General features: G+C 48.1%; 10 protein-coding genes, 1 long non-coding RNA gene and 2 pseudogenes across 19 annotated transcripts; 6 read left to right on the top strand and 7 right to left on the bottom strand.

The window, feature by feature from the left end:
* Nucleotides 1-2740: 2740 nt before the first annotated feature.
* On the bottom strand, nucleotides 2741-5810 carry LOC120682059 (scarecrow-like protein 6). The gene is made up of 2 exons (XM_039963808.1): nucleotides 3290-5810; nucleotides 2741-3030 (listed from the first exon to the last, which is right to left on the bottom strand). The coding sequence occupies exon 1, from the start codon at nucleotides 5518-5520 to the stop codon at nucleotides 3367-3369; it is 2154 nt and encodes a 717-aa protein (XP_039819742.1). The 5' UTR covers nucleotides 5521-5810; the 3' UTR covers nucleotides 2741-3030; nucleotides 3290-3366.
* Nucleotides 5811-26308: 20498 nt separating this feature from the next.
* LOC120682461 (DNA-directed RNA polymerase III subunit RPC4-like) lies at nucleotides 26309-31999 on the top strand. Of its 9 annotated transcripts, none has more exons than XM_039964395.1 (12): nucleotides 26309-26634; nucleotides 27942-28014; nucleotides 28514-28592; nucleotides 28669-28730; nucleotides 28840-28909; nucleotides 29006-29048; nucleotides 30549-30629; nucleotides 30835-30872; nucleotides 30960-31023; nucleotides 31105-31193; nucleotides 31327-31563; nucleotides 31647-31999. In XM_039964395.1, the coding sequence occupies exons 3-12, from the start codon at nucleotides 28530-28532 to the stop codon at nucleotides 31821-31823; spliced, it is 924 nt and encodes a 307-aa protein (XP_039820329.1). In that variant the 5' UTR covers nucleotides 26309-26634; nucleotides 27942-28014; nucleotides 28514-28529; the 3' UTR covers nucleotides 31824-31999. The 9 variants fall into 9 exon arrangements, with proteins under 9 accessions (XP_039820329.1, XP_039820324.1, XP_039820325.1 ...); XM_039964390.1 differs by having other exon boundaries at nucleotides 28500-28592; XM_039964391.1 differs by having other exon boundaries at nucleotides 28492-28592.
* Nucleotides 32000-35580: 3581 nt separating this feature from the next.
* Nucleotides 35581-36470, bottom strand: LOC120684019 (14 kDa proline-rich protein DC2.15-like). Its single transcript, XM_039966104.1, has one exon. It carries the CDS (start codon nucleotides 36370-36372, stop codon nucleotides 35977-35979), a length of 396 nt encoding a protein of 131 aa, XP_039822038.1. The 5' UTR covers nucleotides 36373-36470; the 3' UTR covers nucleotides 35581-35976.
* Nucleotides 36471-43559: 7089 nt separating this feature from the next.
* On the bottom strand, nucleotides 43560-44326 carry LOC120683965 (14 kDa proline-rich protein DC2.15-like). Its single transcript, XM_039966051.1, has one exon. It carries the CDS (start codon nucleotides 44239-44241, stop codon nucleotides 43846-43848), a length of 396 nt encoding a protein of 131 aa, XP_039821985.1. The 5' UTR covers nucleotides 44242-44326; the 3' UTR covers nucleotides 43560-43845.
* Nucleotides 44327-46857: 2531 nt separating this feature from the next.
* On the bottom strand, nucleotides 46858-47559 carry LOC120683964 (14 kDa proline-rich protein DC2.15-like). The gene has a single exon (XM_039966049.1). The coding sequence runs from the start codon at nucleotides 47506-47508 to the stop codon at nucleotides 47110-47112; it is 399 nt and encodes a 132-aa protein (XP_039821983.1). The 5' UTR covers nucleotides 47509-47559; the 3' UTR covers nucleotides 46858-47109.
* A 2628-nt stretch (nucleotides 47560-50187) lies between these two features.
* Nucleotides 50188-50889, bottom strand: LOC120683518 (14 kDa proline-rich protein DC2.15-like). The gene has a single exon (XM_039965596.1). It carries the CDS (start codon nucleotides 50800-50802, stop codon nucleotides 50419-50421), a length of 384 nt encoding a protein of 127 aa, XP_039821530.1. The 5' UTR covers nucleotides 50803-50889; the 3' UTR covers nucleotides 50188-50418.
* Nucleotides 50890-64467: 13578 nt separating this feature from the next.
* On the bottom strand, nucleotides 64468-65180 carry LOC120683517 (14 kDa proline-rich protein DC2.15-like). The gene has a single exon (XM_039965595.1). The coding sequence runs from the start codon at nucleotides 65086-65088 to the stop codon at nucleotides 64693-64695; it is 396 nt and encodes a 131-aa protein (XP_039821529.1). The 5' UTR covers nucleotides 65089-65180; the 3' UTR covers nucleotides 64468-64692.
* A 2753-nt stretch (nucleotides 65181-67933) lies between these two features.
* Nucleotides 67934-69456, top strand: LOC120683520. Its single transcript, XR_005678818.1, has 2 exons — nucleotides 67934-68741; nucleotides 68832-69456. It is a non-coding gene; the product is annotated as an uncharacterized LOC120683520 (long non-coding RNA).
* An 882-nt stretch (nucleotides 69457-70338) lies between these two features.
* On the top strand, nucleotides 70339-71941 carry LOC120683516. Its single transcript, XM_039965594.1, has one exon. It carries the CDS (start codon nucleotides 71023-71025, stop codon nucleotides 71794-71796), a length of 774 nt encoding a protein of 257 aa, XP_039821528.1. The 5' UTR covers nucleotides 70339-71022; the 3' UTR covers nucleotides 71797-71941.
* Nucleotides 71942-72607: 666 nt separating this feature from the next.
* On the bottom strand, nucleotides 72608-75567 carry LOC120680586 (annotated as a pseudogene).
* A 769-nt stretch (nucleotides 75568-76336) lies between these two features.
* On the top strand, nucleotides 76337-81337 carry LOC120680585 (putative glucuronosyltransferase PGSIP8). The gene is made up of 5 exons (XM_039962086.1): nucleotides 76337-76864; nucleotides 78969-79224; nucleotides 79571-79772; nucleotides 79858-80005; nucleotides 80434-81337. The coding sequence occupies exons 1-5, from the start codon at nucleotides 76599-76601 to the stop codon at nucleotides 80969-80971; spliced, it is 1410 nt and encodes a 469-aa protein (XP_039818020.1). The 5' UTR covers nucleotides 76337-76598; the 3' UTR covers nucleotides 80972-81337.
* Nucleotides 81338-92348: 11011 nt separating this feature from the next.
* On the top strand, nucleotides 92349-94726 carry LOC120683153 (probable pectinesterase 68). Its single transcript, XM_039965180.1, has 4 exons — nucleotides 92349-92980; nucleotides 93055-93241; nucleotides 93716-94161; nucleotides 94276-94726. The coding sequence occupies exons 1-4, from the start codon at nucleotides 92691-92693 to the stop codon at nucleotides 94427-94429; spliced, it is 1077 nt and encodes a 358-aa protein (XP_039821114.1). The 5' UTR covers nucleotides 92349-92690; the 3' UTR covers nucleotides 94430-94726.
* A 1335-nt stretch (nucleotides 94727-96061) lies between these two features.
* On the top strand, nucleotides 96062-114502 carry LOC120681260 (annotated as a pseudogene).
* Nucleotides 114503-142397: the final 27895 nt, after the last annotated feature.

Genomic DNA, 142397 nt, shown 5'->3' with positions numbered 1-142397 from the left:
AGATCTAGGCATAGCCTGCCCTGATTTGGCGCTGCAAAATGCAGCTCTTGCTGCAACCTTCTCTATTTTCCCTAACAATTTAGTAAAAAAGTTTAAAATGCTGCCGTGGTGTACGAGTACTACGCACTGCGTCGAGGACGACAGGTTGTCTTGTTAGAGATCGAGAAGCAACCCCCCTCCATTATTTACTTCTACCCCCCTGGTGTGGTGTGTCATATGTGTGAAATGCAAGCAGAGACCCGGAGGAGCAGTGGGGGTGCTTTAAAAAGAATTCATTCAAGGGTCGGTCGGCACTCAACTCCTTGGCTCAGACGGCAGCGATCGCGGTACGCAGGGCAGGCAACTTTTAGCCTGGTGACCCTCCAGAGTGGCGACCTGCGGCCAGAGGAGTACGCAAATGCTCGTGCGCGCACCGGCACCGGGGCAGGCAGCCCGGCGAGGGCGGAACGGATGGACGCGACGATAGGGAGAGGCATTGCGACACCGGGAGGCATGGAAAAGGCAGGGGAGCATGGCGAGCTTAAACAAAACGCTGCTGCTACTGCTAGCCAGGGCTCGCCATCACGCCCCCCTTTGCTTAAAGAAAAGGAGCTGTCAGCCTCATGATCGGATAGCACGTTCTCATGCAGCTTGTTTACTCTCGCAGGCACGGAGCTAACCCGCCCCCATCACCACCCGTAAGGCCGTAACATGGTGAGGCTTTCGCGCTCTTTTCAAATCCTAGATTTGTTCACGAGCTCCAAGAGAAAACAAAACCGGCCAGCGGCAGCTCCTGCTGAAAGAAAAAAAATTGATGGACTGGCGGTGGCGGCGGTGGCTTGCGCGGGTGGTGGGGTGGGGGGCGCTGGCCAATCAGGCGCAGGAGATAGATCACGACGCGCGAGCAGCGAGCGCCCGAGGGCTCCGTCCCGTAGCAGCAGCAAGCAGAGGGGGGACGCGGGCCATGTCCATGTGGGCGCGACCGTGCGAGAGGTCAGGACGCGAGATTAATCATCGGAAATAAAGGCGCCCGCAATTAAACGCCAGCAGGGGGGCGCGGTACAGCGCAAGTGCGAAGTATTTATGGGCGACGGGACGGCGCTTGGACCACACGCCCGGGCCCCCGGGCCGGTGGGGTGGCCGCCGGCCGCCGGCCGCCCGATCGCGGATGTCCGGCCGCCGTCCGTCCCCGTCCAGCCCGCGGTGGTCCGCTCCGGCTCCGGCACGGGGGACCAGGGCCCCCGTAGATTTGTACCAGACCGCTACGCCCGAGCCGAACCGAGGCCGCCGGACACGGAGGAGGAGCAGCAGCGGGCGGTGGGGGCCGGACGGGAGAGGATGAGGGAAACGGATTAGGGCCCTGTTTAGTTTTCAAAAATTTTCAAAATTCTCCATCACATCAAATTTTTAGACACATGCAATGTAGTTTTAAAAAATAACTAATTATACAATTTAGCTAGAAATGATGAGATGAATCTTTTGAGTCTAATTAGTATATGATTGGACACTAATTACTAAATAAAAACGAAAATGCTACAGTCGCAAAACCCAAAAATTTTCATGAACTAAACACGTCCCAGGGCAAGTAACAAGAGCGGGTTTGGTGGTTTCCGTTCTCGAGGGTGACAAGCGTTTGACTGGCGCGCACCAGCGACGGCCGTGTTTTTATCTGATCGGAAGCAGGGTGCGGCCGGACGAGTTTGCTGTGTTTGGCAAGTGGAGAGCGGCGCCGGTCCCGGTGGCGCAATTGTGGAACGACAGTGCGAGATGCTGTGCAGGTCGGCTGCCCTCTCCTTCGAGGACAGGATTAACAGTTCCACATGATTTTTGCACCAGCAGCAGCTAAAGAGTTAAATATTTTCCAAATATCACACGAATCAAACGGTGTGTGTCCAGCAATTTTCTAGCCGATTGGTCGGTGTCGTCAAGTAACAGGGAAACCACAAATTATAGCATATCAGGTAGTACACAGTAGTACTACGACTTTACACAAAGGTGACCTGATATGGTAAAATAGGTGGGGCGGTGTGCAAACGGATGCAACCGTAGCTGCCTAAAATTCATGTTGTTTTCCCACTAGAAACAGAAAAGAGAGCACCGCATTGCAAGCTTGTCTATAGGACTATCTGAGATATAATTTACAGGTTAAGACAATTTGTCATCGCCAATTCGTCATGCTATGCACAAAATTTAGCCTAGTATGGAAAGAGAATAGCATGGCCAGGGAACTGCTCAGCACACACCAGATGCTTGACAAATTTGTACATACAATCGTCAAATTATATATTCGCTGTTTCTTTACAGAAATAGAAGGCTTCATCCCAGTTTTTTTTTTTAAAGCTTCATCCGGTCATTTGCCTTTCGTCCCCTCAAATCACCAAGCTTGGCACATATCAATAGGAACCAGGACTAGGACTATATTAAGTTCCCAGAGTATTCTATAGCCAAATGAGCTATTTCCTCTAGCACCAGCAGATCAGATAAAGTGTAGTAGACCTTATTGATAATGGTCACTATTGAAAAATAATTCTGATAGTGGTAATTTAAATTGAAGACCTCATCGCATCACGAGATGCTTAAATTGAAATTTCAGAGCATAAATTCTTCAACCTTTCGTAATGACAATTGACAACAGCATTTGCATGTGGTTTGCACAAGCAAGCAAAATTGCCTCTGTTAAAATCTAGTTTGTAATGTTTTTACAGTATGACTCCTTGGTCCATGCCTGGAAATTTAATAATTTATACATTATTCTTTTGGATTATTAGGCCAAAACAATATGATATATCCAACCCTTTCCGTTCATATGTCAGTCTTGATCCATTTACCTAGTAAAACCACAAACATCATTGCCACAAATATGCCAAACTGTCCTCTGGCTAACTGAGAAGAGAGCTAGAACAGCCTGGTGAGACCCTAAACCGACTTGTTACATTATAGAGACACCCACACCAAGATTGCTAAATTCATTAGGCCTAGCTAATAAACAACAGCTGTAAAGCAATCAGAGGTGTGCAACAACCAAGACAATAGTTTCTTTGCAATGTTTTACTCCCTCCTTCCCCGTTTATAAGGCATGGTGGAACATGACACGGTCTTCTAAACAACACTTTGACCATTTATTTATCATATATTATATCACTTTTGATTATAAACTTATAATCATTGTAAAATATATTTGATTATGAATCCAATCATATGAAATTTGCATTATAAAAATAAAAATTCAATAGTCAAATTATTGGCCAAAGATGACAAGGTTTGAATCTTGATATACGTGTATGCCTTATAAATAGGGAAGGAGGGAGTAGTTGCAAGGCAAAATGCATATTACTGGAGTTAAACATGCCTGCAAATGATGTAGGAATGACAATGGACGAGGCAAGATCAGCACCTCCATGCCGAGACAGACACGAGCTCACCGCGCTGCCAGTAGAGTGCTAGACCCATTCCACACTTCTCCACATGGAATCCCCGGACCTGAACCCGCTTCAAGAGGCAGTCAGCTTGTGCTTCCGCAAGGTTGCTGAGAGGGATTGGAGCAAACCCGGCAGAAGTAAACACCGCCTGCCAAGCCATTGGCTTTTCAGCTCTTCGCCGCCCAAGTACTGCATCCTCCACTCTTGGCTGGATCAGAAACCTCTCAATCTTACTGGCGGCATCCGCATCAGTGCCAGCAGCATCAAGGGAGTCGAGAAGGAACATACAAGACTGTAAGCAGTTCATGAAGTGCTGCGAAAATGAGAGATCGCCCCGGTCACTGCCATGATCAATAGCCACCACTACCTTAGGAGAAAGTTGTTTCACCAACTGAAGCGACATAGGGAGCGGAGTGCGCGCGGAGCAACCAACGGGGAGGCAAACTGCAACCAACTCATCCGCAGTAGGAGCGATGAGTTCCGCGGGATCAAATGCATCGAGATTGATGGCATTGAACTCAAATGGAATGCCAAGGTCCGCAGCAAATTGTGAGAGGTTATCCCGAGTAAGATGCAGCTCAAGCAGGTGGTGGGAGGCAGTTGAGACGAAGGCTGTGAGCTTCAACATTGGCAGGGATACATTCCCAGTTCCACGGCGGTGTGCAAGCTCCTGCAAGAACGAAGCCCACTGGCCGCCAACGCCGAGGTCGAAATCAATGACACGGATACACGAAGCAGTTGTACAAGCGATCTCGTCGAGAAGCGCCTGGGTGGCCGTGAAATTGGCGAACTGGAGGACGGGCGAGAGGTCGGAGAAGGACTTGTAAGCGGCGAGCTTGAGGGCGACGTCGAGCGGGGAGGTGACGCGGGTGGAGCCGTGGTGGCCGTCGGTGAGCACGAGGAGGAGGGCCTCCTTGAAGTAGGAGGCCGAGCGGAGGAAAGGCTTCCCAATTGGGGGAAGCTGCTGATTGAGCCGCGCCAATATCTCTCGCGCGCCGATGGAGTTGCCGACCTCAGCCGCCTTTGCCGCCGCAGCAAGCTCGCCCAGAAGCTGTTGCTGCTGCTGCGCCGCCGCAGTTGTTTTCATCGCGCCCCGCGGCGGTTGCAGCGATGTTTGGAGCTGGAATGGCGCCGTGTTATGCAGTGGTGGGAACGGGAGACCCTGCTGCGGCGGCGGCTGGAGCTGGTTTTGGAGGAGGAAGAGGTTGTCGGGCATGGAGTGGTGGCGCTTCGGCGGTGGCGGGAGATGTGGCTGGTGCTGATGGTCGGGGAAGGAGGGGAGCGGCATGAAGAAGGAGGCCGCCGGCGACGGCTGGTGCTGGTTGAGGAGTAGACTGGCGGACGCCGACGGGACGCCGAGGAGCGGGGGCTTTATGTCGGCACCGCCGTCGTGGAAAGGCATGGTTGTCGTCGCCGGCGTCTGAAGCGGCGCCTCGATGGGGAGGAGGCCGAAAGTGGAAGTGGCCTTGCTGCTGCTGCCGCTGCTGCTGGTGAACGACCTCGCGCCGGGGGACGACAGGTCGGAGGCGAGCGCCCCGGCCGAGGCGCCGCCCCCGCCGCCGGGGCGATGCTGCAGGGAGAACCCGAGCGGGTCCGAGGCCGGGAATCCGAAGCCGGCGGCATTGCCGAGGAGCTGGTGGTGGTGCTGGAGCGGCGGCTCCATTTCGCCCGGCGCGGCCATGATCCAGTTGAGGAACGTCTGCTCCTGGCCGGCCGCCGCCGCGGCGTCGCCGAGCATGGCGTCCCAGCCCTCCTCGCCGCCGAACCCCACGTCCAGGGTCCCGGGTATGGGCGGCAGCTCACCGCCGGGCCAGTCCTCCTTCCTACCGGCGCCGCCGCCGCCGTGCTCGCCGGGCGCCGCCCATTTGGTGGCTTCGGCGGCGGCGGCGCTGTTCTCCGAAACCGCCGCCACGCCGGAAGAGGAGTCCCCCGCGGCGCCGCCCAGGGACGAAGACAGCGTCGATGTCGAGTAGGGCGGGCTCGGGCTCCGTCTGCAGTCCAGCACCGACGTCGGCTCCACCAGCAGCAGGCTTCCTCCGCCGCCGCCCTTCCCCTCCGGCCAAAGCAGCGCCTCAATAGTCCCCGCCCCGTTCCCCTCGGCACTGAAGGGCGCCGCCCTCATCTATCTTGCTACTCGCGCATGCTAGCGCCGCGCGGGCGCCCCCTGCCGGCGAGATCTGGGGCGCGCGAGGCGGTTCCTTCTCGGGCGGCGGTGGTGCGGCGCTAGGCGCTTGCTTGTGGGCGTGGGCGTGGAACAGGGCAGAGCGCGGGGCGCTGCGTGCTCTTGCCTGCTTCAGCTGCGCTAGCTACTAGCGCTCGCTCTCCCTCTTCTCTCTCCTCCCTCCCTCTCAGCGGCAGCCCTGCTCTGCGCTCTGCCTCGTCGGGTGGTGGTGCCTTGGTCCCTGGATGCGTGCAACATAAAAAAGGTTATAAAGCGTACGCCCCTCCTCTCTCCATCTTTCTTTCCCCATCCACCCCCCTACCCAGCTCTAGCTCTAGCTCTAGCCCTAGCCCCCCCCCCCCGCCCCGCTTTCGTTTTGTTTTTTTTTTCACCTCGCGCTCCCCCTCCATTTCCGCTCCCCGACCCCGACTGGGGATTTGGGTTGGTTATCTCAATTCTTATCCGGTCTGGTTTTCCCGCGAAATTAAAAGAAAATCCTGGACCCTCGTACGTGCTCATTGGTCCTGGGCACACTTTTGACGGTGCATGTCACCAGTACAGTACCCTACTCTACCACCATGCTCCTGTTTGGGTCGCTCACCGAGTGCTGTTCATCGCAGGCAAGGCAATCTTCTCCTCCTGCCAACAGATCGGAAACAACTTTTCCGATGTTGGAGGCAAACGAAAACAAATCAAACCCACCCACCTGGCTTCTCGTGCCGCTCGCGGCCTCGCTGGCCGTTTGGGAAATTTCGCACGCCTCGCAAAAAAAAAAAGTTGTGTGCATGTTTTTTTGGAGAGAGTACAACAACTAGGGCTGGAATCGAGCCGAGCCTCGATTTTTTTCGAGCTTTCTTCGAAATCAATATATTCGTATTTATTATAGTCTCTCGCGTTGTTTGATATCCAACTTCAAATCGAGCATAACGAGCCGAGCCTGCCAAAATTGACTTTTGTTCCAAATCAACTAATCTTTATTTTTAAAAAAACGAATATAATCGGAGCAATTTTGAAACGAGCCACCGAACCAGCTTAACGAGCTTTTTTTCCAGCCCTAACAACAACGAACGGCGCGCACACCACACCCACACCCACTCACCCCCACACTCGCGACACGCGTGCGCGTTCAGGCACGCGCCTAATCTAGAGATTGGAGAAACCCGAGACTCTGTGCGGGAAACGCACACTACCACTAAACGCGCACACGTGTGCGTATTCTACTCCAACCAAACCAAGTCTAGAGAGACACAGTATGGAATAAATCTCGAGTAGGACACACAGGTGCGACTCCGCGTGGGCTGCCCGAACACCCTCGGACCTAGCCATCCGAGCACAGCCCGGTTCCTTAATTAAAAAAAAAGTTGTGTGCATGTGCCCCGGGGCCGGGTGGACATGGGTGATGGGCCGCGGCCCACGGATCCCAACCGAAGCGCGCGCGTCCGCCGGCCCGCCAGCCGCCATTGTTGCTGCGGCAGCGAACGTCACGCTCAGCCCGTCGCGCGCTCGCCGTCGCGTCCCCGTTGCCGGCCGCCGACCCTCCACTGCATTTGCGTCAGATCAGGCAGGGGGAACAATCTAGGCCCGCTCGCCGTCGCGGCCGGGATGGATCGGAGGCCGATCGGGCGGCCGCGTCGCCGTCGCGTCGCGTCGTGCCAGCGGTGCCGGCCGGTCGATCCAAAGACGCTTTCGGCCGGCGGGTAGCCGGGGGCGCGCCGTGCGTAGCGGCCTAGCGGGCGCAGGGGGCAGGGGCACCACCAGCCCGCCTCGCCTCGATCGGGGAGGCGGACGCTTCAGCTTTTCCACGCGGGCACGGACCCGGACGTCTCGGCGCGAGTTGCAGCTCCGCGCTGTCTCCGATCGGGCTTTCTGATCAGCAGCGGGGGCGCAACGCTCCTGCTCAAACTGAAACTCAAACTGTGCTTGGATCGCCTCCGCTGATCTCGATCGCTGGCGACATCGCGACAGGCTAGTGACTAATGATAATGACTATTGACTAGTAGCGACAAGTGAGCGGTGACAGTCCCGCTAAAACGTCTTTTTTTTTGTTGCAGGCTTCCACGGTGAGCAACACGCAGGGATGCTTTGCGAACGTGTAAAATGCATCTGAAGATAGCAGAGCCCAGGCCACATGTAAACCAGCAGGACAAGGACGTCCTAGCTCCACTGTCAACCCTGCGAACCCATCTGATCTCGATTGCTCGTTACATTTGTCTGCTTGTTTGCGATCTTTTATCATGCTGCAAAACTACTCCATCCGCACGCTGCAAGGTAAGCTGGGGAGAGAAAAGGAAAAACTTCACCTGTGGTGATGAGTAGGACTGTAGGAGGCGCCTGGAAGGTAGTAGGCACTAGGGGGGCAAGGGCGCGGCTGCAGGAGGACAATTCACGATGTTGGCATGTGTGACTTGATGGGACACGATGCCCCTGTCCAGCTTTTACAGCCAGAATCTACAGTTCCGTAATTAGGGTCCAGCTTGTTTTTTTTGCGCTGCTCGCGTTAAAAAAATCTTTCATACAGAGTATTGAAAGAAATTTATTTGCAAAAAATTTTTTACGGACGTGTGTAACTTTTTTTTTTCTCCTACGCAGTAGCTGCACATCAGCATGGACCAAACTACAGTTGATTAAATAAGCAGACACCAAACCCATCCGGTATTAGCTCTTGCATTCTTGGTTAAAAAAATACAAAGGACAATGCTGGATACATGAATTGCTAGGTTCGATTCCTTGATATATCATGGATTTTTTTAATAAAACTAATATATATGGCTACTTAGGTACTGTTCGTTTTTTCCTTCTCATTTTATTGTCAGTTGTTCAGAGAAAAAAAAAAGAATAGCCAACACACCGCGCTATGCTTGTGGATTTGTGTGCATGGACCTGCCACTATCATCATACTGTACGAGATCTGTACAAGGATCTGTTGCACGAGAAGCTCAGCCTACCATCTTCACCCGCCAGATGACGAGTCACCGCTACATTCACTATATGCACACAACATTTTGACAGAAGCAAGTCGACATTAATTTGCTGGGCCATTAGGTAAGGACATCTCCTTGTCATCTGCGTCAGTAACGACGGGAGGTTGGCAACAGTTCCATGGTTATTAAGTTCGAGATCTTTATTACTCCTACTACTAGTTGCGAGCCAGGTAGGTACCTCCCCACAAGGAGTGCTAGAGAGAGGGCATAATGTCCAGATCTATCAATCAAATAATTTACATGGTTAAAACAACTCATTGCAGTTTGCATGCCGAATCCAGTAACCATTCAAAAATGCTGGGAGAAGAAAGTAGTTCCAAAATCAAGACTGATCCTGTTTGGTAGGGCTTATTCCGGCTCTGGCTTCACCTATTTTACACAAATAGAGATACTGTAGCATCGAATTAGAAGCCAGTGCAAAAATAAACTATAACGTAATTGGAATCAATTTTTAACGTCATTGGCTTTAGCTTCACCGGTGAAGCCTTTTAACGGCCCCTAAGTCATACCCCGGGCTAACCCATCTCAACAGTCTCGCAGCTCGTGTGGTTCGCAAAAAGGGCCCATAGGCCTTTTGGTATTGAAGTGTTCAAATGGGCCTCTTCGACGAACAGGCGAGTAGGCCGCGGCGACTACCCAGTACGGAGTGATCGAAATTCAAAAGAGTATATACAGTGTTTTGCACGTTCGTGTTTCCGGAGAAGAAAAGTTGTTTCCACGTAATGGTTCCATCAGGCGTCATCCTCATCCAGCATCTCTTTTGAGTTTTAGCCTGAAAAAAAAAACTTACCCCTTGTTTAGTTGCAAAGTTCAAAATTCCAAAAAAAATTCAGCACTTACATGGAGACTTAAATCTAGACGAAATAAAAAACGCATTGCACAGTTTGCCTGTAAATCGCGAGACGAATCTGATGAACAAAATTGTGTCGTAATTAGGTGCTAAATTGCTACAGTAATGCTACAGTAACTACTTCTAATGATGGATTAATTAGGCTCATTAAATTTTTCTCGCAATTTACAGACGAGTTCAGTAATTTATTTTGTGATTAATATATATTTAGTACTTCAAATATATAAAAATGTGTTTTCAAAAACTTTACACAGCGCAACTAAACAAGGTTTTAGATCTGGGACGCCTATGGAAATAAAGGTAAGGCAGCAGCGTATAGGCGGAAAGCACGGAAACGGAACGTAGTGGCCAAGCACGTGCGCGCGTACATTCACAGTACACGTACACGCAACCATGGGGTTACTCGGAGATGCAGATTCAGTGACATTGATTTCCTTACGTGTGGAATTCATATAGACCCGAAAGATATAAGTTCGATTTGTCAATGATTCAATATTACGAGAATATCACTACCGTAAGTCCGTAATGTCACTAAATCTCAATCCGTCACCGCGCGTAGGCGCGCCGTGGCGGCAAGGGAGGCGGGGGAATCGGTTGCGCGCGCGCGACGGCGCGAGACACCTGCGCTCGTGCGGCAGCTTTCCCCGACATGATGGATCTCGTCTCTCCATTCTCCAACCCCCAACCAAACGCCCACCACGTACGCACGCCCCTCTTCCTCCTCCCGTGGGCCGTGGCCGCCTGCGCAAATCCCCGCGCAACTCGCTGGGCCCGTTTCCAGTGGGGCGCGTCCCCGAAACGGTGGCCTCGGCGTGCTCGGCGGCATGGCTGCAAGGTGAGCTGGTAATAACGGAGAACAGTGGATTGCTAGCACACACACGCTGTAACTATGGGGACAAACATTTTTTTTTTTAGATAACGGATACTAGATCTGGCCTCTATATGGGGACGCAATGCTGACACGATAAACACAACACTTTATTTGGAGGGTGTAGAGCGAGAAGTTAGAAAAAAAATTCCTCACTAGTCTGAAGAGATATCTTTTAGAGAGATTCAAGCGAGGTGTTTTGAACAATTGGACGCGTACTTGGGATGGATCGAGAGTCGAGACGCTCATGTGTGGTTGAAGTTCCTCATGCTCGCAAAATGAAAAGTTGAATTGCGAAGAGATCATTACATTGCTGCCTTCATTTCCGGAATTCTTTATTTTTAAATGGAGATCACTCTGCTTCTATTAACTAAAAGCAATAAAAGGTTCGATATATACAAATTGGGAACACCACTTACACATAAAGCACAAAACAGAAACTAATGAATGCTAGATCTCAACAATATCCGAAGACACCACAAGGTTTAGAGAGTAACCGTTCAACCAACTCCGCACAACTTCCACCACCCCGATGAGCTTTTCTTGATCAACCGGCTTCAATAGTCTCCACCATTTCTGGAGATAAGATACACCAGAGTATATGACATCAATAGGATTGTTAGGGAATATCTTTTCAATTGCCATCTTATTTCACGCTCTCTATGTTGACCAAGCAATTCCTGCAAAAAGGAAGATGCCTAGCCTCAAATTTCCGGGATTCTTCTCACACTAGAAATGCTAGCGGCGTTGCCGCGTATGGCCAGTGTGTGAGCTGCATCCACTGCGGATACCCCCCTGATTTTCCATCGGCTATGGTGAGTTGAGGTAGCGATGGATCGGATGGGTAATGCAGCTTCTTATATGTTGATTTTGAGATCTCTTGCATGTGTTAGTAATTTATTTTTTAGTGATCTCTGACATTATAGTAATTATTTACAACTTTGATGCCACGTAAGCTAATATATATAAAGTAATAGTTATTTTATGCAGGTAGCTCTATAATTTTTATTAGGAAACATAGGTTAGGTAATCCGTCGCTTCATTGTTTTCACATAGGTGTCATGGTTTGCAGCCTGATTTTAGTGCATTTCGATGTTCAAATTGAACATTTTTATTAGGCAACATAGGTAAGCCGTTCACGTAGGTGTCATGGTTTGCAGCCTGTTTTTCAATTTGGTATATATTTGGACTTCATATTGTCATTGTATATATTTGCATTTTAAATTTTCTACAATTTTTTTGTATTTTAATTTTTGATAAAATTTTGTTTTGGACAACTTTTGATTTTAGTGCTTTTTGGTGTTCTTTCTGTCCGCGTGCTGCGGTCGCTATCGAGCGGAAAAGAAATCTCCCATCAAAGCAAAGGTACTACCTGATCTTCTTCTCCATGTTCGAATCTGAATCGGTCCCCCTCTCGGAGTCAACAGTGCCGGTCTCCTTCTTGCCGTTCGACGGTCGAGCTTCACTCCGGCCACGTTTGCCTCCACCGACACCTCCCACGCTCAAGCTGCCCTTGCTCCGGCGCGTCCAACGGCCCTAGCCACCCCGGCGACCTTGGCTCGGCCTACTCGCGCCGAGGAAGAGCACGGCGACACGAGGAAGTGCAGCTGGATCAGCGCGGCTGCCCAGCCGGAGAGGCAATAGCTCGGCGCGAGTGCCCAGCGAACCCCGGAGCAGTCGGGATGCGTCCGCGGCGATCTCAAACGAACGGGTCGCGGCAATGTCGCCGTGGGTGGACGGTCCAATAGCCCCTGCCCCCTACAACCTCGTCGCCCCGCCGCCCGCGGCCGTCCACCAGAGGCCGCTCGTCTCCCCATTCCCGAATCCATGGCTGTACCAGCTCCATGGCGGCTGCGGCGGAAGGAGCGGCGGCATCTGCCGGAGCCGGTGGGAAGGGATCGCCGCCGCGGCCGGCCTCCCCGCGCGGCGACCCGAGCTACCTCTCCCGATGGCTGTGCTCCACCGACGCGTGGCCTCCTCGCCGCCAAATTTGACGCAGGCTCCGGCCACGGCCAGTGCGTGCCGCCGGAATGGCCGGGGACGCGCAGCGCCGCCGATCATGCGCGCTCGATCTCGAGCGTAGGGCCGGAGTTGCGGCGCCCGGCACTCCGCCCTCTCCTGCTCCCTCCTCCAGTGCTCTTCTATGGCGGCGGCGCTGGCGGACGGCTGCGCAGCTGGAGATGCCAGGGCTGGCCAGATCCGGCGGCCTCGAGCTCGGCCCGTGGGCAGCCGGATCTGGTGGCCTCCACGTCCGGCTACGGCGGTGGCGTTGCCCTTCTCGAGCTCCGTGGCGGCCCGATTTGGCGCGCCCTCCTCCGCCCCTTCCTGGCCGGCGGCCATGACGAGTGCCCGCGCGGGGTCATGGCGAGGAGCAGATCCCCAGCAAATAGTGCGGTGGAGCGGCGGCGGCAGCTCATCCAGGCGCGGCGGCGGAGCAGGAGCGGGGACAGCTGGCGGGCGCTGGTCATGTACTAGAGGGACTGCGGGTTGATTTTTCATTAGTACAAAGGTTTTTTTTTGCAAAAATCCCAGAATTTGCACGATCTAGACCGTCGATGTGCTTGATCGGACGGCCAGGAAAAACGGGCCACACTGGCCGGCCAGCTTTTGTTGCGTGAATCGTATTGTAAGATGTTCACCTGTTCACTCCCCGAAGTACACAGGATGCATTCCACCAATTTCCACGCACACTCAGCTAGTTTACTGTTTCAGCTGGTGATCATCGAAAGTGAACAACCTTTGCAGATACCGTTAACAGGGCTGAGCACACATATCCTTAGCCTTTTAGGGCGCTAATCCAGATCAACCAAGGAGTAATTAATCACAAACCTGTCCACTGTTGGGGCACAGGCTGAGGTGCGTCTTCTTGGCCTTCTCACGAGTACCTTTCCGGATACAAAGACAAACATTGCTGCTAGCTCGGGAAAAGCAACCAACAGCTTTTAAGAACCACCGGGCTTCACCCATGCACCTTCATGCACTACTACTTGTATATATCCCCAAGGGCAACTTACCGTGGGGGTGTGTGTGTGGCCCTTCCTCACACGCGCGCCCGTACTCGTCGCTCGTCGGGCTCGGCCATCGCCTTACACTTACTCATGTCTCCCTTCATAATATCCACTTCTCTTGCTTCTCATACTGGAGGTCTGGAGCTTAGCCTGCCTTGCCATGCCTAGCGTAAGCCCTCCTCTTCTTGTCCCCAAGGGGCAGCTGACGATGGCGACGAAGCGCACCCCCGCCCTTCTCCTGGTCTTCCTCCTCCTCTCCATCCTTCTCTTCACGAGGTCATGCGAGGCGCGAGGTCTTCGTGGCCATGGCAAGGGCCGCAGCAGCTCCAGCAAGTCGTCACATCTACCAGGCAAGGTGGGCATCACTGATAAGGAAATGGCTTGTCAGCCGGTCCAGTACACTCGCAGTGATGTTATTAACAAGTTTCATCTTTATTGGTTGCATATTCTAATTCAATCTCGTTTGCATTGTCTTGTGCAGGATGTGGAGACAACAAGCATGAAGAAGGCTGATAATGGTTGGCTGACAAGGCAGGCAGAAGCTAGATCAACGGTTCACACTGCTATAGATGATCGCGTGATAGCTCATCAGGCGGATGCGAAGGCGAAGGAAGGAGTGGCAATGGCATCACCATCCACAGCAGGCACTGTTGTTGGAGCCTCGCCTGTCGTTAGAGTTTCGCAGCGGCTTTCTCGATGGGAGGACACGGGATTTCATCTGGATTATGCCGGGCCAAGGACACATACCCCTTCTCACAACTAATGTGATCTCCGATCATTCCGTAACCTAGCTAATACTACTCTTCCTCCGCTTCTAATCTTCTTTTCATATCTGAAGAAGGTGACCTATGTACATGAGTTACTCCAGCCCTAGCTAACTCTTAAGCCAAGATCCTACATTTGCCTGTGCTTCCCTGTACGCATGGGCTGCTGCCAATAATCTTAGTTGGCGTAGAGCCGTCCGCTTTATTAACATGGGTATGTTGTTGGTAGAGTACGCTGGCTACACTACTGGAAATTTTGTTGAGTCAAGATGAGACAGATCAGACATGTATACATGCATATATGTGCTTTCCCTGTGATACCGTATATGTTCATCAAGCTAGATCATGCATGTTCAATTATGCATGATCACGAGTTAATCTTGACATCTTGCCCATTACTTTATTTATTATGTGCTTGAGCATATGAACGTGCACATACATAGCATGAACCCTATTTTCTGCATATGTAACTATGTTAACTAAATATCAAAATTAGTACTTTTTAGTGTATCTTACTCCGCATCATTTAGTAGTTATAACTTTATCTAGTCATATATAATACTACCTCCGGTCAACAATATATAATTGACGTTCAGGACACCTAAAACCAACTGACTGGAGGGACGAAGAATCAACTAACTTTCCATAACGTTTTGATCATATCATCGGGGTCGTCTATTCCTAGCGCACGCGACTTCGCGCGGAGCTGTCGCAATCAGCCCCCCCTCGTCCTCCGCCCCGGCCAACGGCTCTCACCGCCGGGCCGCCCGCCCACAAGCCACCGCCACCACCCGCTCCGACCTCCTCCTCGCCCCCGCCGCCGACACAACGCCCCGACCTTCTCCTCGCCCCGGCCGCCACCACAACGCCCCGACCTTCTTCTCACCTCCATGCACCGCCCCGGCCGTCGGCGGCCTCGCCGGCGGCCTCTTCCCCACCTCCCACCCCCGGCCGACCTCCCCCCACTTCCCACACCCCTCGCCGGCGTGCTCGTCTCCGCCGACTCCGCGAGGAAGATGAACAGTGGCGGCGCTTCTCCTCCTCCTCCTTCGGTGGCGCTGGTGCTCTCCTCCTCCTTCTGCGACAGGATCTCGCGCAGCCGCGCGCGCGACGAATAGACGTCCCCATATCATCCCTATCTCCACCGTTAGAAATTAGAATAATCCATATGGAAATCACTAGATCAATATCCACAAATGGAGTCTTTGGACCTTCATGCGCATGTGCTATTTGCCTATTACACACAATTAAATTGGGGTTTTAGCCTCCTTCAAAACAAGACAAAGACTAATTGGGTTTAGGAAATGAACTTCATCGATCCAGGTATACATCCAAGCTCAACGCCCTTGGTGCCAATTGGACAGCATAGTATAACCACACATGATCATCATCTTTCTCTTTCCGTATTGTAGTATTCGCAACAAGACACTGATCACTCATCATAGACATGTACTACGGATGCATACTCTGAAAGAGTGCTCATAAATGATGACAGTTATCAGTTACACATTGATTCTCACCTTTCTCTCGTTTCTCAACTCTCACATCGACCTCATTCACATGGAGCTGCTGTGTACCCTGGGAGCAAGCTTCTTCCATCGCCCATCCGCCGCCTCAATCCTCGTCGACCCAGGCCGCCGCGATCTCAGATAGATAGTGGCGTGCACGCCGCGGTGCTAATTACTCCTGGTCCTGGCCGGTGTGTAGGTATGCTCTCCGTAGCATATGCAGCGCTCATCAACGTCACAGAAAGATAAAAGTCTGCAAAGGAAAACAAATGCGTCGCAACAAGTTGCATGATTTGCGCTGGGATGTGTTGATGTGTTGAATTCTTTATTTCTTGTTCACTGAAAGGATCATCCAGCGCCCTTAGATTGTGTGTTGCTGGATACCAAGGAGGTCCCAGTTGAAGTCAGCATGCCGGACTGGTGGGCGTTGCATTGTCGCCGTGAAGTGGGACTGTATCTCAGCAGCTTTTTCATCATGTGTAGTTACCCACCCTGCATCTCTCTTCTTGAGACGTTGTATGAAGTTCTTCCTCCTTCGCGCATTGATTCTCCGGTGAAAAAAATTTGTGTTGGCGTCCCCCAATTTTAATTCTCGCAGTCGGGCTGCTTGACTACGGCGGGCGCGCTCAATGACCGCCAGCCCCTGCACTCTTAGTTTGAGCCTTTTACGTAGAGATTGCTCCTCCGGCGATAGCTGCCTGTGCCCCTGCGCCTCATCCAATCTAAGGATTACTTCAAGGGCCATGTGTAAATGGAGTTTGGCGTCGGGGATGAGCTGTTTGCTCCAGGCACGAAGAGCCTCGGCTGTCAACCAGTGCCGGGCCTCCTAGGGCAGCCGATCCCTCGTTGTGCTGCAGCTCGTTCACGCCCATAGCCGTCGGCGCTCCGTTCCCGGTGCCCGGCACAACAGCCAGCTCGCTAGGCACCGGAACAGTGTTCGCCGAGTGCGCGTGGCCGGCCGTTGGTACATGACGACGAAGCTTCCATCTAGTGGCGCAGGTGTGGCCCGGGTTGGTGAGCGAGGACGCTCGAGTGTGTCGTCGATGTCGGAGGCTGAGAGCAGGCGCATATGCTGCAGAGCTTCGTCCACCTCTCCCATAGTTGCCACCGGCGGCAGGTCGGTGAGGATGCGCTGGAAGACATCCGCCGCCGGAACCAAACAAGGAGACGGCGCAGCACATCCTTGCGCTCCCCCAACGCCGGACCAGGCTTCATCCCGTTCCTCCTCTGCGCCAAGCAGTTGTAGCATGTCTGCAAGTGCCGCTGCCTTGGCGATGTAGTCGTTGCAGAGGCTGTTCAGGGCCTGCGTGTCGGGGATACCGGGAAGCCGATTGCCGTTGAGGTAGTTCCTGGCCGCCTCCTGAATGTTTGAAGCCTGATTGTGAAAGAGAAATTGCAGTTCAATCACCTCTCTGGAGCGTAGATCCATCAGCCTGGGCAGCTGCTGAGGAAGCACCACATCCTGTGTTGGCACAAATTGCCTGTTGCCGCCATGTGGGGAGATGCTGTCCACAGCCGCCTCGTGCCTCTTGCCGTCATGTGAGGAGCTGTCTCCCCAGTTCTGACGTCTAGGGGAGCGCTCCCGCTCGCGATATGCATTGCGGTCGCTCCCCTTAGGCCGTCCACAACGGGCCGAGCATCTAAGGAGCATCTCCTCATCGGTTTCCACGCCCTCTCTGTCTACAGTGCCAAACAGTACGTCTACAGTGCCAAACAGTACATTTGCTCCGCTCTTTTCGCTGTCGCGCCTGCCGCCGTGGTCACGGCCGCGACCATCACGTTCGTCGTTGTCATCCCTGCGTCGCCAAACATTCCATCGGTGATGATGGTCGTCGTTGTAGCTCCGTCGTGGGCGATCCTTTCCTCTCCGTCCTTGCGGCGTTGCTCACCAACGTGGCCGTCGTGGCCAGCGTGGCGACCGCGTTCTCCGACACGCAGGGGAGATGGTTGCCGACCCATCCGCTCCAGCCCCCGCCTAGGGGCCAATTCGCCATCGACGACCCCCAGACACCAAGTCGGCAGCTTGCGCGTTGTCGGCGTGCAGGTCCGGTTGTCGAGGTTGACCGACGCGGTGGTGTAGTCCTGGAACTCCTCCAGGTGCACGATGACAGGGTGCTTGACCCCTCTCTGCCATCGCTCCGGCGGGGTGTCAGAGACCTGCACGGAAGCCAGGTGGGGGTCGCGTGCTCGACCTGTGAAGGTGAGCCAGACCAGCTTGGAGATGGCGCTCGGGTTGGCCGTCCAGGCCCACAGAACGATGGTCTTCGTGTCCGCCGGCGTATCGAGGTTGGTCTCGATCCCTTCGAGCGCACAGGTGCGGCTGATGATGCGCTCTGCCAGCTCCGCCGACCAGGCGTGTCGCGGGACGCCGTCGAGACAGAGCTTGACGCAGAAGAGGAGGGCCACCCCTTCGGCTTCGCGGAGGCTTCTCCACTTGATGAAAAAAAAACTTTGATGCCTCGACATTTCGCTGAGCCTTTCTCCAGGGCCACTGTACAATGGCGGGAATATTTGAACTTGATAAGGAAGGACTCAGGGAAATGGCAGGTCACCTTCACCTCGTCGTGCCGCAAGTTGAACTCTTCCCGGATGGCCGCTTCCACCTCCGCCGACCTAGTGGACTCTGGGCCGTGCACCGCCCAGGTGACGGCGCCAGTAGTGTCCCAGTCGCGAAGACGGTCGTCGATGACGCGGGTGGACTGGACGAGGTAGTCCTCAGCTTCAGGCCTGGTGGCAGGGTCGCTGAGGCACGACATCTTGGTCTTCGACGTCGGCTTGGGCGGAGGCGGGAGTTCCTTGTGGCTAGTCCGGCGGGCCGCGGCCGCAGGCACGTGCACGGTGGCCGGAGCGGTTGCAGACGAAGCAGCGGTACTGGGCGCGGCAGGTGGCCGCACGGTGGCCGGGGGCGAGGCAGATGAAGCAGCGCCCGTGTGTTCTCTCCCGGAAGACTCGCAGCTCTGCCTGGTTTTGTTCCCTCGAGCGGCTTGGTTGGTGCCGGCGTAAATGCGGGGTGCCGTTGCGGAGTGAGTCCCTGCATTTCCTCCACCAGTACGGCTCCTTGACCTTCACCCAACCTTCTTCCACGGACGGTTCTAGCGAATTGAAGGCGCTGCGAGCTATCGCAGCAGGGGGGCGTGGTGGCGCCGCGCAGCTGTCCCTTCCGGAGCGGCCGAGACGCGAGCGCGATGAGCTATATCCCGACGGGGTGGCGTGTTGGAGCCGGGGTAGTAATTGCTTCTTGCTGGGATCGTAATGGCGGACTTGAGCTTGGTGGTTGGTGCATTTGACGGAGTGGAATTGAAGACCGGCTGGGCTTCTCCTTTGACGACCTCCGCAAAGGAGCGTGGTGAAGGCGTGGGCATACCTTGCTGGGACTCCGGCGTGTCCGACATCACCGAGCATCCTCGGAGCTTGCTGTCAGATCCAGATCTGGGCGGCATGGTGGGGAGCGATTCCGCTTGGGGGACGGCATGGAATGGGGCTGCGCTAGCGCGTGGGGCTTTGGAAGTGGGTGGGGACGGCCAGGCTGCGGCGGAGGACCTGGGTGCGTCCAACGGGCGGTGGAGGAGGCGCGGCGGCGGCGCCGTCGCCTCCGGCGGGTGGGCGGCGCGCTCTCTCCAAACGGTCATTTTTTCAGCAGTTTTGGTTCGGCCCTTTGCTTGCCGGGGGACAAATCACCGGGGCCGGACGGCTTCACCAGTGCCTTCCTAAAAGCTTGTTGGGGCATCATCAAGAAGGATATTATGGAAGCGGCTAACGCTTTTCATTGTCTCAGGTTGAATAGTCTGCAACTAATTAACTCAGCCAACATAATTCTCATCCCCAAAAAAGATGGCGCTGACACTGTAGGAGACTTCCGGCCAATAAGTCTCATTCACTCCTTCGTCAAAGTCATAACCAAAACTCTTGCACTCAGACTACAGAAATACATGCCCTCCATCGTGTCACAGTGTTAGAGTGCTTTTATCAAAACAAGGAGCATACATGACAACTACATGGCGGTGAGGACAGTTGCGCGACGGTATCACAGAAACAAGACCCCCGCTTTATTCCTTAAACTTGACATCACCAAAGCGTTTGACTTGGTTCGTTGGGAGTATCTTCTTAACCTACTCCAACATCTTGGTTTCCCGCAGCGCTGGAGGGATTGGATTGCTGCACTTTTACCCACCTACACTTCACGTGTTTTCCTCAACGGGGTACCCAATCCGCCGATTCATCATGGAAGAGGTCTACGACAAGGCGACCCTCTTTCGCCGCTTCTATTTGTCCTTGCAATTGACCCTTTGCAGAGAATTCTCGAATTGGCTACTGAGATGGGTGCGCTTACCAAACTGAGGGGTAAAGGCCCGCACTTGCGCATCTCCATGTATGCGGATGATGCCGCCCTCTTCGTCGCTCCGTTGCAGGATGAGGTCCGCACTCTAGCCAATATTCTCAACTCCTTTGGTGAAGTGACTGGGCTCAAAACAAATTTCCAGAAATCGACAGTCATCCCCATATGTTGCCAAGGTATTGATCTAAGTCCAGTACTCATCGGCCTCGCGGCAAAAAGAGCAAGTTTCCCAATTAGATACCTGGGCCTACCTCTGTCAACGACAAGACTGAAAAGTGTTGACTTCCAACCGGTAGTGGATAAAATGACAGGTAAGCTGAATGCGTGGAACGGCCGCAATGTGAGTATGGCAGGGAGGCTCACACTTGTGAAGTCGGTTTTGACCTCACAGGTAATACATCTCCTTTCAGCCAAAAGAAATACTCAAGCTCTTTGACAATAAACGAAAATAATTCCTATGGGCGGGCAACGATGTGCTGACAGGTGGAAAATGCAAAGTCAATTGGCTTAGAGCGGCAAGGTCAAAAAAAGGGGGAGGTCTGGGTATCCTTCACTTGGGCAAATTCTCAAGAGCCTTGAGGCTGTGTTGGCTTTGGAAGCAATGTAAGAAGGAAATTGGCCAATGGTTGGACTCCGAAACTCCATGCACAAGCATAGATAAACAGCTATTTGTGGCAGCCACAACAATCACCATAGGTAACGGTGAAAATATTTCCTTCTGGGAAAGTGCCTGGCTTCAGGGCCGCAGACCAAAGGACATTGCACCAACAGTCTTCAGCATCTCAAGAAGAAAGAACAGAAGCCTCCGAGCTGCGCTTTTGAATAGTAACTGGGTGCGTGACCTTAATTTTCATAATGCACATTTCTCACCGGCTCATTTCAGGGAATATTGCGACCTTTGGCATCAAGTGAGCCAAACAAGGCTACATCAAGATATCCCAGACAACATTACTTGGAAGCTCACTGCAGATGGTACTTTCAGAACAAAGTCGGCCTATGAGGAACAATTCGTTGGATCTTCCTCCACTAGCTTTGATAACCTCATCTGGAAGATTTGGGCGCCGCCGAAATGCAAAATGTTTAGCTGGCTGGCCATCCAAAACAGGATTTGGACGGCCGATCGTCTTGCAGCAAGGGGATGACCGCACAACACTAACTGTGTTTTATGCCGTGCAACACAAGAAACAGGGATCCATCTCTTTGCAGATTGCCGCTTTGTGAAGAGAATTTGGGATGCTATGGCCACCTGGGCCAAAGTCGAGGGACTTAGACCGGCAACTGGGCAGCCTTTTCCAATCAGTGGAGGATTGGTGGACCATATTAGCGTGACTACCTTCAAACGATGGAAAAGGTTTGTGAAGCCTCATCATGTTGGTGATTTAGGAGATTTGGCTTGAACGCAACGCAAGAATTTTCAAGCACAAAGAAACACCATGCCCGATGGTGATCTCAAGGATTAAAGACCATGCGAGTAACTGGATGGCGGCGGGCGCCAATCACTTGACCACGATCTTGGCTTAGCGGGAGACTGTTTCTCTCTTTGGTTTTTTCTTTCTTTTGGCCGGCCGGTTTTCTACTTTTTTTTGAAGACATGTGCTTGGGCTTGTACTGTGCTAACTTTTAGTTGTTGCCCGTCGACCCTCCTTTTTAATATAGCGGGCGGCTCTCCCGCCGGTTTGTTCAAAAAAAAATGTGTCGAATTCATACCTGGGACTGGCTGAGAGTGCTGCGGTTTGCTCTTCAGAAACTGCCGCCTGCCGGCCGGTTACAGTGCCACGCAGAGAGCAGTAACCAGGTGCAGACAGTAATGCGCGCGAGCCTCTGTAGTTCTTCGAGAGAGCTCCTGTCCAGTGGTAAACTCGCCATCGATCCTGGTAATTAATCCAGGACATTACCCTCGCTTCAAGTAAAAACAACAGTGTCTGCACGCGCGCGTCCAGCTTGTTCGCTCCCGGTCACTGTCAGCACTAGAGAAGTTCTGAGATCAACAGTTGCAAGCATGCTGCATCAAGTTCCCATGCATGTACCACACTCAGTTTGACACTTTGGCAACAGTAGACTTTAGAAGCAAACAGCAATGATCACCACATTAACATGAATCCTTTTCATGGCGAATTAACGAGAAGCTCGATGGGATGGGACAATCTTTTTTTTCTTTGCAAGGGACGTTTGTACTGACCGTTGACCCGACAAGAGTACAGAGATAATCTTCGGTTTCTGCGACTTGTCTCTAGTAGCACCTGGTTGCAAGCACGAGGTGTGATCCATGTGCGTTGGAGCAAAAACTATATTGTACGGAACATGCACACCTAGGCCGTGTTTAGATGGTGTAAATGTAAAACGCAAAATATTTGTAAATCGCTTGGTGTATTAAATGTAGTCGAAAAATAAATCGCATTATACAAATGGATTGTAAACCGCAAGACGAATCTAATGAGCCTAATTAGGACGTGATTAGACACTAAATTGCTATAGTAAACATACTCTAATGATGGATTAATTAGGCTCATTAGATTCGTCTCGTAGTTTACAGACGAGATCTGTAATTAGTTTTGTGATTAGTCTATATGTAATACTTCAAATATTGAAGATTCTCTTCCAAAAACGTAAAAACGCAAAATGCAAAGTGATCTAAACAATGCACTAGTAAAATTAAAATAGTATGGCCAGCTTGCGGTGACAGTCTTCTCAATCTTCCCGAGAATGTCCCCCGGCCCCTCTCAAGTTCAATCTTACCAGCAATCACCCAGCACATGAAGTGAGTTTAACTTGGCAACAGGAATCGGGATGCAAATGCATGCTTCAGAGAGGACAGGCATCCCAGCCTCAGATCCAAGCAAAACGGAACGATTGCTCCGAAGCCTCCGGCTGCGCAGGCCTTGCCGCATCGTCAACTCATCATCAGCCGAGGGTCTGAACTCTGAAGAATTTGCAAAGTCGGCATTCAGATCCTGCGGTGACAGGAGCGTTCACTGAGACAACTGGTAGCGGTGCCCTTTCGTGTCGGACGATGCTGCGCCGGGGGTGATGGTCGCGGCGGCCGGCGGGGCTCGTGTCGTGCTTGGCCAACGTGGAGGAGGGCGCGCGGCGAGACGAAAGCGTGCGTGCCGCCTGCCGCGTAACGGGCAAATCCGGGTTCCACGGTGTTGACTGCCGGGCCGTGGGCTTCTCGCGACCCACGTATGCTGTCGGGCCCGGCCGCCCGGCCGGATTCCTCTCTTCATGGGCCGAAATAAATCCTGGCTGGGCTACCCGGCCTTCAAAACGATAACTACCGTGGGCTGAGATCTATATTCCTTTTATCAAAAAAAAAAAAGGTTCACCCAGTGAGTTTGTATTGCCCAGGACAAATCGCGGTTTACAAATATCACGCACATCGGCACATGCCACAGCATGCCTTGCAATGAGAACAGGGGAGGCAACTAGTAAGCCGACAACAACAGAATTGCAGCTGGGGGCATAGCAAAATTACCAATCAGGGTGTGTTTAGTTCACTTTGCATTTTGCGTTTTTGCATTTTCGCAAGGAAATTTTCAATATTTGAAGAATTAAATATAGACTAATTATAAAACTAATTACAGATCTCGTCGGTAAACTACGAGACAAATCTAGTGAGCCTAATGAGAGAATCATTAGAGCATGTTTACTGTAGCAATTTAGTGTCTAATCATGTCCTAATTAGGCTCATTAGATTCGTCTCACGATTTACAGTCTATTTTTGTAATGCGATTTATTTTTCGACTATATTTAGTACACAATGCAAGCAATTTACAAAAATTTTGCGTTTTTGGTGTAAAGATCTAAACACGGCCTCAGATTCCTCTCGTTCACATATCACCCCTCACAGTTCCTCCATCTCTGCAGGCAGGCATGAGATCGATCCAGTCACCCTAGCAACCCTGCCACTCTGCCAGGCCTGGCCACCAGCACCTCCAACCTTGACACACCCGCACAGGTTGTAGAGATAGTTCAAAGACGACGCCGGTGGGACACAGTGACAGTACCGATCGCCCCCCATGGTAATGGGGCACGTCATCGCGAATTATTCCTAGAGCCGCTGCATGAGACAACCAACTGTCATTTGTTTTTTGTGGTTTGGATGCAGCATTTCATCGGACTAAAATGTCGGTAGAGTTTTAGTTGTTTCGGTGCCAAATATGTTCGTTGTTTTTGAAGTTTTAGATGGCTTAGCTTCAGAGATGTAGCAATGGGTTTGAGTAAACAATGGGTGCAAATTATAGGGCCAACTCCTATACCAGCACATTAGGCATCCCGCCTAATAATCTGATCATTGTTATGTACTGAACTTCATTTGCATTGTCCATAGCAAGTAGTTAATGTTCGTTCAAAAAAAAGCAAGTAGTTAAAGAACCTGTCCTCCAATAGTTCAGCTATTATAGGAATCAGAACTGATTATAAGCAAACAAAAGAGGGGAAATTTAAATCCATTTTACTTTGAAGAGAGCTGAATAAACTTCAGTGTGGTGATATATTGGTTATGCACATCTAAACTGAATAACTTCAGTGTAGGAGTTAAGGCTTGTAAGCTGAAGTTTGGTGCAAAATTGAAGCAAGGTCGCAAGTATATCAACACTGAAGTGTCATGCCACACAAGCTGGAGGATGACTTCAACACCTTCATCATATGTAAGGTTAACATCTCCTGTGCTATTATGTAAATCTCAGCAGTTTTGCTGCAGATTATAGATTTTGCCGTATATAATGGATTCAGTTGTCACTTGCCGTCTGAGGAGATTATCTTGTGTTGCTTCAGGTGTAGCAAACCAAAATTTCTGATTCCTTTGTGTTGATAAATAATATCACCTCCTAATAATTTGTTTGCATGCAATTTGTGCAAGTGCATCTTGATGGTTTTGCTAAAATTCTGGCATCACCCTGAGTAATGTGGACCTTTTACCTTGTCAATGGGTGAAGCACGTGATTACACCAAATATTTAGATTTCGTGTTGTGGTACCTGCCCATCAGCTAAAACCAGGCAATATGCATATGCTTTTGTGTTGTGGACCTTGCCCAACAACTATAATACTCAGCTAAATTAAAATTGCAATATGTGTGTTGAAAATCTTATTATTGGCATCATGCTCATACCCCATATAAGTTGCATAATGATCATATTGAATTATAGTTTGGTGCCATTATATTCTTATCCATTTCTTCTTCATAATAGTAGAAAAGATTATGATAATATGATAATCATATTTAATTACAATTTATTTCCTTTGCAGATGGAATTCTCATAATAACATGATGGTTGCATCCCACTCAATGACAATGTTTGTTGAAAGATTATGAGGAGGCAAGGAGATTGAAATCGGTATGCACACATGCCTACTCAACAAAAGGAAGAATTACTAAGAAGTTTTGTCATTCAAACTTTAAATATTCAATGTTTTTTACTTAACAACTTAATTAGTTTTATGAAAACTGGTCAAGTACAAAATATGAAGCTTGGATATAAGCAGGCAAAGAAGGTCAAGTACAAAATGCATCGAGAATTGTGCAGTAATAACCTACATAAAGATTACTTAGCAATGGTGAATCCTCTTTATAATTCATTTGATGATTCCTCATAAGGCACCATTTTTCGCACCAGCAGTATGGGTGGATAGGAGATGCCCCCTGTATGTTTCATCACATGTAGTTTTATTCTAAATTACCACATATGTACTATTGTTTTTATTACATAGGGGTATGAATTGTGAGGTTATCATCAAGCTATTAAATCTCATTCGGCTAATCTGAATGGGTAATGGAATGACTTGCTCCTATTGGAAAATCTGTATTGAGACAACATATCATTTTTGTATGTCTTTACATATCATTATAAATATTTCATTTTATAAAAAATAATATTCATGGAGGAAATCTATTTCGCTCGTAGCAACGCACGGGTTATGAATCTAGTAATAAAAATAGAGCTTATTTTACCCTTTAATTATACTACTAGGCAAATGTGCAATACATTGCTATGGATGAAGTTGGTATAATATAGGATGTATATAGTTGCCCGTGTGTTAATTTGTAGTATTTACGTGACCAAGTCGGAGAGCTGGATCGACTCACATATGCGATGGACTAAGTCCATCTGTCAATGACACCATACAGACCAAACAACAAATTTAGGTGCAAATGTTACTGCTTTAGAATTAGAAATAGATATAAATACAAAATATACCAATTTGTAGGGGCGGATTTGTGCCTATGGCAACTAGGATCATAGCCCTAGGCGCGGCCCAAAAGACCTCTTATACCCCTGTAATTTTCCAAGACCCAATAAAAAATTATCTGGAGTTGTCCTAATCCTCAACTGGGCCAAATTGTTTTTGCAGCCCACCAGCAGCCCGCAGCAAGGCAGCAAGCACCCTAACGAGGTCTCGTGGCGTGGAGGCCAAACTGATGCGCCGCGCCGCCGCTTGCTGCACTACTCTTCTAGTCGTCTTCCAAAATCAAAATCCGGCCAACCCTAACCCAGGTGCCCAGGCGACCAGGCCATCGAGCAAGACAGCAAGCGACACGGGCCGACGGCCGACGAGCAGAGCTCCGTCAGGGGCTCAGGCGGTGGCGCGCAGGCGGCCGGTCGGGCGCGCGGCGTCCTTGCCGGCGGCCGCTCGGGCACACGGCTGCGGCGCGGCGTCCAGGGCGCTCGGCGACTCGGCGTCCACGCGGCCGGCGGCGCCGCGGCGCACAACAGACAGGCGAACGGCCGGCGGCAACCGCAATCACCGAGCAAGTTAGCAAGGTTAATTTCTCAATTTGATTTTTTTTCTGCAATGAACCTTTATTTTTTCTGCTAAAATTGGACAGATTGGCTTATGAGATCATTTATGCACTATTGTGTAGACTAAATTACTAAATGAAGAGAACCAGGACAATAATATCATTTTTTCTCCTGATTCTACAATTGTTAGGTATCTCTTTTCAATTTTTAAAAATTTTATTGAGTTTGATATACAATTAAACTTGTAACTGGAGATGTAGTCTAACTCATGCAATTTAAGCACTTTTCGGCTATTGATATTATGAGTATTACTATGTGGGTTAGTTTTAGTGCTTTAAACACTTGGATAAGTGGCCCTAGGTGTGAAAACCTGCCAGCTCCGCCAACTTGTACAGCCCGATTACACAAGATGAATGATTACTTCTCGGCCAAGGAGTTAGCCTCTGGATGAGAATTTTTTTGCGTGTACTCATGGTAGAATTGAAGCTGGGATTAGCGGCGTCGGCTCAACAGCAGGCAGACCAGACCAGGGGAGGGCAAGAAAACAAGAAAGCAAGAACCCTAGCCTTGCTTCCCAATACGGCTGCCCACGACAGAATTACCGAAATGCCGCTCACCATTTAACCATCTCATCTCCTCACCTCCCCTACGGCGACTCCCCTCGAGCTCGCCCTCCTCCCCCGCCTCGCTGCCGTCGCCTGCTCCTCTCAGGCCGGCGATCCCGATTCCGTTGCGCCCCTTGGTTCCCTTGCCCAGCAGCCCGTGCAGCCCTGGGTCTGCTGCTGAATCGGCGAGTTGTAGACTCGTAGGAGCCAGGGTGGGAGGCGGCCTTGCCGTGTGTGGTGTACTACAGTACTGGTGCGATTGCCGCGGCGCTGCCTCGCGGTTTCTTCATGATTTAGGTTTTGTGTCTGTTGGTGATTGATGTTGGCTGGGAGGCCCCAGATTGCAGTCCGTCGCATGGGCTGTGGGGGCACGTGGTGTGGGCAGCACAAAATCGCCCCCTGATTCGAGGACGAGCTCCATTTCGGTGTTGTCGAGCGGTGTGATTGGCGAAATTCTATCATGAGTGGAGTGGATTTTTGAGGTCAATACTGACGATTATTTCTTTGAGAGGAGTATAGGGTTGCAAATCATTTTATTGTTTCCTATGATAGAGAGGTGTCGAGCAGGGCAAATTGGTAGATGCTTGATATTAGCGTGCTTAATTTTACATTGGTCTTTAGTCTTTCTGATGTTTGCTTGCTGCCCTCCTTTTGGTACTGCACCGCCGCCCTCCCTTCCTCCCTCTGCCCTGGGCGTCGCCCCTCCCCCTCCCTGCTCTCCAGGATCCCCTGCGCCCGCGCGGCCGCGCCTTCTAACCTCCAGGAGTAGTCTCCTGCGCGGCTGCGCCAAGAAGAGGTAAATCCCTTCTGAACTTCGCAAATTTTGTGTGGTTTGTGTGGTTAGGTATTTGGTACTGCAGAGATTCAGAGTTTGTAGATCCAGGAAATGTTAGTGCATTTTGTGCTGCGATTTTAAAGAGTGTACTGTAACTTCTTGTGGTTTGTATGGTTGGACACGTAGTGTTCTCTTGATCGTGCCCAGGCGTCTCAGCACCAAGGCGCCCTTTGGTCCTCTTCCTCTGGATGCCACTAGAATCGAGAGCATTTGGCTCCTCTTCCTCTAACACCTTTTTCTTCGGATCAAGGGAAACAAGTTGCGTGACGTTAAAAATTGTCTGTTTATCTTGGTCCATGGATTGGAGGCGTTAATGTTTTCAGTGTATGTCGTTGTTTTGACATCTAGAATAGTAGTTGACAAGCAATTTCGAGTTCCTAATTGCTGTGCAAATTGTAGTCGACTTCAGTGCTGAAATATTGTAATCTTAACGCACAGGTTTTCAGTTTCACTCTTGTAGGATTTGTGATTTTGTTATGGACGATAAGAGCAAAGTCAAGAAGGAAATAAATGGCCCCCTTGGAGCTCCTCCTCGAAAGGTTGATATTTCCTAGGCTGTTCACAATGTTGGCTTCATCCAGTTTAGTGCTTACTATTATTGTTGCTTGATGTAAGGGAGGACTAAAATTTGCACCCAAAGTACCTGTGAAGAAAGCCGCTAAGGTTGTCCCAAAAAAGTATGTGCTTGGATCCACATTTACTTTCTATAACTTTGATAGTTTCTATTTGAATTTTGCAAGATTGAAAATTTCGGTATGTGGAATGTGATTTACTGTAACTTGACAGGGAACCAGTTGAGGATAGCAAGGATGAAACTGTTGATAAGGAATTGTTGATGAAACTTAAGGCATCACAGGTACTAATTATTGTATTTGGTTCTTCATTTGTTGTATCTGCACTCTTTTCCCTTGATGCTTTGTTCATGTATACAGTATTTTGTTTCATTTTGCAGGTTACAGATCCCTTTGCAAGAAGAGTTAAAACTGAGGAAAATCGTAAGAGTACTTATTTATGTTCATTCCATGCTGTATAGTCTAAATCTCTTCAGTACAACAACAACAACATAGCCTTTTATCCCAAGCGAGTTGGGGTAGCTAGAGATGAAACCCACAAGACACAAAGGTCACGGTTCAGGCACGTTGAGGATAGCTAGTCTCCAAGCGCTCCTATCCAAAGCTACCTCCTCAGAGATATTTCAATCTTTAAGATATCTCTTAACCGACTCGTCCCAAGTCAGTTTAGGTCTACCTCTACCCCCACTACGCACCGGCGCCTCCGGAGGCCTCCGTTGGAAATGTCCAAATTATCTCAACCAATGTTGGGTAAGTTTCTCCTCAATTGGTGCCACCCCTACCCTTTCCCGAATAACTTCGTTCCGGACTCTATCCCTCTTTGTGTGCCCGCAAAACTACCGCAACATCTGCATCTTCGCTACACTCAGTTGCTGGACATGTCGCATTTTTGTAGGCCAACATTCAGCACCGTATAATATTGCCGGGCGAATCGCTGTCCTATAGAACTTACCTTTTAGCTTTGGTGGCACCCTCCTGTCACAGAGGATACTAGAAGCTTGACACCATTTCAACCAGCCAGCTGAGATTCTATGTCTAACATCTTCATCAATGTCGCCATCCTTTTGTAGCATCGAGCCTAAATACCGAAAAGTGTCCTTACTTGCCCATCGAGACTAACGTCACCACCCTCATGCCTAGATGTGCTGAAATCGCACATCATGTACTCGGTCTTGGTCCTACTAAGTCTAAATCTCTTCAGTACCTAGTAAATTTGTTATTCGTACCTATAAAAAAAATGTTATTCCTACAAGCTGAGTGTGCTCACAGCTACTTCCGTCAATGGCTATTGATATTCGCATATTCCATCTGCTTGGTTGGTAGCCTAAAATATGTATAGGTACAAATCTCTGAGGTTATTAATTAAACATGCTAGACTAGTTTCTTACTATTAGGCATGTATAGGCGTACAACTTGTACTCCAAGCCATCCGGCCTATATAATGAAAGGTCACCCCCCCGATTAGGGTGTGCGGTGTTTCCCATCTCTCTCTACCTTTCCACACTTACCACTTAACAACATTTGCAGATAAAACTGCAACTTGTGCCTTGCATTTTAAGAACAGTCTCTGTTTACCAAGTTATATGTATCTCTTTCTCTATTTCATTTGAAAAGCGTTGTTCTGCAAATAATTGTAAAAAATATATATGTCGCATCATGTTGAATTGTCTTAGAAAATGCATTGTGTTGGACATGCACCGAACTCTTTATTTCCATGTCTAGAATTAGGTACTAAAAATTAGTGCATGTAATACAAGGTAACCAAGGATTTGTAATAGAGAAAGTAATATATTCAATTATTATAATTATCTAACTAGTAGCTCATTGGTGTTGATAAATGTACATTTTTTAGTATTGCTGTAGATTATTTATTTTTATTTCTGCTGCACATCTAGCTAATGATGTACTTTTCTGTTTGCATAGCAAAAAGCCGAACACAAGTTGCATTTGGACAAGGAAATACTTCTTATGCAAGATCTTTTCTTATCCCCAAAAGTTCTTCAGGTATTCGTGGAAAATATTTATCTTCATTGCTTATGATTATGAACCTAAGCATCGTTGTTCTGAAAAATTTTATTAGTCTGCTTGTTGGGCTGCATTTTTTTTCTTCTCTCTTTTAAAAGAACATAGAATATATTTCATACTTGTTTATGCATACATATTTCTGTATTTAGACCTTAACTCCTCTTTGTTTCTATTTGATATTCAGATGAAGCAAAGTTACCAAAAGAATATGCAGAGCCATGGGTGAGGAAATATCATATTACTAATGGGGATTGTTTCCTATTCAGACCTTATCGGCTTATCCATTGGTTTCTTTTTCTTTTATTACAGGACTATACCCATACTGATTGTCCTGTTGCTCTCCCACTGAGGAGGCCCTACTCTGGAAATCCTGGTATGCTGTTGTCTTTCTGGTTGAAATTGTAAAAGATTTTCTTCAACTGGCCCTTACACCCTTCCTACATCCCAAATGCAGAAATTCTTGACGAGGAAGAATTTGGAGAATCTTCTGCCAGCAGAGCTCAAGATGCTGAATCAACCGCTGCAGAAGAGCTTGAGTTAATGGTATATATCATTGCAGATTCCAAAACCGTTTTATTTCTGGTCATATGCATTAAAGCAAAATCACTTTGTGAGCTCAATTGTATACACTAAGAAATACCATTGAACTGCCTAAAACTCATATGGTTATACACAGGATCGGTCAGATGAATCACAATTGCTCTTGGTCCAGTTGCCATGCTCTCTTCCTTTGCCAATGCAGCCACAATCAGTTACTGAGCCTAATAAAGGCTCTGAGGAGAGACGTGAGGGCATGAGGCCATCATCGCAGCGTGGCTCAAAACTCAAGGACCTTCCTGCAGGTTATATGGGGAAGATACTTGTATATAGGAGTGGTAAAGTGAAAATGAAGATCGGAGACACACTCTTTGATGTGAGTTTAAAAACTGGAAGTATTTATGTTTTTTGTATAGGTTTCACATGCCGTACTCAGATCACAATCAACAAATTGTGCAGGTATCTTCTGGCTCCAATTGCAAGTTTGTCCAGGAAGTTGCTGCAATTAACACCAAAGAAAAGCATTGCTGCACGGTGGGGGAGATCAGCAAGCGTGCTGTTATCACGCCCGATATTGGCTGTCTGCTGGGTTCTGCTAACAAGATGGAAGAGTATCCATTCATTTCTTTTGCGTAAACCATGGCCATATATGCCACCTTGCAAGGGAGTTTTGTTTCTTCAAGATAACAGATTGAGAGTTTACCATCCAGAGTTTAGATCTAGGAGAAAAGAGTCTCAGGAGATAACAATTTTGATGTTAAACAAAATATATATGAAAAAACAGTAAGGAGTTAGATGAGGTCTCGAACAAAGGAGGCAGTGAACGACAACAGAATTGCAACTATGCCGCTGGGGGCATAGCAAAATTACCATTCAGGTTCCCCTCGTTCACAGATCACCTCCTCCCAGTTCCCCCGTCAGGCAGGCATGAGATCGCCCCAGCAACCCTGCCAGGCCTGGCCACCAGCACCTCCAACCTTGACACACCCGCACAAGTTAGTTGTAGCGATAGAAGGGGGGGGGGGGGGGGGGGGGGGGGGGGGGGGCACAGTTACAGTACCGATCGCCCCCAGGCCCAGTGGTGGGCGCGCACGTCGTCGCGGATCATTCCTGGAGCCATCGATCTATCCATGCGTACGATATGTCACTTCTTCACCCACCAGCCGCCGGCCAGGAACCACGCCGGCGGTCGCGAACATGCAGCAGCGCGGCGAGCAGGCCCAAGGCAGCAGGACGGACTGATCGGGAGCATTTCAAACAGACTCCCGCCATGTTCGGTTTGCTGTCTTTTTCTGGCTGATTTCACTCACTGCGTTCGGTAGATCGGAGTTGGAGGCTGGAGCTAGAATGATATGAGAGAAAAACACTATTACCTGGCTGGTGGCTGGAGAATAGTGCTGAAGCGATATGAGAGAGGAATATTGTAGGGCTGGAGGCTGGTGCACCAGCCGCACACGGTGATTGTAGCAGCTGATTCAATAGTGTTTTGTGAGATGGTGTTGTACTGTAGCGACTGATAGGGGCAGGTAGTTGTATGGACTCAGATATGTACTGTAGCCACAGTGGTACTGTAGCGACCCTCCAGCTCCTCCCTCGCGGCCCCGCGCCGGGCAGATGGGACGCGCGCGGACGCGTGGGCCCCGCACCACGGAGGCGCGTAGCGGGCGTCCGCTCCCCCCGCCAGATTTGGCGTGCGCCCGGGCGACCGCAAGCATAGCGTAAACGGTGCAGTTTACAGCTGCAGCGGTTTTTCACCCCCACCGCGTACTACAGGGAATTTTACAGTTCCCAGTGCGCATAGCGCCGGCTTGGGCTGGCGGCTGCTGGTGGTAATCCGGGATCAGCCTATCAGGTACTGCTAGCAGCAGCGTCTGGGGCCCCGGGACCTCTGCCCTTGATGTACACGTGGACCATCCCTACTTCCTAGTCACGGGCTATACAATTCTCTGGAGATGGATGACCCACTCACTGTGGCCATTGTATAGATGACCATAATTCAAGGAGTTCTGTTTTTTTAAAAAAAAATTGTGTGCCAAGCTGCGCGTTAGCTTCCTCGTGCATATGAACTTTATAAATGAAGATTGAGTTATATAGACAGCTCACTCGTGTTACCAGTAAAACACGTGTATGATAAAAGAGGTTGCTAGCACGCTATTCTTCCATCGACTCATTGAGTGTTCCAGAGGACTAGAACAGCTCACTACTTGATTTTTCGTTCCTTCAATTTATATGTAACAACTCTGCTTTCATCTTAACCCTCTTAGGGTTTCTGTAACGAACATGGCCCCGTTTAGACCATTTTAAGTGATTTTGGTGATCAAATGACAACATAATTAATGGAACTAACGAGTTTTACAAGATCATATTTGTAGAATTCTTTAGATTCCTTGAATAGAGTCCAAATCATATCCGAGACGTCCAATGCACCATCGAGACGTCCAATTCATCATCGAGATGTCCAATTCACCGATGAGACATCTAAACCACTATCGAGATATCAAGTCATAGTGAAAAAACAGACAAATGCAAAGAAGAAATCAGAAAAACTCAGTGAGACCGGATAATCCGACGCCCATAAGAGAGTAGCGCCGGACTAACCGACAACCCCACCATCGGACTATGCGACGCCTTTAGTTGGATCAATTCTGACAGGTTCTAGTTTCTGGGTTCAAGTGCGACCGGATGATCCGATGCAAGCAAGGACACCGTCGGACTAATGGTCGGATCAACGTCCAGAGAGCATATCAAGAGCACAGCAAAAAAGCCTTCAGCACCGGATGATCCGACGCCACGTCGGACAAAAGCGTCGGACTAATGACGTCAGCATTACAGGCGCAGAAGGAGCAAAGTCTTCAGGATCGGATGATCCGACGCCCCGTCGGAGTATTGCGTCGGACTATCCGATGCCTACTACGTCAGCAGTTAGAAGACCCAACGGCAACCCAAGGACACAGACTCGTCGGATGATCCGACGCCCTTGGTCAGAGCACCGTCGGATTATCCGACGCCCTACGCAGAAAAAGGATTAACAGCTCTAAACGGCTAGTTCAACTTGGAGGAATATATATATGGGTTCCCCCGGTCATTTGAAGTTTGTTGGAGACCTGAGACACCTCATACATATTGAAGAACAACCCCAAGCGATCCAAAGAGCAAAATTGATCACATCCTTAGGTTTAGTGCTAGATCAGCTCTTGAGTGAGTGAGTAAGGTTGTGTACCTTGGTTTTCGGAGAGAACCACCTCTTGTACTCGGTGTGCCGGCCTCTTGGAGTCTTGGTGGCTCGCCGGCAACGTCATCGACCCTCCGGCTTGGTGTGGAGCGGCGACGACATCTTTATGCGGGGGACGTGGAGACCCCTACCCTTCTTAGTGAAGCTCCTTAGTGGAACCCGGGGCCAAGGTGACCGTGATTGTGTTCACGGAAGAGACTTGGTGGCCGAGAAGCAATACTCTTTGTGAGTGCTTCAACAACGTGGATGTAGATGTGCCTTTGTGGCTAATCGAACTACGAAATAAATCTTCGTGTCAAAGAGTTTACTTTCTTTCATCCCTCCTCTAAGCTTCCGCATTTACTTATTGAAATCTTGTGTGTCTTTATTTTTCTAGAGTAGTTTGTTGATAGAATTGACTATAGATTGCATAACTCTTTTGTGATGAGGGTTTTCACACTAGATGAATCGTAGTTGCACATCTAAATAGCATAATCTAGTTTACGTTTTGTGCAAATTAGTTGGATTTTGATATTAAGGTTTTTAGTTTGTCTAATTCAACCCCTCTCCCTCCTAGACTACAAGCACCCGATTCCTTTCTGTTTCTCTTCTTCCCGTTCATTGTTGCTCTTGGTCGAAAAGTTTGCATGCCATGCTGCCTTTGTCCTTGTCCCATCCACATTTCTCGTATCCATAACTCGCCACTACCAACCACCCCTACACCACCCAAACGATCGTCCACCACTTTTCATAGCTTTTGGCATCAAATTGAGATTGAAGACAGGGGGCCGATAGGTCCGAATGTCCGATAAGTCAATTATTTTCGGCCGAAATTTTAGAGTTCTGATCTAATTTTAGCAGAAATTTGAAACTCTGAGTGAATTGTAACAGAAAAAAAAACAGCATTACCATGGGCATTTACTTGTGACTGCCGGTAGGACGGCGAATTTCACCAGAAAGGATGAGAGAGTAATAACCAAGTGGCTTTGCTATCCCTCCAAGAGAGAAGGAACAATTAACAAATGGAATAAGTATTGAGAAATTTTACAATAATTAAAAAAATAATAGGAGCCGTCCATCTGATAAAATACTACAGTAGTGAAGGTAGATAGTACCTTGGATAAAATACCTGGTACTTCCAAAATATAGAATCAAGTACCAAAAAGTAAGACCGAATACTAGTTTAATTTAATTTTTTAAATATTTTCCATAGATCAACGGATAGAAAAAAATACAGGTAATCCAAGCACTTGATTTTACATACACCATAAATGTTTTCCAACAGATTACATGATTGGTAAATATAAAAACTAGAAGCAAACAGTCATCTTGTTCATTCAAGGAGATGCATGCCTCTTATGAACAAATGCAAATGAAACGAAATTCATCATGAGACACATTACACACACAAACTGACAAAGCATTTGGCCGAAATGCATGGTTCTAGGTTGCAGAACCGAAGTTGCACAAATGGGACACAGAAGAGTTCAGCAAACCCAACGCATGTATGCCATGCAGGTGCGTGCTTATTACGGACGCGAGCGGTCTATACGAGCGTGTTGCCGCGGAAGTGTTTATTCACGCACAGGTGTAACCTTTGGGCACGCACTTGCCACAGTAGTTGACGAGGGCTGTGAGCTTGATAGGGACGTCGATGGCGACGCCGAGCACGTTGGCCTTGATGGCCGTGCAGAGGCAGACGGCGGCCTCCAAGTCGGCGAGGCCGTTGAGGAGGCTGCAGCACGGCTCAGCCGGCACCTTGCCGGCCTCGCCCTTGACGAGGCCGAGCACGTTGGCGCACACGCCGAACTTGAGCGCGTTCACCGGGCACTTGCCGCTGGATGGGGGTGGGGTAGAAGGCGGCGGCGGCGGCGGCACAGCCGGGGGCGTTGGAGTCGGGCAGCTGCCGCAGGCGTTGGCCACCGTGAATAAGAGGAGGTTGAGTGCCAAGAAGAGGACGGCCTTGGATGCCATGGTTTACGCCTTATTAATCTCGTTGTAAGCAGCTTCGTTGAGCACTAGCTCGTGGACAAGTGACCTGGGTAGCAGCAAGCGAGACTGCTAGCAAGGAGATGGGATGGTTTGAGGGGAGAATATGGGTATTTATAGAACCAGAACCCTGCTATCTCTTCTTTTCTTCTCGTTAGCTACCAAATTCCCCTTGTAAAAAAGATAAATTCGCATGAGCTCGAATGCTTGTCACATTAATAAGCTGATTTAAAGCACTTGCGATATTTCGTTTTAAGTAAAATGCAGCAACGTTCCCCTAATTTTGTTCACAGGATTTCGTTTTAAGTAAATGCAGCAACGTCCCCCTTAAACTCTTAATAAGTATTCAATGTTGATATTCCTACTTGGTACCTACATGTCACTCATTTTTCTTAACCCACCATCGGGGTCACTATTGGGTCCCACATGAAAACCATTTTGAAAAAATAACATTACATATAACAAGTACAATCTCTTGACATCTTCCTCTCCATTCTCTCTTTCTCGGCGATTTTTTTTTTCATTTGGACATCCGAGTCACACATTATTAACTTTTTAAGTTTAAATGTACATCTTGAGAACATATAGGTGAGACTACTCCTGAGCAAGATTATGGATCGCCAGTGCAGTCTACTCTTTCTTTTTCTAGATTTCGCGATAAAGTGTAAACACATCAGTGTAGAAACCATAACTAAAAAAAAAAAGAATCCTCATCACAGCTACTAAAGCTTTTTTTTAAAAAAAATTGAATACATAGGAGATCTGCGTATCTTTGTATTATAGAAAAGCTTCTCACTATAGTACTGAATGCAAATACAAACTAAGCCCGATATGTAGGGAGCTATGCACGTGGATACATGTATGATCGCTAGGTTCACAGCCACATTTTTCACATGAGCTTTTTCTGAGCAATGCTACCTGAGGAGCATGTTAGGTTTTCCTTGGATCACATGAGCATAGTGTTTATTCACTGATACAGACATCAGCTTTTAGTAGGAATAACATAACTATTTTTAGTAGACAGAATTCCTCACCTGTATTTTGTATAGTTGCGCCGAGAGGTCACATGCGGAGATGATGAAAACTATTGTTACCTTAAATTTTTGCGTCACGTAATAACAAAATTTTGTACTTCCAGTGTCCCTTCTTTTTGACCAAATCTGAGGGTTTTTCAATCTAAAAAACAGAGGATTTTCTGAAAGGTCTCTGAGGTTTAAGTAAAAAGTACGTGGAGATTAGAATACCACCTAAGTTATCCGTACTCGTCGTACTTTAAATTTATTCTTTAAAAAGAATATTTTATTATAATCATCAATATTTTCTCATCTATACTCAATTCTTGTGCACCCGTCATACTCTATATCCCATACTCTATATCTCAGTTCTTCTCACTGGTAAGTGGGACCCACGTTCCACTATCCTCTCCACCTACCCTCCTCTCTCTCTCTGCACGTTGTTTGCAGTATGGTTCGTACAGTGCTGTATATTCCGGATCCGCTCCCATCCGCTAGCTTAGCACATGGATCCACTCCCATCCGCTAGCTTAGCACATGACATGAAGTAGCCCGTTGCAACTGTCTCGTTCGCTAAAAGCTCCTGCAGCACACCATAGCGCATGCGGCAGCGTATGCGGTGCGATCAGCCTAACAAGCGCCCAGTTCCTGGCCCACTAGTCCAAGGCAACAAGCCAACAACAAATACTTGGGCCATCCCTCCTCAAATTTTTAGCCCAGTGGATCAATACTCTCAAATATGTTCCATTTGTAAGTTGCTCGTGCTCACTATCTGTTACAGTTACAGTGGCTCCATACCTGTCGTTGCGTTAGGTTCTAGGCAGTAGGCGGGACACAAAGTATACTGTAGAATATTCTAGAACTCTCAAGTGTTTGTCAGCCCGTTTCGGATGCCCTGAAACTTGCTCGCTGGACTGGCTAGATGAACAGTATCGTCTGGAATTCACTATTTCAGCTGGAAATTTACTGGCGCACGATTAAAACCACCGGCTGGTTCAGTTGATGCTGCCGAACGCCTAGGGAGCGGCTGGGCTGATCAGCCCAGCCAGCCCAGCCGAATATGCTCATCCGAACAGGGCCTGTGATGCTAACTGAGCAAGCAAAAATAAGATGATGAACAAAGTGGTTATCGTATCATCGATATCAACCAAATAAAATTCGAGAGTACTCTAACAGAGCAAGATTTAGTTATCTTATTGCACGCCTAACATGACAATATATATCCAAACATATACAGATATACTAGTATGTACTTACTACTCAAGTGCACTTAATATGGACCAGAAATAATAATACTCATGTACATTGTGCCAGGCTGGGCAGAGCACCGGCGCGAATCAGAAGAGGGAATCTCTGCAAACACCGGTTTAACCAATGCCTCAAGATTTAGGCGTCGGTGCTTTGGATGGATTGACGGTAGTAATTGACAGACTAAATCGATCAATGCTGCATGAAAATTGTGCACACTGATGGTGAAGAAAAATAGACGTGGATGCATTTACCCTTCTATTGTCCAAAGAGCACTGCAGGGAAAATCAGTTGAACCGACACCCAGACATCAGTTAAACCGATGGTATGCCGTGTTAGTTGCAGATGTGTCTTAAGGTCCAACGGATAGGCGGCGGTTCAACCGATGCTTTGCTGGATTTTGCTAGCCGTTAGAGCAACGACTATGGAATTGAAGGGCTATATAAGGGTTTCAACCCGGACATTTTAAGGTGGCTGGAGTTCAGGAAGACTCCATACACATTGAAGAACACTTTCAAGCCATCCAAGTACAAAGTGATAACATATTTAGCTCTTAGCACATCTTTTTGAATGTTAGTGCTAGATTAGCTCTTGAGAGAGTGTGAGAGCAAGGTATTGAGCCTTTTTGTGCTATGTTTGAGAGCTATTCAAACTTGTATCTCGGTGTGCCAGCCTCTTGGAGCTTTGGTGGCTCGCCGGCAAGTCATCGACCCTCCGGCTTATTGTGGAGCTGTGATAAAGTCTTTGTGCTGGGGACGTGGAGACCCCTATCCTTCATTGAGAACCTCTTTAGTGGAAAGTGGGACTAAGGTGCCGGGAACTTGGCAAGCCTTGGTGGCGAGTCAAGGTGTCCTCGAAAGAGATTTGGTGGCCGAGAAGCGACACTCTTAATTAAGTGCTTCAACAACGTGGACTATAGATATGACATTTGCCTACCAATATCATAGGATACATCCTTGTGTCAAGAGTTTACATAACCTTATCATCTCTTTACGTTTCTATATTTCTTACTTGCAACTTGTGTCTTTACTTTCTTAGGATAGATCAAACTAGAATTGTCTATATGTTGCGTAACTTTTTTGGATCGAGGGTTTTTCACTAGATGAACCGTAGTTGCACATCTAAATAGTATGCAATAGTTTAAATTTATATGCAAATTAGTTGGAGCGTTAAGTTAAAATTTTAAGTTACCTAATTTTATTTTTTTTTAGACTACGAGCAACCGATTTCTCTGAGAGATCTCGTAAGGAAAAAAAAAGGGAAGGGCGTTAGGCAGCAGAGAGATGCAGAATCCCACGTGGAGTGGAGCCGAGAGCCGCCGAGGGGGTACGGTGCTTGAGCAGGCACGCGGGAGTGTCGTGGCAAGCGAAAGCTGAGAACGATGGCTTGGAAGCTAGCCCGGACCGTGGGGCTGCACGGTGCGTCGGCATCGTCTTGCCCACCCCCCCCCCCCCCCCCCCCCCCCCCCCCCCGGCACGGGCACGTCGCAGCCCAGCTGGGTCGTCGTGATGAGATGGCGCCCTGCCGGCGAGGTCACGGGACGCACAGTGGGAGCGAACAATCCAGCCTGCGGCGCCCGAGCGAGGAGGATCTACCTGCTGCAGATAGACCCCACAGGCACAGTGATCTCGCCATCGCGGGAAGATCCGGCTTGTCTGGGCTCATCGTGTTGCCGTGGGGGGCTCGTTCCACTCCAACTGGAGTTCGGGGTTCCTCACGTGCGCAATCTCATGCCTGTGGAGAGTGTAGAAACAAATTAAATTTTACAAGTTCTAATCTATAACTTAGCTAAACTATCTATATACTGTATACAATTTGCATTAATATTTATGTTTAAGGTGGTTGTTGAGATTACGCTGAACCTTTAAAGCCAATCCCAATGAGTGGTTTCATTTGTTGTTTCCAAAAGTCCTACATCATTAAAACACAAATGAAACTATAGGTGAAACTCACTCCACAATGCATTGTTTCATGTTTCCTATTCATATAGGCTCTCATCACATTTAATTCTAAGACTCGTCAAAAAGAGTTCACTACTACAAAACCGGATTAACAACGACCAATAAAAAAAGGGCTTTGAGGCGAGCAAGCCGGTCGCCCGCCTCTGTTAATGGTAACAGTGCATATAGGGATGAAAGCCAAATCCCGTACCGACCGACACCTTATCCCGATTTTACCAACCAACACCTTATCTCGATTGTACCGATGGAATACCACATTTTTTGGAAAAATAAAACAAAATCAGGAAAAAAATCAGAAAAATTCGGCGAATTCAGGATCGAACTCGGTTGGGGGCTTTTCCCGACCGAATTTTCGGATTTTGTTTACTTGGTAAGCTCCCGTCGGTATTCCCGATTTATAGCAGCCCACCCCAGTGCCTAGAAGGAGGCCACACGCCCACGCCAACCGCCCAAAACCCTAAGCTGAGCAGCTTCTGCCTTTTGGTTCCACATCCCTGCCCCCCTCCGCACCACACACGCCAATCCAACTCTGCCGCCAGCTCCCTACTCGGCCCCTCCAGCCCTCCCCATCCACTTCGCCGCCGGCTCACCACTCAGCCCATCCCTATCAACTATGCCGCTAGCTCCTACTTCGCCCCTCTCCACCCACTTTGCCGTCGCCGGCTCCTTCCCCGGTGCTCACCATCCACTCCGCTGCCATCTGCTTCTATTTCGGTGCTTGACATCCACTCCGCCGCTAACCCCTCGCCCCCACCCCCGCATCCATTCCTCTGCTCGCGGCCCGGCCCATTAGCTGCACACCTGCACTGCTGGCCAACCACTCCGCCACGGGTCGTCGTCATCGATAGGCCACCATCCCTGCCTCTGTGGCTCGGCCCTGAGCCCTTGAAGCCCTACGGCCTGCGCCTCTACCCCTGGCGCTTGGAATGTCAGGAGCCATGAAGCCGCCGATCTGACTAGGAAAATCTTTCGGTTCAGGGTGTGTTTAGTTGGTGAAAAAGTTTGAGTTTTGGTACTGTAGCACATTTCGTTGTTACTTGACAAATAATGCCCAATTATGGATTAATTAGGCTTAAAAGATCCAGTTCGTGCTAATCAGTTAGACTGTGCAATTAGTTATTTTTTTAACTCCATTTAATGCTCTATGCATGTGTCCGAAAATTCAATGTGACGGGTACTGTGGGAATTTTTTTTGGGAACAGCCCGGGGCCTCAGCTTTCACCTCATCCGCCACAAAGGGCATCTCTTCCTGGCGCCAGCGCCAGCACCGTTGGTGAACGGCAACACGCTAGCTCTTTCTCCAACACCAAATAATATTCGAATTTGATTAATGTATACATGTTTTTATGCAGATGTAATAATTCACTATACTCAAGTAGACTGTACAGAGACAATGAGTTTTTATGCATATATGGTTTCATCTAGATAAAATACATTTTATCTCTCTTCTTACTAATCCATTGAGACATGATTTAAAATGGTGATATAACACTATATTTAATGTGCATAAAACTCTGATGAAAAACTACGCTACAAATACTCTAACCATTGGATTCGACCGTTGGCGCGTCCCAGTCGTGTCAGGACTCATGGTTACCTAGGGCTTAGCTGTCCGGGTTGGTGGTCTAGCCTGGTACTCCTTTTGTTGTGCGCCATGAAGTGGTATGCGTCCAGCCGTCGTCACGGGGCGGTGGACGTACGCGGGCATCCACAGGCCGATGGTTTGGTATGGCATACGTACGAACGAAGGTATATACTCCATGCGTTACGTACGTGGTTTATTTTGATCGATCGGTCGGCACCGATCCACGAGAATATAATGCAAGCACGTGTTTCGACAGATCAGATCTCTATTAGTAGCTTCCATTATTCAGATGTACGGTCTTCGTCAGAATAGCCGGCGAATGGGGGAGTCGCTGGGGGAAGAGAGACGGAGGGATCGGCCTTGGCCTTCGCCTGTGTTGGCAATCGATATGTAGTTGCGCTTGGAACATGGAGCAGTGGAGCATGCTAAATGCAGATTCAGTAACAATCACCGTGTTCGCTTGATTTATCAGTCAACCAGCCAGCAGTACTGTTTTCTCATACTAAATTAACATCAGCCACCAGTTACCAGTTAGTCAGCAGTACTGTTCTCTCATAGCAAATCAGCATCAGCCATCAGACAAGCGAACACAACGAATACCATGGTGATATTTTCGTGACATTGAGTCACCGACATATGGAATCTATATGAGCCCAGTAGACATGAGTTTTACACGTCAGTGACTCAATATCATGGAAATATCATCGTGACAATGTCACTCAATTTTAATCCGAGCATGCTGGGAGCTCCGATGAGTGTGCAACTGTGCATGCTGCTTGTGCAGGAGCGAATATTCTCTGAACTCCGATGGCCGCTCTCCCTGCCTCCCTGGTGGTGTCTACATGCACGGTGCGTCGATGGATTGTACTCCGTCTCCGTGCTTTGTGTGCAAAGTAACTCGGCTAACTAGTACTACACCATATTCAGTTGATTAGCATTGGCAAGCGCGTGCCCTGTTAATTCAAGTGGCTGGAGCTGGACGAACACCTTTTTTTTTTTTTTGAAACGAGCTTCGAGGAACTGTGACCAAGGGAAAGGCCCTTGCCCGTGGGCCGTGGCAATGGCAAGCGCGGAAAAAGCTTAACCCACCAAGCTCCAATGCCACCGGCCCATCGTACAGCGATCGCCCATCACGGTCTCCCTAGGCCGCAGGCCCAGAAAGAGTTACCCCCCCCCCCCCCCCCCCCCCCCCGTCCCTTGATCAGGTGGCGTGCCCACTCCCTACGAGTGAATTAGTATGTTTTCGTAATGGAGACCACAATTTCTGCATGCAGTTACGAGTAAACTAACTAAGCAAACTTTTCACACAGTACATCTGCACCTGCTCCGTTGAGAAAACTGCTGTACAATCTGAAGACGAATACGTACAGAGACACAGTGCAGTGAACAACTGCAATGCAAAAACTTTATTCATACACTCATAACGAATACAAAACGACGGAAACTGGATAGATAGTACACGGGAAACGAACAATAGATCAAGCAACGGAAACCAAATGAAGCTGATCATCGATACACGCATGCATGAGCGCGCGCGCAGACCCATCCATGCATGCATGCAGACCGCCACGAATGCAGATTAGCCAAACACACCAGAAATTCAAACGATCAACGCACGCGTGCATAAACTCGCGACCACGCGGCCGGATGCTTAGCACTTGAAGCCGGTGGGAACGGTCTTGCCGCAGTAGTTGAGGATGAGGCTGAGGTCGATGGGCAGGTTCAAGTTGATGCCGAGGATGTTGCCCTTGATGGCGGTGCAGAGACACACGGCGGCCTCGAGGTCGACGAGCCCCTCCAACAGCGGGCAGCAGGGCTCCGCTGGCGGCACGCCGACCTTGGCCTTGATGAGGCCCAGCACGTTGGCGCACACGCCCAGCTTCAGCGCGTCGCGGGGGCACTTGCCTTTGGAGGCCGGCGTCGGGGTTGGCGTGGATGGGGTGGACGGGGTCGACGGCGTGGGGCAGTTGCCGCCGCAGGCGCTGGCCATGGCGAACACGACCATGTTGACGGCGAGGAACAGCGCGACTGAGGCCTTGCCTGCCATTGCTCGATCCACACACTCGCTTGACCACAAGCAGGAAGCAGAGTGATTAAGCTGGCTGGTCTAAATAACTCGATTGCTAAGCGCCTGCGATGGTTTGGGATGGTGTTTGGGTGTGGTATTTATGGGAGCAGATTAAAGGTTGGTGCAAGTGCAACGTGAGCGTCGCTCCCGTGAGCATGGACCGATGCATGCATGTGAGGGTGAGAAGATGGGGTGATCTGGATTTGTTTCAGGAAAATCAGGTTGCCACGCCTGGAATATGGTATAATGTGTAATAGCGCACTAGCAACCAAGATTGCTGCGCTGATGGATACATGTTGACGTTTGTTCTCGCTTGATGGCTGATCATAGTTTAGCTTAGCATCTTGGCGTTAGGGTTGGCCGCTCTATATGCCCTAACATGCAGAGAGACCAGCAGCATGGACTTAAGATTTAAGAATGTTATATGGTGATGATTGATGAGGGAAGGCAGCAGCCGTGTGCATCATGCGAGGCAGGACGTGGATGTCCAGGCTGCTGCTTCAAGTTCAAACAGTGCTCAATCAAGGTATCTCAATGTTTTTTTGCTAGGAAAAATAAAAATTGAACAGTAAGAGCCCAAAGTTGGCTGTTGTTGATCTGTGTGTGAGTGTTCCAGTACAACAGTAACACATGCATGATGCCTTTCTTTTCACAAACCATGTGGTTACATAAGCTGCAATCTTATTGCCGATTATTCAAACTAATGCACGATATAACGTGGAACTCGTGAACAAACATATGCATCAGCTCGATCTTTGTACTAAAAGCTGCCTACTAAAACTTGATGAATTTTAGTGAATTCTTAGAAGAAACAACATATGTTGAGCTGCACGTCGTCTACTTAGGGTCTGTTTGGTAGAGCTCCATCTGATTCTGATTCTCTGCGGGAGCTGATTCCTTGAGAGAAGTGATTCTGTGGTGAAACTGTGAAAGTGATTCCCTTTGATTCTCTAGCATAAACTTTTAAAATCAGATGGAGAATAGAATCGGGAGAAGCTACTTTTTTTTTCAGCTCGCAACCTCTTAGTTTATTTCACATAATTATTTCATAGAATCAGTAGAGAATTACTTCTCTCTGAAAAATTGTTTGGCAGCGCTCCTACTGGATTCAGCAGAGAATCAACTCTTGAACCTTTGTCAAACGCACCATTAGATTCAATTCTCTCCGACTTAGCTCGAGTTGTGTACGTGCATTCTAGGGGCAGATAACTGTGCACACATATCTTTGTATCTGTGTTTGTACAGGGAAACCTATTTTGTTTCGAAAGAGTTAGTCACTTTCTGCTCAAGCCACAAACTTTTTTTGCGACTTGGTGATTTCATTCACTGATCAATCAGGATTACAATCTGAAGCTACCATGTGATGTACACAGGTTGGGGCTAACTGCCATTCACCCAGTCTATTATCACCCGACACTTGTTTAGCTAGAACATGAGCTACTTGGTTACAAGAACGACTTGTGAAAGTTACAGTAAAATCAACAAAGGAAAAGCTAAGTTCCCGAGTTTCTCTAATGATGGAAGCAATCCTTGAGCGTTGATTAGCGCCCTCCTTTCCGAGCTTCACAAACTCCTGGCTACAAACTTATGATTCACGCGTGTGCTGCACACGCTACTAATTTTGCAAAGGTCTAATAGGTGGATGAAGGTGGTAGGTGGGCAAATAATCTTCACCCAAAAAAAAGAACACTAGCCTTCGCCCCAGGAATATCTAACTCTTGACTGAGTTACTCTAAATTTCTACAAAATTCATGTGGGACTATTCATGTTATTATTACTTTTGTTTCCCAAATTGGCCCTTATTCCCTATTCACTGTGATGCATGTACCCTCCTCTTATTGGGAGTGCTCGTAAATTAAATATTTGTGCCGTGAAGAATACAATAGCATGTTTCAAGTTTATGTCCATATTATTTTTTCAAATATGCATGTTAGCATTTAGCGATTATGGCATGTTTACAATGGCATAAACGTAGTCACTATTTCTTGTAAATTTTTCTCCTATATCTTACTCCTATTTTATTTACAACTAGGCGTACGGCCCGCGCATTTGCGCGGCTAGTATTGAAAATTCAAAAATTTGCATATCATTATATCATTACTAGTTTTTTTAAAGATTATACTATTTGTCATCATACATTACCATCTTTATTATCGTAAATTATGTCTTATTGTTGGTTAAAACAATTCAAATATGATCTACCTATAATAACAATTTGATTAGTTGAGCTTTATAATATTATTCATATAATAATAATTATTTTTTTTTATTTTGATTGATTATTGTTAGCTTTAGTTTTTATTAATAGTATATGTTTGTAACTGATATATAGCTAAATGGTCTTCTATATTTAATTTTTCATAATAACATTGGTGAGTGATTTTTAATTAGGCACATGAGTATTTTAGGCTATTTTTATCGTAATGGCAGTGGTAGGTAACTTTTATTTATCTTATATTAACATGAGAATTTTTAGGCCTTGAGAGTGAATATGGAGACTTCGTTTGTTGGCCAAATAATAAGAACAATGGCGGTTCCAAACAAATATTCAAAGAACTTAATTCACAAGCTCTTCAACGCACGCACAGAACGAACACAAAATATGGCAAACAAATTTTGTCCATACAATCCAGTTGCAAATGCAAATGAACAATAACCCACATAGCTCGGAGAGGGACATGCGAGAATAAATAAGACAACGGAACAACAGAAGCAAATCGAACGCATGTGTGCGCACGTCCTTTGCCTCTCCACAATGCATGCAAAGCTTCCGATAGCCAGCATTTATAGCACACACATAGCAAACCAAACCACGATGGATGCATATATGCCTATGCGTCTGGTAGCTTAGAGGCACTTGAAGCCAGTGGGCACGGTCTTGCCGCAGTAGTTGAGGATGAGGCTGAGATCGATGGGCAGGTTCAGGTTGATGCCGAGGATGTTGCCCTTGATGGCGGTGCAGAGGCACACGGCGGCCTCGAGGTCGACGAGCCCCTCCAACAGCGGGCAGCAGGGCTCCGCGGGCGGCACGCCGACCTTGGCCTTGATGAGGCCCAGCACGTTGGCGCACACGCCCAGCTTCAGCGCGTCGCGGGGGCACTTGCCTTTGGAGGCCGACGTCGGGGTAGGAGTCGACGGGGTCGACGGGGTCGACGGCGTGGGGCAGTCGCCACCGCAGGCGCTGGCCATGGCGAACACGACCAGGTTGACGGCCAGGAACAGCGCGACCGAGGCCTTCCCTGCCATTTTGCTCTGCGGACCACACGCACAAATTAAAGCAGAAATAAATCGATTAGTGCTAAGTGCCTGTGATGGTTTATGGCGTCGCCTGGCTGCGGAATTTATAGGAGGAAGACGGGGGCGATGCTTGCTAGTTGGTGGTGTGTTAAGGTTCCCGTGAGCATGTATGCATTGCATGTGCATGTGAATATGTGATCTGGATTTGTTTTGCAATGTTTGGGTGGTAGTCCGGAAATAAGTTATAATGTTGTTGAACGGTACTTGTGACCAAGAATTTCCAAGATTGCTACATTGATTGATTCATGTTGACGTTTGTTCTCGCTTGATGGTGGATCATAGTATAGTGTAGCAAGCAACTTGGCATACTGGAATACTTAAAAACCTGGCGGCTGGCGCATTGGTTTGGTTGATTGGTAGTTCTGAACCTTGTGACTTCCTCAAACACCTAAGACGAATCGGTTTTTACGGATGTTGTACTGAATTATTGATCAGGGAGGACGCTCAATTACTTGTGTACTGAATTGGTTTACTCTAGATGTGAAGGGGTTCGCTCCCATGCCACAAAATTTTAGGGGACTTCTCTCACAGCACTATATTTGAAACATCTTCTCCATCTAGCACTAAGCAGTTTGATTTGGATCGGAGCCAATGGTTCAGATCGCGCACTGATCAACTCCCCAGTTAACCTGCTCCCTCTGGTGACTCCAACGCCCCCCTAGCGGCCTAGCTAGTGACTAGCTAGGTGATGCAGCTTCACAGAGGAAACTGGAAACCCTCCCTCCCCAGTTGTGGTGCTTGGCCTTGGACCAGCATCAAAAGAAGCATTAAATGAGTAACATGGCATCTTACTATTATTGGTTGGAGGTTTTTTTTGAAGCCTCATGTGAATGTGAATGAAGTCACCTAGGATTCTAGGTGCACACTTCAAAAATAGAGAAATTCACAAAAAATAGAAATATCTGGCCATCAATCCGACAACTATAATCACTATAGTCACTGGATCTGTTATATTTACTAATAAATTACCCACATCTGCCACTATAAAAGTAGATTAAAGTAAACCCTAAATATGTATCTAATTACCCACCCCTACCATTATAAAAAAATATAAAGTATCACCTTAATCTTCGTGTAAATTACCCATCTATACCATTATAAAATAATGCAAATAATCCCTAAATTCGGATATAAAATATTTAATTATATCATTATTAAGTTAAAGTAACCCCTAAATTTGAATCTAAATTCTATAATTATAACAAAATATGAAAGTACACTAGTAGAAAAATTCTAAATTACTATTTCTATGATTATTAATATATTACTTTTGTGATTATTTATATACAAGTATTGTCCACGATATGGGTCACCATGTATTCATGTATGATGGAAGAGACAAAAATATCAATTGACAAACAAATGGTTCAATTAAATATATATCAAACACACATGGAGGTGTGATGCAAAATAAAGTCTAGATAATGATATATATGTACTTTAGAGTATGTGTTAGAATATTTAATAGATGAAGGAGGACGATAGATTATTATAATTATTAGCTATGAATTTTATTTTTATATTAATTTTATTTAATTAGTCCATGCGGGAACACGAATTGATAGGCTAGTATATATAAAGAGAGAAGAGTTGTATCTTCATGAAGAGGGTCACTAGCACAAAATCACACTTTCACGGTGTGACATAAAAACGAGATTTAGTCTACAACACACCACGCCGAATGAGCAAATCAATTTCAGCAAAGGGGAGGTATAACATTTTGCCACCTGTCATATTTGCCCTTCCGCTCTCTTTCGTCTTCTCTTCTCTCCGTCTGACCGTCCGGCTCTGCTCTGCACGCCGGCCGCTTATGGCCACTACCTGTTTGGTTAAACTGAATCGCGTGGATAATGCTGAAGTCGATCTCACCCAAATTATTTCGTTGGTTCAAATATCGTACTCTCTTTCTATTATTTATACACGTACTGCAATGCCATGCATGCTAGCTGCCACATGGGCTAGTGAAATCTCATCGACTATATGTTTTGAAATATGAACCAGAATGCATGCATGAGTAGCGTATTTTTGTTGCCATGCATATACGCACATGGAGCTTACTAGCTTAGTATTTTTCCTCTCTGTACTGGCTCCTTTTCCTTTTTCTTGGTCTGCAGAACCGCCACAGAAGCGAAGCAGCAGCATTGCGGTTGATATGGTGGATAAAAAAAAGGGAGGGAGAGAGAGAGGATCAAAGAAATGAGAGGGAGAAGGTGACAAGTGGGTCCGAGGGTAAACAGTATTTTGCCCCTTCTTTCATCTGAAAATGGTAAGTTTATTCTGTGTGGTGTGTTGCAGACCCAACTGCTCTTTCAAAATATAGGTTGGAGACTAAATTAAATTTTACAATATGTATCGCACAAAGCCACACTTTCACGGTATGCCACACACAAATTTCCCTTTGAACCTTTTTATTTAAATTGTGCTAGGTAGGACTCCCAACCAAATACCTCTACACCATATGCTAAGATTATTTACCAACGAGCTCACCCGAAACGCTACCCTAATAGGAAAATAATACTGAAATTGTTCAGAACTTCCCAAAGTAGCTAGCGTTCAGACAACAGTGTTTCTCAAAAAAAAGTGCAAAGGATATTGCTGCAGCTGTAACGCAGCAAGAAGAAAAACAAATAATAAACTAAAGAAACAAAATTTATTCATATAGCAAGCAGATTGCCGAATACAAAAGAGTAATCCAAGTAGTTTAGGGACTAGTCCATGCAAGGACTTGCACAGGAATCATCGAAAAGCGAAAACTAGCCAAACCGTTTACATGCGTACATAGCAACCGATAAGAACGATCAGATAATTAAGTAAAAGAATGCTGGCATGCATGGTCGGCTCATGCATCGATCAGTTAACTTAGAGGCACTTGAAGCCGGTGGGCACGGTCTTGCCGCAGTAGTTGAGGATGAGGCTGAGGTCGATGGGCAGGTTTAGGTTGATGCCAAGGATGTTGCCCTTGATGGCGGTGCAGAGGCACACGGCGGCTTCGAGGTCGACGAGCCCCTCCAACAGCGGGCAGCAGGGCTCCGCCGGCGGCACGCCGACCTTAGCCTTGATGAGGCCCAGCACGTTGGCGCACACGCCCAGCTTCAGCGCGTCGCGGGGGCACTTGCCTTTCGAGGCTGGCGTCGGGGTCGGCGTCGATGGCGGCGGGGGGCAGTTGGCGCTTGTGGCACTGGCCACGGCGAACACGACCAGGTTGATGGCCAGGAACAGCGCGACCGAGGCCTTGCGTGCCATTGCTGTGATGTGCAGCAACAGTTGCTTGACCACAAGCTCGAAGCAGAGTGATTAAGCTGGGACTTAATGACTCGATTGCTAAGCGCCTGTGATGGTCCGTGTTGGCGCTGGAGTGTCGCATTTATAGGAGAAAGATGGGTGCAATACTGACTAGTTTTTGGGGCGTTAGCATTCCCGCGAGCATGGTTGCATGTGCGGGTGATGAGATGGGTGATCTGGATTTGATTTACAAATATTTGGGGGTGGTGCTCCAGGATTAGGTTCCAGTGTAGAGCAGCACTAGTGGCCGAGATTGCTGCATTGGCGATGCATGTTAACGTTTGTTCTCTCTTCATCTCTTGATGGGTAGCCATAGTTTAGTTGAGCAACTTGGCATATGAGTTGGCTGCTTTTGTACCTTGTAACATGCTCGAATGCCAAAGAGATGGGTTAGAATGTACTCCTGTACCTGTACTGAACACGGCTGGTCAAAGGACAGCAGAGTTACTGTGATAGACCCACCGAGATAAAATACTTAATTAAACATAACCACCATCATTTGAACACATTAGGCGCATTAGTTTAATTAAATATAACTTGACAGGCTGTTTCCAACCCATAGGCCGATCGAAACACACCAGAAGTCTCGCAAGAAGGCGAGCGCAGAAGGTACCAGCACGATATAAACTTACAAAAATAGAAAATTATATTAAGACTTTTACAAAACAGCTTTAAAATTTAAAATTTATAAATGAAAAGATAGCAGCAGAAAAGAATCTAACTTACAGAGTATTTTTACTAGAGAATAAATAAAACAAACTAAATAAATCAAGAACTACCGAGATGTGAAGACAAGACGCCACATCGAGCCCACCGATATGACACCTAGTTAGCTCCTAAACCTGAAATAGAGTAAACAACAAACCCTGAGCAACTAATACACAGCAAGACTTACCCGACCAGTGGGTATAACTTAGCCCACATACCTAGACATGCAAGACATTTGGCTGGTGGTTATTTTGCAGAAAAAACGACAAAGGTAAATCCTTACTTTCATTATTTTAGCTCCAGATTATATATATGTATTAACCATAATATATTATTTGCATAAACCATCTATAGCAACATGGTGGTGCAATCAATCATAATTCAGTGTGTTCAACATTATATATATATAACTCACATTCTAATATTTTTCTACGATGCAGCAAAGAGATCAAGGCTCTCATAACCGCGAGACACGGCGAATCGATCCGATTTAACCTTACAAGGTGGACATAACCAACACGGCACGCAAAAGCTCCATCGGACCCCACGCGCCAACCCTTCCACTCCCCGCCTCGAACTACAGAACCGCCCCACCTACATATAGTCAATCGAGCTCAACGTGAGACCACCAAAAGTAAACATATGCATCCCGTTTCTCCGCGACTACTCGACTCGCCCTAAGGGGTGGTGATGAAGTTCTGTGCTTTCGAAGCGAGGCAGTACTAGGCTTACCGGTTTCGACTACCTCCAACTCCCGGCATGCGGTTAGTACAGTTCAATCCCCGATCAGCACTGCCGACAACGACCGGTCCTTAATCGACACGGACGGGGATAGGACACCCAGGAACCCTGTCCTGCTGCCATACCTATATATCATCATCATTCCCCGCCCGGTCTCAAATTTACATTCACTCCATATCAAATTCAATACTCATATGCGGGAATACAAATATGTCTTAAGTCTCGCGAGTAACTGGAAATTACTCATCTTCTAAATATCCTATATCTCGCGAGTGATTGAAAAATCACTCGACTTCTATTGATCTCTATTAAGCATAGCAATGCTACCAGCCTATCCATACTAGTATAAGGCCCAGGATGACCTAGGGATCATGCAACTAAGGTTTCAAACAATTCCTCAACGTAATGCACAAGTAATAGATACATATATAGGTGTCATAAAGTTAAAATAGTAGGTTGTGCACCGGGACTTGTCTGAGGGTAACACTAAGTCAGTGCTAATATTATTTCCGGCCTTGGGCCCTTCCGACCATTGGGCCGGGTCTTCACGAATTCCTTCTCGGTCCTACTTCTCCGATCCGGGCTTCGCGATCCATTCGTGGACGATGTTCTCACCACGGTTACTATATGAATGCATATGGAATGCCAATTAATACACAAGAAATATGGTGCTGCATGGTGAGGATCGAGGTTGGAGTATATGATTTATATATACATAGGAAGCTAAAATAGTTAATCAACCCTAAAAGATTATTTTAAAAGATCTCTTAGTTGATTTGGAAACAAAGCTAGTTTAGGAACAATTCATATTAAACATTACTTTTTATATAAGAAATTAATTATTATTACTAAAACTATCTAGGTACGCCTAAGCAGGACAACTCAACAATTAAAACACTACGACCTATGCATTCGGAGACTCCGGATATATGCCCGAAGTTTCTGGACTACTACTACCGGTCATACCGGTGTCCCAGACCGGTCCTATACTAATACTGGCTACACTACCGGTCAGACCGGTTACCCGACCGGTCAGACCGGCCGGTCGAAAATTAAACTCCCGTTAAGTCCTAAAACACTGGTATAATTTTTCTAATTTAATTTAACATGACTCTTCTTAATCGTAAACTATCCCTTAACTTCTAAATATATTAACACATGGATAAACCAACTAACACCTCAAACTATGTTTTCTAAGCATGAAACTTTTACGGTAGACTACACATGCCTAAATCAAACTACTGCCTAAGTTTTACCATTTTCAGACTAATAGATTGGCATAAACAACTTAAATAAGTCTAAACACCATTTAACTTCTAACAAGGGTCAAAAAGAACAATTCACAATGATAAACAAATTTTCCCATGTAGAGGATAATTCACAAGAATAAACAATTTTTCCATGTAGATTTAGACGTAACCAATCTAACAAACCTAGTTTTGTATTTTTAGGATTTTTTTCCTTGATTGATTAGACAATCTACAAGTTTACGTCAAATGAATAAAAGGGCCCTCACCCTTTAACTTTGCTACTAGCAAAATGAATTAACTAAAGTAGACCATAAGTACATCCTAGCGATGAACATACTCAATATAGTGCAAAACTGGATATATATCCGGAATATCCGGGCCATTATCCAGAGTGTCCGGACCCCCAGTCCGGAGCATCCGGGCTTATATCCGGAGTTTTCCCCGGAGTGTTCCAAATCTGGAGTATCCGGGCTTATACCCGGAGTCTCCGGGCCCGACAGTATTTTTTTCTACCAAGAACAGAAATTCACATGGTGGAAAAACTAGCCCACCAAAATTGAAACTATCTTGAATCCTAGTTCAAGAATGCATAAGGAGATGATTGACCAAAGGAAATCACTTAGAACCTCCTAGAAAGATAGATCGGGCCGGCACAAGTTGGAGTACCTTGAACGAGCTTTTCCCCGCGTGAAGAACTTGAAACCCAAGGCTTCCCGGGGAGGAACACGTGGAGAAGAAGGTGTTCCTCGCCATCTTGAAGCCTTCTTGGCCTTGAGCTCAAGTTGAGGTGGAGGATTTGGGGTTTAGGGCTCTAGGGAGAGGGAGAGCACTTGAGGGAGAGAGTGAGGGAGGGAGTGGACGTGGGAGATGGAGAGAGTGAGGGTGAGCGTGAGGGAGAGAGAAATAGAGTGGTTATAATATTTGTGGGTCACACATGTCATACAGGTTCGACCGGTCAGACCGGTTGTTCCGACCGGTCAGACCGGTTGTTCCGACCGGTCAGACCGGTCCGGCCCAAGCTGACAAAAAGAAACAACTTTGGTTTAGTGATTTTGTCGTGTGGGTTTGAAACTAATGGCCGTGATTAATTTAATTACAGAGAATTAGCACCTGGAGTGTTACAATCCTACCCCTTAAAGAAATCTCGCCCCGAGATTTAAAAGGGAACGAAAAAGGCTGAAAATGAACTTCTAAGAACTATACATGACTAACGAGAGTTGGCCACAAAATTTTGCACATTTACTCTAGCTCCGTGCTAGACATCCAAATGAAATCAAGGAAACACTGAGAAGAAGGAGAATTCAAGGAATTTCTGACTTTGGGTGGAAACGAAAACTACTACTTGTACATGGGGAGTTTCAAGGAGCTCCTGGAATCCCTAAAGAAAGGACATCAAGGCACGTTTTCGCATCAAGAACATTCTTGCTCAACTTTATTTATTAATTAAGTAACATGATGCAAAATGCATATGTTGCTATGCAGGTTAGTGGCCATGATCCCCAGAAACTCAAATGTCAAACAACCCATTATCATACTCTCCGAGAACCTACCCCCTTAAAGAATAAACGCTGGAGAAATCGATTTCAAATATTGCACCAAAAGGAATGATGGTGTAGTTTCATCCACATGCAATTAAGCACCGGCGCGCTCCCAGGAGCACAATCGCGTGGCGGCCGCACACACGAGGCCCTAGGTCCCGTCGCGGCACTATAGGACGTGTGACAAATCTCCACCATATAAGAACCAATAATAGCAATTCGAATAACACGATCGAATACAAAGAGATTAAAGAGGCAAAAAGCAGCCAGAAAATATGTTCATAGGCATGAAATTCTCACGGTCAGCCAAACTACCACCAAATCTTTCCCTAACCTTGCATGACCCAACAATGCAATGCGATGTAATGTAATAGTGTGGTTCCCATGCAACAAACGTGCGACCTTATTCATGCAAGATGACTATAATGTCTATGATCAAGTTCTTGATTTATTTATTTTTATTTGAGCAAGAATTCAAGCGGGTCTATTTTAGATAAACAAATCATGGTGATTAGAAATAAGCGAAGATCAACGCTAGAACCACAGGATTATTCTCATTCAAGATGGCCGTGATAGATTAGCCTTAAGCATTGAACGAATGGCCTAGAGACAAGTATAAATATATGATCTCAAACTAACTTTGACCTATAGTAAAAAACACCCACGTTTGGATGAAACAGAATGGTCATAGAACCATGGATATCATAAGATTAGCTGATCGTGATGGGAAAGATACATCAGAATAAACAACTAACGGTCTCATCTAAGGGTAACATCCTTATTTTGACTCCCTAGGAGACTTGAACCGTCTAGGGAACTTTTATCCGCAGAAACGTGAAGTACTAATCACTACAAGATTCGTAACTTCACATTTCAATTGTTTAATTCTGTCGATAAATTTTGTTCAAATACAACGCAATGGTTTTTAAGTCTTCCTAACCACGTGGGGTTCGAAATTACTGAAAATGAGATAAGCATTTCGTGAAGGAATTTTGTACAAAAACTACTAATAAACATCCGAAGCAAAACAATATGATCACTATGATGAAATGCTAATAAACATTCAAAGCAAAAGTAGTGCGTATGATATGATGTATGCATGACCTATACGTCCTCACAAAAAAATAAATTTTTTGCCAATCACACTATGGCAATATACGGATATCCTTCGGTGGCACAATACATACTCTCGCTATATACTAGCCGTGTACCACTAACTTTTCCCTACGTCAGCGGAGTTAGTGTACCTGTAGAAGAATGACATTATATATATTTACATTCAAGAATGGTAATTGCCTGAAAGTTAGTTGCTATTATATATATCTAGCCACCCGACATAACCTACTCTATATAGGGCTTACAGTCAAATCTCTCCTAGTCCCTTAAGCGCAAGGAAACGTATTTCCTTAAACTCATTTTTAGTTTTTGAAAAACACCAAAATAATAATGCTGGTACGCCCTGGTGCATTTCAGCTATGATACTAGCTGTGACAGACCAGCCGAGTTATAGCACTTAATTAAGCATAACCACCATCATTTGAACACATCAGGCGTATTAGATTAATTAAGTATAACCTGACAGGCTGTTTCCAACCCACAGGCCAATCGAAACACACCAGAAGTCTCGCATGAAGGCGAGCGCAGAAGGTACCAGCACGATATAAACTTACAAAAATAGAAAATTATATTAAGACATTTACAAAACAGCTTTAAAATTTAAAATTTACAAATGAAAAGATAGCATCGGAAAAGAATCTAACTTACTGAGCATTTTTAATAGATAATAAATAAAACAAACTAAATAAATCAAGAACTACCGAGACGTGAAGACAAGCCGCCACATCGAGCCTACCGATATGACACCTAGTTAGCTCCTAAACCTGAAATAGGGTAAACAACAAACCCTGAGCAACTAATACTCAGCAAGACTTACTCGACCAGTGGGTATAACTTAGCCCACATACCTAGACATGCAAGACATTTGGCTGGTGGTTATTTTGCAGAAAAAGCGACTAAGGTAAATCCTTACTTTCATTATTTTAGCTCCAGATTATTTATATGTATTAACCATAATCTATTATTTGCATAAACCATCTATAGCAACATGGTGGTGCAATCAATCATAATTCAGTGTGTTCAACATTATATATATATATATATATATATATATATATATATATATATATATATATATAACTCACATTCTAACATTTTGCTACGATGCAGCAAAGAGATCAAGGCTCTCATAACCGCGAGACATGGCGAATCGATCCGATTTAACCTTGCAAGGTGGATCTAACCAACACGGCACGCAAAAGCCCCGTCGAACCCCACGCGCCAACCCTTCCACTCCTCGCCTCGAACTATAGAACCAACCCACCTACATATAGTCCGTCGAGCTCAACGTGAGACCACCAAAAGTAAACATATGCATCCCATTTCTCCGTGACTACTCGACTCGCCCTAAGGGGTGGTGATGAAGTTTTGTACTTTCGAAGCGATGCAGTACTAGGCTTACCGGTTTCGACTACCTCCTACTCCCGGCATGCGGTTAGTACAGTTCAATCCCCGATCAGCACTGCCGACAACGACTGGTCCTTAATCGACACGGACGGGGATAGGACACCCAGGAACCCTGTCCTGCTGCCATACCTATATATCATCATCATTCCCCGCCCGGTCTCAAATTTACATTCACTCCATATCAAATTCAATACTCATATGCGGGAATACAAATATATCTTAAGTCTCGCGAGTAACAGGAAATTACTCATCTTCTAAATATCCTATATCTCGCGAGTGACCGAAAAATCACTCGACTTCTATTGATCTCTATTAAGCATAGCAATGCTACCGGCCTATCCATACTAGTATAAGGCCCAGGATGACATAGGGATCATGCAACTAGGGTTTCAAACAATTCCTAAATGTAATGCACAAGTAATAGATACATAAATAGGTTTCATAAAGTTAAAATAGTAGGTTGTGCACCGGGGCTTGCCTGAGGGTAACACTAAGTCAGTGCTAATATTATTTCCGGCCTTGGGCCCTTCCGACCATTGGGCCGGGTCTTCACGAATTCCTTCTCGGTCCTACTTCTCCGATCCGGGCTTCGCGATCCATTCGTGGACGATGTTCTCACCACGGTTACTATATGAATGCATATGGAATGCCAATTAATACACAAGAAATATGGTGCTGCATGGTGTGGATCGAGGTTGCAGTATATGATTTATATATACATAGGAAGCTAAAATAGTTAATCTACCCTAAAAAATTATTTTAAAAGATCTCTTAGTTGATTTGGAAACAAAGCTAGTTTAGGAACAATTCATATTAAACATTACTTTTTATATAAGAAATTAATTATTATTACTAAAACTATCTAGGTACGCCTAAGCAGGACAACTCAACAATTAAAACACTACGACCTATGCATTCGGAGACTCCGGATATATGCCCGAAGTTTCTGGACTACTACTACCGGTCAGACCGGTGTCCCAGACCGGTCAGACCTGTCTTATACTAGACCGGTCAGACTGGCCGGCCGAAAATTAAACTCCCGTTAAGTCCTAAAACACTGGTATAGTTTTTCTAATTTAATTTAACATGACTCTTTTTAATTGTAAAATATCCCTTAACTTCTAAATATACTAACACATGGATAAACCAACTAACACCTCAAACTATGTTTTCTAAGCATGAAACTTTTACGGTAGACTACACATGCCTAAATCAAACTACTGCCTAAGTTTTACCATTTTCAGACTAATAGATTGGCATAAACAACTTAAATAAGTCTAAACACCATTTAATTTCTAACAAGGGTCAAAAAGAACAATTCACAATGATAAACAAATTTTCCCATGTAGAGGATAATTCACAAGAATAAACAATTTTTCCATGTAGATTTAGACGTAACCAATCTAACAAACCTAGTTTTGTATTTTTAGGATTTTTTTCCTTGATTGATTAGACAATCTATAAGTTTACGTCAAATGAATAAAAGGGCCCTCACCCTTTAACTTTGCTACTAGCAAAATGAATTAACTAAAGTAGACCATAAGTACATCCTAGCGATGAACATACTCAATATAGTGCAAAACTGGATATATATCCGGAATATCCGGGCCATTATCCAGAGTGTCCGGACCCCCAAGTCCGGAGTATCCGGGCTTATATCCGGAGTTTTCCCCGGAGTGTTCCAAATCCGGAGTATCCGGGCTTATACCCGGAGTGTCCGGGCCCGACAGCATTTTTTTCTACCAAGAACAGAAATTCACATGGTGGAAAAACTAGCCCACCAAAATTGAAACTATCTTGAATCCTAGTTCAAGGATGCATAAGGAGATGATTGACCAAAGGAAATCACTTAGAACCTCCTAGAAAGATAGATCGGGCCGGCACAAGTTGGAGTACTTTGAACGAGCTTTTCCCCGCGCGAAGAACTTGAAACCCAAGGCTTCCCGGGGAGGAACACGTGGAGAAGAAGGTGCTCCTCGCCATCTTGAAGCCTTCTTGGCCTTAAGCTCGAGTTGGGTGTGGAGGATTTGGGGTTTAGGGCTCTAGGGAGAGGGAGAGCACTTGAGGGAGAGAGTGGGGGAGGGAGTGGACGTGAGAGAGGGAGAGAGTGACGTGAGAGAGTGAGGGTGAGCGTGAGGGAGAGAGAAATAGAGTGGTTATAATGTTTGTGGGCCACACACGTCTGTAAGCATCTAGGCCCTCAAGGTATGTTTCGGTGATTAATGACAACCATTATTGTGACTAATGAGTTTGTGCAGCTTAATAGATCATTATCGCTCATTTGGTCATATGTCAAAAGAGGCCCCTCAATTTCGGTTATTCAAAAAGGCGATCTCGGTTTTTAACTTATATTTGTCAAGGCTAAGGATCTTTCTAGTCCTAAGTGTCATAAGGTTGAGAAGGACACTTATGTTAGTATAGGTTTTATAGTTTTGTAGTGATCGCACTATTAAGAGGGGTTAAGGCTAAGTAACTTGAGCATGGACATGGTCATTTGAAAATGGATGCACACTATGGTCACTCAGGTTTCTAGAAGTTCAAATAAGTGGTTCTCAAACTATATCTCAAGAATATTTGGATTTCATTCAAGACTCAAATCAGAAAAGACAAAATCAGAAAAAGTCTATCCACCGGTTTAACCGACGCTCTCAATTTTCTATACGTCGGTTAAACGAAGTCAGCAGAGTCTGGACAAATTCAATACACCGGTTAAACCGACATGTTTGAATTTAACGTCGGTGCATTAGTCCAGAGTTGGTTTTTCCAGGGTATTTCAAGTTCTATACACCGGTTAAACCGACGATGTTTGAATCAAGACGTCGGTGCAATTGACCAGTGAGATGGTTTTTCAAAGGAATTCAGAAGTTGTACTCACCGGTTAAACCGACGATAGGTTTGAGTTAACGTCGGTGCAGTTGTCCAGAGACTTGGTTTTTCAGTTGATCAGTGGACAACTACACTCACCAGTTAAACCGATGATACGTCGGTTAATCTGCCCAAGTTGTAACGGCTAGTTTTCAGAAGAGGCAGTTTACATGCACCGGTTAAACCGACGATGACTATTGGAGGGACGTCGGATTAACCGGCGCTACGCAGTTTTCTGGCAGCTTTTCTCCAACGGCTCTATTTGTGTGAGCTGCCTATATATACCCCTCCAATGGGTCATTTCGCCCACTCTTGACACCAGGCAACATCCATACACTCATACTATAGTCAAATGCCACCTTGAGCTTCATCATTCACATACTTGTGCATTCAATCAATCAAGAAGCAAGATTAAGGACTTGAGTAGAGAGAAGCTAGTGTGCATCCGTTCTTGGTGATCGGCTCTTGCTCAAGTGAAGGCCTTAGCTTGTTACTCTTGGTGATTGGCATCACCTAGGCGATCTTGGTGATCGAGGTGTTTCTCGCGGAGCTTGCCAAGGATTGTGGGAGCCCGGAGAAGAAGATTGTACGTGGCTTGATCTCCACCACGCCGGGATGGTGAACGGAGACTCTTAGTGAGCGCCCTCGTCTCGGTGACTTGGGAGGTGACAATACTCTTTGTGAGTGTCACAACGTGGATTAGGGGTGTGTGCCAACACATCGATACCACGGAAAAAAATCCGGTCGTCTCTTGTCCACTCTCTTTATTCAAGCATTTTCTTTCATGCAATTTACTCATGTGCTTGACTTAGAGATCATAACTTGGTTCTACCTTGCTAGGCTTTACTTTGTTTTATCTCTCTTAGCTTGTGTAGGTAGCTTAGTTATCCGGTTGGTGAATTGGTGCCCTACTAGCATTGCATAGGTTAAGGTTGCTTTACTTTGTTTTAGAAATTGAAAAAGGTCCAATTCACCCCCCCTCTTGGTCCATCGATCCTTACAACGTCATACAGGTTCGACCGGTCAGACTGGTCCGGCCCAAGCTGACAAAAAAAACAAACTTTGGTTTAGTGATTTTGTCGCGTGGGTTTGAAACTAATAGCTGTGATTAATTTAATTACACAGAATTAGCACCTGGGGTGTTACAGTTACCATGATGACGGACGCGCAACTTGCTTGAAGTGGTTCTTGCGGTACTTAACGAATGGGTCAGCATCTATTACATTCAGTTTTGGGCATGTAAGTTTCAGAGGTCTGAATTTGCTTGAAAAGAATACCAACAATAACAATGGGTTGCCATTCTTTTGTAGCAACTATTTGCGTTATGTAGTTTTGCTGTTTTTGTTCGCATGTCCTAGTGGTTATTCTATGAAGTATGGGACATGTATGCTATCCTTGATATGCCAGTTCTTGTCTTTGTAGGCGACCAACGTGAGACGTCTGATCAATATCTGACCATCCAGCTTCCTTCTTCTTCCTCAGGCAGATCTGAAGTGTAATTTCTTCCTCCTACCCTCCCGCTTGCTACTGCCATCGGCTCTGCCGCCAGCAAAGACACCACCACCACCACCACTCGACCCATTGCTGTGTTCCCCTGTTGCCGGCACTATCCCCACCTCCATTGCTACATAGTGACCATAGATGATAATATTGGCATTGCCTGTCATCGAAAATAATGGACATGTAGATTTTCAACATTCATTGATGGAGATTTAGTAATAGGATTTCTAACTAATTTGTCTCATTCAAATTTTGGTGGAAACAATGTTTCATTTTGTTTTATTAAGTTTGTTCAACCACAATGGTATGTGATACCTAGAGAAGTAACTTGTAATAAACTGTCTATTGTATAACTTTCTGTTTTGTATAAAGTACCATAATATCGGTAAAAAGTATATTTATCACTTAAGCAAATTTAAAGTGAATGAAATCACAAACAGTATATAGCTTGGTCCATATAGCGGTGTGCCGGTGTCAGCATGGAGCAGTTCATATAACAATATACAAGTTAGATAACTGTCTAGATCAAAATAGCTAATGTAGCTAGTCGCTTGGTTCACAATGGTATTGTATAACTTTTTTTTCTAATAAATCATGATGTTTGATCGTCACTAAGATTATTTTGTAAAGATCTAGCCACACATACATTACTAAAAAGCAATTTTGGGCACATCTTATCCCTCCATTTTTTTTTCACAAATTAAGCAGAAACCATACCAAATGGCACGACTCAACCATAGATTATAAATAAGGGGAATTCAAGAATGAACTGAACAAGCCAAATAGATGGAATCTTATTTTCACCGGCTTTTCCAAAAACAGCATTTTTTCTTACTATTACTAATTGGAGGCTCCTTTGGATCCTCCACATAAAGCCACCTTGGATCTTAGGTGGACACTCTCAAAAATCAGAAACATTCAGCCATCAATCCAACAACTCTAATTATAATAACCATTAGATCTGTTATCTTTTCTAATAAATTATCCACCTCTACCATTATAAAAATAGATTAAAGTAATCCCCTAAACATGCATCTAAATTACCCACTTCTGTCATTATAAATAAATCTAAAGTAACCCCTAATTTTTGTGTAAATTACCCACCTATATTATTATAAAATAATAAAAATACACCCTAGATTTGTATATAAATAATCCAATTATGTCATTATTGTTACAAGTTAAATTACTTCTAAACCTGAATTTAAATTATATAATTATAATAAAATGTTGAAGTGCACCAATATAAAAAATCTAAATTATTATTTCTGTCATTATTAATATACTATTCATAATATTATTTATATAAAAATACTACCCACGATATATGTCACCATATATTCATATATGATGGAAGAGATAAGAATACCAATTCACAAACACATAGTTCAACTAAATATATATCGAATACATATGGAGGGGTGATGCAAATTGAAATCTATTGCAACAAGATAATGATAAATATATATATTTTAAAATATGTGTTAGAATATTTAATAGATGAAAAAGAACATGATATAGGTAATTATAATTATTGACATCATTCTTATATTAATTCTAATTAGCCTGTGTGGGAGCACGGGTTGATAGCTAGACTAGTTCCACATAATCACAAGCTAATGCCAGCAGAGCTATATATAATTTTTTTCGAATAATACAGAGTTATATATATAATTGGTCCAAGATATTGGCCATAGCGCTAGTAGCCGTGTTACTGGAATTGACAGTCCAGCGTGACGTTTTGGGTGGACTGAGATTGTGCCAATATAGCCTGCTGCTGAACGAGGTTGGAAACGATCGTTCACTCAATATATAACTGCTCAGTTGAGCCTTGTATGGGCCATTAGTAGTGGAATCAGATGCATAGCTAATCATCAAGCACGCTCTCGAGTGCTCAAAGTATGAATTGTCTTCAGTTGGTGGAATTATTTGTGGGATAATAAAGTTTCTTTTAATAGCTGACCTTCATCAGTTCTGAGGGTTTTAGCACATCCCTAGCTACTTGTTATAGGGATGTGCATGCTATTGTATTGCTACATATTTCTTTAGATAAAGGGAAATACTCACAAGTGAGTGTCTACAGCCAACAACGAGAGCAGTACGCAGACTGCAAGAGCTCGTGCTCAACCATCAATGTTAGCCTAAACGTTAAACGGTGAACGGTCGGTCACCCACCGTGTAGCAAATAGTTACATGGCTAATCGGCCTACACAGCTACCCATCGAGTAGCGTTTATACGCCGTGTAAACGGTGTAAACGGCCGTGTAAGCGAACAGTGCCATTAACAGAACCCAATCAAAGAACCAAACCAGCAAAAATATTCCATGCTCACAGCCAAGCGAATGTATTGCTACATATGGTCGTGCATGCCCAGTTTGTGGCTTGGTGATGAGTGATTTAGCAGTGCACAAAAGTTAATGGAATTTGTGATTCATGTCAAGAAACAAAACATAAGTGTGCAGAGCAGAGATCGCTGCAGCCGATAAAAAATACAGCTAAGAGAAAATAGAAAGAAATATAAACTTTATTCATACAAGCAGATTGCCGGATACAAATAAAAGAATAATAATCCAAATAGTTCAGGGACACGAGCGACGCACACAGGAAACACCAACAAGCGAATGGTGGTAAAACCGGCTACATGCGTATGAAAATCAAATTAAAGAACCCGTCGTCATGCTCTGCTCATGCCATGCCAAGCCAGACACGAACGCGACGGTCAGCGCTTAGAGGCACTTGAACCCGGTGGGCACGGTCTTGCCGCAGTAGTTGAGGATGAGGCTGAGGTCGATGGGCAGGTTCAGGTTGATGCCGAGGATGTTGCCCTTGATGGCGGTGCAGAGGCACACGGCGGCCTCTAGGTCGACGAGCCCCTCCAACAGCGGGCAGCAGGGCTCCGCCGGCGGCACGCCGACCTTGGCCTTGATGAGGCCCAGCACGTTGGCGCACACGCCCAGCTTCAGCGCGTCGCGGGGGCACTTGCCTTTCGAGGCCGGCGTCGGGGTCGGCGTCGATGGGGTCGACGGCGTCGAAGGAGGGCAGTTGCCGCCGCAGGCGCTGGCCATGGCGAACACGACCATGTTGACGGCCAGGAACAGCGTGATCGAGGCCTTGCCTGCCATTTTCAGCACAGCAATAACAGTAGCCTGACCACAAGCACGGAGCAGAGAGAGCGAGCTTCAAGAGGAGCTAGCTCCTGATCGGTTGCTCGGTTGCTGAGTGCTTGTGATGGTTCGAGGGGGTGTTCGGGTGCCGTATTTATAGGAGAATGAACGAAGCAGCGACGCTGTGATCAGTTGGTGAGCGTGCATGTGAGGTTGATGAGCAGGCCGCTGAAAAATTGAGGTGCCATTACAGGGTACATGTTCAGAAACTCGGAGGAGCAGCACTAGTGAACAAGATTGCTGCAGCGGTGGACGCATGCTTACGGTTGTTCCTGTCTGGCCGTTGATGATTACTCTATTGGCCGATCTTGGCGTTTTAGGATGCTCGGTGTCTATACCTGGTAACATATGCGGCATGCGCAAGTGCCAAACACCACCGGTTTAAGAATGTTGTGATGGCGATCGATCGTTTGCGATGGGAATGAGAGCCAGCGCGGATCGTGTAACACCCCAGGTGTTAATCATCTGTAATTAAAATTAATCGTGTAGTTAGTATGATCGTTAGTATTAAACTTGCATTAGTAAAATCCATCAACTAAAATTTTCGAGTACTTTCAACAGACGTGATGATTAATTCTCTTTTAAAACACTATGATTTTGTAAGTAAAAAATAGAAATTCAAATTCACAAAAAATTTGAACTATTGTTTAAATTTGGGTTGCGTCAGCCCGGACCGGTCCAACCAGTATAACCGGCCGGTCAGACCGGTAGCCCGCCAGGCAGCACGCATCGCGGCATGCCGCGCGTCGCCTGCGAGCGTGCGTGTCAGCCATCCTTGGCGTCAAAGCCGGCGTCGCCTCGTCGTGCCCCACAGCCTCATCCTCCCACGGCACACCAAATTCCTTTTTGTTTCCCCTCCCTGTTTCTTTTCTTCTTCCTCGAGCGGAGCTGGACCAAGCTCTGGTTCCCGGCCAAATCCGTCGGCACACCCCGTCGCACCTCGATTCCTCGCGCCCCGGGCGTCCTCACTATCCCCTCCATCTTTCCCACCGCTCACTCGAGCTAGTCCGGCAGTTCCTTGGCCGGAATCGGCCTTCCATCGTCGGCCTCCATGGGAGCGCCGCCCGAGCTCCACCCCTTCGCGCCGATCCGCCTCTCCGATCATCCTCCGCCCAAATAAACCCCCAAAATGGGTTCGTGGTGAGCTCCTCATCCTCCTCATCCTCTTCCCCCATGGATTCCGGCACCGAGCCACCCGGAAAGCCGCACGCCATGCCCTAGTCGGCCATGACCGGTCTGACCGTTTGGGGTCAGCCGGTCCGACCCGTAGTAGTATTAGGAATTTTCTGGTTTTTGTTTATTTTGGCAAAAACTTGCAGGCTACATAACAAATCAAGGAAAAATGGTAAAAATACAAAACTAGTTTTGTTAGGTTGGTTACATCTATATCTACAAGGGAAAAATGTTTATTCTTGTGAAGTGTCATTTTCACCCCTGTTAGAATTTAAGTTCTATTTAGACTGATTTGTTTAGTTTTGGCAAATCTATTAGTTCAAAAATTATGAAACTTAGTCAGTAGTTTAACTTAGGCATGGGTAGCCCACTGTAAAAGTTTCTGGCCCAAAGAACATAGTTTGATGTGTTAGTGGATTCTTCATGTGTTAGTATATTTAGAAATTTAGGAATAGTTTACAATTAAGAAGAATCTTGTGAATTAAGTTAGAACACTATACCAGTAGCTACATTATATAAGATTTTTCTCATCACTATAATGTACTCGTGATCTACTTCGATGGATTTATTTTGTTCAAGACGAAGTTAGCTAGTTTATATTAAAAAAATATTGCTAGAGTTCATGCTAGGTCATATAGTGTGTTAATCGGTTATTTGTATTTCTTCTTTAAATTCACCTAGAGTCCGAGTATAATTAAGGAATGAATTTCGTAGTTATAGTTTTCGAACTATATACCTAGGACATGACTCGACCATGCCGGCCTGACCGGAGTAAGGACCGATCTGACCAGTTTGGTAAACCGGTCTGACTGGTAGTGCTAAGGCTGATAGGTGTATGTTGGGTAAATTTTTAGCATTTATACTCGACCAATTATTGTCTTGTATGATCTAAAGTATGCATTGCATTGATCGGCTTTTCATATGCATTCGTATAGAACCCGTGGTGAGAGCATCATCTATGAATGGATCGTGAAGCCCAAAATTGGCGAAGCAGAAGCAGGATTGGGAAGGAACTCGTAAAGACCCGGCCCAAGGTCGGAAGGGCCCAAGACCTTGATAACATTAACACTGACTTATTGTTACCCAGGCAAGCCCCGGTGCATAACCTACTATTCTAAATTATGAATTACTATATGTTTATTACTTGTGCATTACGTTTTTAGGAATTGTCTGAAACCTTAGTTGCATGATCTCTAGGTTCTCTTGGTCCTATATTAGTATGTGTAGGTCGATAGCACTGCTATGCTTAATAGGTCTCGGTAGAAGTCGAGTGATTTCCTGTCACTCGCGAGCTATAGGATAGAAGTCGAGTAATTTCTTGTTACTCGCGGGATATCAACGTCTTTATATTTCAGTATATGAGATATGAAATATAATATGGAAGTAAGAAAATTGGAGACCGGACGAGGGAAAGATGAGATGTAGGTATGGCAACAGAACAGGATTTCTGGGTATCTAGCCCCGTTTGTGTCAATTAAGGACCGTACCGTTGTTGGTCCTGTTGATCGAGTTTGAATTGTACTAACCGCATACCAGAAATAGGAGGTAGTCGAAACCGGTGAGCCTAGTACTGCCTTGTTTCGCAAGTACAGGAACCCGCACCCAACTTCTAGGGTAGTCGAGTGGCTGCGGAAGATTGGGGATGCATATGTTTACTTTTGGCGGTCTCTCATAGGGCTCGGCTGACTATATGTCGTTGGGCTGGTTCCTGTAGTTCGAGGCGGGGAGGGGAATGGTTGGTGCGTGTGGTCTGACAGGACATATGCGTGCCATGTTTGTTAGGTCCACCTTGCAAGGTTAAATCGGATCGATTCGCCGCGACTCACGATTATGAGAACCTTGATCTCCGAGTCACATCATAGTAATAATGAGATGTAATGATATATGGTGGTGATTACTCTGAATTGTTATTTAATACTCTACCATGTTTGCTCTAGATATGCAAATATTAACTGATGGTTAAACTATACAGAACCTTGAGCTAAAATATTGAAAGTAATGATCCACTCTTAGATGCTTTTTGGCAAAACAAACCATCAGCCAGAAAGTCTTGCATGTCAAGATAGTGGGCTAAGTATACCCATAGTCGGGTAAGTCTTACCGAGTATTAGTTACACAGGGTTTGTTGTTTACCCTGTTTCAGGTATAGAAACTAACCAGGATTAACATCGGTGGGCTCGATGTGACGTCCTCATGTTTTCGTAGTTATGGTTTTGTTTTATTGATTCTCAATCAAACTCCCTTCTCTCAGGTTATATTCTCTTCTGTTGTTGTCATTTATTTTATATAAATTCTAAATATAAAACTGTTTTTTTGTAAAGATTTATGTTGTTATCTATTTTGTAAAATTATGTCATGCTGGTACCGCCTGCGCTCGCCGTCATGCGAGACTACTGGTGATGTTTCGATCGGCTTGTGGGTTGAAAACAGACTGTCAGGTTACATTTAATTAAGCTAATACATGTGATATGTTCAAATGATGGATATTATACTTAATTAAGCCGTTTAACTTGGCGGTTCTGTCACAGATCGGAATGTATGATGCAAGGGGCAACAACCAGCTTGCTCGTAGTTTGCAAGCAGCAAACCACCCTGTTCTTTTGCGGCTCTTAGGCGGTTGGAAATGTAAGGAGGAAGGCTGAAAGGCAGATACTAGGCCTTTTTTTTTTGCGAAACAGAGATTCAATTTTTATTTAAACAGCAGTGAAACAGTACATCTCGGTTTTACAATAAAGTCTCTGAGGAACACGCAAATTACAACAAGGACCTTACTGTTCATCTTCCTCCTTCGAAACCGACGCCGAAGCCCATTCTACTAGGGCTGAAAGGGAGGTACTAAGGTTAGGTTTAGTTTTTTCAGTTTCAGTCATAAGTTCCGTCACATCGCATGTTTAAACACTAATTTAAATAAAGATTTATTATCAAACTAATTTCATAAATCATGATTTAATCACGAGACGAATCTATTAAGCCTAATTAATTCATAGTTTGACAACTAATTGCTATAGTAATCATTCACTAACTGTGCATTAATTATACTTAATAGATTCGTCTAGAGCCCTAATTGCAACTCATGCAATCAATTTTATATTAAGTTGACATCCAAACATTCGAACTGACATCCGAACATTCGATGTGATAGCAGCTTAAAAAGGAGGTCACAATGTGAGCCTTGACTGATGCTAGAATAGGAGAGAGAGAGTTTAGGCACTACTTCTCACACTGTGGAAGATAAGTTAAAGTGTTGTTTTGAGCGGCGTATGAAGAGGCATCGATTCCTATTAAATTTAAAACTGTTTTATTTGTTTAGATAGCTTGTCATTGTTGAACCGAAATGTACAGAAGCTATAGATGTCCAAATGGGCCGGGCACGATGGGCACCCCGAGGCCCGGCCCTAAAAGCACAGTACTAACCCAGTCCTAGGCACGATCGGCTGGGCCGCGGGCTGGCCCGGCACGATGGGGTGTTAGTGCTTAGGCCACCACCCCGGCCCATACTGCTAGCCCGAAGCACGGCACGATAATGGGCCGGCCTGATAGCGGCCCATGACATTTAATGGCCCAGCAGCCCACCTCTCCTTACCTCTTCACCTCCCACATATAAAATCATCAAACCCTAATTCATACCATATCTTCTTTCTCCCTACCCCAGCCGCCCCTCCGTCTGCTCGCCTAGGTTCAGCGCTCGCGCCGCCCGCCGCAGCCCCCGGGCAGCGCCCCCGAAGGTCGCTGCCCGCCTCCGGCTCCCGCACGCCCACGGCCTGGCGCCCCCCTCGGCTGTCGCCGCCTCCGGTCCCCCACGCGCCCACGGCCGGCGCCGCCTCTGTCTCCGCGTCCGTCCCCCGCGCGCCCACGGCCGACGCCGCCTCCGCCTCCGGATGGCCAGATGGGCCGCCCGAGCCAGATGGGCCGCCCGAGCAGATGGGCCGCCCGAGCCTGATGGGCCAGTTGAGCCGCCGTGCCGGCCCGGCCCTATAAAAAGGCCTCAGTGTCGGGCCTGGTCCGCCAATTTGACACGATGGCCCGATGGGCCCGGCACTATCAGACCCGATGGTCTGATAGTGCCGGGCCGCTTCGGGCCGGGCCACATCGAGGTAGGGCCGGGCGGACCATTTGGAAATCTATAACAGAAGCAATAAGAAAAACTAGTTTATTTCACATGGCGCTAACCACACATTCTTTGAGCCCATATAGAGGTCCACTTCTTTTAACTTCTCGTTGGAAATTTTTCCGTGGGCTGAAAACATAACTGTCCTGGACAACGGCCCGTGAAATCTGAGCTGAAACCGATCATCGTTCACCTTCACCCTCTCTGAATAAAAAAGAAAAAACACACAAAAAAAAAAAGAAAAACGATGCGTCGTTCCGGTTCCCCGAAACATTCACACCGGATCTCGCGCTCTTGGATGCCTCAGAGTTGCAGTTTACCTCCCATCCAGAGATGTGTGCTACCGTGCCATCTCACCGCTTTCACAAGGCCCAAAGCGATCAAATGAAATCGAACCCTGCACACTCACCCTGACCACAAGTGCAGTGCAGTTACCCAAGCAAGCAAGCGCACGTTCAGGCGAAGCGTCGGCCCAGTTGCCACCACTCCTCAAAACCTCACGCGCGGCCGCCCAAAGCCACAGAGAAACCGCCGCCCTCTGGGGATCGCGGTGCGTTGCCACCACGCCTCTCCTGGTACCCGCACGGAAACCGGCAGCCAGCGCCGTGCCCATGGACATGCCGCCGGCGACGCAGGGACGGCGCGCGAGCACCGTGGTGGAGCGGAAGCTCGACGAGCTCTGCGCCTGCCTCGAGGGCGCGCTGTCGTCCAGGCCGCGGCGGCGGGGCCCCGACGCGGCGGGGCGGCTCGTCGCGGAGATTAAGGCGAAGACCGACTTCCTCCGGTCGCTCCTGGCCGCCGAGGCCGAGTGCCACGGCGGCGCGCGCCCGGAGCACCTGGCCGAGGCCAAGGCGCGTTTCGCCGTCCTCAAGGCCACGTTCGACCAGTGGGCGCGCAGCGCAGTGGCTGCGCCTGAACCAGAGGAGGAGAAGGAGAAGATGGTGGTGGGACAGCCTGAGAAGGAGGCCGATTCCTCCGGTTCCTCGGGGTCCACGTGCTCGTGCACTGACTCGTGCCAGGAGGCGGTTGCCGGCGATGACGTTGAAGCACGCGAGGCGGCGACGGCGGCTGCCATTGCCAGCAAGGGCCACGACGCCGGGCGCGAGGACGACGCGCCCGCACGCGGGGAGGCGGCGCCCGGTGCCGCCGCCATGAAGCGCGAGGCCATGGGAACACGCGACGATGTGAAGCCGAAGGACGCCGCTGGCAAGAAGCGCGAGGCCGCGGAGGAAATGAGGAGGAGGACCGTGCAGCGGCGCTGGTGGAGGCGCGGCGCCGCTTGGTGCGGTGCTGCCGGCGTGGTCGCGGTCGTCGCCGTCGGCTTGGCGGTGGAGCTGGCCGCGGAGGCTCATCACAATGTAAATGTTTACGTTGTGCCGACGTAGGGGTAGGGTACTACCAGGTCACGGAAGCTTCATTCGTGCCGTTTGTTCTTTTGCCTACTACTGGTAATTTGTCACGAAACTTGCTTGGATGGGCTAGCTGGATGTATCACATTATGGTTTTGTTCATATCGACATTGAGCATCCGGTTAAGTTCTGACGGATAATTTCAATGCAACAGTTTGTATTAGGTTTGACCTAACGCATTAAGAATCTACAGTTCATCTATTTGCATCGAAACGTCTCAGAACAAATCAGAAGGGTTCATTCCCCCAGTGGCGGAGCGTGGAAGTAAACCAAGGGGGCGCCGACATGGATTGCTATCAACTATTGCCCATCACATTCACCGAACGGATCAAGAACGAAGCGTCGAGCCAATGGCTAGATTGCATGCACTTGACCATCATTATTTCAGTTGGGCTGCAATGATACATGTTGCTTGTTGGGCTCATGTAATTGCTAACTAACTAATGTACTCACAGCCCATCTACCCCACATACCCCTTCGCAGCACGTGAAGACACTGCCCTAGCCATCCGTTCATCTTCTCCAGCGTTCCTTGCGGTGGCGCCCAGTGAGCACAGCATCTGCCGGACTGCCGGAGAGCAAGGGGACAAGCAAGGTGAGCGCGAAACAAGGGGGGGCCGGGGCCCAGTTTTGCCTCCATTACGCTCCGCCACTGCATTCCCCTGTTGAAAAGTTGAACCATGTCTATGCTAGCCTGAAAATCTTGCTTGGGAATCTTTGCTCTGGCCTAACATAAGGCCCTCTTTGGATGTAAAGTACTTTTAAAGTTTCTGAAAAAAAAAACATGGTTTTGCGAAAGACTCTGGTCTTAGAAAGTTATGGTGTTCGGAGGCTACAAAATATAAACTGTTTTAGCTACTAAAACCAAGTACAAACTGTTTTAGCTTCTAAACCTATTCATACAAAACTACCATCAGAAAATACATTTGAATGCACAATGCAAATTAACTACAGGTTCCTGATCAACCCTTTCTGTTTCTAGAATAGCCATGTTACATGGAGTGAAGCTATGCTGCAATGTGAAACTAAGAGAAAATTTGTATGGAGAGCGTGACATCGAGTCGATGACATGTTGGTAGAAATGCAGATCCTTCTTTCCCTTCTACAACTGTTATTTGGCTAGACCTTGATTTCGTTCATCAAGTGTCCAATGAACATAGAGGACATGAAGACAAACACAACAAACATTAGTGAGAATCCCTGTTGAGATGACCTTGTCTCCCCAAGCAGTTCCTGAAACAACAATTAATTTAAATGTTTACATACTTGACAATGACAGTAAAATAGATACCTAGACAATCGTTCAAAAAAAAAAGAACATAAAGATATATCCACCAGCATTCAAAAGTTATCAAGCTTGCGTCAGGAGATTGTTCATGTAATAATTCAGACGACATGCATATAGTGTGGGAACGAGAGTCGGTGCTTAAAGCACGTCATTTTCTGTTTGTGAATTTGTACAGCATGGCCCACGAGAACTTTTCTAGTTATGAGAAAACAATGTCAGGAAAATCTGACCAGATCTTCTTTACTAGCTTCTTCGATCAATGTCAGTAATAATGGAATTGTTAGCTTTGTTCAGAAATGAACTTAGCAACCTATTCTTTCAATCTGGGCATGTGAAGGGATAATTTTACCAATAACCATTTCTTGCTGAACCTTCTGATTTTTATCTAATGCGAAGTCTCTCTCTCTCTCCAACCAGCCCTGATATTACAGAGGTACCCTGAACAGCCAAAATAAAGAAAAGAGAGTGAAGTATTGAACTAATGGATAGCTATGCTGCATTCTTTCTCATGCTCTGTATTCCAATACAGTGAATAGTACTTGATTAATTGGCAAAACAATGAGCAGATATACACACTTTCATTACTATCCAATCTGACAAAGGCATGGCGCTGATTCCTCAAACAAGAAAGATAAGAGAAAATCACTCTGTTCGGCAGCTCTAGCAGCCTCCAGCCTAACAGTGTTTTCCTCTCATACCGCTCCAGCACCAGCTTCCAGCCACCAGCCAGCCAATAGTATTTTTCTCTTACACCACTCCAGCTACCAGTTCCAACTCCAGCCCAGCGAACAGAGTGAATGACATGGTACCGTAAATCCGTAATAAGTAATGCTATACTGAGCACAGTTACCTCAGCACAAGAAGGTTCTGCAGCAGAAGCACCTATACATCTATGTGCCTGAACAATGAAAGAAAAAAAAAATCCTTACATTATAATGTTCTTTTTCATGTTGTAGCGTCCTGAGAACTTTTCTTGAATAGCCATCAGGCCAAGTTAATTGCATTACTTAAAACATCAAATGTGGATGAGCTGACCACCTCTGACCGAGGGGATGAATCCTCTTCCTCTTCTTCCTCTGGAACTGGTGAGGGAGGATTAGCAGCAATATACACCACTCGCAACTTGAACTCCTCAATTAGCCTACCTGGTGCTTTAGTGAACTACAGATGGCAACGGTAATATTTCACTCAGGCACTAGAGAAATTGAAAACAATTTACTCTAGTTGTGGTGCTGTGCTGCAAGAATGTACCAATTGAGGACCAAAGTCTTTCATCGTCGTTCTATCCTGCACTACAACGCTTTGCACGAGAAACTTGTCCTTGCAGTGGTGGTCTGATAGCATCTCCATAGGTGCTTGCATAGTAACTACATCGCTGACAGCACTTCAATGACAATTTGATGCAAACAAACTAATCAACCAATTGAACACACACTGTTCAAATAAAACCTGTTACATTGCACGAGCCCCGTGGAAGCAGTATGCCGCAGCTGTGCCTGACCGAGTACTTCCTCGGGTTCGTTGTTTTCACCTACAGATTGGAATATCAAAGACAATCATTCTCCGTCCCAGTGCATCGCAGTAGCAGGCTAGCAGCACGGAACGATAAGGACATGGAATTTCACCTTGAAGGCCACAAACTGATCGGTCCTGTTCGTCAGCTGCATGCAGCAAGATCGCTGCTTCTTCACCTCATCTTCTCATGGCAACAGAAGCAAGACGAGAACAATCAGCCCAGAAAAGCATCAGTAAGCGACTGGCTCTTGAAAAACTTACAGGGGATCTTGAGCTCGGAAGGGTAGACCCGAAGCAGCGTACTGCTCATGGCGCAGAACGAAGAACAGGAAAGAACAGTGGCAACAAAAAGCTTCGATCTTCTCCACCTTTCTCTTGGCAAGAACACCAGTGAGCTGGAGGGCTCGAGAAGTGGTCGGTGTGGTTCCTGGCTCTGGAAGCAAAGTACACGATAGCTCGAACAAAGTGCAGTGATGATGACGATCTGGATTCGGTGGAGGAGCTGCTGGAGTGCTGGGTGAACGGAGGAATAATATGATACGGATTAGGACTTTGGGGTGGGGTTTAGGAACTAGTTTAGGAATCTTTGTAGCTGGTGCTCGCCCGGACCGGTTCTGATGGACTGGGTTTGGGATTAGCTGGATGTAACCTTTTCGTTTTGGGGTTCTCCTTTCATGAATTCTTTGTGATATGGTGCTTCTCCAAGGCGATATTTCCAATAGTGCTCTGTAGCTGCAGGATGAAGCAATTTCTCTTGGGTCCGTCCTTTCTTTAATAAAGCCCACCAGGTAGTGGTTGTGCAATCAATAACCGGTGAGATATCAGCTTCAAAGCTTTTCCGCGGAATCCAACTTCTTTTAGAAGTATGCTTTGATCCAGACTGGACCAACAAAAAGTTGGGTCCTGCTAATACAACTGAATTTTGCCCATTGTCATGCAAAGGAGGCCTGTAAAAAGAAATGCAGCAGACCTTTCAGGCCTGAAGATGTACAAAAGGATCTCAAGTTTCATGTGGCTATCACCTTTAAAAGCTCAAACGGAGAATTGCAGAAGGCGAGCACGAACTTGCCGTAGGAGGAACTCGCAGCCCTCGTGAACTTGCTATTCTGCAGAAGCAGGTGTTGCAGTGCCCGTCCACGCAAAGAACCTCAAGGAGCTGATCCACGCCGGCACCGGCGAGGAGGCTACAGGGTATGGGTACCGCCGGTAGCCAGGGCGCAACGGAGTTACGGAGACGCCCCGGGCCGTGAAGCGGGCGCGACACTGGCCCCGGAGGAAGAGGGGACCTCTCGAGGCGGCCGCCGGAGCCGGAACTGGAGCCGGCGAACCCCGTGCGGTTGGTTGTCTCGGTATCGTGTGATTCTGGTTCGTTGATCCAACTGGTCCCGGCCCATGGAGTTACGGACCTCAATTCTCAGCCCATCGTGGTGACGCCTCTGGATCACCCTGAGATGGGCCGTCCCGAGTGTTGTATAACTGGGCTGGCTGTGCATTCGCTGTGACAGGCCCGGCCCAGCCAGCCAATCACATTAGTGCCACCGTGATTACACAAATCCAACTGGCGCTTTCACGTGACCCACAATTATTAGCGGAACCACGAGTCCACGCCGCGTGTCCCGAGCACTAGCAGCTCAAGCTCGGCTGTGTCCCGGTCACGCTCAGGCACGTCTTCTGATCGAGGAAGCGGTCTCGCGTCTTCTTCCACTTCCACTCCGCCTTTCCCATTCCCGTTGAGATCAAAAGGAGAGCGAGAAATAGAGAGGAAAAACAAATCCCACCGCTCCCGAGGCACGTCGCCGGCGACTGGGGGACCACTTCGGCTGCTCCGCCGAGGCGACGCCCGTGCTGCGGCCGCGCCCGCGGATGCTCCCGGCACCCCGGCGCGGCAAGGGCCCGGCGGTCCACGCTCGTAGCCAGATCTGAGGAAGGGTGCTGCTGGGAAGCGGGAGGTGGGATTCATTCAGCCCCCGGCGGGGATGGGGTGGTCCGTAGGGCTGTGGTGGCTCGTGGCGGCGGCGTGGGCGGTAGCGGCGGTGGGGGCGGAGGGGGAGGTCGTCGCGGCGGTGGGGGCGGCGCCGAGGCGGCACGCGTACGCGGCGATGATGTACATGGGCACGCCCCGGGACTACGAGTTCTACGTCGCCACGCGCGTCATGATGCGGTCCTTGGGCCGGCTAAGCGCCAGCGCCGACCGCGTCGTGATCGCGTCCCTCGACGTCCCGCCGCGCTGGGTCCAGGCGCTGTAAGTTCCCCGACCTCCTCCTTCTCCTCCTCTCGCCTCGCGGCTCTGTGTCGGCGCCACTCGGCTCCGCGGGTGGCGCTTGCTCCGATTGCTGGGCGTTCCGGAACGGATGCCCCTGCGGTTGTTTGATGCAAACTTTGCTGCTTCCGATCAGCTTGGGATGCTTTTTGAAGTGCTCAGGGTTTGACTTTTGCCTGTTTAGTTCGTTGAAGCAAAACTCGTGGCTATTTTCATGCTCTGCTTGGTCAAATTCACGCCCGCGGCGAACTTTGGTCCTTTTGGTTGGTTTGCTTAGTACCTTCGTTGCTATTCAATGCCTATTAATGGTTGTTTCGATAGATCAATATTGTCTCCTTCCTTGTTCTGTTCAATTTTGATTTATTCGTTGTGTTTCCTTTGGTCCTTTTGGTTGGTTTGCTTAGTACCTTCGTTGCTATTCAATGCCTATTAATGGTTGTTTCGATAGATCAATATTGTCTCCTTCCTTGTTCTGTTCAATTTTGATTTATTCGTTGTGTTTCCTTAAACATCAGGTGATCCCTGTATTTTAGGTGATTCCTTTATCTTCCTGGATCAAGCCATGCTGCACTGTCTTCCCCGTACTTAACTGAACTTCTCTGACGCGCCGAACCTTGTTACTGTTCCGTCCTGTACTTTGTGTGACAGGGCCAGATGGCTCTGTTCATGCTCTGGCTGCATCTTTAGGAATGGTCTCTTATTTCAACGGTCTTTCGAGTGTGTAGCTCCCTTTCACGTTGACTTACTAACCAAGGCCATGAAGTTTGTTGAGGGGAGTGCCGTGTACATGTTGTGAGATATTTGTTGACAGCTTACGAGATTTCTGCTGCGAATTCTCAGTTCTGTTCTGCAAATTGCACTGATTGCAACTGCTTTATTATATAATAGGATAGATGCGCTGGACTACTGACTTGGCCAGTTGGCCTATCTAAAATATCATGTGAGCAGTTGTGAGATTTGACCTGGTAATTTCCACTACCTTACATTCTACTTAGTACCTAGCTGATTGGGACTGCATGAGTCTATAATGGCCTCGTTTGGTTCACGGCGCTATTCCATTCTACGAGAGAATCTTTTATGCATGAAGTAGTAAATGAAGTCAATTTGCAAAATCTTTTCAGGGATGGGTGTAATTTTTCGCGACGAATCTAATGACGTTAATTAATCGATGGTTTACTACAGTGATGCTACAGTAATCATCCTCTAATTGCGCGGTCAAAGGTCTCATTAGATTCTTCAGGTTCACTAGCGTGGGGGTTCTGAAGTTGGTTTTATAAACTGGTTTTGTTTGACACCGTAATTAGTGGTCAAAATATCACTATTCACTAGCAAGCTACAAACCAAACGGGGCCAATATTTCAGTTGGACTAACATGCAAAATATGCATAATGCTGTATTGTCCAAACGGCCACATGTGGATGTCGACTGGAACTGATTTGTTTGTGTTATGGCTGTCAGTGATTCGCAAGTGTAGCTTCAGCGGATGCTTGTTTTTTGGAACTTGTCTGGTTTCTTTGTATCTTAGTGGTCCAACGGTTCCTCCCTGTTTCTTAGAATATTAAATCTTGAATTTTTTGCTATATCAAGAATTTTTTAAATTGTGAACTTTAACTAATAGATATTTAATTGCTAATAATAAATGGTTACCAATCTACTGGTATACCTTATTAGAATTAAACATATGGTACTGGTTGAGGTTGTTGCCCTTGTGCGCATCAAGAAATAGCACTGTAGCAGTACTATATGTTGTCGTTGGCATTAAAAAAGTGGAACTAATCGTGAAATGGAAGTAGTGCTTGTATAGAGTGAAACAAAAGAATAGGTAAAAGACCACAGAATTTGACTCTGTGAAGTTGAAGGTACAAATGTTTTTGATGAAGCAGCCCCTTTTCTTTCTGATGAGATGTTTTTTGATGGATGTTGCTACAATTTACATATACTTTGAAGCATTGAACACACATTTTTAGATGTTCTGAAGTATGTCTTCTTTGTGCAAAATTGGACCTGTTCATTTCAGTAAAGTGTATTTTTGTTTACATCAGGTTTCCCTCTGTTAGTAATATATGCATTGAAACTGTTTCTTTAGGAAAGATGATGGTGTGAAGGTGGTCTCTGTGGAGAATTTGAAGAATCCTTATGAGAAACAAGAAAATTTCAACATGAGATTCAAGTTGACTTTAAACAAGCTGTATGCATGGAGCTTAGTTTCATATGAGCGAGTTGTTATGCTTGATTCTGACAACATTTTCCTCCAGAATACTGATGAGTTATTTCAGTGTGGTCGGTTTTGTGCTGTCTTTATCAATCCATGTATCTTCCATACAGGCCTCTTTGTACTAAAGGTAGGGCTACTGATTTTGCAGGCATTTCGTTTTTCTGCAAAACTTCTAAATTCTTTCAAATAAAAAAAAAGGTTGTTTCTGTATTTGAAGTGATTATAAACAATCCTACATCACATCTAGTGCCATTCTTTGATGTTCATTACTTCGTAGTGGAAATCTAGCTGTTTGATAATTGATTCTTTGTTTAGTATTGACTTTTTTTTCCAGGTGGTTCAGTACTTCAGGAGTTCGGTGCAGTTTAGTTTGCCTCTATACTTATTAGTTCTCAGGAATCTGTGTGTTTTTCTTTTACCTTTGAACTTGATGTCCTCTGATCATATTTTTTTCAACTTTATTTTGTTTCCAGCCTTCAATGGATGTTTTTAAGAAAATGCTACACGAGCTAGCTGTTGGACGTGAAAACCCAGATGGTGCAGACCAAGGCTTCCTTGCTAGCTATTTCCCGGATTTGCTTGATCAGCCAATGTTCCATCCGCCAGCTAATGGTACCAAACTTGAGGGTACTTATCGCCTCCCTCTGGGCTACCAGATGGATGCATCTTACTATTGTGAGTAACAGTAACAGTATGGTTATTCCACATTCTCATCCATTTTGTTGGTTCATAATTCATACTAATAGATTACGCCTTTCAGATCTGAAGCTTTGTTGGAGTATTCCATGTGGACCAAACAGTGTGATTACGTTTCCAAGTGCTCCATGGTTTAAACCATGGTATTGGTGGTCGTGGCCAGTTTTACCTTTGGGGCTCTCTTGGCATGAACAACGTCGTGAAAACCTAGGGTGAGTGGTTTCTTTAGTTTTTCCTTTTTGTACTGCTTATTTCTACTGCATGCTCAAATAACTTAGCCCATCCTACAGAACCAGATAAGGATGTCATGATGGATGATGGTATCATCCATGTTATTATATCCCGATGTGGTTGGTGACACGTCGTGAAGAAATCTTTAGAATAAAGATGAATATAAAAAAAAACACTATCTCATGCCTTGTCTTTTAGGATGAAGTTGCATAAGGCAAAGCAATTGTCATGTTCTTTATTATCTGTCAATATAAAGTTCCACAAAGTAGGGGATTGCCATAATCAAGGATAAGGTATAATATTACTGCATTAAGTAGGGGGGTCATGCTGGTTGAGGATGCTAACTTTTACCTTTGTAAATATGTTTTTTTTTCTGTTTTCAATGACATGTTAATGTGATGCAAAACAGGTACTCATCGGAGATACCAGTGGTATTAATTCAGGCTGTATTGTACATTGGAGTCATAGCAGTTACCCGACTGGCACGACCTAGCTTGTCCAAGATGTGCTACAACAGAAGAATGGAGAAAAGCACTATGTTCTTGCTCTCCCTGCTCAGAGTAGTGGTGGCATGGTCCATACTCGCAGCTTACACCATTCCCTTCTTCATCATCCCAAGAACTGTGCATCCGCTGCTTGGATGGCCTCTGTACCTGCTTGGTTCTTTCTCACTTTCTTCCATTGTGATCAACATCTTCCTCCTCCACCCGATCTCTGTCCTCACGACATGGTTTGGGATCATCGGCACTCTCTTTGTGATGTCTTTCCCTTGGTATCTGAATGGTGTGGTCAGGGCCTTGGCAGTGTTTGCGTATGCATTCTGCTGCGCACCCTTGGTCTGGGCATCTTTGGTCAAGACAATGAGCTCCTTACAGGTTCTGGTCGAGAGGGACGCATTCAGGCTTGGAGAACCTAACCAGAACGCCGAGTTCACGAAGCTGTACTGAGGTGGGAAGGGCAGATTCATATGATTGATCACTTGAGTTGTGGTTCAGTTTGAACAGCTAATCTCCATTCACGTTAGCAATTCTGATGGGCAATTTAGTTGTACAAGTAAAACCGCAGGCTGTGGGAGCTAGAGTTGTACCTTTGGAACCACCTGGAAACCTCTGGAACCCGTTATTGTTGTCTTAGACATGTAGGTGATATACAAGGGGGGAAGGAGGGGGTAGAGTTGGTGAGGAACTGCGGAGGAAATGACTGGGGGACATTTTTTGGTTATTTGACTTACTGTTCCTCTGAAAAGCCAACACATTTTTGGCTTTGCTGTAATTGATATGGACCATAACCATTTTTAGCTAGACGCCTAGACACTCGGAAAGTGCCTGGACTTTGCTTTTTGCGGGGCGGGGACGTGGGCCGGCGGGGCGCACACCGTCGCCATGACGAGTTGCCGATGCCGGCCGGCACGCCGCGCCCGCGCCCGCGCCCGCGCGCGGCTCCCAACGCGAGCAGTGCAAGAGGAGGCCCCTTTTGGTTTTGGCGTGCTGCTCGCCCGCGCCCGCGGCGTGCATGGCCACGGCGGCCGGCCGGCATGCGCGCGCGTACGTTAACCCTTGGATCATTGCTGTTGTTTAAGGTTTTTTAATTCCGCAGATTAGTTTATTACTCTGATCAGCCCGGCCGGTTCCAAGCACTAGGCCGGTAGCGCGAGATCTTGTAGTATCCCGTGGCGGCGAGCCTGCGGCCGGTATGTGCCAAGGCGGCAGGGGTGTTCGCACGGTTCTATCTCGTGCCTTGCGGTGGCATTTCTCGGGCAGTCGTTTTGTTCCGTCCGCGGCACGCGGCGCCGTGCCCCTCCTTGGCATGTTCCTTTCAGTGAAAAAACAACTGCATGGCATGCTCTAGCTGCTCGATCTCAGTGCGCTCATGTCCGTTTACGGTTGCGTCAATCTATTGCATTGCATATTCCATTTCCATCAGATCGATCTACCCTTTCCGGCGGGGCCCCGGCCCGCGCCCACTGTCGATGAGGACCATCGCCGCCTAGGGACTTGGTAAAGTTGATACGTCACACACGCACACGTTCTATCTGATGCACCTACTGCACGATTTATACGTTGTACTATACGGTATGGGCTTGGCTCGGTCTGTAGTACGTTGCTCTCAGTTTACGTACAGGTACACATGGAGAGAGTATCAGAATATGAGGGACCGAAGCCGGCGACCAGAGGGGGTGAATGAGAGCCGATCAAAATTTCTTCGAAATTCAAATCGTCAGCCTATGTCACAAAATCACCCAAGCCCTCAAGCGTTCTGACCAAAGTTTGGAGTAGCTATTGAAAAGCTAAACCAACACAAAAGGGCCTCGAATGTGCGAGCGAAAACGCGAAGCAAATCGGAAGCAAATCGAGAGAAATCGCAGAACTGATCTGCCAGGACCGGTCTGACCGGTGCACTGAACCGGTCTGACCGGTCGCGGCTGTTCAAAAACTAGCAGACCGGTCTGACCGGTCTCGCCTACCGGTCTGACCGGTGGCACCCAGAAAATCCCGAAAAGCTTTGATTCAAACGGTGAATCTCGACCAAACGATCAAAGAATCTCGAGAATTCGAGGAGAGATCAAGAAGGATTGGGGTTTTCTCAAAAACTCAAGAAATTCAATTCTGAAGCACTGGTGATTCCAGAGGGTTTAGCATAAGGCTAGAAACATGGGAATCACTATAAAGAGCTCAAAGAACCGTCTCGATCATGTGCATCAAAATCAAAACGAAAATCCATCACAAAAGAGCACAAGAAGGACGGGATTGGATTGATTCAAAAGCCCAGAGGGCACAAGAAGGATGGGGCCTCCTTTCCCAATCAAATCCAATACAAAGTCTCACAAATCCATAACAAATCTACTCTAAAGAGAAGAACAGAGGGAGGGAGACACAAGGGCGGCGGCCTGGAGAACAGAGGTGTCCACGAACAGATTACAAAAGCCGCAATTAACCTAACACAAGTGAAGGGGTATTTATACCCGCGGGACCGGTCAGACCGGTACGCTGGACTGGTCAGACCGGTTGGTTAGACCGGTCAGACCGGTGCCAGGGACCGGTTAGACCGGTTGGCCTGCAGCACCCCCTGTACACGATCTCATCCGACAGCCGAGGTTCTTTTTTCGAAACAAAGTCTTCTCCGCGATGCCGCCATCTTGATGAAGATCAGGTCCGCGATTTTGAGGGATCCGCGAAATCCGGGTAGGTGGCCGGTTTTGAGAAAACCGCCAAAACCTCACGCGCGGGAAGATTCCCGCCTCCACGCCGTGGCCCTAGATGCCGTTCCCGCCTCGGCCTTCTGATGGCCCTAGACGCCGCCCGACGCCCGTCACCTCCTCGCCCGCAGCGAAGCCCTAGACGTCGTCGACGCCCTAGACGTCGTCGACGCCCGTCGCCTCCGTCAGTCCCGAGACCGACGCCCGTCACCTCCACGACTTGGCGTCTTCAACCGCCGTCCGCCTCCTTGGTTTTGTGGCGCAAACCAAGAAACCCGCCTTCCGTCGCCGCTTGCGCCCTCGATCTAGGAGTGGACGCCATAGCTGCCGCCCGGTCCAAGCTCCAGTCCCGGCTGCCCTTCACCGCCGTCCACCGCACGGTCCATCGGCCACAACACCTCCACGGCAGCTCCCCGTCGACACTCGACACCCGTGTACCTGCAATCCAATGACCAAGCGCACGATCACACCGCACGGTTGACAATTCACTCATCACAGGCACGATAGAGTACTCTCGTTCCTCAATCTCCCCATTGATGAGTGCATTGTCAACACACCACCTGAAAGCAGAGAAGTGATAAAAAAGAGAAGCAAGAAAGTGAAAAACTCAAGCAAGTGACACAAAGCTCAGAAAGGCAGAAACAGTCACTTACTTAAGCAAAGATCGATCCCTTAAGACAAGGGCAACGGCTCGACGCAATCGATCAAAAGCCAAAACATGACTCCTCAAAGACAGAGGTAATGCTCAACGCAGTCATGCAAGAAGCAGAGGGAAAACGAGGAAACCAGGAGCCAAAACCAAAGCAGAAACTCCCCAAGCAAAGTTTTTCCCTCTCACAAGTGCAACTCACCCAAAATGATGCACTCTCAAAGCCCTGTGCACAACAAGTTTTTCAAAAATCAAACAAGTCTCCCCCTTGTTCGATCACTTCTCCAAAAAATTCTCCCCCTTGTTGGCACATGCACACATCAAGCCTAAAAAGACCTAAAGCTCCCCCTGAAGCTGAGACTCCCCCTGAATAGATGCTATGCAATGAATGCAATGCAGGAGGTGTAAGTGAAAGTATTCAGGGATACAAGGATATGAGCAACATCTAGTCACAAGCACGTGTGCATCCATAAACAGGACCTGCATCTAGCTCAACAAGGTATATCAAATCAGTCTAGAGCTAGGCAAGTTCAGTTTAGGAGAAATAAAAGTATCACCCATGATCTAGCACTAACAAGTAGGAAATAGAAAGCAGTGCTACTCAAACTCATACAGGCGAGCCAAACCAGCCAAAACAAGTTGCCAACATTCATTTTTCAATTAAATTTATAGCAATCAATTCTTAATGCCAGGGGTTGAAAGCTTGTCATGCTTTACTCTGCAACGAGGCCAAGCCTATGCCAAAAGACAATAAAAAGCTTAAAGTACTCATTTCAGTCATGCACAGCCTTGCCCGGATTCTCACAAGTGCAAAGTGAGCCGTCCCGAAAGCTCGATCAGTGCGACAAGCAATCCCACCTAGATCTTTTCAATCTATTTCAAGAACAGTTCAAGAAAATTTATCAGATTTAGATCATTTCAAGTATGAATTGCTGAACAAAAAGCCACACTAGCATGAATAAGATAGCAAAGCATATCAACACGCCCTAACATGCTAGTAGCCAAAACAGAGTGATCATATTTTCAGTTTTTCAAATCAAAATAGCTTAACTCAGACGATGTCATATACACAGTGGAGCAAGCTATACATGATCAAATTTATCAACTCACACTAGCAGGTACTAGAAGATCATAACAGTGTATACAAGAATGCTAGTGCAAGTGAGACAATGCAAAATTCAAACATGTACAATGCATATGCACAATGCAACTACCAAACCTAAAAAACAAAAAGAAGAGCAAACAAGACCTACAAAGCTAACCAAAGAAAAGTCAGCAATCAAAAGAGGTAACAAACCCCAAGCTCCCCTCGCAAGCGAGCAAAGGTGTCCTGCTCTAGCGGTTTGGTGAGGATATCTGCGGTTTGCCTCTCTGAAGGGACATGGATCAGGTCTATGTGTCCTCTCTCATGATTGTCTCGCAAGAAATGGAATCAGATGTCTATGTGCTTGGTTCTGGAGTGTAGGACAGGGTTCTTTGCAATGCGGATGGCTGACATATTGTCTACAAAGATGGGAACACTACCGAAACTCAATCCATAATCCTACAAGGTTTGTTTCATCCAAAGTATCTGGGAGCAGCAGCTAGCAGTGGCAACATACTCAGCTTCTGTGGAAGAAAGCGCTACACTAACCTGCTTGCGAGAGGACCAAGACACCAAAGATGTACCGAGAAATTGACAAGTGCCGGATGTCGACTTGCGATCCAACCAACACCCACCGAAATCAGCATCAGAAAAGCCCACCAAAACCAGAGAAGAATCCGCAGAATACCAAAGACCAAATTCAGGGGTGAATTTCAGATACCTGAAGATGCGTTTCACCACCTGCCTGTGGGAAGTGCGCGGCAAAGCCTGATACCGCGCGCAGAGGCAGACGCCGAACTGGATGTCCGGTCGCGTCGCCGTCAGGTACAGGAGAGAGCCGATCATGCTCCTGTACTCCTTCTGGTGAGCCGATCATGCCGGTCGCCTCGCCGTCCAAGTCCTCATCAAGCGCCGTAGATGTACTGATCGGAGTCGGCTGAGGAGATAAGTCACTCATGTCGAACTTCCGCAGCAAGTCTCTAATGTACTTGGCTTGATGAACAAAAGTGCCCTGAGAAGTTTGCTTGATCTGCAACCCGAGGAAGAACTGCAGCTCACCCATCATGCTCATCTCGAACTCCCTGGACATCTGCTCAGAAAACTTGGAGACAAGAGCGTGAGAAGAGCCACCAAAGATAACATCATCCACGTATATCTGAACTAATAGAAAATCAGTGCCAGATCGCATGAGGAACAAAGTTTTATCAACACATCCCATTTTAAAGCCCTAAGCCAGCAAAAAGATTTTCAATCTATCATACCAAGCTCTAGGTGCCTGTTTCAAACAGTAAAGAGCTTTCTGAAGTTTATAAACAAGGTTTGGAAACTTGGGATTTTCGAAACCAGGGAGTTGTTTCACATAAACCTCTTCTTCAATAAAACCATTTAAGAAGGCAGACTTCACATCCATTTGGAAAACTTTAAAACCCTTGGAAGCAGCAAATGCAAGAAAGATTCGAATAGCTTCCAAATGAGCAACAGGGGCAAAAGTTTCCTCAAAATCAATACCCTCTTTTTGACAAAACCCCTGGGCAACAAGACGAGCCTTGTTTCGAACAACCAAACCATCCTCACCCTGCTTGTTTTTGAAAACCCACTTCGTTCCGATGGGATTACAAGCAGGTGGAGGCTCGACTAAGACCCAAACTTGGTTTCTTTCAAAATTTTCAAGTTCCTCATGCATGGCATTGACCCAATTAGAATCAGAAAGAGCGTGTCCAATATCTTAGGGCTCAAAAGAGGTAACAAACGCTGAATGAGCAAAGCCAGCGATACTTGTTACCTTGGACCTGGTGACTCGCTCGTTGAGATCACCTAGCATCTGTTGAGGTGGATGGCGACGCTGAATGTGTCGCGGTGCTTCCGGTGTCGAAGTCGCCTTCTCCTCAACTAAAGCTGGTGCCTCCTCAGGTGCAGCTGGTGAAGCCTGAGTCACCTCCTCGATCAGCCCCCGGGAAGTAGACGTAGTCGGATCGGGGCCGTCGTCATCGTCCGAGCTCGTGGCAGAGACGGCTGGGTGCACAGCACGCGTGGTAGCCTCAGCCTCGCCATCTGCAGCTTCTTCCTCCTCATCTTCAAAGATGGAGGTGCCGAGCTCATCATCTCCTGCAACTTCAAAGACAGAAGAATTGCACGATGCAATCTCGTCGAAAGTGACTTCACAAGTCTCTCTGACGATGTTAGTATCAATAATCAGCACACGGTACGCTCTAGAGTGAGAAGCATAACCGAGAAAAACACCGTCAGACGAGCGAGACTCAGACTTATCAAGATTTCCATCTTTCAGCACAAAGCACCGGCAACCGAAAACTCTGAGATGATCAACACGGGGCTGGCGTCCAAACCGCAACTCATAAGAAGTTCTGTGCATGAAAGCACACAAGAAAATGCGGTTGGACACATAACAAACGGTGTTAACCGCCTCAACCCAGTATTTGCGAGGAGTCCTATGCTCATCGAGCATCGTCCTCGCCATCTCAACCAGCGTCCGATTCTTCCGCTCTACAACTCCATTCTGCTGTGGAGTGTAGGGAGAAGAATACTGGTGTTCGAGCCCTTGATCACTGCAAAAGGCGTCAAAACGAGTGTTTTTGAATTCTGTGCCATTGTCACTGCGGATCGCTCTCATGGCCTGGGGTAACTCGTTTTTCAACCTCAAGATCAAGTCTCGAACAAACTCGAAAGCTTCATCCTTGGTTCTCATGAAAAAGACCCAAGAATAGCGAGAAAAGTCGTCCACAATCAAAAGAACGTACCACTTCCCACCAACAGACATCACCCGAGAAGGATCGACAGTGTCCATGTGTAGCAGCTCTCCAGGGTGAGAGGTCATCACCTGATTAACAGGCGGATGTGAAGTGGCAATCATCTTCCCGTTGCGACACAGATGGCAAACAAGGTCCTTTTCAAACTTGAATTTGGGCAATTCTCGGATTAGGCCAAGTGAGCTCAGTCTCGACAACAAGTCAAAGCTCAAATGTCCAAGTCTCCTATGCCACTTTCACAGATCAGAAGAAGGACCATCCAACAAGCAACGAGAAGGGCCAAGAGAAGTTCCAGAGAAGTCAACCAAGAAAACCCAATCGCGAGGTGTAATCCGACAAACCAAATCTCCTCTGGAATCAAGAACACGCGAACAGCCCTCCTTGAAGTGAACCTCAAACCCCTCATCAAGAAGTTGCAAAACATAGAGCAAATTAAAGCCAAGATTCGAAACCAAAGCAACTTCTCTCAGGGTAAAGCGATATGAAACCCGAACAACGCCAAGTCCACGTACATTTCCTCTTCCATTATCCCCGAACACAATGTACTCCTTCGAGCGCATCGGGGTGAGGCTGGAGAACCATTTGTCATTTCCGGTCATGTGGCGCGAACAACCGGAGTCCATGATCCACCTGTTCTCCAAGCCTCCAACCTCTGAATCGCTCTCGGATTCAGGAGAAGAGCCGGAGTGCGGCGGTGTAGCATGTCCACCCGAAGACGCACGAGCACCATCGGCTTCGCCCGCCATGGTGCAGAAGCTCTTGCGCCGACCGGCCGCCAAGCAAAGGCCGATGAAGCCGGTGGCTTCCTTGTCCCGCTTCTTCTTCTTCTTCTTCTTGTCATCGTTGTCGGAGGTCGGTGAAGAAGAGCGGTCGGTGTCGGAGCTCTTGTCGAGGTCGCTGAGCTGCGCCAGGAAGGCCTTCTCCCGCTTCTTGGCCTTGTATAGGAAGCGCTTGTTGAGCGACTCCTTGTCGAAGCGTCCTCCCCGGTCTCGACTGCGGTGCTTGTGGCGCCGACGCTCCTTGTTGGAGCCTCCCTCGTTGCGGTCGCGGTGGCGGTAGTAGTCGAAGGAGTTGTTCTGGCCACCGCCGGACTTCTTGGGGCAATCGGCGATGAAGTGGTTCAGATCGCCGTAGTTGTAGCACCCGGGGTTCTTCTTCCTCTGCCTGTTGTGGTAGACGCGTTGGAACTTGCTGATGAGGAGGCACAAGTCGTCGTCGCCCAGCGTCTCCAACTGCTCATCTGAAACAGAAGGCAAAGAGGCAAGAGAAAAGCCAAGAGCAGAGTTAGCGTTAGAGCTCAATCCACCACCTGGGCCAGTCACAAGAGCGACGCTCTTGGAAGGAGGAGCACCATTGAGCTTGGCTCGTGTCTGGTTATCCACCTCCATGGCCTTGAGCTTGCTGAAAAGCTCGTTCACCATCAGAGTCTCATAGCCAGCAGACTCAATGATGGTGTTCACCTTGAGATCCCACACAAAGCGATCAAGTGCGTAAAGCAACTTGAGGGCCTTCTCGTGCTCTGTGTACTCAAGGGCAACAACAGATCTATTCGCATTAACTTTGTTCACAATCGACTGAAAACGACTGAACATCAAGTCAATGCTCTCACCCGGCTCCTGTGTGAAGTTCTTGTACTCACGCCGGTGAGTCTCAAACAGTCTGGCCTTCACCTGAGGTGTACTCTCGTGGTAGTTCTTAAGGCACATCTAAATTTTGTGGGCTTCCTGAAAACCCTGGACGCGTGAGAACTCCGCACGAGAAACGCCAGCGAATAAGGCATTGACGGCCTTGGCGTTAGCCTCGTGCTGGGTCACCTGAAGAGGTGTGGTCCGAACAACCAGCACCTCGTAAAGCTGGTTCGTGGTAATTTTCCAGACCTCGGCTCCCATGCTCTGCAGGAAGGCTCCCATGCGAACCTTCCAGTAGGCATAATCCTCGCCGGAAAACACCGGGATCTTACCAAGACTCGCCATGGTCGCCGAGTTGTTTTCAAACCGGTTAAGGTACTGAAAACCTCAACCTAGCTCTGATACCAATTGAGGGACCGAAGCCGGTGACCAGAGGGGGGGGGGGTGAATGGGAGCCGGTCAAAATTTCTTCGAAATTCAAATCGTCGGCCTATGTCCCAAAATCATACAAGCCCTCAAGCGTTCTGACCAAAGTTTGGAGTAGCTATTGAAAAGCTAAACCAACACAAAAGGTCCTCGAACGTGCGAGCGAAAACGCGAAGCAAATCGGAAGCGAATCAAGAGAAACCGCAGAACTGATCTGCCAGGACCGGTCTGACCGGTGCACTGAACCGGTCTGACCAGTCGTGGTTGTTCAAAAACTAGCAGACCGGTCTGACCGGTCTCGCCTACCGGTCTGACCGGTGGCACCCAGAAAACCCCGAAAAGCTTTGATTCAAACGGTGAATCTCGACCAAACGACCACGAAAATCGATGAAACTTGGGGGATTGCTTTGCCCCTACCCCGTAAACATATCCCCAAGAGATCTCGTCCTAAAGATCAAAGAATCTCGAGAATTCGAGGAGAGATCAAGGAGGATTGGGGTTTTCTCAAAAACTCAAGAAATTCAATTCTGAAGCACGGGTGATTCCAGAGGGTTTAGCATGAGGCTAGAAACATGGGAATCACTACAAAGAGCTCAAAGAACCGTCTCGATCATGTGCATCAAAATCAAAATGAAAATCCATCACAAAAGAGCACAAGAAGGACGGGATTGGATTGATTCAAAAGCCCAGAGGGCACAAGGAGGATGCGGTCTCCTTTCTCAATCAAATCCAATACAAAGTCTCACAAATCCATAATAAATCTACTCTAAAGAGAAGAACAGAGGGAGGGAGACACAGGGGCGGCGGCCTGGAGAACAGAGGAGTCCATGAACAGATTACAAAAGCCGCAATTAACCTAACACAAGTGAAGGGGTATTTATATCCGCGGGACCGGTCAGACCGGTTGGTTAGACCGGTCAGACCGGTGCCAGGGACCGGTTGGCCTGCAGCACCCCCTGTACACGATCTCATCCGACGGCCGAGGTTCTTTCTTCGAAACGAAGTCTTCTCCGCGATGCCGCCATCTTGATGAAGATCAGGTCCGCGGTTTTGAGGGGTCCGCGAAACCCGGGTAGGTGGCCGGTTTTGAGAAAACTGTCAAAACCTCACGCGCGGGAAGATTCCCGCCTCCACGCCGTGGCCCTAGACGCCGTTCCCGCCTCGGCCTTCTGACGGCCCTAGACGCCGCCCGACGCCCGTCACCTCCTCGCCCGCAGCGAAGCCCTAGACGCCGTCGACGCCCGTCGCCTCCGTCAGTCCCGAGACCGACGCCCGTCACCTCCACGACTTGGCGTCTTCAACCGCCGTCCGCCTCCTTGGTTTTGTGGCGCAAACCAAGAAACCCGCCTTCCGTCGCCGCTTGCGCCCTCGATCCAGGAGTGGACGCCACAGCTGCCGCCCGGTCTGAGCTCCGGTCCCGGCTGCCCTTCACCGCCGTCCACCGCACGGTCCATCGGCCACAGCACCTCCACGGCAGCTCCCCGTCGACACTCGACGCCCGTGTACCTGCAATCCAAAGACCAAGCACACGATCACACCGCATGGTTGACAATTCACTCATCACAGGCAGAATAGAGTACTCTCGTTCCTTAGAACACAGCCAGTGCATGCTCCCACGAATAAAAACTGCGTCTAACAGTGCATGGAAATTCCACATAAAAATGTAGATATAAAGAAATCATACGATCGTTTACGTTCAATACAAAATTGAAGTTAGCTTGAGCAAAAGTAGTGCAATCTACATCGATTGACAAGTTGATTTGTCTCTGCATGCACAAATCTTCGTTCCAGGTCAAGTTTATGTGAGCACGGATAATTGCAAGCCGTTCACTGGATCGGAGCACCTAAAGGGGCACTGAAGTGATAGAGTGATAGTCTATGTCGTCGTGAGGTGCAAGAATGAACACATGTTCAGTGCAGGACACCAGTAAAAATGCAAGGCTCGATCGGAAGCTCGTGCCAGTAGATTAAGGTGACTATGTAATGAGTAGTAACAAACACAAAGATGATTAATTAGACCCGAGTATACAACAAAAGCTAAGGTACGATACGACGGGTCTGTGTGAACGGCTGGACAATCTTCGGCCCAGTAAATGCTGACGTACACTAGTAGTTAGACAACTACAGTAAATCTCACCCCTCCTATATGGTTATATCTCAAGTGCATTCTAGTATTAGCTAGTTAATTAACCTCTAGCTAGCAGGTGAAACTTGGAGGAAGCTAAGCATGACCGTTGGCATCCGACCAAGACAAGTTCTTCCAAAAAACACCTACTGGCTGTGCAAGGTAGCTAGCAGATTATGACCAGTCTCCCGGAGGTGTTTTATTTAGAGAAGCAAAATTTCTTATCTCCACGCTTTTTGCCTGTGTCGAGGTTAGTTATGTCCCACGCTCTTGTAACGGTTGTGCTCATGCTTTAGCTCGCTTGGGTATGTCTTGGGACCCGGATCAATCCTGCATTTGGGTAGATCCCCTCCCAGAGTTTGTAACAACTTTGATGGTTCACGATTCCGGCGAATCATCCATGATTTAATACAATTGCGAGTTCTGTTCAAAAAAAAAAAAGGTACCTAGCAGATGGAGCGTTCCCGTCCCTCGCCTCCATTGTTTCCGTTGGCTCCTCGTCTGCCTCTCCCTCACCTAGTCACCTCTATATATTCCGCGCCCTCTCGCCCGCAGCACCTCGCTTCGCTCTCACCGTATGTTCTGCATGTGAAGAGAGAGACAGAGAGATAGATCGAGAGGGTGAGAGCAAGAAAGATAGACTGCTAGAGTGACAAGGCACAAGCTAAGCGCAGAAACACACACACACACACACACACACACAGCCCGAAGAGACCTTCTTGTCATTGATCTCCCACGGACATTGCCATTTGCCAACAGGCCCAACACGAACGAGCAGCAGCCTAGTTCGCCGATGGGTCTCAGATTCGCGAGCGAAGGCAGCAACATGGCTCGCGTACTCTCGTTGGTGTTGTTATTGGCCACGCTCTCGAGCATCCTGCCGCCGTCCGCGAGCCAGGCGGCAACCAGGTGCGAGTACCCGAGGCACGCCGGGCACGGGTACAAGCACCCGGTGGGCGTGCGGAAGGTGGTCGTGGACGCCGGCGGCGCCGGCGACTTCACCTCCATCCAGCAGGCCGTCGACTCAGTGCCGGTGAACAACACCGTGCGCGTCATCGTGCAGATCAACGCCGGCACCTACAGGTACCATACACAGCTCCCTCAATTCTTCATGCTGACTGGCTTGATAATTAACAAGCTCGACCATGGACGCGCAGGGAGAAGGTGCTGGTGCCGGCGTCGAAGCCGTACATCACGTTCCACGGCGCCGGGCGTGACGTGACGGTGGAGTGGCACGACCGTGCCAGCGACCGCGGCCCCGACGGGCAGCCGCTCCGCACCTACAACACCGCCTCCGTAACCGTCCTCTCTTACTATTTCACCGCTAAGAACATCAGCTTCAAGGTGAGCACCCGTTCGCCCAGTGGTCCATGATGAGAGCGTCGTCGTCGTCGTCGTACGCGAGGTCACAAGACGCACAGGGAGGATGCGTGGCTTGGTGCATCCATGCAGCCGCGCATGCAGCACGGGTGCAGGAGCAGACAACGCTTCAGATCAGTCACGAGTCTGTCTGACCTTGTAAACGCTGCCGTCTCCGTGAATCCTCGCTACACCTCTTTTGTTCCTTTCGAAAAATTTGAATTCGTGTATTTTTTTTTAAAATGAATTCGTATGTTAGTTCTTGTGCTTGTTGGAGTTCTGCTTGGAGCAGGCTGCAGGTCATGAGAGGATAGCTTCCTTGTTACAGCTTCGATCGGCTGCTGCAATAATCTGCCTGGGCGAGAGCAGCACATTTTGCATTGGTAGATTCCGGTTAACTAGCTAGTACATGCATGCCGCTAACTGGGTGCGTGTTGCGTTCTTCGTTTGCCATGGCAGAACACAGCTCCGGCACCGATGCCCGGCACGCAGGGGGGCCAGGCGGTGGCGTTCCGCATCTCCGGCGACAAGGCCTTCTTCTTCGGGTGCGGGTTCTACGGCGCGCAGGACACGCTGTGCGACGACGCCGGCCGGCACTACTTCTGCGACTGCTACATCGAGGGCTCCATCGACTTCGTCTTCGGCAACGCGCGCTCCCTCTACGAGGACTGCGAGCTGCGCTCCACGGCGGAGCGGTACGGCTCGGTGGCGGCGCACGGCCGGCGCGACCCCTGCGAGCGCACCGGCTTCGCCTTCGTCAACTGCCGGGTCACCGGCACCGGCAGGCTCTACGTCGGCCGCGCCATGGGCCAGTACTCGCGCATCGTCTACGCCTACACCTACTTCGACAGCGTCATCGCGCCCGGCGGCTGGGACGACTGGGACCACACCAGCAACAAGAGCATGTAAGCCAAAACCGAAGTTCAGCTAGCTCCCATCAGTTGCACATGCTGCCTCTCATCAGTTCCCCGGCCGGCTAACCTGTACGGCGGTTGTTGCCTCTTGACGGCGGCGCGCAGGACGGCGTTCTTCGGGATGTACAGGAACTGGGGCCCCGGCGTCGACGCCGTGCACGGCGTGCCGTGGGCGCGGGAGCTCGACTACTTCGCCGCCCGCCCCTTCCTCGGCAAGAGCTTCGTCAACGGATACCACTGGCTCACGCCTGACGTCTGAACAGACTCTCATCAATAGAGCTGCCACAGATCTGTCTGATACAGCGAACCAGATTTATTCATTCGTACAGCACAAACACACAGAATATATATTGTAGAACATTTTTTTTGCAAGCGAGTACTTCATATATATAGCGATAGATCCAGCAAAATATATATATTCAGATTCGTGTTTGTCGATTCCAAAGTGAAGCACATTCAGTACAAAGAATTAATAGAGTTACCAGAACTTTGCCATGTTTAGTTGTTTACTAATGTAACTATAACTATATATACACAGTGAGCAGTGAGTTCGCTATTTGCCTGCAAATCACACCACAAAAACTGTTTCATTGTTTTCTTAAAAAAAACTGTTTCATTCTGCTTGAATACTGTAAAAGGAGGGATACACCACGATGCTTTGAGCCTTTGACCATCTCACTGTCTCACAGTATGCAACCAGCTTGGTCCTTCGAGTATTATTATTCCCAGGAAACCTGCAGGGGCAACAGCAGTCCAGGGAAGTCTCGAGTTTTATTGCAGGTTCAAAATCCTTGAACCGACTCAAAATTCTGAACCTAACACTTTTGACTTTGCCAACAAATTCTGAATCCAAACCAAGCACATTTTATTTTACTTTTCAAAAAACCAAGCACATTTGTACTGTACGTTATAAAAAATGGAATGGGTCGTCCATCGCTGCCTTATCCTTAACTTTTTGTTCGGTAGGAAAGTCGGGAAGTGGGTTATCTAAACAAAATCATGAATCCAGTTGCCTCCATAGTTTGTGATTCTATATAGAGTGTATATAAATACTGGGGCCCCAATACTTATCAATCTCCGATATAAAGCATCACAGAAGAAAGCATGCTATAGAAAGCATCACATTCAAAGTACGGAAGGTACATATGTCACGCAAGATTTGGAAGTCTTTTACATGGTTGGTTGGTGTGCTGTTCTATCCAGGATGTCGATTTCTTACATGGAATTGATGCATAAATCCATAGTTTCCATACAGAACATGACAATTCAGTATAGGCCAATATAGAAAAAGTCTATTTCTAACCATCGAACTATCGTCACAGTTCGGTTTTAGCCATTGAACTTGAAACCGGGAATTTTTATAACCATTAAACTATGAAAACCAGGACAAAATGGACCATCGACCCAGTTTCAAAGGTGGTTTTGCATATATATGTATTTTCTAAAACTAATAGAATCTAATTTAATCTCTAAAAATTCATAGCTATTACGGTTTAAATCAGAAAAATATGAAATGCATATCGAAATTTCTCAAAAAATATGTCTCCCAGACCATGATCTATTTATTGCTGTCTAAATATTATTTATTCCTTTTGCTAGTGTTTTATTGCTTGTAATTGTGACATTATTTATTTAAGTTATCGTTTGATGCTATAATAGATCAGGATTGACCAAAAGGATTCGTGCAAGAGAATTTTTTTATACTAATTTCATATCTTTTGACTGAAAATAAATTATCTATAAATCTTTTGAGGTTAAACCATATTTTATTATTTTTAGAGAATATAAATATATCCAAAACCACCTTTGAAACTAGGTTAAGAGTCAAATTTATCTGGTTTTTATAGTTTGATGGTCAAAGTTGTCCGGTTTTCAAGTTTGATGGCGAGACTCCGCCAATATACTATCGCAACAAATGTTCCCAGAGATTCTTTTGGATAGAAATTGGATCCCATCTCATCAAAGTGCATCTTCCATTGCCGTAATTTCCGTGACCATGGGAGGATCTCGCGGAAGAGAGGCCGGTCGGTCGGTCGGTCGTCGTCGGAGGGGGACGGATGAGGCGACGGTTAGCGGCGGCGCTGTCTCGGTAGTGCCGGCGCGTCGTGGGGTTTTCCGCGGAGAAGGGGACAGATCACAGATGGGGCGGCAGCGCTGGACACAATCAACGAGTTGGTTGACTGGGTGGCAGGCTGGCTGCCTCCAGCTACTACTAGTACCTTGGGCAAGCTGGCAAGCGGCCGCGCCGCACCAGCCCACCCCGCCCGCCGCAATGCAGCAGCCGTTCGCGCGCCTCGTGCCCGCCGCCCGCCCCGCGCTCCCGCCGATCCACGCCGGAGCCGCCGGCCCTAGCAATCCACCCGTCCACCGAGCCGCGGCGCTTCGCCGGGCGGCGCGCGTACCGTCCCCTCGCCGTCTCCGCCCAATCTGCTAGCCCCGCCGCCGGCTTGAGGTATATCAGGCTCTCGTACTTCTTATAATTTTCCATTGCCGTAGTTTCTTATTCCTCTGACGTGAAGTAGATTTTGCCAAATTGAGGTCAAATAATTTACTCTGTCCACGGAATCGAAGTAAGTATAGTGAAGTTGTGGGCACCCTGCCGTGTTGAATTCTGTAGATATTTGGGAAGGGGATCTACTAGTTTTGCCGATGCTGCAGTATAAGCGTGTCCAAAACTCGTTCCGGAACTAAGTGACTTTGCCATTCTGTGTCATCTTCAGCTGGAACATTTGACCATGATTCCTTCAGTAACGTTCATAATCTGGAATTTTGGTTGGTATTCCTTTGCAGAAAGATATAGTGTTAGTTCAAAGTGAACCTCAAAATGCACATGGATGCAAAACTGTTGTTAATTCATGTGATTTTCAGTCTGGAGCGTGAATTTTACGAAGTGAACATGAAGGTGCGCGACTATGAACTTGACCAGTACGGCTTTAGTTAACAATGCAGTCTATGCTAGCTACTGCCAACATGGTGAGTTTCATCCGTAGCATAAACTCAGGAATCAGAATGAACTGGTAGCTTATGCTAATATACTATTAGTCAGTGTACACATGATTTTGATATCATCTAAAAAATTCACGTCCCGTATCCTGTTATCATGGTCTTTTTTCTTATGAATCTAGTTCTATGCCTTGAAATTGAGCAGGTCCCGTATCCTAATCGTGAGGTATGTAGAACACACAGTTACATATTCAGAACAGAAGAATTAGAAACTCTCTGCATTTCAAGCACTCCTGCAAAAATGTTACTATGTAGCCGCAATCTGGGTGGGAATGTGGGATTGTGTCACCAGTTACCACATGCTATTTTACACAAACCATTCTATACAGAGAAAGATGCATTTATTAAAATTTCGACATCCTTTTTCTCTTTACAGCAAATTCTGGAGGCAAAGGCAACAGCTGTTTGTCTGAACAAAGACTATCGTCCTTCCCGCATACCTCCTGAACTATTATCCAAGCTGCAGCTCTACTCATCAAAGGACAGCGAAGGGTCAAGTTGAGGGACCGAAAAGTCGACCAGAGGGGGGTGAATGGGAGCCGATAAAATTTAATGCAAACGGAAGCTCGGCTTATGATCCCCTAATACATACCCAACCCTAACGTCCTAGGTGAAGTGCGTTTTAGCTATGGAGAAGCTACACCAACACAAAACAACCTTAGGAATAAGCAAGAATCAACGCGGAAGAAATCACGAACAAACAGCGCATGAACAACACGGTATACTAACACCGGTTAAACCGACGTGTGAAGAAGTACTCCACCGGTTCAACGACATCACAGAGCCGGCAGCAGAGAAGAATCACTCACCGGTTAAACCGATGCTACGGTTTAAACAGCGTCGGTTCAACCGACAATAGTGCACCGGATAAACCGACAAAATCCAAAACGAACACCGGTACAGTTGTCCAGAGAGAGCTCAAAATGAACTTCTAGGCACCGGTCAAACCGACGATCACAAGCCCAAAGCGCCGGTGCAGTTGTCTAGAGAGATAGCAAATCGAATCCAACAGAGCACCGGATGAACCGACGTTAAGAAAATTTTATACGCCGGTGCAATGCTCAAAACAGCACACTACAGGTCAGTGAAAAGGTATCACCGGTTGAACCGATGCACAAGAGAGAGAATGCACTGGTGCAACCAGACGAAGAACAGAAAACCCTAATGTGCGAGAAACCTACTCACCAGTTGATCCGACGCATCATATCACAAGCGTCGGTTTAACCGGTGATAGGAAAAATAGAGTCTAGAAGCGTTTTTCAGCCCACGATCTTTGAAAACTTCGATGATTGGAGAATCAAATCAAGTCCAAAGGAGCTCAAATTTTGCAGGCATGATCACAAAGGACTTGCGAACATATCCACGGAAGGAATCGACGAATCACTCCATAGTTTGGGAGGAATCGAGGAATTCCCGAGCAAGAACGGAGTTTTCTCTAGAACGCCAAGAACTTCGATTCGAGTGAACTCGTGATTCCAGGAAGATTAGCACTAGGTTAGGTGGGTTAGAATAACTACAAAGAGTCACTCGATCATCAGAAAACCACTCGTCATCTCGTGCTCCAGATTCGTCGAAGGAAAATCGAAATCATCCAAAACAAAGCACAAATCGTACGAGATTGAATTGAATTCAAAACCCCGGAGGGCACAAGGAGGATTGGGCCTCCTTTCCCGATCAATCTCAATACAAAAACTCAAGAATCCATACCTCTAGTCCCTAGAGAGGAGAGGGAGGAAGAAGAGAGGGCGATAGGAAGAGGAGGGCGGCGCCAGGAGGAGGTGGTGGCGTGGTGCGGTCTGTGGCTGGCGCGAAGGGAGAGAGGAGAGGGTGAGGGGTATTTAAGGTGCCCACGCAAGGGTCCAAAATACCATCGACTCAATCTAGACACTAAAACGCCCGTAGGGGCAAAACCGGAAATATGTACACGATCTCATCCGACGGCGGAGTTTCTTTCTTCGACTCGAAGCCTTCTCCGCGATGCCGCCATGTCGATGAAGATCCGGTTCGCGGTTTTTGGGGGGTCCGCGAAACCCGGGTAGGTTGCCGGTTTTGAGAAAACTGCCAAAACTCCACGCACGGGAAGATTTCCGCCTCCATGCCGTGGCCCTAGACGCCGTTCCCGCCTCGGCCTTCTGACGGCCCTAGACGCCGCCCGACGCCCGTCACCTCCTCGCCCGCAGTGAGGCCCTAGACGCCGTCGACGCCCGTCACCTCCGTCACTCCCGAGACTGACGCCCGTGCCTCCACGACTTGCGTCTTTAACTGCCGTCCGCCTCCTTGGTTTTGTGGCACAAACCAAGAAACCTGCCTTCCGTCGCCGCTTGCGCCCTCGATCCAGGAGTGGACACCACAGCTATCGCCCGGCACGAGCTCCGGCCCCGGCTGCCCTTCACCGCCGTCCACCGCACGGTCCATCGGCCACAGCACCTCCACGGCAGCTCTCCGTCGACACTTGACACCCGTGTACCTGCAATCCAAAGACCAAGCGCACGATCACACCGCACGGTTGACAATTCACTCATCACAAGTAGGATAGAGTACTCAACATTCCTCAATCTCCCCCTTGATGAGTGCATTGTCAACACACCATAATCGAACCAATGATTGAAACAAAAACAGTGAAGAACAAAGAAGCAAGAAAGAACTTGAACAAGTGACAAAAGCTCGAAGGCAGCAAGAACAAGTCACTTGACCAATCAAAGATCGATTCCCTCAGACAAGGGCAACGGCTCGACGCAATCGATCAAACACAAGCATGACTCCTCAAAGACAGAGGCAAGACTCGACACAGTCATGCCAGAAGCGGAGGGAAAACTAGGAGCTAAACAAAGTAGAAACTCCCACTGATATGCATTTCCCCCTTACCCTTACCAGTGCAACTCTAACCACATGTATGCACTCTCAAAGCCCTGTGCACAACAAGTTTTTGGTTCTCTCAAAAATCAAACAATTTCCCTCTTGTTCGATCACTAACTTCTCCCCCTTGTTGGCACATGCACACATTAAGGCTTAGACCTAAAGCTCCCCCTGAACCTGAGACTCCCCCTAAACATATGCTATGCAATGAATGCAATGCAGGAGGTGTAAGTGAAAGCATTCAGGGATACAAGAATATGAGCAACAACTAGTCACAAGCACGTGTGCATCCATAAACAAGACCTACATCTAGTTCAATAGGGTATATCAAATCAGTCTAGAGCTAGGCAAGTTCAGTTTTGGAGAAATAAAAGCATCACCCTTGATCTAGCACTAGCAAGTAGGGAATGAAAAACAGTGCTAATCAAACTCATACAGGTGAGCCAAAAACATCCAAAGCAAGTTGTAAACATTGATTTTGCAATCTCAATATATCAAGCAATTTTAATGCCAGGGGTTGAGAGCTTGTCATGCTCTACTTAGCAACGAGACCAAGCCTATGCCAAAGGCAATCAGAAGCTTAAGGCACTCGTTTCAGTCATGCACAGTCTTGCCCGGGTTCTCACAAGTGCAAAGTGAGCCGTCCCGAAAGCTCGATCAGTGCGACAAGCAATCCCACCTGGATCTTTCCATTCCATTTCAAGCACAATTCAAGTAATTTTATCAATTTTAGATCATGTCAAGTATGAATTGCTGAACGAAAGGCTACACTAGCATGAATGAGATAGCAAAGCATATCAACACGCCCTAACATGCTAGTAGCCAAGACAGGGTGACTATGTTTTCAAATTTTCAAATCAAAATAGATTAACTCAGATGATGTCATATACATAGGGAGCAGGCTATTCATGATCACGTTTATAAACTCACACTAGCAAGCACTAGGAGATCATAATAATGTATACAAGAATGCTAGTGCAAGTGAGGCAATGCAAAATGCAGAAATGTACAATGCATATGCACAATGCAACTACCAAACCTAGAAAACGAAGAGAAAAACAAACAAGACCTACAAAGCTAACCAAAGAAAAGTCAGTGATCAAAAGGGGTAACAAACCCCAAGCTCCCCTCGCAAGCGAGTAAAGGTGTCCTGCTCAAGAGGTTTGGTTAGGATATCTGCGGTTTGCCTCTCTGAAGGGACATGGATCAAGTCTATGTGGCCTCTCTCATGATTGTCTCGCAGGAAGTGGAACCGCATATCTATGTGTTTGGTTCTGGAGTGTAGGACAGGGTTCTTTGCAATGCTAATAGCGGACATGTTGTCTACAAAGATGGGAACCCTATCAAAACTCAGTCCATAATCCTGCAAGGTTTGTTTCATCCATAGTATCTGGGAGCAACAGCTAGTAGCGGCAACATACTCAGTTTCTGTGGAAGAAAGCGCTACGCTAGCTTGCTTGAGAGAGGACCAAGACACCAAAGATGTATCGAGAAATTGATAAGTGCCGGATGTCGACTTGCGATCCAACCGACACCCACCGAAATCGGCATCAGAAAAGCCCACCAAAACCAGAGAAGAATCCGCAGAGTACCAGAGACCAAACTCAGGGGTGAATTTCAGATACCTGAAGATGCGTTTCACCACCTGCCTGTGGGAGGTGCGCGACGAAGCCTGATACCGCGCACAGAGGCCGACGCCGAACTGAATGTCCGGTCGGGTCGCCGTCAGGTACAGGAGAGAGCCAATCATGCTCCTGTACTCCTTCTGGTCCACCGCCTAACCGTCCAAGTCATCATCAAGCGCCGTCGATGTGCTGATCGGAGTCGGCTGAGGAGACAAGTCACTCATGTCGAATTTCCGCAGCAAGTCCCTAGTGTACTTGGCTTGATGGCCGAACATGCCCTGAGGAGTTTGCTTGATCTGCAGCCCGAGGAAGAACTGCAGCTCACCCATCATACTCATCTCGAACTCCCTGGACATCTGCTCAGAAAACTTGGAGACAAGAGCGTGAGAAAAGCCACCAAAGATAATATCATCCACGTATATCTGAACTAATAGAAAATCAGTGCCAGACCGCATGAGGAACAAAGTTTTATCCACACATCCCATTTTCAAACCCTGAGCCAGCAAAAATGTTTTCAGTCTATCATACCAAGCTCTAGGTGCCTGTTTCAAACCATAAAGTGCTTTCTGAAGTTTATAAACACGGTTTGGAGACTTGGGATTTTCGAAACCAGCGGGTTGTTTCACATAAACATCTTCTTCGATGAAACCATTTAAGAAGGCAGATTTAACATCCATTTGGAAAACTTTAAAACCCTTAGAAGCAGCAAATGCAAGAAAAATCCGAATCGCTTCCAAACGAGCAGCAACAGGGGCAAAAGTTTCCTCAAAATCAATCCCTTCTTTTTGGACAAACCCCCTGGGCAACAAGACGAGCCTTATTTCGAACAACCAACCCATCCTCACCTTTCTTGTTTTTGAAAACCCACTTCGTTCCGATGTGATTACATGCAGGTGGAGGCTCGACTAAAACCCAAACTTGGTTTCTTTCAAAATTTTTGAGTTCCTCATGCATGTCATTGACCCAATTAGAATCAGAAAGAGCGTGTCCAATATCTTTGGGCTCGAAAGAGGCAACAAATGCTGAATGAGCAAAGCCAGCGATACTTGTTACCTTGGACCGTGTGACTCGCTCGTTGAGGTCACCTAGCATCTGTTGAGGTGGATGATGACGCTGAATGTGTCGCAGTGCTTCCCTTGTCGAAGTCGCCTCCTCCTCAACCAAAGCTGGTGCCTCCTCAGGTGTAGCTGGGGAAGGCTGAATCACCCTGCTCGATCGGCCCCTGTGAAGTAGATGTAGTCGGATCGGGGCCGTCGTCATCGTCCAAGCTCGTGGCGGAGGCTGCTTGGTCCACAGCACGCGTGGTAGCCTCAGCATCACCCTCCGCAGCTTCTTCCTCCTCATCTTCAAAGATGGAGGTGCCGAGCTCATCTTCTTCTGCAACTTCAAAGACAGAAGTATTGCACGGTGCAGTCTCGTCGAAAGTGACTTCACAAGTCTCTCTGACAATGTTAGAATCAATAAGCAGCACACGGTATGCCCTGAAATGAGATGCATAACCGAGAAAATGCCGTCAGACGAGCGAGACTCAAACTTATCAAGATTTCCTTCTTTTAGCACAAAACACCGGCAACCGAAAACTCTGAGATGGCCAACACGGGGCTGGCGTCCAAATCGCAACTCATAAGAAGTCTTGTGCATGAAAGCACGCAAGAAAATGCGGTTGGACACATAACAGGCGGTATTGACCGCCTCAGCCCAGTACTTTCGAGGAGTCCTATGCTCGTCGAGCATCGTCCTCGCCATCTCAACCAGTGTCCGATTCTTCCGTTCTACAACTCCATTCTGCTGTGGAGTGTAGGGAGAAGAATACTGGTGTTCAAGCCCTTGATCACTGCAAAAGGTGTCAAAACGAGCGTTTTTGAATTCTGTGCCATTATCACTGCGAATCGCTCACATGGCCTGAGGTAGCTCGTTTTTCAACCTCAAGATCAAGTCTCGAACAAACTCGAAAGCCTCATCCTTGGTTCTCATGAAAAAGACCCAAGAATAGCGAGAAAAATCGTCCACGATCACAAGGACGTACCACTTTCCACCAACAGACATCACCCGAGAAGGACCAACAGTGTCCATGTGTAGCAACTCTCCAGGGTGAGCGGTCATCACCTGATTAACAGGCGGATGAGAAGCGGCAATCATCTTCCCGTGGCGACACGGATGGCAAACAAAGTCCTTTTCAAACTTTAATTTGGGCAATCCTCGGATTAGGTCAAGTGAGCTAAGTCTAGACAACAAGTCGAAGATCAAATGTCCAAGTCTCCTATGCCACTTCCACAGATCAGAAGAAGGACCAGCCAACAAGCAATAAGAAGGGCCAAAAGGAGTTCCAGAGAAATCGACCAAGAAAACTCGGTCACGAGGAACGATCCGGCAAACCAGGTCTCCTCTGGAATCCAAAACTCGAGAGCAACCCTCCTTGAAGCGAACTTCAAACCCCTCATCAAGAAATTGCGAAACAGAGAGCAAATTAAAGCCAAGATTCGAAACCAAAGCAACTTCTCTTAGGGTAAAGCGATCAGAAACTCTAACAGCGCCAACACCACGTACCTTGCCCTTACCATTATCCCCAAATATGATGTATTCTTTGTGGCGCGTTGGGGTGAGGCTGGAGAACCATTTGTCATTCCCGGTCATGTGACGCGAACAACCGGAGTCCATGATCCACCTGTTCTCCAAGCCTCCGACCTGCACATCAGTAGTGAGACAAAGGGTGAGCAAATGTCTCAACACTGGGGTTAGCAAAGTGTGAAGCAAACCAGTGTCGAGCCATTTGCTCTACAGAAGGGTAAGCAAAATCAGGCAAAGCGTATCCCCTGTCCCGTCTACCACGAGGCTGACGACCACCACCGCGAGGAAAGTGTGGTGCATCGTAACCTCCTCCAAAGCCTCGGTCTTGTGGTCCATAGCCGTACTGAGGATGACCAGGAGCACGACCGGCAAAGCGACCACCCGCTGGAGCATGGTAAACACCACTGCCTCCCTGTCCTCCACCTACACGGCGCGCCCTAGCATCTTGCCTACCACCTCACCGAGGAGGACCATGCACTCGAGCAGAGTACATGTCCGGGTTGCGTCTCTCCTGCTCACGCCTCACAGCCCGCTTCCTCCTGAAGCAAAACTCCTCCAGGTGACCCTCTCTGTCACAGTACTCGCATTGGTACTTCACCTCTCTCTTGGGAGGTGGAGGCCTCACCTGCGGACGGGGAGGAGCAGCACCCTTCTTCTGGGCAACCTGGATTGTGGCAGCAGGGAGCATATCGAGGGGATTCCTCAGCTCATTGGGCTTTGGAACCCAAACCTGCTTCTGTGGAGGTGCTTTCGATGGTTCTTTCAGCACACCATCCACGGGGTTAATAAGCGAAGGCTGCGTGCTCGTGCTAGCAGTGTTTAGAGCACTTGGAGCTCCAGCAGCCTTGCCGATCTTACCATACAGCTTGTCAAAGTCTGACTTCGTGTATGTGTAACCGACCCCAAAACCATCACCACGCTTAAACTGCTTGATCATCATGCCCAACTGCGGCTCACGTCTAGAAACCCAACTCAGAATCGCCCTAAGATAGGTATTCTCATTCTCCAAGTTTGCTTTCTCTACCGCAAGATTATCCAAATCAGAAATCAAACCAGGGCAAACATGACAATCAATAGGTGGGCAAGACTCCCCGACCTTAGTCTTCCCCAAAGACTTAATCAAGGCGTTCTTCTTATCTAGCTCCGACCTAAGCGTGGGACACAGCTTACAGGCACCAAGCAGAACAGGCCTAGATCTAAGCTCCTCTAGTTCACACACTACAGTGGCAAACTTAGACTGCAAAGAAGCTAGAACAGACTTAAAGATAGGACACTCATCGCATTCAAGCACATCACAAACAATGGGAGCGTCCTTAACCAGTTCAAGCTCATGCTTGGCCTTGGCTAGCTCGTGAGACATGTCAGAAAGCGATTGACAACATTCAAGTTCGCGACGTTCTCCTCATGCTTGGCACGGAGAGCAACAAGATCATTCATGTGAGATATGCAGCCAGCGCACTCATCCTCACTAGATTTCTCCCTAGCACAAGCCAGCTCAGCCCTAAGCTTTCTACGCTCTCTAGCTGCTTCCTTAAGTAGCCTCTTCTGGTTGTCGAGAGCGGCATACAACTCCCTAACCTCAGTATCAAGCAGGTCAATAGTGGAGATTACCTCTGAATCACTCTCGGATCCAGGAGAAGAGTCGACGTGCGTCGGTGTAGCATGTTCACCCGAAGACGCACGAGCACCATTGGCTTCACCCGCCATGGTGCAGAAGCTCTTGCGCCAACCGGCCGCCAAGCAAAGGCCGATGAAGCCGGTGGCATCCTTGTACCACTTCTTCTTCTTCTTATCGTCGTCGTCAGAGGTCGGTGAAGAAGAGCGGTCGGTGTCGGAGCTCTTGTCGAGGTCGCTGAGCTGCGTCAGGAAAGCTTCCTCCCGCTTCTTGGCCTTGTACTGGAAGCGCTTCTTGAGCGACTCCTTGTCGAAGCGTCCTCCCCGGTCACGACTGCGGTGCTTGTGGCGCCGACGCTCCTTGTTGGAGCCTCCCTCGTCGCGGTCGCGGTACTAGTCGGGGTTGTTGTTCTGGCCACCGCCGAACTTCTTGGGGCACTCGGCGATGAAGTGGTTCAGATCGCCGCAGTGGTAGCACCCGGGGTTCTTTCGCCTCTGCTGGTTGTGGTAGACACGCTAGAACTTGCTGATGAGAAGGCACAATTCGTCGTCGCCTAGCGTCTCTAGATGCTCATCTATAACAGAGGGCAGAGAGGCAAGAGAAAAGCCAAGGGCAGAGTTAGCGTTAGAGCTCGATCCACCTGGGCTAGTCACAAGAGCGATGCTCTTGGAAGGAGGGGCACCATTGAGCTTGGCTCGTGTCTGGTTATCCACCTCCGTGGCCTTGAGCTTGCTGAAAGCTCATTCACGGTCAGAGTCTCATAGCCTGCAGACTCGATGATCGTGTTCACCTTGAGATCCCACACAGAGCGGTCAAGTGCGTAGAGCAACTTGAGGGCCTTCTCATGCTCTGTGTACTCAAGGGCATCAGCAGATCTGTTCGCATTAACTTTGTTCATAATCGATTGAAACCAACTGAACATGTCGCCAATGCTCTCACCCGGCCCCTGTGTGAAATTCTCATATTCATGCCGGTGAGTCTCGAACAGTCTGGCCTTGACCTGAGGTGTGCCCTCGTGGTAGTTCTCAAGACACGTCCAAACCTTGTGGGCTTCCTGAAAACCCTGGACACGTGAGAACTCCGCACGAGAAATGCTAGCGAACAAGGCATTGACAGCCTTGGCGTTAGCCTCATGCTCGGACACCTGAAGAGGTGTGGTCCGAACGGCAAGCACCTCGTAAGCCTGGTTCTTGGTGATCTCCTAAACCTCAGCTCCCATGCTTTGCAAGAAAGCACGCATGCGCACCTTCCAATAAGCATAGTACTCACCGAAAAACACTGGGATCTTACCATGATTCGTCATGGTCGCCAAGTGGTTTTCGAACTGTTTAAGGTACTGAAAACCTCAACCAAGTTCTGATACCAATTGAGGGACTGAAAAGGCGACCAGAGGGGGGGGGGTGAATGGGAGCCGATAAAATTTAACGCATACGGAAGCTCGGCTTATGATCCCCTAATACACACCCAACCCTAACGTCCTAGGTGAAGTGCGTTGTAGCTATGGAGAAGCTACACCAACACAAAACAACCTTAGGAACAAGCAAGAATCAACACGGAAGAAATCACGAACAAACAGCGCATGAACAACACGGTATACTAACACCGGTTAAACCGACGTGTGAAAAAGTACTCCACCGGTTCAACCGACATCACAGAGCTGGCAGCAGAGAAGAATCACTCACTGGTTAAACCGATGCTACGGTTTAAACAGCGTCGGTTCAACCGACGATAGTGCACCGGATAAACCGACAAAATCCAAAACGAACACCGGCGCAGTTGTCCAGAGAGAGCTCAAAATGAACTTCTAGGCACCGGTCAAACCGACGATCACAAACCCAAAGCGTCGGTGCAGTTGTCTAGTGAGATAGCAAATCGAATCCAACAGAGCACCGGATGAACCGACGTTAAGAAAATTTTATACGCCAGTGCAATGCTCAAAACAGCACACTACAGGTCAGTGAAAAGGTATCACCGGTTGAACCGATGCACAAGAGAGAGAATGCACCGGTGCAACCAGACGAAGAACAGAAAACCCTAATGTGCGAGAAACCTACTCACCGGTTGATCCGACGCATCATATCACAAGCGTCGGTTTAACCGGTGATAGGAAAAATAGAGTCCAGAAGCGTTTTTCAGCCCGCGATCTTTGAAAACTTCGATGATTGGAGAATCAAATCAAGTCCAAAGGAGCTCAAATTTTGCAGGCATGATCACAAAGGACTTGTGAACATATCCACGGAAGGAATCGACGAATCACTCCATAGTTTGGGAGGAATCGAGGAATTCCCGAGCAAGAACGGGGTTTTCTCTAGAACGCCAAGAACTTCGATTCGAGTGAACTCATGATTCCAGGAAGATTAGCACTAGGTTAGATGGGTTAGAATCACTACAAAGAGTCACTCAATCATCAGAAAACCACTCGTCATCTCGTGCTCAAGATTCGTCGAAGGAAAATCGAAATCATCCAAAACAAAGCACAAATCGTACGAGATTGAATTGAATTCAAAACCCCGGAGGGCACAAGGAGGATTGGGCCTCCTTTCCCGATCAATCTCAATACAAAAACTCAAGAATCCATACCTCTAATCCCTAGAGAGGAGAGGGAGGAAGAAGAGAGGGCGACAGGAAGAGGAGGGCGGCACCAGGAGGAGGTGGTGGTGTGGTGCGGTCTGTGGCTGGCGCGAAGGGAGATAGGAGAGGGTGAGGGGTATTTAAGGTGCCCACGCAGGGGTCCAAAATACCATCGACTCAATCTAGACACTAAAACGCCCGTAGGGGCAAAACCGGAAATATGTACACGATCTCATCTGACGGCGGAGTTTCTTTCTTCGACTTGAAACCTTCTCCGCGATGCCGCCATGTCGATGAAGATCCGGTTCGCGGTTTTTGGGGGGTCCGCGAAACCCGGGTAGGTTGCCGGTTTTGAGAAAACCGCAAAAACTCCACGCACGGGAAGATTCCCGCCTCCATGCCGTGGCCCTAGACGCCGTTCCTGCCTCGGCCTTCTGACGGCCCTAGACGCCGCCCGACGCCCGTCACCTCCTCGCCCGCAGTGAGGCCCTAGACGCCGTCGATGCCCGTCACCTCCGTCAGTCCCGAGACCGACGCCCGTGCCTCCACGACTTGCGTCTTCAACCGCCGTCCGCCTCCTTGGTTTTGTGGCGCAAACCAAGAAATCCGCCTTCCGTCGCCGCTTGCGCCCTCGATCCAGGAGTGGACACCACAGCTATCGCCCGGCACGAGCTCCGGTCCCGGCTGCCCTTCACCGCCGTCCACCGCACGGTCCATCGGCCACAGCACCTCCACGGCAGCTCTCCGTCGACACTTGACACCCGTGTACCTGCAATCCAAAGACCAAGCGCACGATCACACCGCACGGTTGACAATTCACTCATCACAAGTAGGATAGAGTACTCAACTTTCCTCACAAGTGACGACGCTGACAATCGCAAAAACAGTTGCAGCTAATTTTGGAGGCAAAGACAATGGCCGTTTGTCTGAGCAATAGAGTACCATCCTATCTCCAGATTTGTTATCCAAGCTGCAGTCTTTTCATCCAAGGACAGGACAGCAGAGTTGGGGGTTTTATGTGATGGCCTTAATAATCGCAATAACAGTTGCAGCTAATCGTGGAGGCAAAGATTCAGTCATTTTGTCTGAAGAAAAATATTACAGTTCTACTCGTGTATCTCCAGAATTGTATCCAAAGCTACACCTCTTCTTCAGCACATTAGCAGAGGCTCGTAGTAAAAGAAGAGCTACAGTCCATGGGCACTATAAACTTTGTAAGTGTGTAATTATTGTCTGATACATTTGATTTGGGGGACTGCAAGTAAAGAAAGTTTGTTTGGCACTGGTGGATGCAGCAGCTCCATACTTCCATGTGCTTCAGTACAGATAAACCTCCTATTAAGTTTGTTTGACACTGTTGGATGCAGCAGATGTGGAACAGATTGTGTAAAACTGTCAACACCTAAGGCCTTGTTTGGTTATACCGGATTTATTCCGAGCTGGGAATAATAGGTATAAGAAGAGAAAGATTTATTTGGGGCCGGGAACTAGTTGCAACATATGATAGGCACAACAAGAGACCGGAAATCAATCCATGAGTTGAGGGGTGTGGAATTAATCACAGTCTCTTGTTGTACCTACCATGACTCTATGTTGTTGCAATTAGTTCACTCGGAATAAATCTCGGTTTCTTGTTGTAGTCTCTTGTTATATATATTATTCCCGACTCGGAATAAATCACATATAACTGAACAAGGCCTAAGTGATATTTAAGGATCTTCTGTACAAATTACTTCTCCCAACAATTACTTTTCTCTCAAGTATGGCCAGAGTATGAATAGACCTTAAAACTATTAATCCCCTTCCATCTACTCCCTCCGTCCTGAAATGTATGTCATTAGAGATTTCAAAATTTGTATCTAAATGTAAGGCATCCTAGACTATTTTCGAAACTAACTATTCCCAACTTACCATAAAATCAGCAAATGGCAACCAAATAAGGTATTAAATAGGGGTATAATGCGTCATTTTCTCGTCTTCTTAATCTGTCCTAAAAATGCTAGGATGCCCTACATTGTAGGACGGAGGGAGTATATATCACTGGTTTAATCTACATTTTTTTTATTTTTCTATGCAAGAGGAGTTTTAAGTTGAAATTTTGTGGGGTCATAGCAGACAGCATAACTTATGTTAAAATGCATTGTAAATTTCATCGTAAAGTTTTCGTACAATTTTGTATTGCTATTATTATGTTAATTTATCATTATATGTTCTAGCCTATCAAAATAATGAATAAAAAAACTCTAAATGTGCACTAGAGAAGGTTATTTTTCTTTCTTCTTCTGTACAATATTTCTAGGTCATCTCATTACGATCAACGTAGAGGCTATTAATACTTAACATGGAAGTGATCCAATGCTTTCTTGCTTGTTCCATGTTTCAATACCGATGCATGATATCTTTGGACTTTTCTCATCACTATGAACAAACTGTGCCGCTCACAAATGTATGGCCTCAGCAGGGCACTCGCCATTTTCAAATCGCAAGTGGTGTTGGAACCGGCCAAAACAAATGTACTGCATGCTTCCGCTTGTTTTATACCCCTACAAAACAGATGTCCTTAGAGCTCCCTTTAATTCTTCTATTTACACGGATATGATCAAAGCAAAGGCATGTCTCTTGTTTGGTAGAAAATCATTAGTAATCCAAAGAAAGAAAGTTTCTAAAAGTTACCAATAGGAGTAGAGACTTGAACGAAGAAAGAAAGTAGTCTACACTATACACCACCAGTAAATCGATTTCTGCGTGCTCGAGTTTTGACGTAGTAGAGGTCAACCATTTTACATTGCAGAGTGTTTCTACTAATAAAGCTTGCTGTTTCTTAGTAAACCGGAAACTATCCAACACCTTTTTGTTGAATATCATTATACAAAATTTCTATGGTGTGCAATTCATTTTGTGGAGGTATGCCACCACTAGTAAATATAGAACATTTGTTCAATAACTGATCTACATAGAGGTGTTAATTGGTGACCCTTAAGTGCACCTCCAAGTCTCTTTAATTCAAAATTTTGTACTATTTCTTCAAAATGAGATCTCATTTTGAAAAAATTAGTACAAAACTTTAGACTAAAGAGGGTTGGAGGTGCATCTAAGGATCACCAATTAACACCTCTGGATCTACATAGGGAGAGCATAAGCACAATATAATGTTATTGATGGGAGCCGCAGCTATATGTTGGTTAATTTTGCTCACAAGGAATGATATTGTATTTAACAATTGTCGACCAAAAACTTTTTTACAGGTGCTTTTTTAGGGGACACATTGGCTCCGGTTGTGGGCTGTTGCAGCACATTGATGACCGAAGGGAGCGGCTAGCCGAAGCATGCTAACTTTAGCTATGCAATTCTTCATGTCCTATGGATGGTTTAAACTCTGATTGTTGATTGTAATAGTTGCAGACTGATGCTTCTCTCTGGAGGGCTTTAAAGCCGGAACTCTCTCCATTATCTGAAAAAGTTAACTTGTTTGTGCTCCTTCGGGTTTTTTTTGTTGCATTTCGAGCAACTTTTCGAGGGCGTACGAAAACCGAGCGTATGCGGTTTGTCATTTGTGAGGCGTCGCCGCCGCAACAAAAATTCAACACCATGGGATACGACTGACTAGTTTAATCCGGAGCGCTTTCGTCGTCGTTACTCATTACCCCTAACTAATCAAGACACGAACCTTCTGCACGCGATGTTAACCCTTCACGCTGCATGACACCGCGGACCCACTTCGAGGCGTCCCCACCCGTCATCCACTCCCAGGAATTCCACGGCGACGGCCGCGCCCACCAAACTCATCGACGGTCAAGGCCACGCGCCTCCAACTTGACCTGATTCGCACACGCCTCCTGAAGCTCAAGCTCAAGGTACTTGAACAGTCGGATACCCAACACGAGAAGTACAATCCAGTGGTCATTGGGCTCCAGCATTCAGCACGTAGCCCAAAAAGGCAACTGGCCTTTGTTTTTTTATTTTGAAGTAATGGCCTTTGATGGATTTGGTAGACCGAGCAAGTCATACCCCAATTAGTTATGTCTACTCAATTTTAGAAACCTATTCACTCGGGTTTGATCTAGGCTTAGTAAACATAACTAATTGAGTAGAGGTGGTAATAAAGGGCTGTAAAACGTGACTTACTTAATCTAAGAGCCTGGTTCCAATTTTATATAATTTTGAGCTAACAATATATAAAAGCCTAAGTTGGATTGTTAAGTGAGCACTAGGATTATGATCTTTTAGAGCATCTCCAACAGATTGCTCTTTCCTCTCCCCGATACAAAAAAATTGATGTTTTAGTGATTTTGGAGGTGCTCCAGTAGATTACCGATCCAATCTCCATTGTCTAAAAGTTTTTGGTAATCACCAATACACACCTCCCTCTCACTTGAATAAAGGGAATTTTCCCTCCATCCTATTCTTGGTGATTGGATTTTGGTAGTCTGCTTCAACAACCATTAGCAAAAACATAAAAGTAGTTATTGGTAGTAGAGAGATTGAGTGTTCTGGGTACGAGGTCTGAGTAATCTGTTGAAAATTCTAACCACTCCGGTAGTGAGATATATCTGTAGTAATTTCTACTAGTTCAGTCTCTCGAGTAAGGTAAACATACTTATGCATATTATATGATAAGTGTACATATGTGTGTGAGCATTCTCTTATGAACTATATTTTTGGGAAAAAATATTAGAGCAAAGATAATAGCAAAGCCCAATGGCTAGCCTAGCCCACACACAGGATTGGAAACTTTTCGGAGTAAAACCCCACGATGAGGACAGTTGAATAGCCGGCAATTTCTTGGCCATGTCTCCATTCTCCTTCACCTATATAAAGACGCCACGCGTTGGCACAATGGCATCAACGATCAGTGCGATATCTAGCTAGCGCTGGCCAGCCACCACCAAGGTATCCAGAGTTCGGCGAAGAACGTGCCACTGCACCACCATTATTCGCTCGCAGAAGCGCAATGCAGCAGCAGATGGCCGGCCTCGTTCGTCAGGTCACCGGCCTCTCCCCTCGGCCCGAAGGGAGCTCCGGCGTCCACGGCCAGCACCGCGTGGTGGTGGGCACCGGCCGGGCGCGTTCCGGCAGGGTCGTCGCGGCGGCGCACGTGGCTTCCCGGCCCAAGTACTGCCGGCTCCGGGGCGCGGCTGCCGTCGCCGTCCCCGAGACCAGCCGCCAGCAGCTGCTCGATCAACAACACGTTCGCCCCGGCAACACCGCATCGAACCAGCTAATTGCCACCGTCAGGTTCGCTTCGATCCTTGCTTGGTTTCCCGGAGGCCGCCATGCATGTTCCCTAACTGAACACAGTACGTCCTGATGATTTCTGAACACATGCAGGAAGGACAAGTTCTTCGAGATCGAGATGAAGGTCCTGGACGACGAGCTCGACGAGTACGGCGTCGTCAACAACGCCATCTACGCCAGCTACCTCCACAGTGGTGAGCTATCCTTCTTCATTCCTAGCCATAGTAGCATCTCTGCAAAGATTATCATCCATTGCTAGTTAGACACGTGGCACATGCATTTCTGCAAGTATCTATCTAATCACTGATGCGCCGTACGTAACAGGTCGTGACGTGGTGCTCGAGAAGCTGGGCATCAGCGTGGACTACTGGACATCCACGGGCAACGTCATGGCTCTGTCAGAGTTGAACCTCAAGTACTTCACGCCCCTCAGGGTACTTGTCTATCTTCATACCATTCAAGGTGTATCTTCATACCATGGCTCTGTCTCCCAGAATTTGCTTATATTTCTTTATCTTGCATCGACGTCGTCAGAGCGGCGACAGGTTCGTCGTCAAGGTGAAGCCTGTACAAATCAAAGGCGTGCGAATGATCGTGGAGCACATGATCGAGACCCTGCCGGATCGCAAGGTGCGCATGAACTGGAAGCACATGCTGTGTATTATATTGCTGTATAGGTTATTAGGTTGTTAACGATGTACGAATCTCACACCTTTGTTGTTACATATACTGTTGCCAACAGCTCGTATTGGAAGGCCGCGCGACGGTTGTTTGCCTCAACAAAGACTTCCGTCCAATTCGGGTGTTCCCGGAGTTATCTGCAAGAGCAATAGAGGTCTTCTCTTGTAAGGTTGCCTAAAAGTTTGTATCAATTAGTAAGTAAGAAGAAGAAGAATATAGAAGCAACGATATTCTTTTTTTAGTTTGAAATAAAAAAGCGATGATATTCTGCAGATTGCTTTCACGATAAGATCATAGATCTTCTATGCGGTCATGGTGTACATGGTTCGATTCAATTCGTTTTAGCTAACCTTTGTATCTGCTACGTACGATATGCATATAAATAAAAGAATAGCTCTTAAGTCCCAACAATGCGACAAAGAACTGGGATACAATATAAGATTCTTTAATTTGGAACTTCTTTTTTTGGAGATAATTTGGAATTTCTCTTCAGGTAACTTGTTGGTGTTGCAAAACAGAATGCATAAGATTTTTTTATGCCTCTCTTCATTTCTTTTCTTGCAAAAGTGAAACATGTCATGGTTCTTAATGGTTGTCTAAGTCAATGCTGTAGTTGTGCAAAGATAGTGAGAAACTATTCGAAGCAAAACCAACGATACTATTACTATGTACTTGTCAACCAACCTGGAAGTGATCGGGTGCTCTAGTTTAAGAGGGGGAGGGGGTAAATTAGACACTCTAAAAACTTAACCTATGACTCCAACTAGTTTGCACAAAATTTAAACTAAAACAAGCTATCTAGATGTGCAACTACGGTTCACCTTAGTGTGAAACCCTCATCCCAAAAGAGTTTTGCAACCTATAGCCAATCCTAGCAAGATACTACACTAAGAAAGTAAAGGCACACAAGTTGCAATATGAAATGCAGAAGTTTAAGGAGAGGGGTGAGAGGAAGCGAACTCTCGACACGAGGATTTATCCTATGGGTTCGGACTGCCACAAAGGCGCCCCTACGTCCACGTTGTTGAAGCACTCACGAAGAGTATCGCTTCCCGGCAATCAAGTCTCTTCCGTGAACACAATCACGGTCACCTTGATCCCGATCTTCACTAAGGGAGATTGCCCACGAAGGAGGGGTCTCCGTCCCCCGCACAAAATTGTCGACGCCGCTCCACACCAAGCCGGAGGGTCGTTGACGTGCCGGCGAGCCACCAATGCTCTAAGGAGGCCGGCGCACCGAGATACAAGTTTGGTTCACTCTAGAACCACAACACAAGGATCTTAACCTTGCTTGATCACTCACTCAAGAACTAACCTAGCACTAACACACACAAAGCTTGTGCTAAGGACTAAAGATTTGATCTCTATGCTCTTGGATGGCTTGGAGGTGTTCTTGGATGTGTGTGTGATGTCTTGGGACTCCAGCAAACTCAAAATGACCGGGGTGAGACGTATATATAGGCCACCAAGTCTTGTAGCCGTTGCTCCAACGGTCAGCAGAAATCAACATACCATCGGATGAACCGATGCCTCTGCATGGGGTGGCGTCGGTTCATCCGGTCACTCTCAGACCTGAAGTAGCCGTTGAGCTTCTGATGCACTGTCTGCAGCACCATCGGTTTAACCGATGACTGGTGTCGGTTAAATCGGTCACTCACAACACTCAACTAGCCGTTGGACCTCTTTCTCTCCTGCTGTCGTCATTACACCGGTGCTATGCTCCGATGCACCACCGGTTCAACCGGTGCTGAAGGCGTGGCTCCTGCGCGCTTAACATCGTCTCTGGAACATAGTACATTGAATGCACCGATGCCTATCTTACGCCGTCAGTTCAACCGGTGACCTAGCTATCTTGACTTGGTCTTTGCTTGATCTCTATTTGGTGCTCAGACTTGCACCAATGCCAAGACGTCGGATCTTCCGACAACCATCGGATGCACCGATGCTATAGGCATCGGTTCTTCTGGTGCTACTGATTTCAGTAGAACTCGTCCAATTCAGCATTTCTTTGAGTTCTTTCTTCGTGTTTTGCTTTGTATGGCCTTTTTACTCCATCCTGGGATCTAGAAGTGTTCACTTAACAAAACCATTAGTGCCATTGATTGCGTTGTCATTTGATCACCAAAATCACTCGAAATGGTATAAATGGTGCCATGTTCGCTACAATCCCCCTTTTTTGGTGATTGATGACAACACATTCAAAGCAAGCATAAATTTGCAAGAATTGACAAATTTAACCACTTACACTCGCTTGGATGTTTACCACCATCTAATGACGGTTTGGCCTCCCCCTAAAACCATGATTCCCCCTTTGATCCTCTCCCTATCTTGCTACAAGAAAAGTTCTCATACAACAACGGGTACCAAGCAAGCTTGGGCATGTCACCGTTTGAAGCTCTCTATGGAAGAAAATGCAGAACCCCTCTGATGTGGTCAGAAGTTGGAGAACGTGCCCTAGTCGGCCCCTCACTCATAAAAGAAGCCGAAGAAAGAGTCGCCGAGATTCGAGAAAAGCTAAAAGCAGCCCAGTCCCGACAAAAGAGCTATGCGGACAAGAAAAGACGGGAAATAAGTTTCAACCCAGGAGATTTCGTGTATCTCAAGGTATCGCCTATTCGAGGAACCCGAAGATTCCAAGTACAAGGAAAATTGGCCCCTCGGTATATTGGACCATACCGAGTTTTGAAGAAAGTTGGAGCGGTAGCATACCGTTTGGAGCTACCAGAAGAAATGTCGGATATCCACCCAGTATTCCATGTCTCGCAGTTGAGAAGGTGTTTGAGGATACCCGAAGTAGAGCATGTGCCGGTTGAAACGATAGATCTGCAGCCAGACCTGCGATATCAGGAAATACCGGTGAAGATCCTAGACACCGTCACCAGGAGGACCAGAAACTCCGAAGTACGAATTTGCAGAGTTCAGTGGAGCAGACACGGAGTGAAAGAAGCTACGTGGGAACGCGAAGATGCTCTGAAGAAGGAATTTCCCCACCTATTTAAGGATCAGTCGAATCTCGAGGACGAGATTCATTTTAAGTGGGGTAGGTTTGTAACATCCCAAAAATCTAACAAAAATAAATCACGCGCTAACCCTTGTTTTGTTGTTGAGCTCGATCCCTTCTTGTTTCATCTTCCGCCTGACTTCCCGATACCCCGAGGAACCGAGCCGGCACCCAAATCTTCCGCTGTCCCATCCCTGTTTGGCCCTCGGCCTGCGCGTCGCACGCGGCCGACACACGCGTGGCCGACCGCGGCCGCGATCAGCGCCGACGCGCTCGCCCCCTCTCTCTCTTTATTTCTCTCCCCTCCTTTTCTTTTTCTTTTTCTTTTTCCCATTTTCTTTCTCTTTTCTTTTCTTTTCCTCCTTTTCTTTCTTTTCTTCTCCCCTCTCCTTTCCCTCTTCTCTCTCCCCTTCCTTTCTTCTCTGCCGCTCGCGCCTGGCCCGCGCCTTCTCCTCCTTTTCCCCCGAGCGCACACCAGGCCCGGCCCCCGACCCCACTCTCCCGCGCGCCGAGCCGCACATCACGCCGCGGCGACCCGAGCAGTGCGCGCGCCCACCACGGCCGCCCGGCCGCGCTCGCGCACGCCCGTGCCAGCCGCACCGCGCCATCAGCTCCGCTCGCCCTGCGCTCGTGCCCCGCCGCTCACGGCCCGCTCTGCTCCGCACGCTCGCCTGTCCCGCGAACGCGCACGAGCGCGCCCAGCCGGCCGCCTGCTGCCCCCCCTTGTTCCCGCGTGCGCGTGCACGGCACGCCGCGACGTGACGTCACGCCACGGCCGACCGCCGTTGACGCTGCACAGCGGCGTCGACCGCGGCACAGAGCCGCCTGCAGCGGTCGCCGCTTGGCCGTGGTGTCACGTCGCCTCGCCGCTCTGTTTCCGCGCACCGTTGACGCTCCACCAGTGCCCCGCGCGCGCCTCACTCGCTGCCACCATTGACGCCGCACAGAGCCTCGCCGCCCCACGCCATTAAACCGCCTGCAAGCTTGCCGCCGGCCAGCATCTCGCCACCGCCTTGGCCACCTATAAGAGAGGCCGCAGAGCCCTCCCCGAGCACCACACCTACAGCCTCGAACCGCGCCGCCACCCCACGCCCCCTCTCCGCAACCCTGCACCGCCGCCGCCGCTCACTCACCCTTGCCGCTGCTGGCTTTCGTGGCCGGACCGCCACGCTCCACCCCCGGCGCAAGGTGAGGCCGGGGATCGGTTCGCCTCCCCGCCCTCTCTCTTTTCCCCTTGATCCGGGCCGCCGGCGAACCCCTGGCCGCCGGGATTGGCCGGCGCAGAGGCCCCCTTCCCCTCCTCTGTTCCCCACCGACGGGAGGAGGAAGAAAGGGCGTTTTGCCCATAACCCCCTCCACTTTCCTTTAATCAGTAAAGAGACCCCGCCCTTTTAAGCCCTTTTGCAAATAAACCCTTACCCTTTGTTATATTTCCAAAACAAACCCCCCACCTTATAAACTTAATTACAAATAAAACCCTGACCCTTTTTAATTAACCCAAGAAACTTCTAAAACATAAACCAAGCCCCTGCCTACTTAATCTTAATTACAATTAGGTCCCTGGACCCCTGTTTAGGGCCTAAACGCTCCCCTGACCTATCATTTTATGTGCCTAACGACCCCGGTTTAACCTAAAATTTTACCCCGCCTCTCCTAGCTCAGTTGTGGCCATACCATTCAGAAACCATCCAAAAATAATACACTATGCTCTATATTTCATGTGTTCCCGTTTCGAGCTCGACGACAAATCTTTATTTTCTGTGTTTTGATTGTGTGCCTGTTTGTGTGCGCTGTAGACCACGGAGTGAACGAAGGAGAACCCGTTGACGAGCAGTGCTGTGAGCAGGTGAACGAGGACCCGTTCCGCGACCCCGAGCCCGAAGGACAGGACTTCCCCGAAGGCTTTGAAGACGGCAAGTTCAATCCCATCCTTTGATGCATATTTCTGTCCTAGTTTTTATAAACACAACCCAATGGCCTGTTTTGTAAATTGCATATGTTTTACTTGCATGAAAACACGGTTGGATAGCCACCCCTTGATTTGTGATGACCATTCCTTGACCACCTGGATTAATGTCTGATTTTGTTTGGACGTTAATCGATATTAGAATGCTTAGGACTTTACTCATAATACTATTTGATTTATAAAGGAAATGTGTGCGTGTGGGAAGGGATAAAATGTGGATTTTCGAAAGATGAGTATGGGCGAGATGGACGGCATTTCTGTGTGATTTGCCGATTGGTGTGCTTATGCCTGTGTGGCTGGGCAAAGAAGGGAGATATCCATCTTGTCGCGTCTAAGGACCGAGTTGGTGTGTCATCTCACCTAACTCCACTATCGTGCAAACCACTCGACCGTTGTATGGGCAACGGCGTAGCATAAATCCCACTAGTTGGTGTGGTAGCCATCAGGAGAGCTGAGAGCAACGGGTAACTAAGGAAAAGGGATAAGCCTCGAGTGACTTATGCCCGGTTATACCTAAGTGAACGGTCAATGACCCCTTGGTGCATCCCGTGATGGCTAGTCAGGCTTAGCTAAGGTGGGTAATGGCTATGTTGGGATCTACACCGACACGACGGTGTTCGAGTTGTGGTATCCTACTTGTGGGTAAAGTTGCACACCTCTGCAGAGTTAAGAATCTATTCGAATAGTCCGTGCCCACGGTATTGGGCGAGTTACGGTGTGGTCACATAACTAGTGTTTCTTTGGGATGGGCTGGTGTGAGTTGTTTTGGAATTGTGTCCGGCAGTTGTGCCGTGTGCTACGACGGACGGGGAGTCCGGTAGCAGTTTTAAAACCTGAACTCTGTGTTACTGCAAAAACTGATTTCTAAAAGGTTTTTCGTAGAATAAACCCCTGCATAAAATGTCGTTTTTCTGCAAATTAAACCGTAACCATATCCTTGATTTACCTATGCATATTATTCTGTTATAACCCCCTCCGTGGGTGTGGTTGGACTTGCTGAGTACGTTTGTACTCACCCCACTCTTACTTTTTACAGAAGAAGACCCGGACTTCGTACCAGACGACGCCGAGTAGGGTTATCGTTCTACACCCAACCTTGCCTGTGGAACCGGCCCTGTCGAGATGCCTCCGCTGTCGCAGTATTCAGAGCCCGTGGTAGACCCCATGTGGTTTGCGGTCTGGTGTTACGTCGTAGCTTGGTTAATTATTATTATCATCTGTATCGAGTGTCCGCCAAGGTTTGTAAGGTTTTGAACCATCTGATGTAATAAATGTGGCATCAGCCTCCTGGGACTGGTGCTTTGTATCACATTTAAGTCTTCTCTTATGAGGGGACGCTTCAGGTGGTATCAGAGCCGTAGGTTGGCCGTAGGACGTGACCCTAGGAGCGAAACCCGTTTTCAGGACCTTTCACCTTAGGACTTTTCTATCCTTAATCCTTTCCTCACACAAACACTTACCTTTGGTTCTTGCCCTGTTCCAGATGGCTGACAATGGATGGATCGGCGGAATCTGTTTCGCAGAGCCCGGCCTTCCAAAGTTGTTGATACTCAGCCTGGAACGCATTGGAGTTGTGGATCCGCCAGAATTTCTTTACCGGGAGTACGACTCTAAGGGCACTCTTCGGTGTGACCTGATGATCTTCATAGCAAGAAGCACCCGCTATCCTGATATGGACCCTTGGTTCATCTCCACCACTGGATTCCGTTTCCCGGATACCTATCGGAAAGCCGCCCGTAAAGCCCTGCGACGGCTCCGAGTGATCTACAGGCATCATCTCCAGCGGACTCCTATGGGATTTTTCCCGCCGACTGAAGGAAGAGGACGCACATGGATTGCCAGGATGAGAGGACTTGGAAGAGAAGAAGAAGACCTAGAAGACACGGTCTCTCACCTATCCATCTATCTCACCGGCCTGGATGAGCTCTATCGCGAGCAAGCAGCACAACTAAAACAGCAGGTCCACAGAGCAGAAAAAGCAACCCAGGAGATGGAGGAACAACAGTCGAGGACTTTCCATGCCGAGTATTCCCTAGCCGCCCTCCAAGTCCAAATGGATGAAAAAGAGGAAGAACTGGAAGAACAGCGAGCAAGAGCCACACGCGCCGAGGACTCGCTAGCCGCTCTCCAAGCTCGTATGCGGAGGTACGAGGCTCGCTGGGGAATAGGCGGATGGATAGAAGAAGACGCAGAAGAAGAACCCGAAGAGGAAGAGCCCATGGAAACCCATTGGGATGTTGGAACTCAAACCGAAGAAGAAGAGCCCGAGGAAACCCATTGGGATAAGGGTACTCAGACCGATGACACCACGGATCAATATCTCCCACTGAAGAAGCGCTCTTTTAGGATCGAGGAAGGGTCCCCATGATAGGAGTAGTCTCTAAGCTTGAACCTTTGCTCTAATAATCATGTACCCATGAAGTTGTACCCCCCATGACGCCATAAATAAAAATCATCTACCCCTTTGTGTACCTCAAATAATTGTGCAAGTTTTTCACCATATCTTTGTTTTCAGATGGCTGAGGAAGGATGGACCCAGGGCGTCTGCCAAGCTGCGCCTGGCTTCCCCAGCCTCTTGATCAACGCCCTGGAAAGCCTTGGAGTCACGGAACGCCCAAGGTACTACAGCAGAGAGTACGAGCATCATGGCACTCTCCGCTGCAGGGTGATCCTAGTCGTCGCCAGAAGTGACCGCTACCCCGACATCCTGTCATGGCGAGTGACTGCTACAGGGTTTAGGCACCAGGACACCTATCCCCTAGCCATCAGGAAAGCACTTCGTTATCTGTGCCGGATTTTCGAAAGACACCTCACCCCCACACCAATGAGGTTCTTCCCACCAGCCATCAGGACACCAGTTTGGGAAGCTCGAATGAGAAGCCTGGAACGGCGCCGTCATGAAGAGGTCCTCCTGTACCAAGTAGCTACCTACATAGCCTCCTTGGATCAGCTCTTTGACGAGCAAGCCAACTTGCTGAGGGAACAGACCCATCGAGCCGAGCAAGCAGAGCTCGCGCTAAGACTGCAGCAGATCCGAGCAGTCCAAGCCGAGGCAAGAGCCGCAGCAGCGGTCAGCAGTGAAGCAGTTGCTCAGGAAAGCCTCAGGCAAGCCCGGGACCAGCGTATGCAAGAATGGACTAACAGTGGAACCCCAGTCCCGGCAATAGGAGAAGACCATGTTCTACTCGGAACGCCCGTCATAGGATGGGGACCACTCGTTGGAAACCCACTAGCCCCACCCGAGAATCCTAGAAGGCCTACGGCCGCCGCCGCAAGAGAAGCCGCAACGCAACCCCGGGAAAACGGAGGTCTAGAGGATGGCGAACCGGGACCACTCGTTTCCCCGGAGGTCGTGTGTTCCTTTCTGAGGGAGGAACCCACTCAAGTCGATGAGTCAGCCTAAAGTGCTAGCGACCGTCAAGGGATGAAGCCGTGTGGTCCGAAGAAGATCAGTGCCCCTTTTCTTTTGTAGTTGTGTACCCGGTCGTGTAGTACGCGTTTGACCTTGCCCCTTGTTGTACCACCCTTGCTGTAATAAAGTTGCTTGTGCTTGTTGTTTGTGATGATTGCTTGTTGATTGTGTGCTTGCCGGCAGTAAATAGATACTGCCTTTTCAAAAATACGACTTAACCAACTTAAACATCACCTAATCTTAGTCCCAATCCACTCGTTCTACAGATGGTTTCCCGGAGCATCACAAGGGCCTCCCGAGTCAGGGACCCTGCAGCCGCTGATGCAGGAGTACACCCTGACGGGCAAAACCATCCTCAGGAAGAACAAGAAGTGAGTCAGGGCAGAGGAGAAAATCATGGTGCACAGCTGCCACCACCACCACCACCTTTTGTGGACCTGGCACAAGTAATCCATAACCAGACTCTCATACTGGATACACTGGCCAACGCTCTAGTGAACAGGCAGCCACGAGAGCAGACCTTTAATGACAAGCTGACAGCTTTTCTGAGGGCCAAGCCACCCACTTTTGCCGGATCCAGCAACCCCTTGGATGCAGATGACTGGCTTCGCGTGATCCAGAGGAAGCTCGAGCCATTTGGGTGCCAGGATCGAGATAAAGTTCTTCTGGCTGCACATCAACTCACCGGGACTGCTTTAGCCTGGTGGGAGAATTACTGCGCTGCCGCCAGAGATGCCTCCACCATCACCTGGAATGAATTCGTGAGGGAATTCCGCCGTTACCACATCCCCTCGGCCACCATGAAGCGCAAGGCGGATGAATTCCGCGCACTTCAGCAGGGGAATATGACGGTGGAAGAGTATACACACCAGTTTATGGAGCTGTCTCGATATGCGCCAGATGAAGTGAACGACGACGAGAAGAAGTAGGACATGTTCAAGAAGGGACTAAACCCAGAACTCAGGACCCTGCTCACCCCTCAGATCTATCCTGATTTCAACACCTTGATGAACAAGGCAATCCTCACCGAGAAGGCTAAGATTGATGAAAGGAAAGAGAACAAACGCAAGTTTCTGGAGAGTAAGTCTCGCCAGCAGGATCGTTTTCAGAAGACCAGAAGTCTCAGCTACAACGCACCAAGGTCCCAAGCCCCAATGCAGTACAAAACTCAGTCTCAAGTGACAGGACCACGGGCCCCTAACACACAGCCCAGAAGCCAGAACACCATGAGGGCCTCACGGAATAATGCGAGCCAGGTAACCAACAACAACAGCAACGTGAGAGCCTGCTTCAACTGCCGTGAGACGGGTCACTTCATCGCCGACTGCCCCTATGCCAAGAACAAGCCTGCTACTTCGGCTTTCTCCAACACAGTGAACGGACCCAAGCCAGTTCTGACCGGTGCCAACCGAGTGCCCCTCCGTGGCAACAGCAACAACAACAACAACCAGCAGAGGCAATCCCAGCAGTCTTTTGGACGAGCCCGTGTCAACCACATCGACGCACAGGAAGCTCAAGGAGCCCAGGGCGTAGTACTCAGTGAGTACCTAGTCAGCTCAACTCTTGCAACAGTACTGTTTGATTCTGGAGCATCACACTCATTCATATCCTCGAGTTTTGTGGAGAAACATAAAATACCTACAGTACTACTAAAAACACCCCTATTAACCCGGACGCCCGGAGGAGACATCAGGTGTCAACTGGGTTGTCTACGGGTAAGGATCAATTTAAGTGGGGTAGAGTTCTTAGCAGACCTAGTAGTACTTAAGTCAGAGGGGATAGATGTGATCCTCGGAATGGACTGGCTAAGCAAACACAATGGCCTCATAGGTTGTTCGGACAAGGTAGTGCATCTAACAAACCCAGAGGGAGTCCGAGTGACCTGTCATACCCGGGAATGTGGAGCAAACCCGATGGTATTCAGCATGGAAGCCAAGTCCTTGGAAGAAGTCCCAGTAGTGAATGAATATCCCGATGTCTTTCCCGAAGAACTTCCCGGTATGCCACCAGATAGGGACATAGAATTTGTCATTGACCTTGTCCCTGGGACTGCCCCTATAGCCAAGAGACCTTATAGGATGGCAGCCACCGAGTTGGCAGAATTAAAGAAACAATTAGAGGAACTGCAACGAATTGGCTTCATCAGGCCAAGTTCGTCTCCTTGGGGAGCCCCGGTTCTATTTGTCAAGAAGAAGGATGGAAGTATGAGGCTATGTGTAGATTACCGGGCACTAAACGAGGTCACTATCAAGAATAAGTACCCCCTTCCCAGGATCGATGATCTTTTCGATCAATTAAAAGGAGCCCAGTACTTTTCCAAGATTGACCTAAGGTCCGGATATTTCCAGCTCAAGATTAGGGAAAGCGACATCCCGAAGACAGCCTTTGTCACCCGATACGGACAGTTTGAATTCATAGTGATGTCTTTTGGACTGACAAATGCACCTGCCTATTTCATGAACCTCATGAACAAAGTGTTTATGGACGAGCTAGATAAGTTTGTCGTAGTCTTCATTGACGACATACTTATTTACTCGAAGAGCATTCAGGAGCACGAGCAACACCTGAGGGTAGTTTTGGAAAAACTGAGAGTGCATAGGCTATATGCCAAATTCAGCAAGTGTGAATTTTGGCTGGAGAAAGTAGCCTTCCTTGGTCATATTTTGACCGCAGAAGGAGTGGCAGTAGACCCCGAGAAGGTCGAAGCAGTATCCAACTGGCAGCCGCCGACCAATGTGAGTGAGATCAGGAGTTTTCTTGGATTAGCTGGGTATTATCGGAGATTCATTGAAGGGTTTTCTAAAATAGCCCGGCCCATGACAGAGCTGCTCAAGAAAGAAAAGAAGTTCACCTGGACGGAGTCGTGCGAAAGGAGCTTCCAGGAGTTGAAGCGAAGATTGACGACAGCCCCAGTGCTAACCCTGCCGGATATTCATCGGGATTTCGTCATCTATTGTGATGCGTCCCGACAAGGATTGGGTTGTGTACTGATGCAAGATGGGAAAGTCGTTGCATATGCTTCCCGTCAGCTCAGGACTCATGAGCAAAATTACCCGACCCATGACCTAGAACTTGCAGCCGTAGTGCACGCACTTAAGATCTGGAGGCATTATTTGATTGGAAATAAGTGTGAAATCTTCACCGACCATAAAAGTCTGAAGTATATCTTCACCCAGCCGGACTTGAACTTGAGGCAAAGAAGATGGCTAGAATTAGTCAAAGATTATAATTTGGAAATTCATTATCACCCAGGGAAAGCAAATGTAGTAGCTGATGCTCTAAGTCGGAAGTCTTACGGGCCTAAGAATGACCATTTACAAGAAGAAATGGCACGATTAAATGTGCACATTGTCCCTCGAGGCTCCAGCCAAGTGCTGAACGTTCAATCCACTCTGGAGGAAAGAATCAGGAAAGCCCAAAGATCGGACAAAGGACTGATGGAAATCCGGAGGCAAACCGGAGAAAATAAGGCCCCAGACTTTCGAGTTGATAATAAGGGAACGTTGTGGTATAAAGACAGAATTTGTGTGCCCCAGAAAGGAGATTTCAGGCAGATGATCATGGATGAAGCCCATAACTCGGCCTACTCAATTCACCCAGGATCCACCAAAATGTATATGGACATAAAACAGAAGTATTGGTGGAATTGGATGAAGGCAGATATTGCGCGATTTGTCGCCCGTTGTGATACTTGCCAGAGAATCAAAGCTGAACACCAGAAGCCGGCAGGATTACTGCAACCCCTACCCATCCCGGTGTGGAAATGGGATGAAGTAGGAATGGACTTTGTGGTGGGCTTGCCCAGAACCCAGAAAGGACATGACTCCATATGGGTAATAGTGGATCGCCTTACTAAATCAGCTCACTTCATACCCGTACGGACCAACTATGACGGGGAGAAGCTAGCTAAGCTCTATATAGAGAACATAGTGAAATTGCATGGTGTGCCCAGCCGAATCGTCTCAGATAGAGGAACCCAGTTCACCTCTAGATTTTGGAAAAGTTTGCATAAAGCTATGGGCACCGAGCTAGACTTTAGCTCCGCTTATCACCCACAGACAGATGGTCAGACAGAAAGGGTGAATCAGATCATGGAGGATATGCTGAGAGCATGTGTCCTCACTTATGGCAAGGATTGGGAGCAGAGTCTACCCTACGCCGAGTTCTCATACAACAACGGGCACCAAGCAAGCTTGGGCATGTCACCGTTTGAAGCTCTCTATGGAAGAAAATGCAGAACCCCTCTGATGTGGTCAGAAGTTGGAGAACGTGCCCTAGTCGGCCCCTCACTCATAAAAGAAGCCGAAGAAAGAGTCGCCGAGATTCGAGAAAAGCTAAAAGCAGCCCAGTCCCGACAAAAGAGCTATGCGGACAAGAAAAGACGGGAAATAAGTTTCAACCCAGGAGATTTCGTGTATCTCAAGGTATCGCCTATTCGAGGAACCCAAAGATTCCAAGTACAAGGAAAATTGGCCCCTCGGTATATTGGACCATACCGAGTTTTGAAGAAAGTTGGAGCGGTAGCATACCGTTTGGAGCTACCAGAAGAAATGTCGGATATCCACCCAGTATTCCATGTCTCGCAGTTGAGAAGGTGTTTGAGGATACCCGAAGTAGAGCATGTGCCGGTTGAAACGATAGATCTGCAGCCAGACCTGCGATATCAGGAAATACCGGTGAAGATCCTAGACACCGTCACCAGGAGGACCAGAAACTCCGAAGTACGAATTTGCAGAGTTCAGTGGAGCAGACACGGAGTGAAAGAAGCTACGTGGGAACGCGAAGATGCTCTGAAGAAGGAATTTCCCCACCTATTTAAGGATCAGTCGAATCTCGAGGACGAGATTCATTTTAAGTGGGGTAGGTTTGTAACATCCCAAAAATCTAACAAAAATAAATCACGCGCTAACCCTTGTTTTGTCGTTGAGCTCGATCCCTTCTTGTTTCATCTTCCGCCTGACTTCCCGATACCCCGAGGAACCGAGCCGGCACCCAAATCTTCCGCTGTCCCATCCCTGTTTGGCCCTCGGCCTGCGCGTCGCACGCGGCCGACACACGCGTGGCCGACCGCGGCCGCGATCAGCGCCGACGCGCTCGCCCCCTCTCTCTCTTTATTTCTCTCCCCTCCTTTTCTTTTTCTTTTTCTTTTTCCTATTTTCTTTCTCTTTTCTTTTCTTTTCCTCCTTTTCTTTCTTTTCTTCTCCCCTCTCCTTTCCCTCTTCTCTCTCCCCTTCCTTTCTTCTCTGCCGCTCGCGCCTGGCCCGTGCCTTCTCCTCCTTTTCCCCCGAGCGCACACCAGGCCCGGCCCCCGACCCCACTCTCCCGCGCGCCGAGCCGCACATCACGCCGCGGCGACCCGAGCAGTGCGCGCGCCCACCACGGCCGCCCGGCCACGCTCGCGCACGCCCGTGCCGGCCGCACCGCGCCATTAGCTCCGCTCGCCCTGCGCCCGTGCCCCGCCGCTCACGGCCCGCTCTGCTCCGCACGCTCGCCTGTCCCGCGAACGCGCACGAGCGCGCCCAGCCGGCCGCCTGCTGCCCCCCCTTGTTCCCGCGTGCGCGCGCACGGCACGCCGCGACGCGACGTCACGCCACAGCCGACCGCCGTTGACGCTGCACAGCGGCGTCGACCGCGGCACAGAGCCGCCTGCAGCGGTCGCCGCTTGGCCGTGGTGTCACGTCGCCTCGCCGCTCTGTTTCCGCGCACCGTTGACGCTCCACCAGTGCCCCGCGCGCGCCTCACTCGCTGCCACCATTGACGCCGCACAGAGCCTCGCCGCCCCACGCCATTAAACCGCCTGCAAGCTTGCCGCCGGCCAGCATCTCGCCACCGCCTTGGCCACCTATAAGAGAGGCCGCAGAGCCCTCCCCGAGCACCACACCTACAGCCTCGAACCGCGCCGCCACCCCACGCCCCCTCTCCGCAACCCTGCACCGCCGCCACCGCTCACTCACCCTTGCCGCTGCTGGCTTTCGTGGCCGGACCGCCACGCTCCACCCCCGGCGCAAGGTGAGGCCGGGGATCGGTTCGCCTCCCCGCCCTCTCTCTTTTCCCCTTGATCCGGGCCGCCGGCGAACCCCTGGCCGCCGGGATTGGCCGGCACAGAGGCCCCCTTCCCCTCCTCTGTTCCCCACCGACGGGAGGAGGAAGAAAGGGCGTTTTGCCCATAACCCCCTCCACTTTCCTTTAATCAGTAAAGAGACCCCGCCCTTTTAAGCCCTTTTGCAAATAAACCCTTACCCTTTGTTATATTTCCAAAACAAACCCCCCACCTTATAAACTTAATTACAAATAAAACCCTGACCCTTTTTAATTAACCCAAGAAACTTCTAAAACATAAACCAAGCCCCTGCCTACTTAATCTTAATTACAATTAGGTCCCTGGACCCCTGTTTAGGGCCTAAACGCTCCCCTGACCTATCATTTTATGTGCCTAACGACCCCGGTTTAACCTAAAATTTTACCCCGCCTCTCCTAGCTCAGTTGTGGCCATACCATTCAGAAACCATCCAAAAATAATACACTATGCTCTATATTTCATGTGTTCCCGTTTCGAGCTCGACGACAAATCTTTATTTTCTGTGTTTTGATTGTGTGCCTGTTTGTGTGCGCTGTAGACCACGGAGTGAACGAAGGAGAACCCGTTGACGAGCAGTGCTGTGAGCAGGTGAACGAGGACCCGTTCCGCGACCCCGAGCCCGAAGGACAGGACTTCCCCGAAGGCTTTGAAGACGGCAAGTTCAATCCCATCCTTTGATGCATATTTCTGTCCTAGTTTTTATAAACACAACCCAATGGCCTGTTTTGTAAATTGCATATGTTTTACTTGCATGAAAACACGGTTGGATAGCCACCCCTTGATTTGTGATGACCATTCCTTGACCACCTGGATTAATGTCTGATTTTGTTTGGACGTTAATCGATATTAGAATGCTTAGGACTTTACTCATAATACTATTTGATTTATAAAGGAAATGTGTGCGTGTGGGAAGGGATAAAATGTGGATTTTCGAAAGATGAGTATGGGCGAGATGGACGGCATTTCTGTGTGATTTGCCGATTGGTGTGCTTATGCCTGTGTGGCTGGGCAAAGAAGGGAGATATCCATCTTGTCGCGTCTAAGGACCGAGTTGGTGTGTCATCTCACCTAACTCCACTATCGTGCAAACCACTCGACCGTTGTATGGGCAACGGCGTAGCATAAATCCCACTAGTTGGTGTGGTAGCCATCAGGAGAGCTGAGAGCAACGGGTAACTAAGGAAAAGGGATAAGCCTCGAGTGACTTATGCCCGGTTATACCTAAGTGAACGGTCAATGGCCCCTTGGTGCATCCCGTGATGGCTAGTCAGGCTTAGCTAAGGTGGGTAATGGCTATGTTGGGATCTACACCGACACGACGGTGTTCGAGTTGTGGTATCCTACTTGTGGGTAAAGTTGCACACCTCTGCAGAGTTAAGAATCTATTCGAATAGTCCGTGCCCACGGTATTGGGCGAGTTACGGTGTGGTCACATAACTAGTGTTTCTTTGGGATGGGCTGGTGTGAGTTGTTTTGGAATTGTGTCCGGCAGTTGTGCCGTGTGCTACGACGGACGGGGAGTCCGGTAGCAGTTTTAAAACCTGAACTCTGTGTTACTGCAAAAACTGATTTCTAAAAGGTTTTTCGTAGAATAAACCCCTGCATAAAATGTCGTTTTTCTGCAAATTAAACCGTAACCATATCCTTGATTTACCTATGCATATTATTCTGTTATAACCCCCTCCGTGGGTGTGGTTGGACTTGCTGAGTACGTTTGTACTCACCCCACTCTTACTTTTTACAGAAGAAGACCCGGACTTCGTACCAGACGACGCCGAGTAGGGTTATCGTTCTACACCCAACCTTGCCTGTGGAACCGGCCCTGTCGAGATGCCTCCGCTGTCGCAGTATTCAGAGCTCGTGGTAGACCCCATGTGGTTTGTGGTCTGGTGTTACGTCGTAGCTTGGTTAATTATTATTATCATCTGTATCGAGTGTCCGCCAAGGTTTGTAAGGTTTTGAACCATCTGATGTAATAAATGTGGCATCAGCCTCCTGGGACTGGTGCTTTGTATCACATTTAAGTCTTCTCTTATGAGGGGACGCTTCAAAGATTCATCAATTAAATCAATGTAAGAAGTTGAAACATCTACCCTAGAGTTTGGAATTGCACAAGGGATAGTTTGCTCCATTTCCAAAGAGTCATTAGTATCATTAATGCTCTCAAATTTTAATTTAAACTCTTCATGCTCTTTGCTAAGCAATTTGAATTTGCATAACAAATTTTCATAATTTGTAGCAAGAGAAGCATTTAGATCACTGAGAGCATTAAGGTTTTTGATTTCCTTAAATTGTTTCTTAATGACTTTTTGGTGATCATGAACTAAATCAAGAAGTTCATCAATTGAAGGAGAGTTAGAGTCATCATCACTTACATCGGTATCCATACCTTTGGCCATGAAGCAAGTGTTGGATGATGATCCCAAGCGGGTGGTGAATTTCTTGTTTGATTCATCACTTGAACTTGCACTTGATTCTTCACCACCGCTTACCCATTCACCAAATACGGCATATGATTCATGCTTGGGCTTCTTCTCCTTCTTTTGCTTGTTCTTCTTAAACTTCTTCTCAACCTTCATGAGTTGATGGTGAGGCCCATCTTTGAGGAAGACCATATACCCCATTGAGTTGATTTCCTTCAAGCATTTGTTCATCTTCTTTACTTGCTTGTAGAGGTTGGGGTGCATTGGCTCTTTATCATCACTTGAGGAGCTTCTTGCATCATCTTTTTCCTCATCACTTGAGCTACATTTGATGGCCATCTTCTTCAACTTTTTGAGTTGCTTGCATGCAAGTGCACTATGTGTTGGTGAAGAAGATGGCTCTTTTGTCTTGATGTCATTGCGTAGCTCATGGGCAATCACCTTGTTGAGGATTTAATTTGGTGTCATCGTGTCGAGCTCTTTCTCATATAGAATTGTGGTCACCAAATCATTGTCCAGCCTTTGGAGTGAGTGAAGGATCTTGCGAATGAGTTCCAAATCTTCAATTTGCTTCACACCTAAGGAATTAATCTCATTCACAAGAGTATTCAATCGTGAGTACATAGATTCGGCATTCTCCTCATCAAGTTGCTTAAAACTATTAAGCTTATCAATGAGAACATGATATCTTTCATTACCAACCTCCTCCGTGCCCTCATGGTTCTCAATGATAGTCTTCCATAGCTCTTTAGCATTTTTGCAAGAATAAACACGATTGAAAACATTGTCACTAAGAATAGACAAGATTATGCATTTAGCGGTGACATCATGTTGCTTTTCTTGTTGACCATTATTTTTTACACCTTCACTCACAACTCTCCAAACATTTAACCCGGTTGCTTGGAGATGGGCTTGCATTAAAATCTTCCATCGTTGGAAGCCCGTGCCGTCGAACCATGGAGCGGGTCTAAAAGCATCCATCCTTTCCTCCTAAGAGCTAACTCACTAGGCGGTGAAGCCAACCGATCTAATGAGACGGTAAACACAAATTTGCCAATGGAATTGACTTTTTTTATGAGAGAAGTGAGTCCCGGCTCTGATACCAATTGAAAGCGATCGGGTGCTCTAACCTAAGAGGGGGAGAGGGTGAATTAGGCACTCTAAAAAGCTTAACCTATGGCTCCAACTAGTTTGCACAAAACTTAAACTAAAACAAACTATCCAGATGTGCAACTACGGTTCACCTTAGTGTGAAACCCTCATCCCAAAAGAGTTTAGCAACCTATAGCCAATCCTAACAAGATACTACACTAAGAAAATAAAGGCACACAAGTTGCAATATGAAATGCGGAAGCTTAAGGAGAGGGGTGAGAGGAAGCGAACTCTCGACACGAGGATTTATCCTGTGGTTCGGATTGCCACAAAGGCGCCCCTACGTCCACGTTGTTGAAGCACTCACGAAGAGTATCGCTTCCCAGCAATCAAGTCTCTTACGTGAACACAATCATGGTCACCTTGATCCCGATCTTCACTAAGGGAGATTGCCCACGAAGGAGGGGTATCCGTCCCCCGCACAAAGTTGTCGACGCCGCTCCACACCAAGCCAGAGGGTCGTTGACGTGCCGGCGAGCCACCAATGCTCCAAGGAGGCCGGCGCACCGAGATACAAGTTTGGTTCACTCTAGAACCACAACACAAGGATCTTAACCTTGCTTGATCAGTCACTCAAGAGCTAACCTAGCACTAACACTCATAAAGCTTATGCTAAAGACTAAGGATTTGATCTCTATTCTCTTGGATGGCTTGGAGGAGTTCTTGGATGTGTGTGTGATGTCTTGGGACTCCAGTAAACTCAAAAAGACCGGGGCGAGGCGTATATATAGGCCACCAAGTCTTGTAGCCGTTGCTCCAACGGTCAGCAGAAATCAGCTTACCATCGGATGAACCGATGCCCCTGCATGGGGTGGCGTCGGTTCATCCAGTCACTCTCAGACCTGAAGTAGCCATTGAGCTTCTGACGCACTGTCTGCAGCACCATCGGTTTAACCGATGACTGGGTCTCGGTTAAACCGGTCACTCACAGCACTCAACTAGCCGTTGGACCTCTTTCTCTCCTGCTGTCGTCATTACACCGGTGCTATGCTCCGATGCACCACCGGTTCAACCGGTGCTGAAGGCGTGGCTCCTGCGAGCTTGACATCGTCTCTGGAACATAGTACATTGAATGCACCGATGCCTATCTTGACGCCGTTGGTTCAACCGGTGACCTAGCTATCTTGACTTGGTCTTCGCTTGATCTCCATTTGGTGCTCAGACTTGTACCAATGCCAAGGCGTCGGATCTTCCGACAACCATCGGATGCACCGATGCTATAGGCATCGGTTCTTCCGGTGCTACTGATTTCAGTAGAACTCGTCAAATTCAGCGTTTCTTTGAGTTCTTTTTTCATGTTTTGCTTTGTATGGCCTTTTTACTCCATCCTGGAATCTAGAAGTGTTCACTTTACAAAATCATTAGTCCAATTGATTGCGTTGTGATTTGATCACCAAAATCACTCAAAATCGCATAAATGGTGCCATGTTCGTTACACAACCAACGGGTTAACATAGGCTTCACTGCCTGCACCCATAACGATTTGTCTTTGTTAATTCTCAGAAGCAGCAAATTCTTATTATAAACTCACATCACGAGATGATTTGCATAGACGTATTTGTATCTTATCGTGGGATGCTATGCTAGTTAGAAGTATTTCTGTGGCGAGTGGAACCTACATAAAAAATGGAAGTGCTAAGTGGCGGTGCTAGGTTCTGGTACGAGGTTCTAACTTTGGAGGAGTAAATGTAGTCAGAATCTCTTGTATTTGGGAGCGGCTACCATCTAGTGATATGAATCATGCTACATATAGCTGCTTGCTTGTGAGGATGCAACTGAATGTCTGAATGAACCGATGATACAGTACAGGTACCGCCGTCTCAACGACAACCAGACAATAGAGTTGTGTTTTCATGGCCCCGATGATTCTGAACTTGGGAGAGTAATACATGCCCAGTGATTGCTAATTCTATGGATCCAAACACTCAAACTGCGCCGATTGATCGCTTACAAATTGGGGTGCAGAACGCAAGACTGCAGGGGACTGGAGGAGCATTGGTGTGCGCTTTGCAGCATGCGGTGTGCCGACCGCCATGCCTGCCATCCACCAGATGCCGCGGCCCTACGCCTCCAGCGCTGGCCTTGCTCGATGGAAGAGAGGGCAGCTTCGAGGCCATAAGAAGGAAAAGGATGAGATCAAGGAATGCCCGGATGCCCGCGCGTGCGTCATGTGGGTGCTCAATGACAACTGAGCACCCCTACCCGATGCAAGCAGGGCGCCGCCAGCGCGGCTGCCCGGACCAAGGAGGAGGGGGAGCAACTTAAGCAATGCATGGTGGCGCTCCGGGGAGCCACGGCGTGAAACGGAGGCGGCGATTTGCGCGACCTCAAGGGTGGACGTTATCTCGAATACTGACAGGGTGGACGGTATTTGAAATACCGTCCACCCCTGGGTACATTTCAGCCGTCTGATCGTACCTTCGCGGCCCAGATGAGGCGCATCGTCTTCCTCGTCAGGTTTGGCAGGCAGAGGCCGCGGCGGTCTGTAGGCTCACAGCCCAGGAAATGTAGAGCAAGGGGATCGCTTGGCTTGCGAACACCGTCAGCTGTGGAGCGAGCTCGATCGAGACGTGGTTGCTCAGACGCTGCGCCTGCTCGGGCCTCCAGCATGGGTTGCCCCAGTGCTTCCGTTCATCTTCAACAGCGGAGCTGTTTCCGACGATGGCCCCGGACACAGCGTGGGGTGCGCGGCGCATGCGCCGGAGGTGGGGGGCAACGTGTCGCCGCTGCTGGCGGTGCTCGGGGAGATGATGTCGTACTGCCGTTCGCGGTGTCCGTCGCGTCGGGCATAGTCAGCGGGCTGTTGGTCTTCTTACCTACCAGAGACCGTACTTCTTACACATTCAGGTCCTTTTTGAAACGATTTACGTTTCTGGACCCTGGGGGTCGGCGCTATAGATCGTGGCGCCGAGGTTACACATCTCGGCGCCACTAGTCGTGGCGCCGAGGTCTGGGCAGTCTCTAGTGTGGCTCCAGCGTGGCAAAGACCTCGGCGCCGAGCTCGGCGCCATGGATCTTGGCGCCGAGCGTGCTACCTTTACCCCCGCGCCCTCTTCCCTTTCCCGAGCATGCCTCCATTGTTCATCCTTCCTTCTCGGGTTTTTGCTCCCCCTCAACTCGCCCAACCCTCGGATTTGTCGTATTTGACCGTGAAAACTTTGATTTCATCCGCTGATCGTCAAGAGCAAGGTATTCTCTCTCACCTCCTAAATTTGTGCATTTTCATTTGGTCTATTGTACGTGTATTTTTGGAATTTAGGAACATAGGGTTTAGGTTGTAATTGTTGTAACGTGTATTATGCAACTAGGATGCCTAGGCGGGGCAAATCAAAGAAACCCCCAGTGCGGAGTAGTGATGCTTTTGTTCGTTTGCCGCTGCCTGGTGGAGTTCCTGTACCGATGTGCTTCTGCAGTGATCCTTGCAAGGTAGATGTGTCCGTTGAAGAGGACACATATAGACGGAGATATTGGATGTGTGCCAACTATGCCTTCGATCCAACACCTCATCAAATTCGCATTGGGTTGCTGGTTAGTATTTATGTTGTGTATACATTTACTTTGATATTATTACAAATCGTGTGTGAATATTGTGTAACAATGGATTCTGCATTCGGGACCACAACCGTATCTTGCATATGCGTTGCATGGTCTCCGATTGGTGGAGTGTCATTAGGTGCAGGAATATTTTGTGCTGGGGAAACCTCACGACATGGTGAACTCCAATTACGAGGAGGAGAGCATACAAGAGCCCGTGGATCGGTTCTCAACTTCCAAACAACCACATCCAATCCTGGAATTTCATTGTTTTTAACTGTCTTCACAAACTTCTCCCATTGAACCTCCGACGCAATTGTGAGCAGCCGCCCATAGTAAACTTGACCCATTTTACCATACTGAAGAACCCCTTCAATTGGGATTGCTTCATCATGTGAATTCCATCCAAGCTCTTCTCAAACACTTGCAGTCAGCTCACTAAACGTCGGCCGCGAATCGAATATTAAAGGGACCATTTGCATTCCAATAAAATCTACATTGCTATACCGATCTAGCTTCACACTTCCTCCATGGTACAAGGTGACTACATTCTCCATCTAGTTAGTATACGCACAACGCAAAAGTTATTACCGGTACGTTATCCAAAACAAGAATGAGCCGACAACTACTTCTACTCAAAATTTGGTGTTCAGATACACAATATAGATTGCTAAAATAGTAATAAAGTGGTAACTACATTTTATAAATTCATAACTAAATAGCTAACTAGATAACTATATTGCTAACTACATTGCACTAACTACATTTCCTACTTTGCTAACTATATTGCACTAGCTAAATTAAATAAATTGCTAACTATGATGCACTAACTAATTTTCCTAAATTGCTAACTACAATGCCAACTACCTACATTAATTTCCTACCTAACATTGTCTAACCAATCTTATCTAATCAAAATTGAGTAACAAATCTTATCTAACATTGTACCTTTAGATTTGAAGCGGGGGAGGAAGATGGGGGCGCTGGCGGCCGGTCCGGGTACTGCGGCCGCCCCAAACAACGGTGGCGGGGCTGAGAACCGCGGTCGGGCCGAGCGCCGCCGCTGCCCCCAAGACCCGGCGGGCACGAGCGCCGGGGCCACCCGGGGGAGCCCCGCGCACTGGTAAATTGGCCGGCTAGGCGGGCGGTTGGCGAGGGACCTGCGGCGGCGAGGACCAATGGGGACGGGCGGCGCGGCCGGACGGCGACGGAGGCGAGCGGGGCGGTCGGGCGAGAGCGGGGCGGCCGGAGGGGGACGGCGGCGACGAACCTAGCAGGCGAATGTAAGGGCGGCGTGCGCGACAGGTCAAAATGAAGAGCCTTTATGAATCAGGCTCGGCGCCAAGATCCATGGCGCCGAGCTCAGCACAAAGATCTATGGCGCCAAGGTCGCTGCCACACTGGAGACACGCTGGAGCCACGCTGGATGCCTGCCCAGACCGCGGCGCCACGACTGGTGGCGCCGAGATGTGTAACCTCGGTGCCACAATCTGTGGCGCCGACCCCTAGGGTCCAGATGCGCAAATCGTTTCAAAAATGGTCTGAATGTGTAAATCTTTACAAAAAAGGGCTAAATTGTAAAAAGTATGGTACCAGAGACGATGAGCAAGCCCCTGTACGATGAACATGGCCGGGCTGGCGGAAGAGGACAATTAGAGCCTTCCCTGATCGAGGTCGATAAGCTGAGCTGCTGAGGCTATCAGAGGGGAACGTTGGGAGCTGAGAAGAAAGGAATCAGATGGTCTTTCGATCTTTTTGTAATTTCGTGTTAGTGAAAGAGTGAAAGTTGTCGTGGTGACTTGTGAGGTGAGTCCAGTTGACGAATCCTGTTTATGATATTAGATTTTTTTTGAAACGAACAGAGCTGCTGATTATATTAAAAAGAAATGGTCCAGACTGGACAGAACAACAACAACTTCGGCCGGTTGGATTGGGACATCAATCGTGCCGCACCACTCAACACACTACTAAAAAAAACACCAGTCGAGCTCAACTCAACAAACAAGGCTCGCAGCGACGCCAAGCCAAACCCGCGGCACCTCCCAACAGTCCCACACTCTTGTAGTCGTCGATACCTCCACGCGTGACTCCACGATGACAGGGAGCCAAGAGAAACAGATGGCAACACACCAAAAAAACCACCGACGTACAGGACCCAACGCTGCAGTGCCGCTGCAAACACCGCACACCACCTGACAGATTGATAACACCAGATCCGGACCTCTCGCAGACAGCCACACAGTCAACACCACGACAACACAACGCGCGGGGGTCTTGCCACATCCGCCGTTGGACTCCGCCTCACTCTCGTCGCCTCGAAGAAACTCCATGTCACGGATCTATTCCTTTTGTCGCCATCATAATGGTGGGCAATGCCGCCCCGCTTCAAGGGTCCCCAACAAACCGCCAAGCCGCCACCACAGGTCGATATCATCTCGTTGATAAGCTTGCACGCATGACAGCCGCTACCATGGCAGAGAGCCAAGTATGTCGCTTGCGCTGTCATCTGACGATGTACCACACCGGAGTGGCTCCAGCATAGCTAAGCCACCCGCCGCAATCCACTGCAAGCCTAGTCGTCCCATGTTGTCGTTGCCGCAAGTGCCGTCTTCCAACGCAGTCCCACGCCGAACTGACAGCCACTAAGCAGCTCCAGCCGCTACGGTTCGCTGCAACCAACCAACCCAACAAGCATGCGGCAAACCCTGACCGCCACCACAACTGCAAATGCCACTGCGTGAGCAAGGCAACCCCCCGTCTCCCTCCTGCACAGAGCTGCCACCACCGACCACAGTCCCCCATAGCCAACGTCTCCGGTATCGCCGCAAGCCGAGTTGGGTCTCTAGAAACGACGCCTCCAAGGAGGGCACGATGCCAGTGGCACCGCCGTCGCTCATCAAGGATCTGGACAGGGCTTTCACCCAGAGAATCCCATGCAGTGGGGGTTGAGTTCCAAGATGGCGCCCCCAACGGGGAGAACGACGCCCGAAGGCGCCGCCGCCATCACCGCCAGCAAGACTACCGGCAAAGGCTTTCGCCCAAAGCCAACCCAATTCACTGCACACACCCAGCCCGGCAACACTGGAACCACAAACATGGCAAACCACTAGGGGCGGCAGCGACGCTGTGCCTCCTCGCGTCTCGCCGCCGTGTCCCGCACCCGTTACCACTGCACGCCTTGTCGCCACACGCACCCAATCTCCCGGGCTGCTGCCGACACCTTCACCCCAGGCGCTGCCTGGCCATGACCCGCGCCGCAGTGGCCCGCACTAGACCGCCGCTGTCCTACACCACCGTGGCCTGCGCCAAACCGCCGCCGTGGCCACCGCCGCTGTCCACCCGCATGCAGACGCCGCTGCGCCACTGACCACCTCCACCCCACGCGTCCAGCCAAGCTGACGCACCTCGCGGCCGCTCGCGCCCGGCAAAGCGCCTCCATGACGTGCCTCCATGGCCACGCGGCCACACGCGACTGCAGGCCGGTGCCGCCAGCCAGAGAGGCAGCGGCAGCCAGCCAGCGCCGTCGAACGGGAACCGTCGCCAACAAAGCACCGTCCGCGCGCAGCCGCCACCCATGGCCGCAGATCCACCCGTGGGGGTGATAGATCCGGCCATGGGGGTGGCGGATCCGGCCGCCAAACCACCGGAGGAGCTCCACCGGCGTCGGGCCAAAGCGCGCCTCCGCCCACATGGCGCGCGCCAGCTGCCTGTCCGAGTCCTCCCGCCGCCACCCTCCTTGCGGGTGCCGGACTTCCGGGCCCCGCTCAGGCGGCGGCGAGGAAGGAGGGGGAAGGGCGAGGGTCCGGCGGCGCAAAGGCCCCCCCCCCCCCCCCCCCGCCCGAGTCGCCTGCGGGAGCGACGCTGGGGTGGGGGTTTCGCAGGGACTTTCCGATTCCATTCTATGATATTAGAAGAAAAGATCAAAATCGAGGTATGTAGGTGTTCTACCATCCTCACTGCGTATTCGAGAGAAAAAAGAAGCAGCAGTACTTTTCCAAGAAAAATAATTAGCAGCAGCTGTAGATGTGTTTGAAGAAGAGGAACTAGTGTTTCAGATGGATTGTTGAAGGTCCAAAGTTATTTTTCAAAAAAAAAAGAAGGTCCAAAGTTCCAAACACGAAGGGAGCATGGACATGGGAGGAAGAAGAGAAGAGGGTCCGAGCTGAGTTAGTTTGATTTTTTCCCCTGCCCATGGCTGATGGCATCCTTTGATGTCTGGAGCCACTGCTACTTGTGATCTACTCATACTTCCGGCACAAGCACAGGGTGTCCGTAAGCCATGGAATTTGCTTGCCTGCAACTCTGAGTATCGCGTTCCATTAGCCCTGCGAGTTGTGCTCCCTCCGGTTCAGCCCTGGTGCCCACGCGAGCGGACGGGTGAGGGAGGTCGGAGGCAGCAGACGGGTGTGTATGGTCAACAGGGGGCTGCGGCGGCGGCACGACCTTGCCGACGCAGAATATTTGCATCATGCCCCTTTTGAACCACGATCCTTTTGTAAAATATCCCGTGTATTTTCAAATAGATCTCTAATTTAAATTAAGATTAATAATATCGACCAAATTATTTTACATTTACCCCTCATATTTACAGATCCACCCCTAATTTCGGACGGCCGGGTCCTTCGTCTCCTTTAGCCCGCCAACCGGCGTCGTATTTCCCGCCCGGCACGCGACACCACTTCCCACCCATCCGGCCACCATTTGCAACACCTGATCGGGCCTTTGGGAAGGCTTGCCCCAGTGCTGCTTGATCGACGCTGCGGAGCTGTTCCCGACGGGTGGTGCGGAATGCATCATTGGGGTGCGTCGAGGGAGGCGTGCGTGCGTGGCAGCGGCAAGCGGAGCAAGCCGGCGGCGGCGGCGGTGCTGAAGCGCCTCCTCTGCAGAGCACGAGCAGGAGTCGAGGGGCGAGTGCTCGCTCGTTCGCTCGCTCACGGGCCAGGTGGGATCCAGCAGCCCAGCAACGGCTCGCAGCCCACAGCAACGGCCCAGGTGCCTTGCTCGTGTGCGCAAGGGAGCACAGCACGGTTTTTTTAATTTTTAATGTTTTTTATTTTTATATTTTCGTTTTTTATAAAAATATATTTTCGTTTTCGAAATTTACAGGAATATACCCCGGCTGCCCCGCTGCCGGGCGGCAGAGGCTTTTGTGCAAAACCTTTTGCGAAAATATTTGCGCGCAGGTCCCTAGGGGCCGGTCGCCCTGCAGCGGGGCGGCCGGCCCCCCAGGCCGCCCGGCAGCGGGGCGGGCGGCCCTGGCCGCCCGGCTGCAGGGCGACCGGCTCTCAGTGAGTAACTAACCTTCTATTTTCAGTACACTACATTCAGTGAGCAATCTAATTGAACCAACCTACACATTTAGAACTGCAACCAAGAAATCTTACTACACAAATACCTTCGTAATATTACATGCTACAATATGGTGCAAATACATATCCATACATAACGAAATGTAATTATCACATACAGGTCGGAATACATATCCATACATCTGATTCAAATACATATGCACACATAACGAAATCTAGACATGACGGCTCCAAAATCCGAAGGCAATCCATCGATGAGATTTCCAGAAGGTCCAACCTCAGCACCAGCATTATCTTCTTGCATTTTAGGTCACTTCTTGTAAGTGTGACTATTTGCTCCACACAGGTTGCATCGTTTTTTCTTCTTTCCTGCCTCAGACTCATCCATTCCGTTACGGATACGAAGTGTCTGCCGTCGACCTACCCCTCTCCTAGCATCTGGATTGGGAATGTACATTGGAGAGATATTTGGTGTAGTGAATGATCCCAGACTGCCTATGCCATATATCTCATGGCCCCAAGTGTGCACAGCGGTTTCTTTTCTGTAATATTCTGAAACAAAAACCCCTGGATCCAACCCAGATTCTGAACATGCCGCAATGACATGGGAGCATGGTAAGTGAAGAAGCTGTGGCTTCTTGCATCTGCAAAAAAACCTTGCCTTCCGGCGTTATCAAGCAATCATGAACGACCATTTGTCTGCGGACACCCTGCCCTGTCCTGTCCTTGCATGAAACCTCAAACCTTTGATCCTTTGTGCCCATGGAGACTACTCTGTGATATTGAGCCTTTTCAATCTTTTCTTTCATGTAGTCAGTGACCCTATTACAAAAAAATCACTCTTGGATCATTAAGTAAGACAGCAGCTGCCTGGTACCGCTCTCTGAAGTACCTTGTGCATCCGTACATGATGAACTCAACTATGCCAACAAGAGGAAATCCACGATCCCATATCGACGACTACCAGTGTTGTATAGAATTGACCACTTCTCCTTAGGTGCATTCTTAATCCACTGTGTGAAAGATCCGCCGCCGGAACGTCTCCGGCTGGAGATTGAGGCCTGTTCCTTTAGCAGCTTGGCGCACATGTTATCTAGCACCTGCCACAATGCATCAAACTTCCGCTGCTGATTCTGAGTGCACAACCTCTTGAACAAATTCATAAGTTCCTTATTCTTGAAGCGCTCATAAAAGTTT

The sequence above is a fragment of the Panicum virgatum genome, chromosome 7N (genome assembly GCF_016808335.1).
Source record: "Panicum virgatum strain AP13 chromosome 7N, P.virgatum_v5, whole genome shotgun sequence".
NCBI lineage: Eukaryota > Viridiplantae > Streptophyta > Magnoliopsida > Poales > Poaceae > Panicum > Panicum virgatum.
The sequence above is the reverse complement of the archived record's forward strand: the minus strand, read 5'-3'. Positions and strand labels throughout refer to the sequence as shown.

Excerpts from the sequence above, each read along its gene's own strand:
- LOC120682059 (XM_039963808.1), bottom strand. The coding sequence starts at position 5,520 with ATGAGGGCGGCGCCCTTCAGTGCCGAGGGGAACGGGGCGGGGACTATT.
- LOC120682461 (XM_039964386.1), top strand. The coding sequence starts at position 27,764 with ATGATAGAGAGGTGTCGAGCAGGGCAAATTGGTAGATGCTTGATATTA. Across the intron at positions 28,015-28,513 it reads CGCGGCTGCGCCAAGAAGAG|GATTTGTGATTTTGTTATGG; the intron begins GTAAATCCCTTC and ends TCACTCTTGTAG. Across the intron at positions 29,049-30,548 it reads AGTTAAAACTGAGGAAAATC|CAAAAAGCCGAACACAAGTT; the intron begins GTAAGAGTACTT and ends CTGTTTGCATAG.
- LOC120684019 (XM_039966104.1), bottom strand. The coding sequence starts at position 36,372 with ATGGCATCCAAGGCCGTCCTCTTCTTGGCACTCAACCTCCTCTTATTC.
- LOC120683965 (XM_039966051.1), bottom strand. The coding sequence starts at position 44,241 with ATGGCAGGCAAGGCCTCAGTCGCGCTGTTCCTCGCCGTCAACATGGTC.
- LOC120683964 (XM_039966049.1), bottom strand. The coding sequence starts at position 47,508 with ATGGCAGGGAAGGCCTCGGTCGCGCTGTTCCTGGCCGTCAACCTGGTC.
- LOC120683518 (XM_039965596.1), bottom strand. The coding sequence starts at position 50,802 with ATGGCACGCAAGGCCTCGGTCGCGCTGTTCCTGGCCATCAACCTGGTC.
- LOC120683517 (XM_039965595.1), bottom strand. The coding sequence starts at position 65,088 with ATGGCAGGCAAGGCCTCGATCACGCTGTTCCTGGCCGTCAACATGGTC.
- LOC120683516 (XM_039965594.1), top strand. The coding sequence starts at position 71,023 with ATGGACATGCCGCCGGCGACGCAGGGACGGCGCGCGAGCACCGTGGTG.
- LOC120680585 (XM_039962086.1), top strand. The coding sequence starts at position 76,599 with ATGGGGTGGTCCGTAGGGCTGTGGTGGCTCGTGGCGGCGGCGTGGGCG. Across the intron at positions 76,865-78,968 it reads CCGCGCTGGGTCCAGGCGCT|GAAAGATGATGGTGTGAAGG; the intron begins GTAAGTTCCCCG and ends CTGTTTCTTTAG. Across the intron at positions 80,006-80,433 it reads CAACGTCGTGAAAACCTAGG|GTACTCATCGGAGATACCAG; the intron begins GTGAGTGGTTTC and ends GATGCAAAACAG.
- LOC120683153 (XM_039965180.1), top strand. The coding sequence starts at position 92,691 with ATGGGTCTCAGATTCGCGAGCGAAGGCAGCAACATGGCTCGCGTACTC. Across the intron at positions 92,981-93,054 it reads ATCAACGCCGGCACCTACAG|GGAGAAGGTGCTGGTGCCGG; the intron begins GTACCATACACA and ends ATGGACGCGCAG. Across the intron at positions 93,242-93,715 it reads CTAAGAACATCAGCTTCAAG|AACACAGCTCCGGCACCGAT; the intron begins GTGAGCACCCGT and ends TTGCCATGGCAG.